This window comes from Periophthalmus magnuspinnatus, chromosome 14 (genome assembly GCF_009829125.3).
Source record: "Periophthalmus magnuspinnatus isolate fPerMag1 chromosome 14, fPerMag1.2.pri, whole genome shotgun sequence".
Classification (NCBI taxonomy): Eukaryota; Metazoa; Chordata; class Actinopteri; order Gobiiformes; family Gobiidae; genus Periophthalmus; species Periophthalmus magnuspinnatus.
In genome coordinates this window covers 22,409,866-22,554,044 of record NC_047139.1, presented here as the reverse complement: position 1 = coordinate 22,554,044, position 144,179 = coordinate 22,409,866, and the positions used below count along the sequence as shown (strand labels likewise).

The 144,179-nt window shown below is 38.9% G+C and overlaps 8 protein-coding genes across 9 annotated transcripts; 2 read left to right on the top strand and 6 right to left on the bottom strand.

Moving 5' to 3' along the window:
* Nucleotides 1-36,016: 36,016 nt before the first annotated feature.
* wnt11 (wingless-type MMTV integration site family, member 11) lies at nucleotides 36,017-48,176 on the bottom strand. Its single transcript, XM_033979030.2, has 6 exons — nucleotides 47,871-48,176; nucleotides 46,431-46,628; nucleotides 42,880-43,124; nucleotides 40,315-40,592; nucleotides 39,522-39,814; nucleotides 36,017-36,866 (listed from the first exon to the last, which is right to left on the bottom strand). The coding sequence occupies exons 2-6, from the start codon at nucleotides 46,511-46,513 to the stop codon at nucleotides 36,692-36,694; spliced, it is 1,074 nt and encodes a 357-aa protein (XP_033834921.1). The 5' UTR covers nucleotides 46,514-46,628; nucleotides 47,871-48,176; the 3' UTR covers nucleotides 36,017-36,691.
* A 13,771-nt stretch (nucleotides 48,177-61,947) lies between these two features.
* si:dkey-250d21.1 (uncharacterized) lies at nucleotides 61,948-72,829 on the bottom strand. Its single transcript, XM_033978044.2, has 11 exons — nucleotides 72,465-72,829; nucleotides 71,712-71,832; nucleotides 71,156-71,260; nucleotides 71,041-71,077; nucleotides 69,211-70,976; nucleotides 69,094-69,124; nucleotides 66,635-68,397; nucleotides 66,513-66,561; nucleotides 64,643-66,435; nucleotides 64,534-64,570; nucleotides 61,948-63,959 (listed from the first exon to the last, which is right to left on the bottom strand). The coding sequence occupies exons 1-11, from the start codon at nucleotides 72,554-72,556 to the stop codon at nucleotides 62,452-62,454; spliced, it is 7,302 nt and encodes a 2,433-aa protein (XP_033833935.1). The 5' UTR covers nucleotides 72,557-72,829; the 3' UTR covers nucleotides 61,948-62,451.
* Nucleotides 72,830-73,233: 404 nt separating this feature from the next.
* Nucleotides 73,234-76,641, bottom strand: thap12a (THAP domain containing 12a). 2 transcript variants are annotated; one of them, XM_033978049.2, is made up of 5 exons: nucleotides 76,469-76,641; nucleotides 75,734-75,851; nucleotides 75,570-75,665; nucleotides 75,116-75,152; nucleotides 73,234-75,029 (listed from the first exon to the last, which is right to left on the bottom strand). In XM_033978049.2, the coding sequence occupies exons 1-5, from the start codon at nucleotides 76,552-76,554 to the stop codon at nucleotides 73,237-73,239; spliced, it is 2,130 nt and encodes a 709-aa protein (XP_033833940.1). In that variant the 5' UTR covers nucleotides 76,555-76,641; the 3' UTR covers nucleotides 73,234-73,236. The 2 variants fall into 2 exon arrangements, with proteins under 2 accessions (XP_033833940.1, XP_055082423.1); XM_055226448.1 differs by lacking the exon at nucleotides 75,570-75,665 and having other exon boundaries at nucleotides 76,469-76,632.
* A 613-nt stretch (nucleotides 76,642-77,254) lies between these two features.
* On the top strand, nucleotides 77,255-82,427 carry si:ch211-266i6.3 (cytoskeleton-associated protein 2). Its single transcript, XM_033978047.2, has 7 exons — nucleotides 77,255-77,340; nucleotides 77,604-77,683; nucleotides 78,015-78,757; nucleotides 79,324-79,654; nucleotides 80,038-80,098; nucleotides 80,627-80,861; nucleotides 81,908-82,427. The coding sequence occupies exons 2-7, from the start codon at nucleotides 77,639-77,641 to the stop codon at nucleotides 82,170-82,172; spliced, it is 1,680 nt and encodes a 559-aa protein (XP_033833938.1). The 5' UTR covers nucleotides 77,255-77,340; nucleotides 77,604-77,638; the 3' UTR covers nucleotides 82,173-82,427.
* On the bottom strand, nucleotides 82,424-92,819 carry stt3a (STT3 oligosaccharyltransferase complex catalytic subunit A). Its single transcript, XM_033978045.2, has 18 exons — nucleotides 92,704-92,819; nucleotides 91,506-91,626; nucleotides 91,362-91,422; nucleotides 91,159-91,280; nucleotides 90,290-90,435; nucleotides 88,071-88,161; nucleotides 87,899-88,005; nucleotides 87,654-87,818; nucleotides 86,937-87,117; nucleotides 86,695-86,850; nucleotides 85,874-85,965; nucleotides 85,579-85,734; nucleotides 84,325-84,513; nucleotides 83,598-83,714; nucleotides 83,402-83,504; nucleotides 83,114-83,302; nucleotides 82,833-82,948; nucleotides 82,424-82,750 (listed from the first exon to the last, which is right to left on the bottom strand). The coding sequence occupies exons 2-18, from the start codon at nucleotides 91,591-91,593 to the stop codon at nucleotides 82,712-82,714; spliced, it is 2,118 nt and encodes a 705-aa protein (XP_033833936.1). The 5' UTR covers nucleotides 91,594-91,626; nucleotides 92,704-92,819; the 3' UTR covers nucleotides 82,424-82,711.
* A 1,137-nt stretch (nucleotides 92,820-93,956) lies between these two features.
* Nucleotides 93,957-100,544, bottom strand: ei24 (EI24 autophagy associated transmembrane protein). Its single transcript, XM_033978048.2, has 11 exons — nucleotides 100,424-100,544; nucleotides 99,768-99,904; nucleotides 98,881-99,026; nucleotides 98,756-98,816; nucleotides 98,614-98,680; nucleotides 97,688-97,812; nucleotides 97,483-97,602; nucleotides 96,550-96,661; nucleotides 96,365-96,476; nucleotides 94,301-94,375; nucleotides 93,957-94,221 (listed from the first exon to the last, which is right to left on the bottom strand). Exons 2-11 carry the CDS (start codon nucleotides 99,807-99,809, stop codon nucleotides 94,059-94,061), a joined length of 1,023 nt encoding a protein of 340 aa, XP_033833939.1. The 5' UTR covers nucleotides 99,810-99,904; nucleotides 100,424-100,544; the 3' UTR covers nucleotides 93,957-94,058.
* A 414-nt stretch (nucleotides 100,545-100,958) lies between these two features.
* Nucleotides 100,959-114,030, top strand: LOC117381158 (beta-galactosidase-1-like protein 2). The gene is made up of 19 exons (XM_055226451.1): nucleotides 100,959-101,049; nucleotides 101,358-101,549; nucleotides 101,800-101,868; nucleotides 102,771-102,866; nucleotides 103,435-103,543; nucleotides 104,282-104,374; nucleotides 104,454-104,535; nucleotides 104,611-104,675; nucleotides 105,511-105,595; nucleotides 106,299-106,436; nucleotides 107,952-108,032; nucleotides 108,627-108,736; nucleotides 108,806-108,952; nucleotides 111,002-111,073; nucleotides 111,161-111,239; nucleotides 111,317-111,404; nucleotides 111,481-111,592; nucleotides 112,717-112,833; nucleotides 113,893-114,030. The coding sequence occupies exons 1-19, from the start codon at nucleotides 101,033-101,035 to the stop codon at nucleotides 113,977-113,979; spliced, it is 1,839 nt and encodes a 612-aa protein (XP_055082426.1). The 5' UTR covers nucleotides 100,959-101,032; the 3' UTR covers nucleotides 113,980-114,030.
* A 2,365-nt stretch (nucleotides 114,031-116,395) lies between these two features.
* Nucleotides 116,396-142,015, bottom strand: b3gat1b (beta-1,3-glucuronyltransferase 1 (glucuronosyltransferase P) b). The gene is made up of 8 exons (XM_033978561.2): nucleotides 141,862-142,015; nucleotides 129,174-129,366; nucleotides 125,169-125,244; nucleotides 121,618-121,760; nucleotides 120,279-120,781; nucleotides 119,446-119,742; nucleotides 118,125-118,228; nucleotides 116,396-116,995 (listed from the first exon to the last, which is right to left on the bottom strand). The coding sequence occupies exons 4-7, from the start codon at nucleotides 121,727-121,729 to the stop codon at nucleotides 118,142-118,144; spliced, it is 999 nt and encodes a 332-aa protein (XP_033834452.1). The 5' UTR covers nucleotides 121,730-121,760; nucleotides 125,169-125,244; nucleotides 129,174-129,366; nucleotides 141,862-142,015; the 3' UTR covers nucleotides 116,396-116,995; nucleotides 118,125-118,141.
* Nucleotides 142,016-144,179: the final 2,164 nt, after the last annotated feature.

Sequence of the window (144,179 nt, the reverse complement as noted above, 5' to 3'; positions counted from 1 at the left end):
CATTTCATTGTTCATTCATTACTAGATCAGAGAATTTATACTTTACAGCTGTGTCATAACCATTCCCTGGGGGTGTGACGCTAACTGTAGGCACTGCTCTGTCTGAAGCTCTGTTAGACTTTAATCTGTGCTTTGTTTTATCTGACCATAAAGAACTGACTGAGCTTGTGAGCACTTGCAAACATGTGAGCTGATTTGTACAGTTAAAGTCTTGCACATGTAAAATTGCAATCACACGCTAGCTAACATTAGCCAACAGTTTTTCAGTTAGTCACACTCACCATTTTTGTTGAAAATCAAACACCTAAACAGGACCATGAACACTTGTATTGATCACAAGCTCTTGAAAATATCTTGTTCAGACAGTCTTAAAACTTTTTGGAAGTTATTGCTAATGTGTGCATTGTGTCTCCATGGTAACTGTTGAACATTCCACCACAGAGATACATGTAGAACCTCCCCAGCGTGACGTCAGTGCAAAGTATCAATAGTCTACATTTGGCCAGGCCTGAGACAAGCATAAAATGTATTGGCTTGTTTTGTTCTCCAAAATGATTCAATCGCATGTCTGGATTTAAAGTTGAATGAAAAACAGTTGGTTGATGGTAAGCCTATAATTTCATGACATGAGCATTAGTGGCATGAGTGCAGTGTTTAGCTTTGACAGAAATGTGACGTTGTAATTATTCCGGCCGGAGTCTGTGGGCTGCTACATCCACACGTACTCTCGGAGCTTTAAATCACCAGGGATTTTCTGGTCAGAGCTGTTCCGCGTCCTCCTCCAACTCAACTGTGTACATTTGGACACTGATGAATCACAGTATTATTAATTATCCCACCACCAGGTCAGCAGTGGCATAAATAACCCGGGACTGACAGACAAATCTGAACCAGAAAAACAAGCAGGGTTCGGCTGGTTTAAGGAGAACGGGAAGCATTCTGGATTACAGGATATTACTCCAGAGAAGCCCTGTCACTCCTAATGGTTTCTACTTCAGACACTGATTATAAGAGAAATAGAAAGGGAAGGAAGAGTGAAGAGGAAATTAACGTCTTCTTAGCTTTTGACTGATTTTTCAACATGTAATTATGTTGTAGGAAAACTGAACAATGTTTTTACTACTGGGACTCTATGCCACAAGACATAGAGGTTTTAAATCAAAACCTGAAGTAGTCGTAATTTCAAGTTGCCTGGGATACAGAGTAGATACTTTTCCAATACTTTACAAACATGAAAGTCTGGTCACCGGTGAATTTCCCAGAGTTCAGGTGGGTGTGATTGACAGGTGGACTAACCAATCAGGGACAAGGACATCATCAAAACAAAAATGGCTGCTTACGAATAAACTAAGCATGCAAAAAAAAGAGATTGAAAAACATTGCATATTTCTGTGGAATCAATGAGCGAAGCACTAAAATTTGTACTAAACTTAATCTGAGGTGAGAGAAGTTTTATTTTGTTCAAAACATTAGGTGAACAATGAGCTCTTTCGTTTCACACCTTTCCCTGAAATAAACAAATCTGATTGCATGTCATGTTTGGAGTTTCACACGGTGGAGACAGTGGCGACCATAGACTCTATATAAATGGACATAGCTAACCCGCTAGCCGCCTCGTTCCAGTTAGGAAGTGAGTATGGGCGCTTTTCCAGCTCCATCAGCTTGGCGAGGGGTGTTACCTTCAACAGTCTCGCTCTGGATTGGCTCTTTGGTTGCTATGATACTTGTGGTTGGAATTCTAACTGTAAAACTCAGCTCCAAATTCACCCCTATAACTGCTTGCCTCGATGAGCTTCATTTAATAAGATAAGATAAGATATGCCTTTATTAGTCCCACAGTGGGGAAATTCCAGTAAGTGTATCCCTCTGTATAAAAACTACAGAGCAATAGCACATTGAACTTACCAGGCTAAGTTCGTAGGTTGCTTTATAAAACACCACTTCCCATGTGGTGTTTTCATAGGAATTAAGGACTGAATATTATCTTATGTGTGTGTAATGGCCCCCTCTGTGTTCTTTTACCAGAGGAGTGGGGACTGTTGCATCCCACCCACTGAGGCAAACAGCCGCTGTGAGTCACTTCAAAGAACCACAGGGCCCTGGGACCACCTGAGGGGCCCAAACATATCAGAAAACAGGCTGCATTTCACCTGGACAAATTGCCGTCTTTTTACCTCCGCCCTGGCTTACCGCTGTCAGCTGTCACTGTGTTTTAGCACTGATCAAAATGGGAACAACATGTATCGGCTTTGGGCGTTCTGTTGCCGTGAGACCAAAATATTCCAGATATCCGCTTGTTGACTCTGTTCAAGCCGTGATTTGTAAGCCTGCTTTTGGTCAACACCAGTCAAATATGAGGTGAGTATATTTGAAATACTAAACCCTCTTTCCAATTAGACCTAAGCTTGTGCACGACACAGTTAGCTAGCTTAGCCAAACAAACAAACATATTTCTACCTTCAGGTGCTGATCACGTACACATTTAGTAACTGGTGATTGCATTTTTAATAAGTGTAAAAACAAAAATTCTGTTGGCTTGTACAAGTCAAAACATTTGTACAGCTCGCAGAAGCGCCTGAGGTTTCTGCGAGTTTTTATTTTAGTCTTTAGCCGCACAGCCTTCCAGAGCAAAACAGTGAGACCATTAACAGAAGGCCATGTCACCTAGTCACGCTTCTGCCTGTGTGAGGAAGTGTGGAGAGATGATTCATACTGCAGACCGGAGGGATGCTACACCTCCAACACAGTCATATCATTGTATTATCTCATTACATTAAGAACATTTCATTTAGCATACATTTCGGACTACTGAGTGCACCTGAATATAGGCTGCACCAGTTAAATTTTAAAAGAAAATACGTTTTGTACATATATAGGGCGCACTCGAATATCAGCCGCACGTTACAAATATGTTGTAACATGAGATATTTACAGAGAAAGACAGTACAGAGAGTTTTTTTTAAGCTTTAATATAAGACATGCTTTTTTTCAAACTGTGACTGAAAATTGGCAGTACGGCACCAACTCGTCATCGACACGGGATGAACATACAGGTATGCTTAAAAAATACAACAGGACCAACACGGGCCATCTGTTTTTATTTCCTCTGAAAGCTTTTGTCGTCTTTTTACATTGACCTAAGTTTTGCCTCCCGCTGCTGCTTCCAACGTCACACCATCGATTCACTGATGCCAAACTTACGTGCAGTGGCTCTATTTCCTTCTTTGATGTTGCCTTTAACTTAAAAGTTGTGTCATTTGCATTTCTTCATGTGCATGATGCGCAAAATGACAGTTCAAAATCTAAACTAGTGTATTCTTCAGTGCATAATCTTTCCCCTCGTCTGTCTCACTTTGGTGTTTTTTAGCCAGTAAAAATCTGTAAATTAGCCGCACCGTTGTATAGGCCGCAGACTTCAAAGTGTAGGAAAAAAGTAGTGGCTTATAGTCAAAAATGCACGGTATTTATTTGAACAGGGCCAGTGCACATTAATGAATTAGTAAATGTGCCAATTTTAGTCCAACTGTAGTCCATGTTGTAAAGATGCCGACAACAGACGTACTGAAAGACAAAAGCATTTTGCTTACATACATGGTACATTGGTACCACTTTCTAATACATACACCTTATTAGCCTTAATAAAGTATGGACAAAGACTTAAATCCTAATGAAAATAGTTTGAGAATAGTTTATCAAGATTGATTCAGACTCAGTAACTACTTAATGAAGGGGTTAGAGTTGTGAGTTAAGGTTAGGGTCATAGACTGTATATAAGGTCATAGACTGCGGAAAGGGGCATTGTCTTCAACAGCCTTGATTTGGATTGGCTCTTTGGCTGCTATGATACTCACAGTTGACATTCGGCTCCAAATTCTCCCCTGTAACTGCTCGTCTCAATGAGCTTCATTTGACTGGAGACAAATGCTATAGGCAACGTCACACTCCCTTAGTCCACTTCTTTATACAGTCTGTGGTTAGGGGATTATTACGTTACTAAACCTGAATCTATCTTAATAAACAATTTTTAAGGCATTTCTACATGCTTTAGTAAGGCTAGTAATTATTATAGAATGGTACGTAAATATTCATTGATACATACGAAAATTTAAAAAAGTGTTAGTGAGTAAACCATCCGCACAATATCTCAACACAAGTAAACTGACAGAAAAAGACACATGTGCATGGGTTAAGGACATTTGACCTCTGCATTTCACTCATCCACACAATATCTCAATACATTAACAGAAAAATACAATATTAGTAACATAGGTCAAACAGAGGCCTCTGCGTTTCCCATCCTTCAAGGCCGCTGGGGCAACATGTCAAGAGCAGTGGATACTGCAGTGCCGCTGGAGCTAGATGTAAAATTCTGAGTGCCATGTTGTGATTGTCGTCATTGTGTACATAGAAGGATACAAGAAATATGTGCACAGCTTTATATTTATATGACCTCTCCTTTGTCCTTTAGTGCCTTAGTCCTGCTTCATTTGAACTCAAGTGTGCTGACAGCATTTAAACCAGACTTCAAATGCCTTTTGTTGCTTCCCGCTTTGGCATGCCAACAACCAAACGCCAGCACTGAGTTTTCAGACCAGTGTGATACTTTGCGGTGGGTATCGGCCTAATTACGGAACATCTTGTTTAAACAGTGATCCATTTTTAGGCTGACAGCTCGTATATGCATTTGGGGGCCATGTGTTAAAAACAGGCATCTTAATTGCAAGTAAATGAGTACAAGATTCTGAAATTATTTTTTTATTCAGTGTGGTTTTTCTATAAATTTCATTCATGGGTCATCATTCCACCAAAGCCAGTAAAAGTTTCTCAGAAGATGCCGTTTTTAATAACTCATTAGGCTCCACATAAAAGACCAGAGCTCCGTGAAAACAAAGCTGGAGATTTTCCATGTAATGAGTGTGGCCCGTCTTTCTTCCTGTCATACTTTCACAGCGTTGCTTTGGAGGCAGCTCAGAGTTTGGTTTCATTTGTTCTGGATATCGCCTTTGGCAACTTGGCTGACCAGATGAAAGCTGTTGGGGAGAGGATGACGAGTGGATGAGGAGCACAGTAGCTTAGCATGTGGCTAATGGCCAGCACCTCAGCCCTCTGTCCTCTGACTGAACTGTTTTCCCCATCATTATGTTTGTCAAGAAATGCATTTAAGTATTTTGAAAAACACAACTGTAAAGGCCCTGTACCCCTTATTTTATTTGAACCAAATTTGCCCCAGTACAGATATATTATATAAGCAGCTCTTGAAGTCAAAATAAGTTCATTGCATGCTGTCTGCATCCAATTAGAAAGCATTTTATTTAATAATCGAGAAGTGCGTGTTAGCATGCTAGTGGTTTTTAGCTTTACCATGATGCCAAAACTCTGCATGGGCCCCTGAAACTTGTGAAAAGTGCTTATAAACTCATTGGAATAATTAGGATGCTCGTAATGCATAAGGTAAGTGAGGAATAACTTTGGACCACTGCAAACCACTTTTAACAACAACATATGGAGATTTAACACAAAGCAGACTGAGGCTTTTCAAACAAACTGGAGATGCGTTGGGTTGTCCTGCATGTGACTTCCTCAGATCTTTGAGTGACAACTAATAAATGTGTAAAATGCTGCATTACCCTGAGTATGAAACATGATGAGCCAGAGAACTGAACTTGAACATATAAAGTCAAATGTGGCTTTGTTGCAGTGAGATGAGTTCAGCAGGCCCGGGTGTAGACCAAACTGACTGAGGATGCATTCTTCCATTAAGTGGCATTATTTTAGGCGACTGAAATGACAGTGCGAACATTTTTAACTGAGGTTACAATGCAGCCTTTTGCACCCCTGTAGACCTGGCCCTGGAGTTCAAAACTGACACCAAAGAAGCTGTGGGTCTAGTTATTTGACAAGTAAGAAGAAAATAAATAAATAAAGCTTCCTCTCAGTCTTTCTGCTGGTTAGAGAGGATTTAGAGTCATTATTTCTTGAACTTTTTTTCAAAATGACTTAGAAACTCATTGGAATAGGTCAAATCATGAAAACAATTGAATACAAAACCAACACAGAGAATGTTCACCACGTTCTGGAAGCCATTTTAGTTTTGTCTATTTTATGCTTTCTTCTCATTCAATCGTTTTAACTCATACATGAGGACAGCAAACATATGCACAGAATGCAAAGATTAAGCCAACGTTTAATCTAAAAGTTGCATGTGGTAAATCGATTTTTCCCTGAATAAGGATCCACTACATGAGTCTTGATCAAACCACACTTCTGGAACACTGCAGTCCAATTGTAGTTTGGAAAGTCCTCAAAGAGATCATCCTGGAGCTGTCTCACCATTGTCCACAGTCAATCGAAATGTTTCCCAGCTGTGAATAGCCACTATACTTCTGTTGTGCATTGTTGTGTCCATCAGCCCCACAACACATGAAATTGGGGACCTGGAATGCACGACACTACCCAATTTTACTTTGGTAAGATGAATAGTCTGGAATCGCATCCTGTCTCCACAATTTCCAATGGACGTGATTGACAGGCAGATTAACCAATAGAAATGCATCGTCCATTCACGTCACTAACATGGCAGCATGTGAATATGAAAGAAAGAGGGAAAAAACAACTGAGAAGACTTAGACAGAGCATGGTTCTCTGGAAAATCAACAAGCGAAGAACTAAAGCAAAGTAAATATGTGGTCAAAGAAGTAGTTTTTTTCCTAAATATTTGAAAGGAGATGTCATCCATATTTGAGACATGCACTACTAATAAGTGACTGCAATACAAAAGTGTTTATTTCTGGTTTTATAGGTTGTATTCACCTGGTAAAGACATGCAAATTTTGGTGGGGGCCCTGCCTCCTGCTTGTTTCTATGGAGATGTTATTGTGTTCATTCAGTTATGGGTGTATTTATTGTTAAAATATCTTCAATAACGTGCACTCTTACTGTGAGCAGGGTTGACTCTGACCTGTAAATTGGCATAGTTTTTTGTCTTCTTGGAGATGGCTAAGATTAATTCCATACTTGTGCACCTTTAAAGTGATTTGCTTGCCCTTCTTCAGACAACCTTAAATCAAAGGCGGAATTAGTTCACAGAAGTAGTTAATCTGCTTCTAACAGTTTCTATGGAGCTGGGGGATGAGTAACACTTAAGTAAGATGCGTCTTTACAAACAGCCTGTGAATGGGACTAGATAATCCCATGCAGCTCTCTCCAGGCAGTACTGGGGTCTTTTGTGAAGGTGCTGTAGCAGTAGGGGACATCTTCAACACTCAATACAGCAGGACTACAACAGCAGTGTAAATCTAATTCACAGATACTGGGAGCTCAGATTCAGATTCTAAGCTGATAAGTCCGACTTTAGGCTAACGACAGGCCACAGCAGGTACCTGACCCATCCATTTCCCTGCAATCAAACCCGACTTACAACTCGCTCCCCTGAGGCTTCAAAGGACAGGCCTAAGCTCCTGTTAGCTAGGACAACTGTGGTGAGCATCGCACATGACAAAAGATGTAGAAGTCAGCCAAACCCTTGCTATACCTTCATGAAAACTCTAGATGTCTCTCTTTAAAATATTTGCTGCTAGTGAGGCTAATTGTCTTGCACTGTGACAGTCACAGTACACGAGGTTGTACAGGGGTCAAGCGGCCATGTCAAAAGGTTGTATTGATGTGACTGACCTTTGACCTGATCTTTCCAGACCAGAGGAGAGGGGGTTCTCCTGGCAGCATATGTCCACAGTCTGACCCGTGAACACATGAAGCCATCACAGACCCTCATCTGCAGTAAGGTTATGTCAGAACATGGACCATCTCATGCTCTTCCTGTCATACTGCACCTCCAGGAATGCACAAATGTCTTAAATGGACACGAAAAAACAGGGAGTTTGTTGAGTAAATGTGGAGGAAATGCAATATTTGATGGCATGAAACCATTCTTCAGAATATTGCCGATTTCCATGACAGTTGGAAAAAGTCCACAATGTTCTTCAATGTTCAGAACGTACTGATGTTTCTGGTCAATATTTAAATGTCTGCCACAAAATGTCCTGCTGACAAATGTTATTTACTGTTAAAACATAAGCAAAATTCATAATCGATTGTATATTTCCGTAAAATTTGTATTTGAATAATTTTAGGTTCATGGAATATGAGTTTGGAGCGAGACACTGAGTCATTCAGCCATTGTCTGTTGTGCTCTGTGTATTCCACCAACAAAACACCATTTCTCCATCAACACTGCGGCAGCAGTGTAGCAACGAGATGAAACTATAATATAGAAAGGCTCTGAAAGACAAACAGAGAAAAAACATATGCCCCACCATCACGCAAATGTTCAGAGCCCAGTGATGTTAGTTATGCTCCAGTCACCTCTCAAAACAAACCAAAGCAATATCTCATATTCTTCCTCTGCTGTAATTTACGACACATCATGTGGAGGTAACAATTAGGATCATAAATATGCTGAGGAAACACTGAGCGCTTGTATCTCTGCAAACTTAGTGACAGCACTTTGAGCCTCGGGCTGTGGACATGGACAGCTCCCCCACAGAGACACTGGATCAGCTCACAACAAAAGCTGATACAACACTGCAATGACCTCCAACCACAACTCTCAGGATTACTCCTACAGGTCTAAGAGTTCAGTGGGACTGTCCTATATATTCTCCCACCTTTAAACCATAGAAGAAGGATGAGTAAGAAAGAAGTCAGAAATTTGAGAACAACAGAGTTGATCTGCAGAAGAGACAAGAGAGAGAACTTGGACTCAGTTTTGATTTTGGGGAGCTTGCACTCTTGGACTACACGGCCTATAGAGGTCTGAGAGTTACACACCTGCTCATAGTTTGGTGAGATGCACTTTGATGAGTGATGGTCTGTATGTGACCCTCACTGTGATCACTGTTAAGTTAAATAAACCTTCCCTGAGTGTCAGCGCTGGCCGTTCTGGCCCTTACAGTCACAGATCCCCAATAATTAGTCATACAACAGATGGGGCATTGCAAATAATGAACCATGATAACAAAAGCTTAGGAACAAGGTTAAAAACATACAGATCTCAGCAGTGAAACGCCAGATGCATCCTGTAACATTTGGAGATAGTCTGCGACTGAAATAAAAGTGTAAAACCCACTGAAGGTGATTCAGTGATATAGACTTTCTGCAGGTGGGGCCTTTTGAGCTGCTTCTACAGTGAAATATGGCCTAACTCCTGCAGCAGCTGCAAAAGTAAAACACATCACTTCCTGTCAAGATTTTCCCAAGGAAAAGTTGGAGTTTGTTCAAAAGCGGGAATGTAAAGGTGTAGCTGTAGTCTTCACCTCACACATAGAAACATGTCACGAGCCTGGCTCTGACCTCTGTGTGGCCTGGTACAGTCTGGCAGATGGACTGTAATGTGTAACGCAGCAGCAGTAACGAACAGGCCTCACAAACTCCCTGCAGGGCAAATGCCAATAAAGAGACTTTGTTCTGTGGGCTCTGCCTCTCACTGTTAGGAGAGACCCTCTGCTTTCACCTTATCTCTGTGAGGGGAGGTGTGTTATGGTCAGCTGATTATATATTAGTCTATATCTGTGGGTTTCAGAATGATTAGGACTGACAAATTAGGACTGTTTGAATTAACTGTTTAAAATAATTTATATTGAAAGGTGAAAAGAGCTCAAAATGCCACCTATAGAATATTTATACTTATCTTTATCTACCAGGTTAAAGAAATGTCTTTTATGTAAGGTTTTATGCCTCCAAAATGCCTCTGTCTCTGTCAATAACAGGTCAGCTGTGTAATTCCCATGCAACACAAAAACAGTGTAAAATGTGTCTTTTGACAAGCCGTCTCCTAGAAATTACAATAAACTGGTCTATCTGCGGTGTCTGTATTTTGTCTCTATAGGAAGTTGTAGAACTTTTAATGTCCCACACAAGTTGTAGGGAAAGCACAGGGTTTTGACACCAGACTGCATGTTACCGATACCAAACTCATAAACAACACTGTTATTTTAGCACAGCTGCTAAAAATCACATGCCTCTTAGGTACAGAAATGTTAAAGACTTCAAAGTTTGGAGCCATACCATGTGATTAGATAAAAATGTTCGTCGTTGTCAGTATTTTGTTTGTTTATGTTGCCATGGAGATAAAAGATTGATGTTGGTGAGTAAATTCCAGAGGTACGGCCTTATCAGCAGATACTGCTCAGTAGACAAGATGTCACAGCTTCTAATTAGCACTTCCTCCTCTCGAGGTAATTGTGAACACACTGAAATGAAATGTGATCTGACACCATGAATTATGATAATATTTGTTTCTGGGTAGTAGTACACGCTCCTCTGTAATGAACAAGTCATAAAAACTCAAATCAGCTGAGAAAGCAACTCCCCAACATGTCATGAGCAGAGGTGAGTAGAGTAGTCAGAAATGTACTGAGGTAAGAGTAATCCTATTTCAAAATAATATTACTCAAGTAGAAGTAGTTGTCGAAGAAATTACTCAAGTAAAAATAAAAAACAGTAGCTCAGTTGGTAGAGTGTTTGTCCACTTATCTGAAGGTTGGCGGTTTGAATCCCACTCTTAACATAAACATCATCGGCTGAGTGATCAGGTCCACTGACCCACAGGTTGGTGGTGTGATTCTAGGGTGAGTGGTTCCTAAAGTACTTTGAAAAGGTGGAAAAGTGCTATATAAATATGTGACCATTTACCAAAAGTATTGGGGAAACTACTGTTTAAGAGTAACTGCCGGAGCGTGCCATCTGCTTTATTATTTAGCTTTAATATAATTGGAAGGACAAAGCAATAAAGCGCAAAATCTGGCATTTTAATAGGATAGACAGAAAAATTAGAAAAGAGTACATCATATCTAAAGCTGCTGTGCAAGAGACACAAATGTTCAAATCATTTCATTCTATCAACATAAAGCTTTTGTCACTTGTATAGACTTACTCACAGATTCATAACTAAAACTTTTACTCAAGTAGGAGTAAAAGTATGCTGCTAGAAAAGTACTGAAAAGTTAAAAAGTTAGTAAATGTAACTACAGTACTACCCACCTCTGGCCATGAGCAGTACTTCTACCTCAAAACATGTAACTCAACATTCGGATCACTGCTTTTACAAACTGGGAATAACCTTACAAGTTGCCAAAGTTATTTGTTAATGATTTGTCAGATGGAGCTGTTTACATCAATTGGATACCTCAGTTTGAGAGGGCGGAGAGGCCACACTGAGAACAATGGGCAGTGTAAATATTTGATCTATGCTGTGTCTAGCTGTCATTACAAATACTGGTGAGATGCAGACGATTGCATGGCTGGAGTGTATAATGGCATAAACAGCTTGTGTGAAAAATGAAATATGGTTTTAATTGAAGTCTAAATGTTTATATGTGTAGAAACAGCATCAAAGCTTTGCTCAAATTTTGTCTACAACTGTAGCTGCTATCAGTGCTTGTTAATAATGTTTATCCCACTGGGTGACCGAATATTGAGCCCTGTATTTTCCAGGCAAACACACACACTCTCTGTGAACAGGCGTCTGTCACTAACAAGTGTCTCAACATCCACTTCTCATTATTCAAGCCAGTTTCCACTCAGCGGCAAAGCAAACAAAACAATCCAAGATGGCAGCCGACCCCACACAGACTGCAGTGCTGCCAGAGTTAATGGCTACCTGATTCACTGGAAGTTTACATTAGATCTGAGTGAAGTGGAGGTGCAAATAACTGCCACCAGTTGTTTTGCAAAACCAACCTGCTGAGTTTAATATCATTAGTCTAATCAAAGAGCTGTAATGTTCTTTTGAGCGAAGTAATATTTGATATCTGATTAGAAAAGTCCTTTTGAAATGTAATCAATGGATTTATCAGTTTCTTTGCACAGGCTATAATAGCACGTTTATACAGCCGTTGAAAGCAGATTGGGAGCAATGAAAGAACAATGCAATGCTAAGTGTATTAGCATCACAACAATATGCTATTCATTAAAAACGTACAGAATTTGAATTAAAGATTTCAGAGTTCACCTCAAGTGCTCTAGTTTTGGGATTATAAGCTTTTGGTCTTGCTTAAGTTTGTCTGAATAACAATGCCATGGGAGTTCAGCCAACATTTTTCACTTTTTCTCAGGCCAGTTTAGTGAATGCATAAATTAGAGTTATGTAGACTAAGAATGTTGTCTGGGGATGACCTATAATTGTTAAATGAAAGTATAAACATCCCTTCCCACAGCTCTGCGTTTATTTGTGTTGCCTGAACATAGTGTGCTGCATGATTCACTTAGTGTTCCTGTAACACTGTGGACTTTCATGTACTACTATCCATATATTTTGTTTCATGTTCTACTTTTCATATGTTTTGTGTGATGACAGTTGCTTTACATAATGTTACATAAAACATATTTGAACAAAGACACGGATATGCCACTGGTTTTCTTCTCCCTCTGCTTCAGCCCATAGCCATACTGACGTGTGATTCAAGAATCCTCCATACATATGCATTGTTGGAGCTTCTGGCTTGTACGCAGGTTTTAAATTCCCAGAAGCACAGAGTTATTTCCATAAGCATGTGGGGAACCCAGTGACCACAAACGTGCTCAGATTACTGTCAGTAATAACAGCTCAATTTGTGTCTTGATGTAATATCATAGAAGGGCAGAAAGACAACAGTTAAACTGTGTATTATAAATGACCTTGGTTTGCCTGGATATGAGCTTACGGCTCACAGGCAGTTGCGCTGGTTTATATATTAGATTCCAGATCATGACCAAGTTTCCTTTAATAATACAGGAAAGTCACATTTTATAAACCCAAAAGCCTGTATTGATGGAGATTACATGATTACAACCACAGAAAAGGCAAAGAGGTAGTACTTTGGCTGAAGACACAGCCACAGTGGCTGTTTACAGTTGAACTGTAAAAATACATGTAAATTCAGATCCAGAGATGTTAATATGGTTCATGGTTTGACACAGGCTCATTTATTTAACCTACAGGATCATGTGCCGGAACACAGCACCATATCCCAGATATGTACTTACAATTACAAGTATATGTTATTGCTTTGCCTGGAATCCCCCACCGTTTGGCATGTGGCCTATCTACATGGAAACATGGTCAGCCCAGGTTACAGGTCAGATCTGTGCAGAGATGCTGCACTTTTTCATGGTATTTTTGAGCAATAAAAACACCTATGACCACCACAGAGATAAGTTTAACTACACTGTGGAACATTCCAGGAAATACAATACATTTCCATGGAAAGAACCCCTCCACCAGAAAAGTTACATAGTGCACCTTTACTTTAAAAGTGCTTAATGTAAGCATGTTTGCAAAGGATGAAAACAGTGAATAAGTCTTATGAGTCAGTAATTTCTTTTTCCAAATATTGTTTCTAACTGACAGGCTCCAGGACAGCAGAGCACAGCCGGGGGATTAGAGCCACTGTCAGGAGAGAAAGGGCACAAGGGGCACAGGAAATGATGGTGGCCCCATGGAAGCAAGAGGCCACCGCCGGTCCAGCTGCTGCAATCCTCCACCAGTTGAACAAGGAAAGTGCAAGGTCAGTGCTGCGCTCACAGAGAGAGAGCGGCTAGCAGCACAAAGAGACACGAGACACATTCAGAAGAGCGAGCACGTGGGCAGAGGAAAGACAACTCAGAAAAAATCACACCAATGTCAAAATATATCAGTTACATTTAATTGAGTACCTTTTTAAAGAAATTGTACTTTTCAGAGTACTTTTCTAGGAGCATACTTTTACTTTATATTCATGTTTTGTCCTTCCAATTACATTAACTTTATATTAAAAATAAGACACTTTTTTATTAATCTTATTTGAGTAGTACTTCCAACTCTCTTACTCTTACTTGAGTAATTTGTTGGACCACCATTATTTTGAAGACTCTTGTGAGCTTTAGCCAATTTATAATATTATCACCTCCTAAAAAATATACATGGAGTTGTGTTTTTTTCATTCATACATGTTTGAGTAACCCTTATTAGTGTGTCTACATCTCCAAAGCTCAAAATGCTCTGTTCCACCTTGTGATGTCATGAAGCCATAGTTTTCATGTTGACAGTTCCTTTTACCATTTGTTCAGTAGAGATTGGCAATTCCAGGGCTTAAATTATCCAAATGATTCTAGTGAAGGTGTATGGAGTTGAAAAACACAGTGGAGCACTTCCTTCACAAGATGGAACAGCGGGGCGGCTCGGACCAAGTTCTGTTGTTGTGTCCTTAGGCAAGACACTTCACCCACATTGCCTAGTATGAAAGTGGTGTGTGCATGAATGATAGGTGGAGGGGCTGATGGCGCAGATTGGCCTTGCTTCTGTCAGTCTCCCCAGGGCAGCTGTGGCTACAATAGTAGCTTACCATCACCAAGTGTGGAAATGAATGAATAATGACTATAGTGTAGAGCTTTGAGAGGCTTTGACAAGCCTGTAAAGCGCATTACAAGTGTAAGGCATTATTAACAGAGTGCCTAAATATGCAGGGTTTGTGTGTAAAAATATGTGTGATTGAAGAAACAACATTATATCATAGATCAGAAAATAGTGTAATGTGGGCCCTTTAAGTAAACTAAGTAAAAATGGTGAGGCCAAAACTGTGAACTGAACTGCACAATTTATTAATAATAAATGATGTCAAAATCTTGTCTCGTTGTCGTGGACCCGATCTTGTGTCTCGTCTTGTAGAAAACGTGTCTCACCTGGTTCTCTAATGGCCCACAGACTACACTGTAATATGCTGTAGACTGCTTTGGGATTTTCAGTCGCTGTGTGAGCTTGTCCTCTGAACTGAAGAGAGGCCGAGTGCGGAGCTGCTCATAAATCATACGTGGCCGTGCAGACACATTGCTCAAGCATGTGCAGATGGAGGAAGTGTGCTAGTTCGATTCCTCGGAATGTCATTGGGTGTAGGTGGTTTGTGAGTAACTGACATTTGGTTGCAGAAGTTCAAAAAGTTAATTTTTTCTACATGAATGAAGAGGTATTCCAAGCATTGTGTAACACATTAAAACATAGATTTTTTTTTTTTGAAAATTGTTTGCAGTGGTCCAAATGTTCTTCTCACTTTGTTTATGCATTGCTAACATCCCTAATTATTCAGCACAGTTTATAAGCACATTTCACAACTTTTAGAGGTCACGCCACTGCTAACAATAACTAGCATGCTAACAGAGCACCAGCATTACTTCCTGGTTTGTTGAAGATAAAAAACGCTTTATAATCACATGCTTACAGTGGTCTCATTTTGACCTAAAGAATTGCTTTTATAATATATGAGAGTCCAAAAATATTGACTTTAATACCAAACATGAGTACTCCATGCACCTTCACTGGAATCATTAATTTCAGCCTTGGAATGTCTAATCTCAACTGAACAAAAGGTAAAAGGAGCTGCTAACCTGAAAGTTACCACTACATGACATCACAAGGTGGAACAGAGCATTTTGAGCTTTGGAGATGTAGACAGACTCAAACATGTGTGAATGTAACAAAACTTAACTCCAAGTATGTTTCTGAGGCGGTAACATTATAACATGACTTAAAGCTGACAAGAATCAATTTTACTTAACAAAGAACCTTTTATTAATTTAGAAGAAGCAAATCTGACACAACCCTGTACTTTCATCTTGTGTTGGGTCATGCACATAGTTTTATGCCATGGTCCATGACTGTATTAATACAGTTTATTTGAACTTAAGACAAAAAATAATTAGATAAAAGCAAAATCATCAGCCCAGATCTGGGACCATGGGGACCATCTCACGCGCCCCAGTGAGCTTTAGGCCAAAACCACGCTTTTCACTCAGTCTGGCAACCATGACGACAGATAATTCTTCCTCTTTACCCTCCAAGCAACCAAGCAGCCCACAGCTCACAGTGTCACGTAATTAGCCTTTCTTGTCCCTGCATTGCCACAAGTCAAATTCTTTCGTAACACGTTCCTGTTTGGTGGAAAAGGGAAGATCTGCGAGCAATTGAGGCCTTTGCACTTTACAGAATTACAGAGAAGAGATTTCTTCCCGGTTTGGAATCTATTTACTTTCATCAGAGAGCGTGGACTGGAGGCAAAGATTCTTTTTTGTGCCGACTTTTGGTGCACAGATGTTTGAATCAAATTTGAAACCAGAGGTAACAAATACACGCTGACAGTCGCACAGGTGGAGAAGTAAAATTCTGTTTGGAACATAGTGAATGTTCATGTTACAGGATGTATAGAGCTGCGTCCAGAATGATGAAAAATTAGGACCGTTGCCACATGTGTCTTTAGCTACTTTACAACACCATAAATGGTCAGGTGGCCTTTCCAAGCACAGTTTCAAATACTACGATAGGTCTTTTGTTTTACGTCCACTTTCTTCATGGTTCTGCCCATTTTTGTTTTTCCCCTATTTTTATCTTTTTATTTAACAATTTTTAAAACTTACTAAACTGGTCCTTTTCTCACAAAAAAAAATAAATTACTGACAGGTTTAACAGCAGTGAAAAACCTGCTGGCCCTTCATGGCAAACATCCAACAACTTGACTCACTGGATCAATACCTGTCGTTTCATCATTAACACTGAAGTATCAGTAGCTAAAATGCATGGAGCCAAAAGATAAACTATGGAGTAAAACCTTATTAGAACTGAAAAGTTCCACAACTTACAATAAGTGGAAGATATTTTTAACAAAATTTTCAGTTAGGCATAAATGTGTGCATATATGTGTATATATGTGTATGCATGTGTATATGTATGTGTATATACAGTATACACACTCACTTAGTCCTCATGTTATAAAATCATCACGGGTAATAATTAGGATAAGAATTCATAAGGTAAGTGAGGAATAACTTTGGACAAGTTCTGTTTTTCACATTTTGAAGACCATAAATCAATTAAAAACAAAATATTACAACTTTTCAGTGGGAAAAGTCCTCATTTGTCCTCAAAATGTTCCATATAACAGGAATGTGAAGCCCATAGTCTGTTCTTTAAAGCTGATTTCATGGCATCTGTGTTCTGACCTTCACCTCGCTGCAAACCAGACTACTGATGACTAAACTGTGAGCACATGTGCAGAAGATACAGGAATCCTTGCATTATAAAACGAAAACAATTGCCAACTTTTCAAACACCTTTCACGCCTCTGCTCCTCCAGATGACGGCAAGGTTAAGAACATAAATACAGCGATTAAAAGTCTGGATAAGTCACTTCTGATGAACCCGAGGGATATTTTAAAGTGGGCAAATGAGGTGAAGATCCATTCTACAGTCTTCATCAAAGACTTTAAGACAGACCAGATGACAAAGCCCAGGACACACAGCTGCACAGTATTCAGATACTGGGTTGATTTTATCTAATGATTTGATCTAATTTAAAGCTAATATGAGCCTTGTGCGGTCAGAATGCAAAAAATCAAAAACAATACATAAGAACACCTGGCCAGCCATAAAATCTTAACCATCTAAAATTGCACATGTAGTGAGTATGTTTCTTCATCTCCGTGAAGGCCAAACTAACCCCAGTCCTTTATCAGCAGCACGTTATTTAAATGTTAATATAAGCGTGTGTCATTCAAGGATCTTTATAGCCTCTCTAAGCTCTGATAAGAAGAACTAGTGCCTTCTTTTTCTTACTTTGCCTTTCAATCTTCCCTAACAATTCAAGCAACAGGGTACCAACCTCTTTGAAGAAGAAACACCAATAACACTGTGTAACTTTCCAGATGTGGCAATTCAGCTGCATGATTCCGTAGAAATTATACACTTTTTCCTACATTGTTCACTGCAATAAAAACATCAGGGAAAGAAGGAACGTGATTTGTCTGTTATTAATGTTCATATCTTTATTAACGGACCCAATAGCGAAATAAAAACACCAGGATCATGTAAAGCGGGTTAATACAAACAAAAATGACGAGCCTGACAGCAGCAGTTACAGAGAGAGGGGTGACAGTTTTTCAATAGAAAGTGAACAGGGGCCAGAGTCGATGGAGCTGGAAATGCGCCCATGCTCACTTCCTATTTGGAACGCAGCAGCTAGCAACTTAGCTCTGTCCAATTAAATATACACTCCCTCATTTGCCCAGGAGTAGGGAAGATTTAACAGGTCTTTTTACATCAAAATATTTCAACTTCCATCCAAAAGTCATGGTTAGAAAATAAACCAAAAACGATGTCCAGATGACTACCTTTGACACCTTCTCTACCATGCTCTTATTTAAGTTTTTGTTTCGGCTAAAAAGTTACGCAGTGTTTCCTCTCCATAGGCTCTGTCAGGATGTGTAGTGCACAGCGTAAACCAGTTTATACGACCTCTGAGTGTGCGTTTCTGGTGGTCACTTCTCGGCCAGATTTAGACAAATGCCGCTCCTCTGTCCACCTGTCACAGTCAGAGATGGGTGAGCAGCAGTAATTGTTCCACGCTGGCATGAAAGCCCACAGGAAATCCCCCCCAACAATACGCCCGCCACACTGGAATGTTGGCACCTCTCTGCTCCTACTGGCCCGGCCCACTGACCAGGTTGTGCCATGTGTAGGAAGACCACCTGTCCCTCTTCTGGTCGTCCCGTGCAGACATATGTCACTCGTCCCATTTATTTAGAGAACAATGATGCCAGATGAAGTCAATAAAAAGTGAGATTTACATAGAAAACATGATCATTTTTTCATCTTTTTTCATGCTCATTAAAGTCGACCTACTATCTGCTGCTTGTAAAGTTGCTATAAAGTTATAATCTATGACAACCATGGCTCAGTATGTTATAATTTGCACATTTTAAATCATAATATTCATCTAAAAGTCCTGACGTTCATGTTAGAAAACTGCGGTGTCCAATGGGAACTGACGTCGCCGTAAACATCATCACAACAAAGAGCTGTGTGTCGGCCCCTCCTATGGATATCTGCACATCACACTAGTGAGCAGGAGATTTATTTCATCTGTACCAAAATGACAAATCGTACACGCATCACCAATTAAGAAAATAAAATTGAAGAGCGAAGTAAGCACAGAGCAGTGGGTGTGTGCCAGTGGTGGTGAAATCCGGGGTTGATCAGCAATATGTCATGAATATAAGCGATTAAAGATTGCTCAAACACGCACAAATCACTCCAAATATGAGAGACTAAATGAGAAGGAGAAACAACTATAACATGGTTAAAAGATCTGAAAAGTCCATTTTGCATAATGGGTCTGCTCCGGGACAGTTTCATCAGATTTGTTTATTTCAGTGACGCATGTGAAATAAAGAAGCTCATTGGTCACCTAACATTTTGAACAAAATCAAACTTCTCTCACCTCAGAGTTTACTGCTTTACTCATTGATCCTGCAGAAATCTGTCCCCTGTGATATTTCTTCCCTTCCTTTATTTTTTCCTTGTAAGCATCTATATTTGTTTCTGAACTCGTGGCGATGCCGCTGATCAGACTCAACTCTTCGTAAAGTATTGGAGAAGTGTGTTTTCTGTTTCCATGGCAACTGTGTGCGTTACGACTGATAAAAACTCAAATTCATACGGTGTTATTGCAGATACTTTCTATGTGCTGAGTCTGTCCCTGCATGTGTGTCTTTTTCTACAAGGTGGTCATCCTATCCATGTGACGCAGCCAGGAATGCTCGAGATTGATGCTGGGATGGAAGACAGTGGAGGAAGGGCCCTGAGGTTAGAGGGTTTTTTTGGAGGGGGCAGGGCTGTAGCACTAATCCTCAGTTGGCAGGAGCAAAGACGCGTGAGGCCTCAGTGCCGCCGAGGCCGTCCATCACCCACAAGTGCTCTGTGTCCTCTCTGTCAAACGTGCTTAAGGAATGAGGGCAGTTGGGCTTTGGCAGTTAATACAAGGCTAAGAGCTAACAGAGGGTGAGGGAGACGCTTTAACTTCAGATGAGACCCAGAAAGTCACAAAATGTATTTTGAAAGTGGCTGCATCCATTTTGTTTTTCATGTAAATTGAGCGAAATGTGTTTGGGCCTTTTACAAATACATAGTAAAAGCAGCTCTTGGGGTCTAAATGAGACTACTGTGAGCTATAAACCGAGGATCAGAAAGTGCGCTGCTAGCATGCTAGTTGTTTTTGGCTTATGGTGTTAGCAAAACTCTTCTAACTCATTGCAGTGAATAATTAGGATGCTCTGAATGAAATGGGAAAGTGAGGAATAACTTTGGATCGTTGCAAACTGTTTAAAATGATCTAATTCAGTTTTTCACATTTTTATGACAGGACAGGAAAAGAAGAATACTTTGAAAATGTATTTAGTTACAGAATACTGAATCCCCAGGTTACTTGGGCCAGTTAGTGTACTATATTCAGAATACTTTGCATACTTTCACACCAAGTTGCATCATATCATAGTATAAACACCATGATATAATTATAAACATCTTTATTTTGCTACACTGTTTGCATTAATTTATGTCCAATAAAATGAAAAACCACACACACCTTCGCTGCAAGAACTGTTTTTTTTCTTTATTCTCCCTAATACCCTGCAGTTCAAATCCAAAACTGTATAAAGTATCCCCATGTACTCCTTTTAATTTAGAAAGTAACTGTATTCTGAATACCACCAAATGAAGGATTCACTGTACCAAAATACAGGTCAGAATAAGTAGATGTATTCAGTTATTTCCCAACATAGTATAGTGTTCTGTTTGTGTGAAATGTGGTATATTTGGACCTGCTTTTGGAGGCAGGTCACAGGGTCCCTCAAATGAAAGTACTTAGCAGAAACACTGTCAAGATAATCGCCGTTTTTTTCTAAGTAGAGCCCATTGTGTAGCTCGTGACACACAGGGCTGTCGTCAAAGTGAATTAGTGACAAGCCAAGTGTCTGATGCTGGAACCCGCTGTCAGCCGTCGCAGCTGTGAATCTGCGGTGAGATCTGGAAGACGGATTCTGATGGGAATTCAGCTGGGATCAGATTTGTGTAGGAATGCACAGACATGGAAGCTCCCAGGCAACATTCTGGTACACCGCAGACCAAAGGGCCAACGAAGTGAGAACAAGAGGAAACAAACGAAACGTACATCTTCATCCCAGCTTAACCAGTCCAAGAACACACAGGAGAATAGATGCACTCAGCAGCCACACGTCACAAACAGACTAAAGTGCACTTGACAGGCACACCATTCATTTCAATAAAACATTATATTTTCGATCTGACTCAGAATCTTGCCTGTTTATTCTATTTCTTATTTGTATTTATTTATTTTTTGCGGGTGATGTTCATAATTTAAGTTCTTGTTTGGATGCGGGCCTCAGATGTGATGCAGAGATAATTCCATCACTGTTACCTAGCAACCGTAATGTTACGCCGAAACTTGTCTAAGTGGCTATGATTACACAAATAAAAAAAGATGGCAACACCTTTATTTTGTTAAATGTTTAGTCTGTTCACAAATGCCTTCCTTGCTCATAAATTGGCAGTGTTGAGGACAGTAGTGTAATAGTGAAGTACTCGTATTCTGTTTTATTCTTTTTTTACTTTTATTCACAAACTGCCGCGTAACTGATGTAAAAGTATGATAAATATTTACCGGTGATGGAAGAAGGACTACATTTTGTTACTTAAGTAAAAGTAAAAGGGTGGAAAAAACTACTTAAGTAAAAGTAAAACTATCCATGAAAAAATCTACTTATGCAAAAATCTTAAAGTACTTGTTTAAAAATCTATTTAAAGAGTAAAAAGTAAAAGTATTTTGCGCAGAGTTTAATATCTAATGAAGCTTCAAATGTAGTTAATTTGATAAAGATTTGAGCTGGATTTTGAAACAATTGAATCAATAGTATTTTGTGGGTGTTTTTAGCTGTGTATTTTTCTTTGCTCAAGTTATGAACGTGTTAAAAATAAACCCCTACTTTTACTTTTCAGTCTTGTAGTGTAGTAGAAAGTACAGATACATGCTCTCAGATGTAATGAAGTCAAAGTAAAAAGCATCCACTTTAAAAATATACTTAAGTAACATACAAATACCTAAAATGTGTAGTAAAATACAGTACTTTTACTTTGTTACCTTGCACCACTGACATTCACCACAGGTACTATTCCACCAAGTCAGAATGAGAAAAACATAAAACCCTGTCAAATGCACTTGCCTCCTTTGAGTTTAGCAGATGGCTGGTTGTGTTGCCTTTGTTTATGAGAGACTTTGTTGCTATAGAACAGAAATTGTAATGATTTACTCGACCTTAGATAATCATTATGTGTCTCCCTTGCTGCGCCTCACTTCGGTACATGCTCCAACTAGAAACGCAGTGACAAATGACTTCATGAAACTTCGAAAACTATTTTTTTTTATATATATTTTTTTTTATGATGAATGAAACAAAACACAGACAGAAATTATAATCCCAAATGTTTCCTATGGCACAATCTGTATTTGAAACAGTTTATTGCATGCAATTTATGGAAAATAAAGGTCACTTATTGCCTCTGCTGATATATAAATGACTGACTGCAGATTAAATATGAATATGAGGTCGTTTGAAGTGAGTCATCAGAGGCTCACAGTTTACTCTTTGTGTGGTATTACTGTATTTTCAAAAGCTAAATGCATTTTGCCGAAATCAAAATCTATCTCTCCTTTATTAAATCCAGGAGAAACTGTATTCATTGATAATGCTTATAGAAGAAGTGAAATTTTGGACTGGTGTTATGAATTAGCCTAGGCTTAAATAAGAATATACTTTTGGGTCATTTTTCAAAACAGCGATATCTGTTTTTGCGTTTGAACTCTTCATATAGTTACTTCAATATGTTTATAACAATACTACAAACATGTATATCTGTAATTAGTTCTACCATTTTTTTTGTTCAGTTTGTTTTTGCACTCATCCTCATTGTCTTCTCTATTTCCATGTATTTGAGCAACGTTTGTCTTTACCCAGTACAGATATATTGTATAAGCAGCTCTTGAGGTCAAAATCAGTCTGCACCTAATTATAAAGTGTTTTATTGTCCAAGAATTAGGAAGTGCACGGTTAGCATGCTAGTTGGCCTCTTAAAGATGTGAAACATGCTTATAAACTCATCATGGTGAATAATTAGAATGCTCAAAATGCATAAGGTCAGTGAGAAATAACTTTGGACCATGGCACAACACCGTTTAAAATGAACCAGTCTTGTTTTTCAGGTTTTTAATGGGAAACACTGATAATACGGCTGTCCTTTTCGCTAACATACAAACAGGGGGAAAAAACAGCCATCAATTCCTCATTTATTCCAGGGCATGAAGTCCTTTGTTGGTTAGCAGTTAGCAAACCAGTTCTCTCACACAGCTCTATAATACAAACATGAAATGGACAGACAGGGCCGCTCTTGTCATGCTACAGCTGCGCCCCTCCACAAAATCACACAAGTCCCTGAAAGGACAAATGTTTGTTTCCCTGCGCAGAATTAATGAGGGCATCGGATCCTGCCACCTCCCCTCTCCGGTTTGAAAGAAAGAAGTAAATATTAGGATTCTGCTATTTAGAAAGAGCTGGAAACGTGCAGGGCCAATAGAGGGGCAGCAGGAGAAATGAGAGCGATGCACTGGCAGCACATGTGAACTCACCGGCTCCCCTACAGGACGAGACGGGACGCTTTTATAGATGGACTATTTTAAAAGCAGCTCAGAGTGAGACTGCTGTGCTCTCTGCTTCTTGCCTGGGATCCAGAATACATACTTCTCCAATACTTTAAAAAGATGTGAGTCTGGACATGGTGCATCTCCCGTGATCGACAGGTGGATTAGCCAATCAGGGAAACACGTGGTCTGCCATATCCAAAAAAGCATTACCGTTTACAAGGAAAAAAGAAAGGTAAAAAAGGATTTCTGCAAAATAAATGAGCAAAAATGTTGGGTGACCAGTGAACTCTTTTGTTTCACATGGGTCAGTGAAATAAACAGTTTGCATGGTCGTGTTTGGAGTTGGGAGGGAGTGGTGACCAACACAATATCTCTCAAAAAGTACAGAGATATCATGTGGGGCTTGTGGGCCTGTGTCTAATCATAGAGCGTTTTATCATCCAAGAATCATGAGGTGCACTGTTAGCATGCTACTTGTTGTTTGCATTACTATGGCAGCAAAACTTCACTCTGGTCTGCCATGAATACTTAGGATGCATTAAGAAAGTTAATAACAACTCTGGACCACTGCAACCGGCTTAAAATGGACTATTTCTGTTTTTCACATTTTTAAGACAAAAGGCGACAAAAGGGTGAAAAATGGGAGCTATGCACTGGCGGCACATGTGAACTCACCAGCTCCCCTACAGGATGTGTGCTAATTGCTTTAACCTCTCACACCGACTTGAACCATAATAGATGTGTGACTTTCCCCACATAAATTTTCACCTTGCTTTTTTAAACTCTGCACTTCATTTTTTTTCTGTCTGTTTAAGTTTGAACTGGGCAATACAAGGCTTCACTAATCACTATTTATAGCTGGCAATAAGGACATCTATTTGAGTAATTGTCTCGCTGTTTGCAGAAGAGGACAAGCCCTTGTAAAAAAATAATAATAATAAAATAAAGCCGCAAGCAACAATGAACGAACTTCGCCATTTGTTTCTGAGTTATTGCATGAAACAGACAAAGTCAACACACATCGGAAGCTCTGCCTCGCTTCATTGCCATAGCAAAATGCGCAAAACATTGCCCCCCCCCCCTCCCCCCAGGTTTTCTTGTCCAGACTGACCTGAAGAGTCACTGTGCCAAATTTCACATTCTTCACTGATAGAAGTGAGTTGTTTTATTACTTGGAAATTTAAGAAAATTATGAAATTTTGCCATTAGGAAAACATGGGCGCTTTCACACATCACCATAGCAACATGGTTAAAAATAAATGACTGTCGCTGACTTTTTGATTGGGATGACTAAAGGTAATTTTGGGTAATATTTTGTAAAATTTTTATTTAAAAAAATGTGGGGTCTCCATGTAAAATGCAGTTTCACTCTGTAGAGCACTTACACGCAAAATTTGATCCTTTTACAATTTGTACTTTTACTCAACAAAGTTTTAAACTGATTACAATTTTAGCAAAAACAGACTTTGTATGTGAGCATGGGAGTAAACTTTGAAATTATAATATTGCAAAAATTCTCAGTGAAACTTGCCGCTCATAAACCATAATAGTTGAAATGAATTGCATAACTTTTGATGTTCCACTTCTGTAGATGATGTACAGGGATTTTCAGGCCTGTTAGAGAAACATCCTCAGAGGAGAGAAAGTTCAAATATGACATCAGTGAAAATGCTGACTCGACATTTTGGAATTTTCAAACAAAGATGACCGACTTCCAGTTTGTCAGGGGACATGGCCAAAGGTGTATAAGGGGCCAAAGGTGTATTTCTTCACAAAAATACACCTTTGGCCCCTTTGACTTTTTTGACGGGCTTGAGCTGAAGTGTCATTGTGTCAAACTACACAGTCTGATCTAATCAGTTGTTGTATTATTTTAACATTTTTGAGCATTGCCAATGGCAACACAATGCAAATTACAACATGAGTCCTTTTGACTTTTTTGATCAGGATGACATGTCAATTAATGGAAAATTTTGGGATTACTCTCATTAGAATAACATTGCATCACCATGGCAACATGGTTAAAAATACAACATGGTTTACAATGACTTTTTTGATTGTGATGACAATGTAAAATTTTGCAAGATTTTGAAAAACTAAAATTTTTGCTCTCCATGTAAAATTTAGTTTCATTCTGTAGGTATCACTCCAGATTAGATTATTTAAAAATTGTAACTTTTAGGCAAGAAAGTTTTAGAACTGATTCAAATTTGAGCAAAATCGAGGATGGGAGCAAAATGTAAAATTTCAAAAATTCTCAGTAACTTTTGCGTCTTAGCCACATAATCCTAGACTCTAGTGCCCTGCTGTAGCTAGTACTCTGCTGCAGTTATTAGTAGTTATTTTATAGAGAGCCTTTTGCGAGTATTTAGCCAGGGCAGATTGTGACCACACACTGATTGGCCATAAGTGTTCTGGGAAAGGGGAGCTGTGTAAGCTCTGTGTTTTGGGGGAAGGACGTGAGGCTGAATAGTGCAGTACATTTAACTACCCAGTGGCCCCTGAGCCTTTCAGTCCTATAGGCCACTAAATCAGAGCTCACTCTATGGGTCAGACACGGCACAAGACGACGCTCACACAAACTTTATTTATCACACTGCTCATTCAGTGACTCTGGTTTCCAAACAAGTACGTGTCCTGAAATAGTAGCATTATACTGCACTTAAAAGTTACTGTCAGTGTTAAAGTATTGTCTGGAAAGGGGGGCAGGTAACAGAAGAGTTCTCTTATTTCTCCTTTTCATGACTTTTAACTGAACTTTATGACACTGTTGATGTCTTTACTTTTATGAATAAAATCAACAAATTAAACTGAAACATTACAAGAACTGAACTGAACCATTTGTGGAGATTCTGAAAAAAACAACAACAACAAAAACACATACTGTTAATATACTGTCCACCATGAATGCTTCAGCTGTATTCAGCTTCTATGTAAATGTAATCTAAGTACAATGAATTGTTGTATATGTGTATAGTTACCAAAAAATACACAAAAATACAATTAAATATATACAAGAATAAAACTAAAACTACTTTACTGAACAGCAGTAGTGAAATGTAACGAGCAGTACAACTAGTAAAGTTCTCTACTTCAATTTTACACTGGATACTTTTTACTTTTACTTCACCACATTTGAGAGCAGGTATCTGTACTTTCTACTCCACTATATTTTTGAACTGGACTGAAAAGTAAAAGTACTTTTTGTATGATTTGAGGGTTTGTCCAAGTTATTGATAACATCCTGACTGAAGTTTTTGAGTTCAAGCTTCGGATTTGAAGAAACAAAAATAGACACACAAAATTCATAAGAAAAATGTTTAAACTGATTCATATTGTTACTTTTGACCAAAATACGTATCTTTTTTAAATCAGTATAACTACATTTAACATTCAACTCTGGCTTTTACTACATTTAACACTTTAACAAATAAACACTTGTATGAAATACTTTTACCTTTTACTCTTTTTTACATTTTAAAACTAGTACTTTAATACTTTAACTTAAGTAGATTTTTTCATGTGATACTTTTACTTTTACTTGAGTAACTTTCTTTTTGCCTTTGTCTCTGTACTTTTACTTAAGTACCAAAACTTAGCACTTCATCCGGGCTTGTGTTGGTCACCACGCAATTAATTTAATTTCACTGCATTTACATTTTCTTTATGTTTGCAGATTTCTTTCAAACACAATGACAAATAGATTCGATGGGAGGAACTGGAGGAAGTGGAGGAGCTGTCGTCTTCCTTCCATAGCTCCTTTGGTGTTTTGACAGAAGAACATTACAGCACTATTAAGACGTCTGAATCGTCTTTACTCAGCTCTGTCTTCCAGCACCTAAGATTCTCTGACATTTATGACAAAAAAATTAGCTCTTCTTAACACTAGCCAAGTTTCATCCCTTTTCCCGTCTTCCCGCTCGTCTCGGCACCTGTTCTCCGTTCAGTAGCACGTTTGCAGCTCGTAGTTTCCAATGGGGCACACTGCAGTCAAAACGTTGTCTTTTTCCCACTGCGAATCACCAATCAAAAACAGTACAAATCAGCGCTAACGTTGCTAATCACATATAATGGCTTTGTTGGCTGCCCTTCCTACACAGGCTTTGGCCAAATAAATTCTATTACCTCATTCAGCCTGGAAATATGGAAGCAGTTAAAGAAAAGAGGGGCGGGGTATAAGCTGGCTACTACTCAAAATGACCCCCAATAATTCAAATGGAACAACGACTTCTACAAATGTGTGTAAAGTCACATCTCTCCTCACTAGTCTGGCTTTTTGTCCATAAAATATAGTCCTTTAAAGACCCTGTATCTGATTTTTACTGTCTTAAAAACGTGAAAAACAGAACTAGATCATTTTAAACTCTTTGCAGTCGTCCAAAGATGTTCCTCACTTCCCTTATACATCCAGAGGATCCTAATTATTCACCATGATGAGTTTCTAAGTGTTTTTTCACACTGTCCAGTTTTGCTGTGTCAGTAAAGCTAATGCAAACTAGCATGCTAATGTGCACTTCCTGATTATCTGACAGTAAAATGCTTTATAATTAGATACAGACAGTACACAACGGGCTTATTTTGGCGTCAAGAGCTGCTTATACAATATTTCAGTACTAGGGCTAGACAAATGTTACTCAAATACATGGAAAATATCAAGTATAGGGCCTATTCTCACTTTTTGTCCATAAAAAATAGTCTTTTAAGGCGCTGTACTTAACCTTTACTGAAACAGAATTAATGCATTTTAACGGTTTGCAGTTGTCCAAAGATATTCCTCACTTACCTTATGCGTTCTGATCATCCAAATTATTCACCGTGATGAGTTTAGAAGCGTTTTTCCCAACTTTCAGAGACCAAAAATTTAGCTGTGACGGTAAAGCTAACACCAACTAGCTTGCTAATATGCACTTCCTGATTAACGGACAATAAAATGCTTTCTAATTGGTTGCAGACAACTTGCAGCGGGCTTGTTTCAACGTCAAGAGCTGCTTATACAATATTTCTGCACTGGGGCAAGATAGAGTTTGCTCAAATACATGGAACAAACTGGGTACCGGACCTTTAAAGAAAAGAGGGGGTGGGGTTTAAAATGACCCCCAATGATTCAAGTGGAGGAATGACTTCTACAAATGTGTGCAAAGTCAGATCTCTCCTCACTAGTCTGGCCTTTTGTCCATAAAATATAGTCCTTTTACTGTCTTAAAAAAGAGAAAAAACAATTCATTTTACCGTTTGCAAGCTAACAACAACTAGCAAGTTAACACACACTTCCTGATTCTCTGCAATAAAATGCTTTCTAATTAGAGGCAGACAGCTCACAGCGGGCTTATTTTGACCTCAGACACTGTATCTGCACTGGGGCAAGATAGATTTTGCTCAAATACATGGAAAAAATGGGGTTCAGGACCATTAAGGAAGAACGACTTCAAATGTGTGTAAAGTCAGATCTCTCCTCACTCTTCGGTCTTTTTGTCCATTAAACACGGCCCTTTAAACGTACGTGTTAGTTGAAAGATTCGCTCCGCTTGTAGATGGATTTATTGTGATGCACTTGAGTTGGCGTAAAAAGCATAAATGTAATTCCTCAGTCACTCATTTGGAAAACTTGACAGAACTGTGGCCACTCAGCAGATCAAGAGGGATCCGGCTGAGTTCATATAGTCTTTTCTCTAGTGCCAACTGCTATTCTCGGCGACGGGGCTTACATCTCTGGCTCTGATCAACTGCAAGATGATTTTTAGGGCTCGGCTTGTCCTCATGTTCTGGTGTTACGCTAATCAGGGCTCCCATGGAATGAACGGATTGATTTAAAGTGCTTTTGTCACGTTGAAAGCCGAATATTTGCCCGAAATAAACACAACCCGCATCTGTTTTAAATATATCACCATATATGACAAACACGCTCGTTTTTCAATAGCAAGGCTTCTTTCCGAAACAAAGGGTTACATAGACAGCGGGGGAACAAAACATACAAATCAGCGGATACACAATAAATTCTTGTCGCACTTTAAAGAAACTTAAATATCTTCCGCAGTCCTGAGAGTTAAAATCGTTTATGGAGATGCTAAAATGAACTTGGATATCTGTAAATTACTAAAGTGTATTTCAGGATACGCCAAATAGGTTGTGTTCACACTCTATGGGACGTTCACTGTTCTTCAAAATGTTCATCCTTATCATTATTTTTTTAGGCAGCTCCCTGTCCACTGCCCGATCTTTAAATATTTATTCGTTTTACCCTGACTTGGCAAAAACTTCACAGAGATACAACTGGGCAGGAAGTAGTGACACGAACAGTGAGGCTGCCAGACGCTAATTACTTTTTTGTTTAGACTTTGAACATTACGCTAGTTTTGGTTTCATGAGGATAGTCCCAGTAATTACAGAGAGATTAACCATGCACCAGGTCAACAAATCTGCAATGTTTAGTTTTAAATTGTCAATCGCTATGACAATGGTCTTCATTTTATATCTAAAATCCATAGATAGGGTTACTAGAATGGTGTAACGTCCCGTAAACACAACTATTCATACAGTACGCTTCTTTATCTTGCATCAATACTTAGATAACCGCATTTCTCTGTTCTCAAAATGTTCCGTATTGTTTTCACGCTGGCCGTAAAGCAGTGGGACTGGCTGCAGGCCGGGGTGCTCTGTGGGATTGGCCTTTATCAGGTCATCACTTAGATCTGAGCACTGGAGGAATGTTTTTCATCAATCGGGCTCCCACACACTTTAGAGGAAAGACAGAGGTCATAACCAGGGGAGATGGGACGCTTCTTTACGGAGGTATAGTATAGGTATAGTTTTATTTTAAAGCAGTCGTTGGTTCATGGTAAGTTTTGTGTTGCCAGTGAACAAAACTCACAAGGAATTTGATTTGGCGATATGGTGTAAAAAGAAACGCTGAATACGAACTGTGAATATAAACTATAGTAAAATAAACATGTGCAAATAGATGTTGGTTACATTTCTAGTGTTCTGTTGGTTTAATCAGCTGTTTTTGAAGCCTCTGTTGTGATTTTGAGCTACAGAATTAAATTGAACTGAGAAATTCACTTATATTTTTGTATCATTATATTTCTAGTTTAAAGTTTGTTCTTTAGTGACCCACGGCTGTTTCATTATTTACTTTTTAACTTTTTTGAACCCCTTCGATGTGACTGTTGTGATTTGGAGCTATCCGAAATGAACTGAATTGAACTTTTGTAATTTTAGAGAAATTCACTTTTATTTTAAATTGTGCATATCAGTATTTAACACTATTTATTTGAACAATTTATTTTGTATTTTTTTGGAAAGTATGTAGGCTTCATTTACAGGATTGGACAGAAGCTTGAAGAAGTAGTACTAGGCTCTTTGTAGTAGGGTTAGGGTTAGTTTGAGTTATGAGCAGTGAGTCGCAGTATTGAGAGAAGTTTCCATGTAAGTTGCTTTTTCCCCTGTAATTCTGCCATTATTTTTGTTATTTGAAATTAATCTTACAGTTAAATCAGATTTTTACTTTCTTAACTTTCTTAACTTTCTTTCTTTTTTTCTTTCTTTATTACAACACATAGTAGTAGCATACTGTACTTAAGTGTACATTTTAGGTATCTGTACTTTACTCACATTTTACAGTGCATACTTTTCACTTTTTCTTCACTACTTCTGAGAGGAACTATCTATGTTTTCTACCCCACTACATTTTTGAACCGGACTGAAAAGTAAAAGTATTTTTTATTATTGTCAAAAGGCTGAGGGTTTATTTGTAACATGTTTATAGTTTGATCTAAGAAAATATAACGATAAATAAGGAAAACAGCAAGGAATTGTTTCTGTTAAGCAAAATTCAGCACAAATCTTTATCAAAATCACTACATTTGAAGCTTCATTAGATCTTAAACTCTGCGCAAAATACTTTTACTTTTTACTCTTTAAGTACATTTTAGTTTAGTTTAGTCTTTATTTGAAGGGACAATGCACAGAGACATTGGCTCATAAAAAACACAAATGTTAGCCACCAGATTAGAGTTAAAGAGCTAGTTTACATCTGCAGTAACTGATTTACACAAATAAATTATACAATGCAATTCACACTGTCCACTCTCTCACCCAATATCACATTATTATCACACTATTATTACTTTTACTTGAGTATTTCTTTGCTCCAGTATCTCTACTTTTACAAAACTGACTACTTCTTCCCCCACTGCCACCTATACACATTTTATGCTATATTTTTAGATCTGCATCGTACCATAATCAGCTCAATATTTAAAAGTCATGACCTATTTTGCGTAATACTTTCACCTCTCCCGTCTTACAAAATCCAATCTGTTTTGAGTTTTCCTTGAAAGACTGGACTCATTTGCATCATTACACAAGAGCAGACACTGGGTAAACACGGCGTAGCATTTTATTGAAGTTGGTGTGAATGAAGCCTTACTATAGCCTCTTTAATCTCTGTTAGTTATGGTAGTTAGTGAGACACGCTGTTGACTCCTCGGCTGCACTGTTTACTTTTCCCATAGTGCTTAGCGTCGCTTTGATTCGCTCTGATTTGTCCCCGCTCTGATCGTTTATATACTCCCAATGGCGGTCTGGAGGTAGCCTGATTCACTCTGTGTTGAGACTAGCCCCGTAATATATCTGCTGTAGCGTCGTCTGAAAGTGAACCAAATCAGTTTCTCCCAAAATATTTGTATTTACTTTGAATTTATGTGTTCCTAAGTGTTTCTACTTGTTTAGACGCAAATCACAGCGACATATCTCTCTATGATTTACACATGGCAACTGCAGACAACAAAATGATCATATTTTCGAGACTTTTTGCATGGTTTAGCTTAGGAAATTGAATGAATTATTAGAATATGTTAGCTATGTATCCAGCTGGACGTTTCTAAATTCATTGTTTCATATGTAGCCCAAGTTTGTATCTGTATTAAATTATTGAGTATTGCATTATCATTCAAAGACACGCAATGTTTGAGTCCCGTTTGATGTGCGAGACCATGAGATCGAATGAAACGCATCAAATATATTGGAAGTGTTCTGTAGTGTTTCCATACAGCTACTTTTTTCAGATAGAAATGTACTTAAGAAGATTCATTATGACATTACAAACTCCTGCTTATACACTTATATATACGCTCTATGTTTTATTTCTTCTATTTGTGGAGCACGTAGGCCTCGCACTCTGAGGACTTCAGGGACCGGCCTCCTGCTGGTGCCCAGAGTCAGGACTAAACATGAGGATTCAGTGTTTCAATTTTATGCAGCTAAAACCTGGAACAGTCTGAAGATGTGAGACAGGCCTCTACTTTGACAATGTTTAAATCCAGGCTCAAAATGGTTCTGTTTCGCTGTGCATACGACTGAAAGGGTTTTATTCTGTCTTTTCTCTTTTACTATTAATTTCATCATGATTATTTGCGATTATTTATGATTTGATTTGTTGCATTGTGATTTTAATATCTTTCTTATTCTGTAAAGCACTTTGTACTACTTTGTGGACCAATTGTTCTATACAAATAAACTTGGCTTGCCTAAAACTGCAGTATGTAACTTTTTAATCAACATGTTGTGTAATGTTAGCTGTATATTAGTTGTTTTTTTGTTTGTTCTTTTTTTTTTTTTTTTTTACTTTTATGTGAAGCTGAAGTTGTTTTAAATATTTTGTATAAATAAATTTGTATTGAATTAAAACATACCCTTATATAGTGTACTTTAAGGCAAGTCAAATGTATTTGTTTAACACAATTCATACTCAAAGTAATGCAAATGCCAAAGTGCCTTTAATATATATTTGAACAATGCCAGCCTCAATAATTCGCCCTTTTGACCTTTACTCAAAATGCCACTGTAATCTGACCACAACATTCTGAGCTATTTTGTTAATGGACAAACCAAGGTAGTGAACAGTGACAAAAACAGGTCTATGAGGTGCGTGAGAGGTCACCTGTTTGTTTGTGTATCGTGTCCAAAAATATCTTTAAGTTTTACATAAAAGGTGCAGCATATCTGGTCTCCGTATCTCTTAGCAGCATGCAGGACACACCCATAAGAATACACACACATGCGAAAAAACAAAAATGTCCTTCACAGCACATACTCCTGGGCGGCCCGTTTCAAGCTAGAGCTGAGGGCGGGGGAGGGGCCCACAAAAGTCCATTTACAGTACGGGTCAGTACTTTTGAAAGGGTTTACCACTGCAGCCAAATTCTTTGTCTCCCTCATTCACTGCCAGTTATCCAGAGCAGCAGCCACACAAAGGCAATTGGCATTATATTATACGGGCCGACATTAACCTCCCATATTTAGACTGCTGTCCATTAAACTCCTCTGTCCCATCTCTATTATAAGGCCATTCCCACAGAGCAAAGGGTAAAACCAACCACAGAGCTGTACTAAAGTCTTCAATAGTGATTAGTTCCGTTTTTGTCGTCTTTCCCTTTGTTTGGTCTCTACCAGGACACAATAAACTTGAACAGCCGGGATAAGAGCCTCTCAAAACAGCTCTCCCCTGATCCCAGCCTTTTGTTTTTCCTTTTTACCCACAAATCCACGCTTCCGCCACTACCCCGTCGCATTCATAAGTGTAATGCGAGAATATATGAAGCAAATGAGAGTTAGCGTAGGCTCAGACCAGTTCATCTTGTGTGTTTGATTCTATGGCCACGGTCCAAGTAGGGCATTTCCAAAGGGTTACTCCCAGGTCATTCAAAATACTTGCACGGTAAAATGATAACACTGGTTGCTTATAAGCTCAGTTGACGAGGTTTAGGGTTTCGACAACCAAAGCTAGGTAGATTTAACCCTAATCTAATCTTCTGAGGTGTGACGAAATTAGACTAATATCAAGCTCACTATATAAGCCGTGATAGTCCAAAAGGGTATTGATGTCCGAACCCAGATCTTATTCTGAGTGTTTCCCAATGCAACATAAATATTTGCTTAACAACCTACTGAATTCCTAGGAAAACTGACAGAGATAAGCACTTTGCGGACAAGTCACGAACCAAGGCGCTATCTTTATCTCAAACGGTCTTCCTCTCCCGAGCGTTTAGCCCGCTCTATTCTAGTTTGGGAAGCACATGTGCGTCCTCTGTCAACGCCACTGTCTTCACGTTGGAGCTGAGACATGAGACCGTGCTGAAGGATTGTTGCTATTCTCTCCAACTGCCCGGGCAAGAATGGACCCCCTGCTCACCTGCACCATGTAGCCCCTGCCCCCCCACAGAGCATAGTGTTAGCCTGTTGTCAGCTGCCCCGTCACGTCCGCTGACTGTGACTTCTAAAGTTGGATAATAGGACAAGAGACATGGTTTTCTCAGCTGTTTGTTAAAGAGTTTTTCACATGTATTTGAGCAAAACTTGTCTTGTCGCAGTACATATATATCATATAAGCAGCTCTCAAGGTCAAAGTACATCCGCCGCGTGCTTATATATAAACCCTAATGAGGAAGTGCGCGTTAGCATGATATTTTTTCTTAGCTTTACCATCACAGCAAAACTCCACCAATGAACTCACTGGTCTCTTAGAGTTGTGAAAAGGACTCATAAACAACAGCCATCGGGGTGAATAATCACGATGCAATTTATGTATTTTCAATGGGACAAGTTGGTGCTGCCATCAAGTTACAAGTCAGATCTGTGGACAGGCGATCCAGCTCAGAGTAGCAGTAAAAACACCTGTAACCGAATAAATGCAAGAGAGTTTAACAACGCCAACTTGTGGAACATTCCAAGTTAAGTAAAAGCAGCTTCTTGGAGACAAGCAAATGGCAGATTTCCAACAAAAAAATTGCATAATGTGCCTTTAACAAACAGCTGAAGCTAAGCTGTCTGATTCTTATTACTTAACTACAGGACTGATGCTCAGTGGACACAGTGGGGCCTTTTATTAGTGTGTGGTTTTAGATCTAATATCAGTGTTCAGCATTAGTTAATATGGAAAATCTTCACAAATCAAATTATATGAAATTAATAGCCAAGAATGAGGAGAAAATCATGTAAGTAGTTCTGGTGTCTTGTGATTGTGGGTATGTTGAACCTTTGTTTTGGCACTCGGAGTGTGCACACAGGGGCAGGTCAAGTGGAGCAGGCTGGTGCTGCTGAGTGTCATGTGAGCTGCAGAGAGAGCCCACATCCTCCTCTGCTATTTCTGTCAGCGTGAAATCAGGAGAAGCAGCCAGTCAGAAGGTAGAGTGACGCCTGTTGTCTTTGGGCTCGTCTAAAGTCTCTTTGCCTTTATTCAATTTAATGTGAATTCACTCCCTCCTGCACTGGGACACGTCTCTTCAGATCGTGTAGGATTTGACAAAAGGTAACTATGGTAACTAAGCAAACGCCTATAATCTGTGTTGTTTTTTATTTATAACCACAAACTGCTATATAATTTTGAGGTTGTATTGTTGTGAAAGACAAAGAAAACCAAAAATGTATAAAGATGATATTTAAGATTTATTTTATAAATACTTCTTTCTTTATTTCAGTATACAAAATAATAGTATGTACATCCACACAAAAGTGGTTTACAAAATCCATGAGTTCATATACTCTAAAAATATAATATATTTTGAACTGCTTGGATTGAGACATCATAGAGATAAAATGCAGCACAAAGTCTTTGATTCTCTTCACCGAGTCCACAGGAGCGTGGCTATGGCCCAGAAAATATCACAAGTGTCCAGAATATCAACCACAAAAAACTTTGTGATTAAAAAAAAATAAAATTCCCTTTGTGTACTCCTTGTCCTCTCTTGTCCATTGTCTTTGAGGAAACGTGTTTAGCACTTTGGAAAAAGTACCAGGAGGTTCCATCTAAAACCTTTTCCATGGAATGACGCTTACACTGTCCTCTTCTCCAGCATAAAATCCATTAACATTTATTTTGATTAAAGATAGAATAAAAAGACTTTGTATGTCCCTTTGTTTGGGACATACTGTTTCTAGAAAGGAGAAAAATAACCCAAGAGGACGGTGATCTTCACGACTCTGGCACTGCCGCACACTCCAGAGTCCCAGCGTGTGAAGCACTGGCTTAAACTCACTCAGAGTTTGATACAAAAAAGACGCAGGAGGAGTCCAGGATGGTGATACATGCTAAAGCTGGAGTAAGCCTTGTGTTTAGTGCTTTGGTTTTGTGCAGTGCCGTCCTCTCATTTGCACACATATCTCTCCACGATGCGCTCGCACTTCTTACAGGTGACGTAGCAGCACCAGTGGTATTTACAGTGGCAGCGCTCCACCAGCTTCTCTGTGTAAGGGTTATAGCCACGCCCACAGCACATCAGGTCACAACTGTCACTCCCCACCGACGTCTTATTGCACTGTCTAAAAAAACACAAAGGGAATTTTAGTTATGTTTTACTCAGAATTAGAGTTGGCAAAATGATTGAAAATCAAACTAATCGAACAACAAAACCAGATGCTCATTTGAGCAAGTATCGATACTAAAAAAGTAAAGTAGTAACTAAAGTACTAAAAAAGTCACATTCACAGGACACAAATTAATGATCTTTAGCTGTATCAAAAAGTACAAGTATAAGACACATAGACTAGTATACGCCCATGGATCACTATGGAACCTACCTGGACAACTGAGGGATTACACAGATATAAGGCCATGTGAGAATATAAAAACATTCTTTTGTCTAAAGAAAGAGTTTTTATTATCATCGTGATATCGAAATCGGTATTGAGTATCAGGTCTATTCCTTTGTATCAAAATTTAGTTGAAAATTTTAGTATCATGACAACACTAATAAAAATTGTCAAAACTAGAATAAAACCTGCACATATTCTCCTCTGTGTTTCTCAGTAGTGGCAGCTGTGAGAAGGATTCTATATTCAGTCCCCCCAGAGCAATTAGTTTTATAGCCTCATTCTAAAACATTTAGTCTAGCTGTGTGTACAATCTCACCGCCCCTGAAGTGGCCACAATGGTCTTAATAGTGGCTGACCTGTTGGCCTCAGTCTTTTGTGTTGTCCTTTTTCCAAACATTTTCTGTGTCTGTCGTGAGCAGTGGATGTGGGAGCCTTAAGCCGTGCTGAATGAAAGGGGAATGGCCCTGCTGTAAATCAGGCTGAATACGTGGGGCTGGCCTCTTTGGTTTGCCCTCGGCACATAATTGCATTGTTTTATGATGGCAAAGTGTTAAAGAGCGCTATGGTGAGAAAGACATAGAGCTGATGGCTGTAGTGGGAGGGGGACAGGGGGAGGGACAGGACTCATTTAGAGTGTAAGACAGGTTTATTACATCGCTGGGAGCTGGGACTTACACAGAAAGCCCACATAGTTGTGTTATGTCAGGAACAAGATTCCCTTATATTACGGCTGTAAAAGGAGCAAGGGGAAAAGCAACGCTCTGCTTTCCACATCTGCAGGATAATGTCATTTAATAGGAACACACACTCCTCAATAATGTCCCTCTTTACTGCATAAAGCAGCAGTCACACTTTACACATTAACCACAGCTGCAAAAGTCACTGTCCCAGATTCTCTCATGTAAATTAATTAGATTTGATCGTAAGAATGAAACCGGGTTCAAATGGGCATGTGGGCTAATAAAGCAGTCACTTTAACTACAGGGGCATCGGGATGAAAGACGGCTGCAAGTTACAACTGTTAATTAGTCCTGATATTAAAAAAAAAAAAACGAGAAAAGGAAATTAGCAGATTGTAAAGAGCAAAAATACTTTTTTTCAAAATTAATTGAATATGACTACATTTTAGCGCTTACGTGGACATCACTTTGGAGCATCTATTTATTACAAATGTAAGTAATAGCACATCCAACTGAGACTGATGACTTGACTAATGCAGTAACACTGTTATCAGCTGTGTACTTGAGCCACATGGGACAGAGTGAGTGTCCGGGACACAATGCATGTTTCTATAATGCAGTGGCATTTTGACAAAAAGCACTTAACCATCTATTTCATTTTTATAAGGAAGAAAAGAGCTCAGATTTACTGGAAGTTCTAAGATAACATTTTCTATTGGTGAATATTTGTGAGATTAGTTTGTGCGATGATGAGTCAAACCATAAGACAAACACTCCCTGCACATTTCCTCACTAACACGTGGCACTGCCTGAACCAGGACAGAGCCTGAACTCTAAGTACAACTTTATCTTTGGGAACCATTTCCCCATTTGTGTGCCCCGCTCCAATCAATATCTGCCCAAGTGCACTTCACCCTAAGTATAGCTCCATTAGTCAGTGTTTTCAGATAGTGGGACAAGGACTGGAGTATGTGGCCTTTTCAGTGACACATGCTCAGACAGCCCATAGACACAGCTCACTCACGGGCCACTCGCTGTTATCAGGACGAGTGCTAAACCAGCGGTGCCACCAGGAAGGCTCCACATTAAAGTCAACATCCTGAACCAACGGACACTCAGGGTGGGCAATATCTGACAAACATTCATATCTCGATTTTTTTTCCCTTTATCTCAGTAACAGTATTTGATATGTTAGCTATGCATCAAGATACTGCTAAAATGTGCGTTGGTTGAGTTGAATTTAACACAAACCACAAATGGACCATAAAAGTAACCACAAAAGGCCAGAAATACCACTTCATAATCTTGTTTGGGAGATTACACTAAACGTTCTTATCTCTTTTGTGATCATTTTTAATAAACAATACACTTGATTTTAATTTGTATCTCCAAAACAGCAATTGCAATATTATCTGGTTTTCAGTATGTCTCCCTCTTTTAACTGGCCTATTTTTCCCTGTGGTCAACATTCTATGGGCCAATAATATTTAACACATGCTAGGATTTTTATTGTAATACAGTGAGTTCTTGGGTCTAGTCACTAATAAAAATGATCAGGTTTAACAATGAATGAATGAATGAATTTACCTTTTGGATATTTCAATACAACGTAATTTATAGTGAAAACCATCTCCCACCGTCCATCTGGGAGTCATCACGTTCTCGAAGCTAAAAACCACCGATGTTTTTAAGAGTCTCGTACCTGTCCTGGGTGCCCACAGATCCTTGCTTGTCGTTCTTGGTGCAGAAGTCGGGGGAGCTCTGCAGATAGACCAGCTCGTTCTCTCTCACGGGCCGTATGTCGATGTCTTTTGGCACGAGCTGTTTGCGAGTGCCGACCGGTCTGGGCACTACTTTGGTGGCCGACAGGTATTTGGTCTTCAGGTCCATGGCGATTTCCCTCAGGTCTTGTAGGCCTCTCCAGCACGTTCTAATGGAGCACGAGCCAGATACACCGTGGCACTTGCATTTCATGACCAGAGCATCTTTCAAGGCCTGTAAAATGAATACAGAATAAGCTTTTTGTTGAAATTGCGTTATTCACTTATTATATTTTTGTTCCAGAATACATTTTCTACACTTTTTTATCGAGGTTGCATGGGGCTTGACAATTTTTTTTAAGTTTATATGAGAAAAAACCCTTTTACCCATTCTATTGTGCTCTGTGAGTCCAAACTTTAAACCTCAATATCTCAAAACTGAACGCAGATAGAAGCTTATAATTTTAAGAGGACAAACTGTTTTTGCACCGTTGCCATACGTTAACAATTCAAAACAAAATAGTAGCAACAAGAGTAGCTCACCACCACCGAATGTGGAGTGAATGAATAATGCAATGTAAATGTAAAGGCACTTTATAAATCCAATGCATTACTATTATTATTCAAATATTATATCTTCTGAATGGTCAAAAGAGCTCAAGATGGTGCCTATAAACAGGAACAGATTTCTGAAAGCATTAATAATCGTTTATATAGTGAAAAAAAACTCCTTACCTTTCTTCCCACTTCGCTGTTGTGCAGATGCATGAGTTTGTTGGCATGGGAACCCGGCCTCTTCATCTTCATGGGAGCGTCGGAAAACTTGGACCCCATAACGAGACCGTAGTGCAGGTTGTCCGCACAGCCGCCCCACCTGTAGCCCGGCTCGGGGATCTCCGCAGGGATGGGTCCGCATGAACACAGCCGCAGGTCTCCAGAAGTACAGGCCCGCGCTATAGTGTGGCTTATGGTGGCTGCAGACAAGGCATACACAAACGCAGCCTCTCTCGTTCCTGGACACAAGGGGGGAAAAGAATTATTAAAGTGCATATGACATTTATGAGAGATTTATATCAGTTAAGTGGTAGTTTATGGGGAATCTATCTATGTCATCAACACAAAAAATTTCATCCAAAATCCAGGGACAGTTTACGCAAAAGGAAGGCATTTTTCTGGCAGTTCAAACATTCATTTAACAAAATAAAGGTGCTGTAATTAATTTTTATTGGTGTAATTAAATAATAAACATTTTTATATAGGGGGAATCGCACTGCCAACCTGTGGGCCAGTGGATCTGATCGCCCAACCAATGATGTTTATGTCGGGAGCAGGATTTGAACCGCCACCCTTTGGATCAGTGGACAAACACTCTACCAACCTATGTCATATCTGCTGCCCATGTCCAACCAGGAAGTAAAAATTATAAACTTCACCAAAGCCTAGACAAAACTAGGCAACAAATTCCCTTTATCTCGACTCTAAGCTTACGTAATGTAAAAATGAGCAGCTGATTTTGACTCAAAATGTCTGCATTAAAGAGGCGCAGTGCTGGTCATGCCATACTGTGGACTGACTTGTGACGTAATTATGGGTGATTTTCATCTACAGGAAGCACATATGTTAAAGACTAGACCAAATCACGTCTGACCATGGCCTGTGAGATCAAAGCCGTTCCTACACAGAGATGAGCCATTTCCTGTGCTCTTGGTAAATGGCTCTACCCGCAACGCCGCTCGTTTCAAGGTCTTTTGAACAAAGAAACGTAAGTCAGACTGAAGCACCCTGTAACAGATGTGCGGCCAGGTTGTGCTGTGGTCTAAAGCTGTCACATAAAATACTATATCGACTTATCGTTCAATATATGAAAGATGGAAGAATAGACTTTGGGGCTCAATGTGTATCACGTGTACATTTCCTTTGCAACAGACGTTTGTTATTTTTGTTGTAATACGATCAAATTTGAGCTGTAGATGTTTTTTTATAGCGCTTTACCACCTTCAAGCCACTGAAAGCACTTTATATCAAGGAAACGCTCACCCATTCACACACACATTCATACACCAATGTACGTAGACACTGGGTGAAATTTCTTGCCCAAAGTTGGTTCATTTTGCTCTATATTTGCTGCAGCTCATGCCTTTTAATGATATATATCGTCTATTTAAAAATTATTTACCGTGATTAACTTGCTTTATTTTTATAACGTAGTTTCAATAGATTCAATCACTTCTCGTAATTTTTCTCTGTAGCAGTGTATCATGCTTCAAAATGTGTTATCGTGACAGGCCCACAGTGCTCACATAGTTTAAAGATAATAGGTATAATGTGTGGGATGCCCTGGGAGCTCGCACTTCTGGGTGGCTGTCCTATAAGGTCTGTAGGCCGGGCAGAATAAACAGCTGGGCTATTTTCACTGGCCAAGGTAAAGATGACGCAGTATATCATAACTTACACACTATGAAAATGAGTCCGTTTTGTCCGCAGACGGCTGTCATGTGAATATAAACATGAGTAGTGTTGTTGAACCAAGACTTTACTGTCACTGCCAACTATCACTTCACATTTTTAAACTCAAACATGCCAGTAACGCGCCTAATGACCTTGGTTTGGAGTATTTATCGAATGTCAAACACTAGCTTGAAAATAGACTCTTGTGGGCAGCAGACCACAGGCGCGACATTATTTAGCTCTTCCTGACCGTACCTCTGTCTCGGGGAGGGCGATGTGCCAAAAGATTCTGCCAGATCATAATTTCTGTTTTATCACAATTCATGTAAACTTTGTATCGTTGTAACGCTTCGAAGAGGTAACTACAGTTCACTCTTCGTTGCAATTGGTTACATCCAGTTGTTACTAACTCAAGGCAGGTGAAGAAGGTGTGGGTGGGACTTGATCGACTGAAGATGTCCTTCCATCGATTACTCAAAACTTTCAAAACGATTTAATATCTCTATAATCTTATCATGTATCTGGCCAAAACTGCACTGATGAACTACACGAGAGTTCATGCAAAACCAAGTATTTATAAAGAAAAATACAAAACCTTGTCATATGTGTTTATATGACAAAATGCAGTTTAAACTCACGATTCACTTCCAAATCCTTGCTGCTGAATCTGTTGTAAATCCTTAATATCAAAATAAAATGTTTCGATAATGAAAAAAAAAAGTTGGTTGATGAAGACACGATTGACCGATTAATGGGCTACAGGACTACAGCCCTAACTTCTTTGTGCAAACAGCATTACGTCACAGGAGTAAGATCACTACATTTTTATCACTATATTAACCAGAGCCCTACCTCTGTCCAGGTCTGGCCGGTACTTGGGTGCGTCTGCGGGGATATCAATAGACGAACAGTTCCACCTCATATCTGCAAAGGTTTTCTGACAGGTTTTCTTGACCTCGCGGGCCGCTTGGATGATGGTCTGCATCAGCTCCAGGTTACTGCGGCACAGCTGGGCCTGAGACGACACCAAACCCGGCAGCAGTTTACAGTGCTGAGTCTGGTTAACGTGTAGAGACGCTGGAGCGTGCGATATCGTCCTGAAAGAAAACCATCACAAACGGTTAGGTCTTAAGTATAAATATAAAAACACTACTATATTGGAGGGATGTAGTCGATGAAAGAAATTGTTGGTCAGTTAAAGCTATGTGCTGCTGATCGCTAAATTGACTAAAAAAAGGACGTGGCAAAAGCTTTCAAAACTATTATGCATCTCTATGTATCTGATCCAAACTGCACTCATAACATTACACCTTCACGGGAGTTCATGCTTAAACATTTATGCTGAAAAAGTACTAACAATGTGTTGATATAAAGATAGATTAAACCCGTGAGTCGTGAGTTTAATCTGCATTTCTACCAGTAAATAAAAGAGTTAAAAACCCAAATCTTCAGCTAACTCACTCACTAACTTCAATATAAAACAATTAATCGACTAATACAGGTCTTGGTCAGCTAAGACACCATCAACCGATTAATCGAATAAACAACTAAAGCCCTACTCGACTGCATAGAGTTTTGCATAGAAGAGTGAAAAGCGTATTCTCTGTTTAGTCTTGTGCACAAAGGTCTGGCCGCGGTAATGCAAATTGAAACAGATGGTGTTTTAGTACATACATTTTCCCATTAACCACAGAGCAGAAACATCTTATCAGAGACAAACCCCAAAGGAAAATCAGCTGTAGATTCATAAAGTAAATCGGACACCTTTTTGGCAAAACACTTCTCTTGAGTTAAATTTCTCGTCTATGCCAAAACAAAGAACACTCATAGATGTAATGTAAGCTTACAGTGTCTTAAAGGCCCTGTACTTGACTTTTTCCCATATATTTGAGCAAAAATGCAAAACAGATATATTGTTCAAGCAGCCCTTGAGGTCAAAATATGTCTGCTGAGTGCTGTCTGAATATAAATATAAACCGTTGTATTGTCCGATAATCAGAAACTGTGTGTTAGCATGCTAGTTGTTGGCAAAACTCTGCTCTGTCCTCTGAAAGTCGCTTATAAACTCATCGTTGTGAATAATTAGGATGCTCGGACCACATAAGGTAAGTGAGGAGTAACTTTGGACCACTGCAAACCGTTTAAAATGAACTGTTTTTTCACGTTTTTAAGAAATCAGGAACAGCGCCTTTAGCAAGCAAAGATATATATAGATTTTTGCTACTCTGGTGTTTTGTCTCATAATTTTGGATGGTGGATTTACACAGGAGACAACAACTGACTGCGTGTGTCTGGTGTCCGTTCGGGAGCAGCCGCGGCCTCCCGCTCCTCGGCCTGGTTTGCATTAGGGCCGCGGGGCCACCTCTCTGTGCCCAATGATAAGCTGTGACTCCACTGGGTGCTCTGTCCTGTAGCACTCACAGGTGTTTACAGCCGCATCTGGATCACATTGTACTGCTGTGTATTATCAACACTGTGGGAGCTCACATTGGATTTAGGACATGCCATCTCGGCTCCCATAGTGTGACCATAGGGTGTGTTCATATGTACGCAATGATTATTTTAGTAGTCGACTAGTCTGCGATTCAATTTTTATATTTTCTGTGGTAAATTTAGGCTTTCAAAACACACTTTTAAATAAATAAATCTTGAAATATAGCGACTGAAGACTTTCAAATAGAGAATAGTTACAAATCATGTAACGCATATTATTGGTAAAACTCAGAAATGTTTTTTTGGCGCTGTTTTTATAATAAAATGGTCTTTTGGTATGTGTTTTAGAGTCTGCATCATCCAAATAACGCATATCAAAATATGACTATGATTACGACTAGTCACGTTTAGTCGATTAATCGTTGCAGCCCTGACACAGAACGCAACAAAACTGGGACTAAACTGGAACTAATTTCAGAACTCATCCTAGGCTAGACCAGGACTAAACTAGGACTAGAACGGAACCAAACCAGGTCTAACATCTGGACTTATCTGGGCTCAAACCAGGACTAGAGTGACCAGACGTCCATATTTACTCCCCTGTCCCAGCAGATTTATCCCAAGCCACTCATTTATCCCAGTTTTCCACAAGAAATATTCCAGGTGCTCCTATTTTTTGACCAATTTTTACCCGCCAAAAGTAAAGGAGGGAATATATTGGCATTTGTTTAGCTAAAATACAGAAAAATGAGCGTTTGAAAATGAGTTTAAGACAAAAACATGCACTCTGTTGAACCTCAGATTCTGACTGACACGAGTAAATCGAGAATGGCCAATGTTACGCACTCTTTTGTCTGTTTTATTTACACTAACCCACCATCCCAACCATCCCAACCCGGGTGTGTCCCTGTTTTTAATTTCGAAAATCTGGTCACACTAACCAGGACCCAACAGAGACAAGCATGAAGCACCCGTATACTTGTGTGTAGGCCTTTGTGTTGTCGCAGCGCAAACTACAACACTAGAATTTAAAAAGACTCAAAAACAACTTATGCAGCAAACCACAAGCGCTTTTGAAATATGAATAACTTTTCCGAAACGATAAACAACAAGCTCGGAATACAGAAATAACCTGAGAATATTTTGCACTGCCCCGAGTGTTTGTGCGATGGTTTATGTCAACAGTAAAACGTGTATGACTAACATGTGTTTCGGTGATTATGTGTGTGTGTCCCTGTCGTCCATTTTGACTTACAGTCTTCGACACCCCTGCGACCACTTCACCAGGTGTGCATCTTATTTATACCCTACTGTTATTTTGATAAGGCCTCACGGAGGACACGGTAATATATGCAAGCGTGCCGTTTTCAGCTGTAGCAGATGTTACTACCTCTGAGATATCCATTCATTACCGCACAATACGCTCTTCCACTCGCAGACAACACAATCTTTCCTTGATCAACCAGAGGAATGCTGGGGGCCCTTTACAAAGCTGCCATGGACAAACGGCAACACAAAACACAGAATTACTCCCTCGCACAATATCGCTTATCTGAGTGACGTGAGCGCTGAAAAACATCACGTGAATGGAAAATGGAGTGACGTTTTAAGCGGGCAGTAAGATAAGGCGGCACTGTATATCGCAATTGAATTAAAAGCGCAATTTGAGTTGGCGCAATGGTCAAATCACTTTATTTAGATAACAAAATGCCCTCTGCAATGTACAAAGCATCCTGTCTTTTTATAGAAAACTCTTGTATCTGTAGTTTAGACCTCTACAAACATGCTCTGAAGTGTATGAGATTCTTGCCTCAATTCATCAGTTCATATTTCAGTCTTCTCTCAAATGTAAATTCTCTTGGCGTTGTTTACAGTATGCACTCTAAACCGAATCGCTCTTCTAAACATATCACAAATCTAATCGAAACAGAAAAATCACAATTAATATATATTTTTTTCCCAATACTTACAGCCATTTGATGCCAGAGCAGAGCTGAGACAGGAGCAGGGCAGTGAAGACACCAAAACGCAGGACATGGGAGCAGCTCCGCATGGTGAGAGGGGCTCACGACACACACCAAAGTTCACACTGGAGTTCACACAAGAAGCAAGACAAAAGATCGCTCTGGGCTGAGTTTTAGAAGTCAGCCTTCATTGTATAGACGGCTCTGAAACACAAAAAACATGTAAGACGCTTAGATAACGCAGAGACATAGGCTGTTCGAGCGGCATTGAAGGATGGGTCAAATGCAGAGGGCAGATTTCGGTAAAGTGAACCATAACCTAACCCAGATATTTTTGAATTAAAACTAGCCTATTAATTAATATGTAAAGAGTTTGGTGTTGAAAATGATGAGACAAAGGCTACAACTAGGGCAAAAATGAAAAACATCCTGTATTTATTTTAGGATGATACTCTATTTTAATATTTTAATTGTTAAAAATGTTGAATAACAAGTTACTCAAAACTTACATCCCAACTCCTAAAATCAAACACTCTAGTCCAAAAGTAAAAAAAAAAAAAAAAATCACTCCTTAAACAGTGACATGTAGCTCGAGTTAGTTAGGCTACTATTAGAATATGAAGAGAAACAACAGATCATCACGTGTTATTATCTGATACCGGGATTTTGGAGATAACCAGCCTCTTTGAACAGTGCGTAAAGGCGCGCAAGTAACTGATAAAGGAGCGACTTCTCTACTCTTAGCTGATTGGCTGAAGCGCGCGCAAACTTTGTCAAATCATCCATATATATTATTTTAATGAGATGACTGAACCCAAGCGAGCAGGTGTGCAGGAATACAACTTTACGCATTTACAAACAAAACCACAAGCGCGTAATTTGTTCACTTAGGCCTTTTGCGGTTTGCTCTTCACGTTATATAATCCCTTACTCTAAGCCTACCTCTTGATCCCTGTTGTTTGATGAAGACTCAAGTAGTTCACAAGGGCTTAATTGTTCAAATTTACACCAGCCCGAAGTGCCCTAAAAAGCAGCTCCCGTTTCGCGTAAAGATAAGCCCTGATAGCGTCGCACTCCAGCAGTGGTATAACCGATGTCAAGGCAGGAATGCACACAATGTTTTTTGCTCTAAAAGTGTCATGTAGACCGATACAAACACGTCCTCCCATGATACTAAATTAAATCACAAGGGATCACCAGATAAGCAAGTTTTCGCAGTTTATTTTTTACGTAAATATGAAAGGCTATTTTACGCACGGTTAATTACATTTAGAATATGACTTGTAAAGCATTTTAATTTAATCAGCAATGCAGGAAAGATTTCGGTGTTGTTGTAAAATGACTTGTCACGTATTGGCTTTGTACGAGCAGCTTTGTATTCGACTCTTTCCCTTCACATTGCCCGTCTCCATTGTGCGTAAAGAAACACAAAAAGTTCGCTCTCACCTTTCCGGCGTCTCTCGCAGTGGGATAAATGCGCACAGGAACAAAGCTGAGGTGAGTGAGTATCCTTTCAGGGGTGTAGTCTGTTTCGGTATCAGCCAAACACGCGAGTAAAATCCAGCCTCGGGAGGTAGTGGGGTATCTCTGCACAGGTAACACGCATGGTGCGCTTTGGAGAGCCAGAGTCAGAGAGAGACTGTCAGGGCAGGAGGAGCGCGGAGAGAGTGAGTCGAGGTGGGGGTGAGAGCGAGTTAAAGTAGTCCTGCGCCGCTTTGATCTCACTGCTGATGTCAGAGCGGGATTTGCATAAGAAAGACGCGGCTCCTAAAGCTCAGGAAAAGCCCTTCATATTTCAGCAGGCAACCTCCCGTGAGTGAGAGCGCGTCTGCTGCCTAATGATGGCCATGACCTAATGCACACGGTATTTTTATGAGTTTTTATGCGATTTTGATTAGATGTGATTATGAGACAAGCAGAGGTGCAAGGTAACGAAGTACAAGTAGTAAAGTACTGTACTTAAGTAGGATTTTTTAGATATCTTTAGGTATTTCACTTTGTACATTTTACAGTGGATACTTTTTACTTTTACTTCACTACATGTGAGAGCATGAGTTGAATTTTTTAACTGGATTGAAAAGTTAAACGTAGTTTTTTAGGGGTTATTTTTTATCATGTTCGTGGTAACATCCTGACTAAAGTTTTTGAGTTCAGCCTTCAACTTTGAGCAAACAAAAGTAAATACATAAAATTCAATTTAAAAAAAACAAAAAAAAACAACAACAACAACACACACACACACACACACACACACACAAAAGAAATTGATTTGTATTGCTACTGTTGATCAAAATATGTCTAATTTTTAAATCAATATCATTACATTTAACACTTTAACAAATTAACAGCACTTTTTACTATTGAAGTACACTTTTAAACTGGTGCTTAAACGTGTTTACTTTAGTAGATGTGATACTTTTAGTTGTTCTTGAGTATCTTCTGAGGCAAGGCAAGTTTATTTGTACAGCACAATTCATACACAAGGTAATTCAAAGTGTTTTACAGAATAAAAAAATTATTAAAATCACAACACAACAAATGAAAGCATAAATAATCACAAATAATCATCATAAGATTAACATTAAAGGAGAAAAGTGCAGGATAAAAACCTTTCAGTCATACGCACAGCTAAAGAGAACTGTTTTGAGCCTGGATTTAAACATTTTACCTCTGTATCTGCACTTTTACTTAAGTAACAATACCGAGTACTTCATCCACCATTAGAAACAAGATGAATACATTTATAGTAAGTGCATTATATCAGTATAGCCTAATTTTAGGAAGGCAACCTCACATTTTTAACTGTTTATTTTAATTTTTTTTCAGTTGTTAAACGTGTTATTTTCCCATAGAATCGTATTAATAATAGTGACAAATATATGCATTTATTTTTTGACAACATGAGAAAAATATTTTATACAGTTTCTAAATTTACAATCTAGAAGGTGTTTGTCCACATTTGCATTAATGTTGTAGTGCACAAACACACGTACTTATGACATATGGGCTTATGTTGATTATTTTTTTATTTGAGTGATTTTACTGTCTTTCTTATTCTGTAAAGCACTTTGAATTACCTTGTGTATGAATTGTGCTGTACAAATAAACTTGCCTTGCCTCGCCTACCCAATAGAAGTGAAAGTGGGACAAACTGGACACAGTGGGACGTGGTGGAACAGGCGTGATAACTGTAGGGTAGATAGACTATAGAAGACACTTAAATAAAACAGATTCTCAATGTTTATCCCTTAAAACACAGTTAGAGAGTTTGAAATATAACAGATCACGCCATGTTGTGATGTTTTCTCTGTAAATCTAACTGTTTTATCCCATTTGTGTGGATAAAAGTGGGATGTTCTCTAAAGTGAGACAACGGACAGCGGCCGAAATGGCAGTGCAGGGCAACCGATACAAAAACATGTGGCCACTCTATATTTCAAAAGGACAGAACATTGTGAAGTTTATTTTCTTGCAGTAGACAGTGTTACAATGATCCTAAAAATGAACCAGTCTGGTACGTAGCAGCAGTGGTGGAAGTAAAAGTACAGATACTAGAGCAAAATAACACTCAGCTAAATGTAAAAGTATCACATGAAAAAATGTACCTAAAAGTACCCGTTTAAAAATGTACTTAAGAATAAAAATTAAGTAAAAAAAAGTAAAAGTTTCACATATTTTTTGAGGTTTTATAAGGCCTCAGATGTAGTGATTTTGATACAGATTGTGCTGAATTTTGTTCAACAGAAACAACCAAATACATTTTTTTTCTAGCTGTTTTTACTATATATTTTTGATTGCTCAAACTATATGAACATGTTAAAAATAAACCCTCAGCCTCTTCAGCAGGTCTAAGAACAAATGCCTTTACTTTTCAGTCCTGTTTGAATGTTGAAATAGAAAGTACAGATACCTGCTCTCAATGTTCCACCAGTGAGTAGCAGAGCAGCTGTTTCTGTGTGCGCATATGTGTGTGTCTGTGTGTGTGTACGTGTATTATTGTGTTTGGGGGTCTTGAAAAGCATTATACAAATCAAAGGTGTTATTATTATTATTATTGTGCCCAGCCTTGACCTTGCTGCTGTTAGAGCCGACATGTCTCCTCTGGGATCTGTGGCTCAGGTGTTGTCAAACGTCTTGGGAGCAGACACTTTTACAGACCACAACAAACCGCTGGCTCCGAAACAGGATACAGTGTCATGCTGTTTAAAGCTGCATTACGCAACCTTTTTTTCAGTGCAGTGTATTGTAAAACCAGGACTTTGTGACAAATCTCAGACTGCTACACGCTGTTTATATCTAAAACCATCTGCTATCTAACTATAGCAAACGTGTAAGAAAGAGCCATGTGAGCCCCTATATGAGCCTCTTCTGAGAGCTGAGGCTGTGGAAGAGTGAGCCACCGTGATGCACTTTACTGTCTGAAAAAGTCATTCTAAAGATGTTCAGAGTAAAGTGCCACTGGGTTTGTGAGAGCTCAGCAAAGGTGGAAGAAGTACACAATTTGTTACTCAAGTAAAAGTGCAGATACAAAGGTAAAAAAATTGTCGAGTAAAAGTACAGATACAGAGGTAAAAGATTACTCAAGGATGAGTACAGATGCAGAGGTAAAGGATTACTCGAGTAAAAGTACAGATGCAGCCATTTCAACAGGTCTCAAACCATAAAGAAAAGTACTTTTACTCTTCAGTGCAGATCTAAAATGTCGTGGAGTAGAAAGTACAGATACCTTCTCTCAGATCTAGCCACGTAAAAGTAAAAAGAATCTACTGTAAAATCTACAGACACCTAAAAATTCTACCTAAGTATAGTACTTTTCCTTTAGTACTTTGTGTTGTTGTTACATTCCACCACTGAAGTCAGGAACAATATATAGAGCTGGCAATGCATTTAAATTTAGCAATGCCCCAAATAAATAAATAAATAAATACATGCATGCATAAAATACATGCATACATACTTACTTACATACATACATAAATACATATATACATACATGCATAAATACATACATACATACATGCGTATATACATAAACACATACATACATACATACATATATATACATACATACATAAACACATACATACATGCATATACATACATACATATATACATACATACATACATACATGCATATATACATACATACATATATACATACATACATGCATATATACATACATACATACATACATGCATATATACATACATACATACATACATGCATATATACATACATACATACATACATATATACATACATACATATATACATACATACATACATACATACATACATACATGCATACATGCATACATACATACATACATACATACTTACATACATACATACATACATACATACATACATACATACATACATACATACATACATGCATATATACATACATACATACATACATACATATATACATACATACATACATACATATATACATACATACATACATACATACATACATACATACATACATACATACATACATACATACATACATACATACATACATACATACATACATACATACATACATACATACATAAACACATACATAGATACATACACTTCCTCCTTTAATAGTGTGAAAATCATGTACCGCGCTTTAATCCAGACTGCGTCCGCTCTGCTCTCCACATCCACGCTCTCAGCCTCTCATGTGTGTTTCTTATTTGCACAGAGCTGTGATCCTGGTTCTGGAGAGGCCGTGCGTTTTACATGGCAGTCAACTGTGAGTGGGCCCGAGCCAGTGCAGTGTGGGAGTTCAGATGCCAGTGACTCTCTGTTCTAGCATCGCGACCATCCCTTTGGTCTCTGCCCTCTGAACCGCAGCCAAGAGCGACGAGTGAATCCGCCAGCTTCATCACAAACAAATCCATCATATTGTAGAAAAGCCACGTTATGATTAATGAGGATTATTGAAGTACGAGAGGCTTTCTCAAGATACAGTTACATTACATTGTCTTCTCACAATGGAACACAATCCCATTTTTATAAAGGATTATCTTGAAACAGACACAAATGCAGCTCTAAAATGATTTATGTTTTATTAAAATACACTAGTGTCTTTGTCCGGATCGTGCATATATCTTTGCTGTATTACCACGGCGACGGAGGCTACGTTGGTGGTTTTAGCCAGAGCCAAAAGTTTTCTCTCTGTGTATAGTATTTTCAAAAGAATAGTAGTACTCACTTTTGGTACTTAAGTAAAAGTACAGAAGCCAATGCAAAAAAAGTAAAAGTATCACATGAAAAAAATCTATGTAGGAAAAGTTTTTAAAAAATGTACTTAAAGAATAAAAAGTAAAAGTATTGAATTTAATAAAGCTTCAAATGTGGTTTTGATAAACATTTGGGCTGGATTTTGTTCAACAGAAACAAAATGAATCGAGCTGTTTTTATTTCTATATTTTTCTTTGCTCAAATTATGAACATGTTAAAAATAACCCCCCTTTTCTGCAAATCTCAAATAATAATAAAAAATACTTTCACTTTTCAGCCCTGTTCAAAAATGTAGTGAAGTAAAAAGTACAGATACCTGCTCTCAAATGTAGGTAAGTAAAAGTAAAAAGTACCCACTTCAAAATAGACTTAAGTAAAGTCCAGATACTTAAAAATTGTACCGTATTTGACTACTTTTACATCATTTCGTTCCACCTTTGTGCTTTAAGGATGTCAAGATTACTCAGCTCATGATGTAATGGTGTGAAATATTCTGTTTTTTCTGTTGTGCTGTGGTGAATCAACTTCATTAGTGAGATTTTTTGTGTTGATCAGAATCAGAATCATAAAAAGATATATAAGTTTTGGTGAACACGAGCTATAATTACTCATTCAGATGTATTTGATTTCATAAACTGGTTGCATACTAGAGGAACGAACACTAAGCCTATAGAAGAACAGTTTTTCCTGTGTATAACTGAGAATACTGCAGTGTTAAAGTGTGATGTCTGTCCTCGCATTAACACTCAAACCCAGTAGCATTTGATATACTAAGCCCTATTATGTTTACATCTAAATACATCCAACCCATCAGATTTAAATGTACTTGTGTATCTAACCCACTGTGTTCTGAGGTAGTGTCGAAGAGGAAAGATTACTAGAGTTTAAGTGCTGAGCTGCTGTTCTTTGAATCTCACAGGACGAGGCCGATCGTGAATGTGAAGGCTCCGAGGGGAAGCAGGGACACTCGGGAGGATCACACTTCAACGGTGCACAGTTACTATTATCCTGCAGAAAATCACTCCCATGCCTCCGTCCAGACGCAAAACCAAAGTCAAGTCCTTATTCACTAACACTTAAAATGAAGCTTTAATCCGCCTTAATAAAGCATGAACAAAAACAAAGATTTTTCATTATTTATGTATTTAGTTTTATTTCATTCATAAAATATAAAAAGAAATCCACAGTGTCATAAAGTTAAACATAAAACAAATGAATAAACAAGAGCAGAAAGAGGAGTAATCTTATGACATCTGCCCCTTTTCCAGACAATACTTTAACACTGATCGTCGCTTTCAAACGTTTCATTTGATTTATTTTGCAAACATGAATCACAGATATCTGCGCTTCTGAATGACTTAATGAGCTGTTTTTGATGTATCGCTTCTGTTTTTTTAAACTGTTTCTTTCATATTGTAGTGGCTTGTTCTTATCTTAAATAATCTCTGAATGTTCACAGGTAACACAGTGCACTTTGGGTTTACATTACCTTGATGATATCGTGAATTTTCAATACAGTTTATCAATTTTTTCTTAAGAATGATTCAAGCTTAGCAACTACTTCATTATTGCCTTAAATAAATCCCCAGAGTGTAACATTTTAGCTAGAAAATAGACTCAAATAAAAGTATGTGGGCTTGCATCTCCATAGGCTTTATTGTGCTTGTTTCCATGGAAAATGTCGTTCTTTTGGCTGTAGCACGGCATAAAAATTTTCTATGTGTAGAACAGTGGTGGACAAATTACCGGTACTCAATTTTGTTACTTAAGTAAAAGTACAGAAACGGAGCAAAAAAAATGCTTCAGTAAAAGTTAAAGTATCACATAAGAAAATCTACTTAAATAAAAGTATTAAAGTGCCCATTTAAAAATGTACTTAAAGAGTAAAAAGTAAAAGTATTTTGTGGAGATTTTGAGATTTAATAAAGCTTCTAATAAAGTGATTCTGATAAATATTTGTGTGCAGTTTTGTTTAACAGAATTGACTTTTTACTGGCCTTAATAATAATAATAATAATAATAATAATAATAATAATAATAATAATAATAATAATAATAATAATAATAATAAACTTTCACTTTTCAACCCTGTTCAAGAGTGGAGTAGAAAGTACAAATACCTGCTCTCAGAGGTAGTGAAGTAAAAAGTATCCACTTAAAAATGTACTCAAGTAAAGTAGAGGTACCTAAAATATTTACTTAAGTGCAGTACTTCACTACTTTTACTTCGTTACGTTAGAAGTATGGTTTTAACTTTTTACTTTGACGGACTCATGCAGGTAATGTGCTGCCTCCAAAAAGTGACATAGTGGTGCTTCAAGTACAATGCCTGAATGTTTCCTAATAAAGTGTTTGTTAATTAACTCTGTGTTCATTAAAGCTAATTAAGGTGTGGTTATTATAAAGCCATACTCTGTTTTCTTATATTTAGCCCTGTCTTACTGTGGCTCAAATGTAACTGTTAAATGAGCCCTGTCAGATTTACTTCAACATAAAACCTCAAAATACAACATGGTTCAAATCTCTACAAAGGTCCAAATCTTTACAAAGGTCAAAATTGCACCAAAGGTTTAAATCTCTCCAAAGATTCAATTCTCTCTAAAATTTCTAAAGGTTCAAATCTCGCCAAAGGTGTTCAAATCTCTAAAGGTTCAAATGACGTAAAAGGTTCAAATCTCTAAAGGTTCAAATCTTTACAAAGGTTCAAATCTCTATGAAAGTTCAGATCTGTCCAAAGGTTCAAATTCCTGGTCTTTGCTATTGTCTTGATTCATTCCATCATAAAATGATCAAATCAAAAATAATACCAGAGCTTTGACAAACAGCCGTCATAAAGGCAGAAGTTAAAAGGAGATTTCAGATGGAAACAATCTGGCACCCCTCATTTAACAGCAAGGAGTCCTTTTATGAAACTGATGCAGAGAATCAGTGGTGAAGATGAGCTAAGCAACATTACAGTAGGGACACAACACAACAGTTTTCACTAAATACGCATTTTCAATACATGGAACGATTTGAAGTAAATTATTAATAAACACAGCATTGTATTAAACCACATGGTGCCCTCTCTGTTCAGTTGCTGTGGAGTTAGACCTTTATGGAGCTGTTGTCATCCTGTATCTGTTTTACAAGGATTGCGATTGTGATTAGATTTGCCGTTTGTATAAAAAGTAGAACTAACATTTGAGAGAAGACAGAAATATGACCTTCACAGAAAAAGTAGATACTCTGTAGAGTCTGGAGATCGTGTCTCATGGAGTGTCCAAAGCAGAAACCAGCAATTTGCCAGTTCAAATCCTAATATATGGTGCAGCTCTGAACTGTAATCACACCATGAATGTATCAAAGGACCTATGTTACGCAAAATTAACTCAGTGCGTGTTAAAATGTTGTTGCCTCATCAAAAACAGACCTGGAGTTGTGTTTTGTTTCATTCACACATGTTTGACTAATCCTGTGTTATTAGTCTGTTACATCTCCAAAGCTCAAAATGCTTTGTTCCACCCTGTGATGTCATGAAGTGGTAGATTTCAAGTTAACAGCTGCATTTTACCTTTTGTTCAGTAGACATGGGCGATTCCAGGGCTGAAATCGTGTAAATGTGAAGTTGTATGTAGTGTAGTGAAGATGTATGGAGTTTAAAAACACAATGGAGTACTTCCTGTATCACCACATGACATCACAAGGTGGAACGGAGTGTTTTCTGTTTGAGAGAAGAACTCAACTCCAAACAAAACACAACTCCACATTATTATTGCCTCCCCAGTGCACAGTGTCTTATTGTATGCAACATTTTCAGGACTTTTTCCCTTTCAAAATTGCATTCTTTAGCTATTAATCACCATGACAACGTTCCTAATTCGTCTCTGAATCGTTCTGAAACCCACGCACAGAGAGAGAGAGCAGGACAGTTTGACCCCGGCCATGTGAAAATCCCATCACCCTCTGAAGTCCCTCTCAGTGGGGATGGCGCTCGCTTCCATCCAGCCCCGCTCTAAACGAGTCGTGTCCACATCTTTGTCTGTCGTTTGTTTATGAGCTGGTCTCCATTGTGCTTTGAGGACGCAGTCGTTTCAAGTGACAGATGGGGCACTTTTGAACACAGGAGGGCTCCAACTCTGCGTCTTCAGCGGCAAATCTGGCACCCGAGCTGAGACGCACTCTAACGTCTGCACTGTCCAGCTGTTTTAGACAATTGCAATTTCATTTTTATGGGTTATTTTGAATACACAATCGCACTATGATGTTTAATATAACTAGTAAATCTATCAATATATTTGTGTAACAGTTTTTCTATTGATCACTTTGTTGCCATGACTGAGGTAAATTCACAAATGCTGATCCTGATTATTTCTGTTTGTGACTAGATCCAAGAACTCACTGTATTATGACAAAAATCTGAATTTGAGCAATAATAGTGAGTAAGTAATAATAACTTCCCCCATCTTAAACAATACTGACTTATATAACATTTGGACATCATCTGAAACCCAGTAAAAACAGCTAAACCAAGTGCTGCACAATATTATTTAACTTACATTATCACTGTTTTTACTTTTCAAAATAAAATTGTAATTGAAAATCTAATAAATACATAGTTTAAATGAAAAAGTGTAAGGAAATAATGATGAATGGATGGATTACAATTTACACCTGAAGGTGGTGGAAGGTGACGAAGTAAAAGTAGCAAAGTGCTCTACTTAAGTAAAAGTGTTGCATATCTGAAAATTTTACTGTAGATACTTTTTACTTTTACTTCACTGATTTGAGAGCTGTATCTGTACTTTCTAATGCACTACATATTTGAACAGGACTGAAAAGTGAAAGTGTTTTTTATTGTAGTTTGAGACCTGCTGAAAAATCTTAGGGTTTATTTTTAGCAAACTACTTTCACGTGAGTACTTTTTTGTACTTTTACTTAAGTGACAACATTGAGTACTTCTTCCACTACTTCCCCAAATTAAATAAAAATAAAAATAAAACAAATATAAGATCTTGGCCTAATTTTAAAGGCAATAAAATACAACCTGTATAAAGATGCTGTTATTCTTTTATTCTAAAGCAAAACTACAGCAAATAAAATGTATAAAAACATCTGTAAAATACTTCAAAAAGGTAATGCATGTGAGTGTTGTTATTTCAAAATGAATCTTAAGTTGATGTGAACGTAACTTACTCCCCAAAAGCCTGACATTAAACTAAACACGGGGATCACTGAGGAAATTCTGTGTTATGGGATTACATCTGCAAATGAGTTAAGGCTCAGACAATCCAGCTAAGTCTGTGTGGCTGCTGCAGTGCGTCCTGGGAGTTGTAGTATTTAGCGTCTTAAGCTGTGTGAGAATTAAGCCTGTAATGTTGTCTGTTTCTCATCCATCACACTGAGCTTCACTTTAAAGGAGACGTGTTGTGTTTTTTCCTTGTACTTCATGAACTGTAAAATTTATGGATCATTTTCAGGATTTCTTTTTATTGTATCTATTCATTTTATTTATTTAATATGGACATAGCAGTTACATTAGGTATCTGTAATTTATTTAAGTACATTTTAAAGTGGATATTTTTTTTACTTTTACTTTACTACATTTGCGAGCAGGTATCTGTACTTTATGCTCTGCCACAATTTTTGTCTGTGACTGAAAGATTTAAATAATTTTTATTATTGTCGGAGACCTGCTGAAAAGGCAGAGGGTTTATTTTTAACATGTTTATGATCTGAGCAAACAAAAACATACATATAAAAACAGCCAGAACACACACACACAAAAAAACAAAAAAAAACCAAAACCCTATTGATTCAATTGTTTCTGTAGAACAAAATTCAGCACAAATTTTTATGAACTTCGTACTTTAATACTTTTATTTACATTGATTTTTTTCATGTTATACTTTTACTTGAGTATTTTTTTTGCTCTGGTATCTGAACTTTTACTTAAATAACAAAATTGAGTGCTCCTTCCACCACTACTACAGGGGAGTGGGCAGGTATAGGGGGTAGGTGAAAACAGAAATTTTCTCAGCACTTAAACCCCAGATGCAGGATAATACAGGATCGTTTAGGAATATTCATCTTGTTTTCCAAAAATCCGAGAGATGATGTATATGTTGACATGTTTCCATGGCAACTTTCACTTTGGATTACACAAACATTGTTCAACTCGGAGTAAATTTGTGCTTGTGTATTATGCTTTTCAAAATGGCATTTCTCATCATGGAGGGCGGTGGCACTGTCTGCACACAGCTCCTTTATCACCAGGAGAATGAAAGTGAATCACAAACATCTGAGGAGGTGTTACTGAGAGGTGCTGTTTGAGGCCAAAGCAGTGGGAGGAGCAGACGGAGGCTACGGGGCGCGAGGTGGTGCATGTGGGTGACAACTATAAAGCTAAAGTCCAGACCAATGCGCTCACACACAAGTCTCTGCTCTCCGCTCTCAGTAAACACAGATCAGAAGAACATAAATAGAATGAAAGGCAGTGGGACTGTCCGAGCCGTGACCTCTGGAGCGTTACAATAGATAAATTGTGCACATACATGTGTTTTCTATGAGTTTTTCTCTTTCTCTGTGGTTGGATGAGGCTTGAAAGAACCAGAGCGTCTTGAATATGATTAAAGCTTAGATTAAATAGAATGAAATTGGCAGAGACGTGACCTGCAAAAATGCCATTATGCCAGTATAAAAAATGCAAAGTTTTATTTATGGAATTTTTGGGTTTCAAGATGTCAAGACAGAAGACAATAGTTTAACTCACACAAAAAATATTACTTTTTTAGATTCTTAAAACCACAGTGTGTATCTTTTTAGCCATTTTTTATTGCGCTGAAAAAAACTCCACAAACGTGACTCTTTGTTTTCGATGGCCTCCTCCTGCTTGTTTCCATAGTAATGCTGTTCCTTTGACTGTAATATTCCACAGCATGGCATAAAATATATCGATCTTCTGCAAGAATGTTCCAAAGTATGGTTTTAACTTTCTATTTCCATGGAATAATGCAGGTGACATGCCATTTCCAGAAGGTAACTTTGCGGGGCCCAGTGCAGGGAGGGGCCCTCACAAAGTCTGTAATGTGCATTTTTTATTAGACAACATGTAATGAGGGTCCAACAAGTTGATTTGTACTCAGGGCCCAGAACTTGGTGCTACAACCCTGGATGGAGGTGTAATTTGTGGCTTAATTTAAACAGGATCAGTAACAGGTGTGGCCATTTTACATTTATCTATCTTCATCATGGCAAGATATTTAAAAATAGGTAGAGTCATGATACTCCTTTAGCCTTTCAGGACTTTCAGATAACTTCCCCATCCCTCACATCACGGAGTAGACAGGTGGAACATGGATCTGTTGTCTCAGGTCCCAGAATTGGACCTTCATCCTATTAAGTTATATTAGAGGGGGGCCCATGTGAGGCTTCATGTCCCGGGCCCCCAAACTTCTGTCGACGGGCCTGCTCACATCAATCCCTCCACTTCACATTGGCAAGTACGAAGTAAGTGTTTTTAAAGTGCTCAATCCCAAGCTAAAATTGCAATAAATAATTCAAGCCAAACGTTTTACATGTAGCACAAGGAGCTGTCTGAATTCTGGTTTGTGTTGCCAATTTTCCCTGAACGAAAACCTTGAAATAAAACCCACTTAAGCCCTGTGTCTTCCCCTCCAGAGTATCGTTAAACCCTTGCTGTGTATGGACATGATTACTGAGTGCTATGGGCCTTACATCAGTGCACAACCTTGACTTCCAGCAGGAAACCGAGCGCACGGGTCAATTATGGCAATGCCTTGTTTTGCTTTCGAGACCGGGGACGTGATCTTGGAGACACACAAGATACACCTAGGATTTCAGCTGTAAAATAGCCAACTCCCAGATCAAAAGTGTAAATAAATAAAAGACAGATTGTAGAAGTATTATTACATTTGGCGCAGGGTATGGATAAGGGCACATGGGACGCTGCTGGTATGTTTCTGTGCTACACATGGCTGCTTTGAGGCCTCGGAACAGTGGTGCAGCAAAAGTCGTGGAAAAGTTGTACAAATGTAAAAGTACTACTTCACTTTATTTTGTACTTTACTTAAATTCATTTTACAGTGGATACTTTAACTTTTACTTTACTTTACTTTTACTGCATTTGAGAGCAGGTGTACTATCTGTTACACTCAGGCCTGTATTTTTGTACTGGGGTGAAGTACTTTTCTTTAGGGTTTAAGATTCCCTAAAATGCCCCATATATGTAGGCCTGTCTAGATACAAATTATCAGCTAAAAATAATGTTAGTGGTTCAGTAACTTTTGTAAAGAAAAACATATCTTATCAACCTCACACCATAAAATGCATCAATAGTTCTCAAAATGTGTCATTTTACTGAAAAGTGCCTTTTTCAACTAGTACTACTTCAATATCTTACCCAGATTATTTGTGATACTTTTACTTGAGTAATTCTTTTGCTTCTGTATTTGTATCTTTACTTAACAAAACGGAGTAGTCCTCCTCCCACCCCTGTGCAGTAGTCTACAGTGGAGACAGAGCAGATGAATGTGGACATGGGGATGTGTCTCTGACTCAGGGTTCAACAATCAGGGCTTTGTCAGTCCGGCATCTGCCACTGTGGCCCACAGAAACAAGCATCGCCACGTTAGTCCTCTCAAAGAGGTTACCAGCGAGGACAGGACAGGGATGCAAAAAGTAGTACTACAAAGATTAGCACAGACAGCAGTGAGAGCTGTGGTTTGGACAGTTGGACTTGAGCTGTTCTCAGTTACTGATTTAACACAGAACAAATTATAATTACATGGCTAGAACTATACTTGGTTACATCAAGTACATGTTTGAAAATCTACTTAAAAACATCCAAATACTCAAAGAACCTACTCAACTACAGTAACAGGAATATTTGAAATATTAGTAACTTTCCAGTTTTTTCAATAAAGACATGGAAATAGTATTTTCAGACCTGAAAATACTTCATTTGAATTATATGTGAATAATAGCCAAGTCCGCCTTGTGCCAAAAGCTCCTTAAGATTTTAAGTAACAATTTCATTAAATTACAGTATTTGGAAAATATTGTTTGTCCACTATCTGATTCTGTCAATACTGGTGCATTTTAAACTGTAAATATTTTTACAACACATCTGTGCCATTCTGAACACACATTCATATTGCTTTCAGACTTCATTCATTCCAGACTCTTTTCCAAGTACATAGCGGTAATGCAGAATTCTTCCCAAAACTTAGCCAAAGTGCCCCATCTAGTGGTGGTGTAAAGCATTGAAAATAAACCAGTCATCTTTTTGTGCATTTTATTCATTTTTTGACAAATATATATGAAGTTTTCCCTATATAGGAAACATAATTTTTAAAGATACGTTAACAGCAAATTTATTCCTGTAAATATACAGGGAAACATAAGAAATTAGACGCAAGGGTAGAATAATTCAGAATAGTGAATTACCTCAAGTTGGTCTGTTTTTGGTAATGATAAAAATGCCAATGGGACATTTTAATGTTGTGTAAGGAAACAATGAGTGTCTGCATCAAGGCACAGAAGCATCGACAACCGTCAGTGGAGCAGTTTTTGCCAAGACATTGGTCCCATTGGACAGTACCAACTATACAAACTACATCATATGAAACTAAACATAGGATAAGAATTTGCTCTTATTATGATCACAAAATGAAAGAATAAAGATAATGTACAGAGCTCAGAACATCACAGCTCCAGGAGAAAACTGGTGTTAATTATGGGGTGATGACATCTTAGATTTATTGAACGCAACGGAAGACCTGCAGCTATTCCAGAGGATGGAGCTCCCTAAGCGATCGTCTGTCCTGTTGAACAAACTCCTGTAGGCTTCGCTTTCCCTGCCTGAAATTGCTCTCCCTCCTCGAGAAGGGCAAAATGACCTGTAGTCTGAGGAGAGTCTCTATGTTGACAAAGCTCTTGGTCTGTGATGTCTGCAGGGCATCCAGCACAGTAGTGGGGAGATAACCCGCCAAAGGATCCAACCATTTGTCCTTCCACTGCTTCAGCTCAATGTGGAGGGAGGCCTCATCGGGCAAGTCCTCCTTGTACAGATCAATAACAAGACCACTCAGAATGCTGGTTTCTACTTTGGACATTGCGTAAGGCACGATCTCCAGACACCGCAGGGTATCTGTTACTTTTTCTGTGAAGACATCCTCAATTTCTTTTATTGAATGCTCGATAACCTTGGTGCTAACTGATCTTTTGTAAAACTCACTCAGTGGCTCTAAAAGGGCAGAATGCAACAGTGTGACATTTAGTTTGGAGGCCAATGCCACAGCTTCTTCAAACCAGGCCTTGTGATGGGAGTCGACTTCAGCCAGCAGCTGTTTAAGCTGAGCTTTAAGGTCAGCTAAACTGTTTACAGCAAGTAGCACATCTAAAGGTTTTCCCAGCAGCCCCTCGCTTAATGTGTTGGTTACCTTGAGGACATTGTTCTGCACCACTGTCCCTAAGATAAAGTCAAAGTTTCTGATTGCGCTGAAGAACTCTACAGCTTGCTTCTGTTCAGCTGTATGCCCCTGACTTTTCATTTCATTCAAACACAACACAACTGCTTCCAACACCTCCAACATCACCTGGTGCATATTGTGACTCTTATCCCACTTTTTAATGAGTTTGTCCCTAAGCTCATTGCCCTTTCCTTCATCGCGACTAAACACATGTAAGATCATCTCCTCTAGTCTGTTCTGCCTCTCTGCATCCTCTGTGAACCACTGTAAAATCTTCTGGATCAAAACAGTGCCATTGGCTATTTCTGTCATGGGAGAAGATTTGGCCAGCCACACATTCAAGGACAGGGCAGAGCTGATTGTTCTAACAGCCTTTGGGTACTTTGCTGCGAGGGCCAGACTAACCGCGCTCATCTGTGCACCTACTTCCCCCACACTCAGTATGGCCTGTCCTCTGCAATTCTCCATTTTGAGCCCCCACTTCTCAGACAACACTCTCTCCACTGTCTCCGTAAGGCTAACCACATCTTCACAGAAAGGAACAAAAGCCAATGTCTCTTCACACTGGATATCCTCCTTGTTTAGATATCGGATGCACAGAGGGATGTACTGGTGACCCTCGACGTCGACCGCTTGTTCAGTTATAATTGTGAAAAAGCGCGAGTCCGAAAGTTCCTTGATTATTTCTTCACGTTGTTGAGGGTCATAGAAAGATACTGGCTTCCTTTGTCCTTCTGTAACTTCTGAGGTCTCTGGGAGCTGCTCTGCCGTCGCTGTGGTGCCGTTTATTTCTTCCATCGCAACATCCACTTCGACAACTTCTATAGAAAAAAAACAAAAACATTTTATTTACCAAATGGCAAACTATACAGTATGCAAAATAGGGCTGGGTGCTATCGTGATAAAAATTTATTGTGACCTCATCCCTTGGTCATTTTGTGATTCATCATTTGTGATAGTATGTAAACTTCTGGAGCTGGAAAGTCAACTGTTTGATTCCATGAAAGTTAACATATTTCAGAGTATCATAGGCAAATGAACAACATTTCCATGGAAACAAGCAGGTGGACGACCTCTTCCAGGCCAAATAACAGTCAGGTTAGTGGAGATGCAAGCCTGCTGCTCACAGTCAGGAGGCAGGTTTTTATTTGTTTTTCAGTGTGATAAAAAAATAAAAAATAAAAAACTTCTCCTCATCCACTTCTATTGATTAGCCTCTGTAAAGCTCTGAGGGACAGGTGTGAAACTTAAGAAGCACATTACTTAATTATTTATGTCTTAAAAGCAATAAGAATTGTGATCAAATTGAATCATGAGCTGACTCAAGAAAATAGTGATATTAAAGTTTTGCCTCCTTGCCCACCCCAAATACATCAATGTTGCAGAAATACTTGCCGCTTTCCAAATGTAGCTTCTGTAACGTTGCCATGACCTGAAATAAAACACAATTTAGAACTAGACATTCACTTGAAGTTACTCAGAAAATAAGACAACAAAACAGTACCTTTGAAAGACACGGTCGACTCTCTGGGTTGAGCTCGATACACGCTTCAATCACCTCTGGCAGCCTCTGCAGTGTCGTGGCATGAGAGAGGAGCATCATGTGATCCAGTTTACTGCCTCTGCACACTGTGTTTTTGAAAACCTCTCTTATGGAGTTCAGGGTGGTCTTCATCAAGTCAAACTCCATACTGACACTGGGCAGGACCGCCGCTTGTCTGAGCAGGAGGGTCACAGTGGGGTGGGTTTTGGATTCTACATGGGCCAGTGTTTCGGCTATGGATGTTGGAGGAGCTACATCCTGGTACTTCTCTCTCCACACAGCAGACCAGGAGTTGACTTCCTGTTCTGCTGTCTCTGGATCAGAAAGTTCTTTGAGGTACAAACTGAGGGGCTGGTCTGTGGACTCAGCTAGCATAGGTTGCGGGTTGCAGGAAGGTAGCAAAGATAAGACTGACAAAGCTTTCAAATGTCCAGTGGAAAAATTGTAATTCATTTCATCAATCAGATTTTTAAGAAGAGGAATGCTCAGATTCTCTCTATAATAAACTTCTGGAGATTCATAGCTGTTGACCTCCTCGGAAAAACACACTTGTTCAGGAGCTATTTTAGTTGCGAGTTGAAATGCCTGCTCAAACCAAGAGTGGTGCACAGAGGTAATATTTGCCAATGTTTTACCAAGTGCGTCTATGATGGAGGGAATTTTTTCAACCTCGCAGAGAATATCAGCAGGATTCCCGCAACGGAATACTGTGCTGCAGTTGCCAAGAGGAGCACAAGCATTTTTTATAATTATAAGTGAAATGATAAAATCAACATTTCTCAGTGCAGTAGAGAGTACCTGGGCATGCATGGATTTAGCACCAGTGACACTAGAAGCAGTCGCATCTAGACAACTGATTACACCCTCCAAAGTTTCTGCTAGTACATCAAAGAAGTCCTCTCTTTTTCTCCACCTTGAGTAGCATGTTTCTGGGCTTTCCTCTAATGCCTCCCTGGGCATGTTGAGCAGCCCATCCACTGCCTTTGCTAACTGAGTCTCCAAACCGGGATAGGCATCAAAAAACAGCAAAAGGTCTTCGGCAACATTTAGAGTTTTCACTACCGAGGGACAGGGCACGCCCTGCACCAGCCAGTGACTAAGGCCGCAAGACTCGCTAGGTGTCACGACAGCGAGTGGGTAGCTTTGGAGGAAATCCAAAGACATTTTCTTTAGACTTTGGAAGCCTGTGCCATGATTCATGAAAGCCTGTCCGCGACACTGGGTCATGTTCAGTCCCCAGTCGTCACAGAGGACATTGGTCAGTTTGCGGGCTTGTGCTTCAACGCCAGAGTACTCATTAAACAGTAAGAATCCGATTAACTCCACTTTTGGCACTGATTCGCCCACATACCTAACAAACACAGGTAAGTAAGCTTTGTCATTGATATGGACGGGCTTGTCTATAATAAGTGAGAAGAACGGAGAGTCCTGGATTTCTTTAAGTATAAAATCTCTGATGCCTTGGATAACAAGTGCACTCATTTGGGCCTCACCGATGTTACATTTGTTCTCACTTTCAAACCAGTGGCACATGGACAACTCCTGGAACATGAGCTCACGCTGTTCCTCAGTAATTTCCGATAAACTACAGTGCTTTTTTCCTAATCCTGCTGCTAATTTGAAAACTATTGTAAGACTCGGACAATTGTCTCCACTGTGGCCATTCTCATCTGCAGCCTTCATCTCCTGGTCTTCAATCTTGTGAGAAGGCTGGTCAATCTGAGGTACTTCATGCTCGATTTTCACTGTTTCAACTAAAGCACAACATACGCACATATGATATTAACACAAACCGTGGCAAATATGAAATTTTAACATGATATTGTCTTACCTTCCATTTGAACTTCAGTGTTTTTGTTGAAGAATTTGGATTCTCTCTCCTGTAAAATAAAAGGTCAGGTAACAGTGCATGCACTGCAGATGATAGACTTTTATATAAACATACACACTTACCAGACAAATGCCCTCCAGAGCCTGAGGCGTGGACTTCAGACACTGGGTGACCATGCGGTCCAGGTCTCTGCTGAAGTCGGCACTGACCTGGAGCAGAGCGAGGCAGGGGGTCCGGTCCTGGGGATCTGTGCTCCGTAGATAGTCCAGAAACCTCTTGTGGCGCATCACTACGCCACAGTCCTCCAGCGCGGTGCTGGGCAAGACAGACATGATCTTCAGCAGCACGTTGATGTTGCCAAAGTACTGCATCAGGGGCAAACGCAGAGTCTGGAAGAGAGAGCCCGGAGTGGTGACCGAAGCCTTGGTCTTCCACGTCACTCTCCAACAGCAAAGCTCAGTGAAGAAATTATCAGCATCAGGAAGATCACTGCTGTACAGAGGAAGTTTGGACTTTAGGCTCTCAAACATGTAGCTCTTTGTCACTGAACTTGGGACAAGGGACAGAAAATTTAGAGCTTCTTTGTGGTCATCTGAGAAATAGTCTTTTACAGCATTGATGAGGTTATCTACGAGTGGCATGCTCAAATTATCTTTGTAGAAAGTCACTGGCTTCATCATCCCATCTCTATGCAACGAGCTTTCAGGCACTTCACTTTGACCACGGAGAGACTGTGCGATGGCACAGGACTCATCAAACCAGTTCTGATGAAACACTTTGATATTGGTTTTTACTCTGTTGAGTGTAGCCACAATGCCCCCTATGTGGCACAGTTGGGATGCGGCACTGAAGTGGTCCTTCTGAAGGCCAGCACTCAGGTCTTTAGTGAAGGAGGAGGTGTTCTTCAATACAACCAATGCCATGATGAAGTCAAAATCCATCATCTTCTGCAGAAGAGCCAGAGCCTGTTCAGACAAGGTCTTCCACCTCTGGGTGTTGTTTTTGATTTTAACCAAACACTCCACCAGGGGCTCCAGCATCTGCACAAACACCTCGTAGGAGTCATGCTTCTCCTGCCAAACTGAACAGAATTTTCCCTGTAGCTCCTGGACTTTCTCATAGCTCTCTCTGAGGCCTTTAGCGATCACATGGTCCAGTTGTTTCTCTAGAGCGTCACTGGTGGCGAAAAACATCATGACCTCCTCAAAGATCTCCAGAGCTCTGGTGATGGCGGGCACAGGGATGGACTTGGACCACCACATGTTGAATGAGTATGAAGAACAATGTGTGCTTATTGCAAGTGGATACTTCTCTTGTATTTTACAAGCAAATGCCTTTAACTTGTAGGAAACATCACCTGAGCCCAAATAGGCCTGACCTCTGCAGTTTTTTAAATCGAGGTGCCACTTATTTGTAACAATGTCAAATAAATGTTTAACCATAGCCTCGCAAGAAAGATCTGCCTCAAGAAATCCCAACAACTCCAACCGCATGACATCAAAACTATCGACAAATCTAAGAAAGAGGGGAAGGTAATTATTTTCACCCATTTTAACCACTCTGTCAATAAACAGGGAAAAGAATGAGCCTCCAACTTCCATGAGGATTCCCTCTCGGACCGCATTCTCACACACCACCAGAACCTCTTGCATTTCGGACTTAGTGACATATTCGGTCTCTCCTTCCTGAGCAGGAGGCGCCTCTGGGTGGTCCCTGTTTTGGCTGCTGTAAGCGGCCACCACCGCAGACTGCAGAGCTGACTTCAGTGCTTCTCTGTCAGTCTCTGCACACTTCATCTCTACCAGTCTGTCTGCGTCCATCTCCAGGTTTATGAGCTGCAACTCCTCCTCAGTGTCCTTCTCAGCATGGTTCCCCTGGTTTTCAACTACAAATAAAACAATAGCACAGAGCACAGGTTAGGCTTTTAAAGGTGCACTGTGTAACCTTGCTGGTAAGGTGCCCGCCAACTGCTCATCTCCATGTTAATGCTTAGCCCAGTATGGAATTTAACACTTCAGGTTAAATTACAGGTCAGATGTGTGGAGAAACTTAAACACCTATTATTGAATAGGCATGCAAGCTAGATAGAGCTTAGTGTCATACTGTGGAACATTCTAGACAAATCAATAACATCTCCACAAACACAAGAAGGTAGTGGACCCCCAACCACAAAGGTTACACAATCTACCTTAAATAGACTTCTGTCTTATACATGCATATAAAATGTAGAAAGTACTAAAAATAAAGAAAAACATTGAATGAAAGGGTGTGTCCAAAACTTTTGACTGGCAGTGTGTCTTTTGAGTTTAATTTGTTATATTCTAATTCTGCATACCTTCAACACCAAATATTTCACATCAGTCAAACTGACAATCAGGTTGGATTTGGAGATTTTCTAACTGTGATGCTGTTACTTTAACTGCAGCCAGAATCAATGTGCTCCTGGTTTTAAGCACTGACTGATACGAGGCAACCCCAAAGTCAGATCAGACAAGAGATTTTTCAACTAAAATGCAAACAGTAGTTTTTTGATGGAGGTTATGTATTGCATGCTTTATCTGATAAAGTACTGTGATTTTACCTGGTGGAAGCTTCTCTTTAGTGTTGTCATCCTACATTAGAGAGAGAGAAAAAAACCCAAAATAAATTAAAATGTTTAGGTTTATCACACTTGTTTACCAACTGTAAAATGTGTCACCATTTGCAGCAGCTGTAGGATGTCTGGATGCTTTTGAGCATATGAATCCACCATTTTCTCAGCGTTGAAGTGCACGTCTTGGTTTACATAGATGAATGCCTTGCTGCACTGTCTTTGGTCCTCCGGTGTGGTGTTCAGGTAAACTTGGCACCTCTCCTGTACCATATGGTACTGCCCATACACATCTGCCTCAGTATTTACACAGGGGACAGTCCCCAGCACCCTCAGCAGATTCTGCACATTTGGGTAGAAGCCGATGTCAGGGATCTTTAGTGTGGCAAACACAGTCGTGGGGAGGATTCTGCGCTTGCTGGCATGTCTCCACTTCACTTCCCAACAGCCCAGTTCTTCGTAGAAAGTATCTGGCCTCGCAAGGTTGTTCAGATTAGCATCTGCTACTTTATCTCTGCGGATGCTGAAATTGTGGTCAGCCATGTAAGAGGGCACTAAAGACAGCCAGCGGAGAATGCGAACCATCTCTATGCCCAAAACTCTCTTTACCTCCAGAACCAGATACTGTAGGATGGGCCGGCTCAGAGTCTCTCTGTACAAGTCTTCTAGTGGGGTCTCTGTGTTTGCTTGGTCTGTCTCAGGTTTAGTGATTTCAACACCAAGCTTCTTTGCCCTCCCCACAGCATCAGCAAACCATTTTCTATGTAATATTGCAAGCTCTTGTTGGTATTTGCTTAGCAGCTTTAAGGCATTAGAAATGCTGTACTGTAAAGTACTGCTGACGCTGATGATTCCCCTGAGACTGGAGTTTAATATGCTAACACAACAGAGTGTGTTTTTCAGAACAACAAGAGTGATGATAAAATTAAAATTCTTCAAAATGGGCTTGAGTCTGGCCATTTGTTCAGCAGTGTCTTCATCTACTTTTGAAATGATTTCATTGATGCAGTTAAGGAATGGCTCCAGGATGTCCAACATGGTTAGAAAAGCATCAGTGCCATATTCCCAATTACTACTTAAACATGTCTTGATCCTGTCCACCTCCCCTTTTATCAGCCCATAAGCCATTTGAATCTTTCCCTCCAGTCTCTTGGAAAGCTCGGGCGTTCTCCTGAGTAATGAGGCCACCTCCTCCACAGTGTCGGCCACATTCTGAATTGAGGCCACAGGCATGCAGCGCATAATCCAAATGTTAAAAGCGTACGGCTCACTTGGAGAGAGTACTACCTGTGGGAACTCCTGGAGGATTCTGCAGGTGAGGTCTCGAATTTTTTGACACATTTTGCCTTTGACGAGATAACTTATACCTCTGCAGTGCTCCATCCGCAGGCCCCATTTGTTTCTCAGCTCTGAGATAAGAAGGTAAAAAAGATTCTCGGCATCTACATCACATGGAAAAAAGCCAATTAAATGCTTTTGTGGAAGCCCTGCCACTGTGACAGAGCGAATATAAACTGGAATCTGCTCCTTTCCCTCTATAATGGTCACTTCCTGAAGGAGAATGGAAAAGAACCGTGCTAAGCGGAGGCTGTTTTGGATTTCTTCACGCATCAGGTCTTCACTAAACTGCAAGATTTCTTTTTTGTCAATCTTCTCCACACAGATGCGATTAAGAGACTGCTGACCCCTGGCACCTCCAATGGGATCATCAGTGGTGTTAGTGCCATTTATGCTGAATCCAGTGAGTGCCAAGATTTCTTTAAAATATGCTTTAAGTGTATCTTTTGCTTTACAGATGGCTGCATCTTCCTGTGTTTGGGGTTCATCTTGCAGATCAAGTGCTGAACTGTTTTGATCACACACATCAGTTGTCTCTGCAGCAAAAAAAAGGTTGGTTTACTATGAATTACATTACCTTTACAATATAAACATGGATACCTTTAGTTTTCTTTATAGAGGTGTGATCCTCTTCAGACTGGGAGCAAAAAACAAAATTACTTACTTAATTACTTTTAAAATTGCAAAAACTCCAAGCGCTTAATTAGGAACTTACCTGATCTCCGGCTCGCTTTCTGTTGACTGGTTGATTGTTTACTGGTGCTGTAATGTCAAATATTGTTGGAACAGCATCTTCTTTTAGAACAGTGCTAGAGTCATCCTAAGAACAAAAATAATCATGAACATTCAGATGGTGTGTTATATTAATGTGCTCCACTCAGTTATAATTGGGAGATATATTAAAGAAGTCCATAGTATCATATTTGTTGTGTTGGAAAGGGGCAAAATGAAAAAAATAGATATAGATAAAAAAGAAAATACAGCTGGTTAAAAATAAAATTATTATAAACTTGTGGTTAAATTCCAAATGAGGGCATAGTGATATTTTTGGACTTTAGTAGCTAATTTCACAGCCCACATGCATACTTGCGAGAAATGTATAGGCATGTTTTAGCAAATATCTGATGGATTGCCAAAATGTTCTGAATATCAATGTTGAGAAAACAAATCCATAGAGCTTTTGTTGACATCGCTCACATCAACATATAATAATGTTTATTTGAAACAGGGAGTCAGTGGTTGTAATTAAACCTTATGAATGAGTCTCTTACCTGATGAGAGATCATCGTAGGCTCAAAGTGCTTTGCACAAAGTTTGTAAGTCTTGTGCATGTGGTCTGGGATTTCTGATGCCAAGTCTTCGCGATGACATTTTGTCAGCCATACTTTACAACTAGAAGTACAAAAGCACAACACCAACAAAATAAAATACAAATGACTGGTGCTACAGGCCTATTTCCATTTTTACCACGAATATGGACATTTATATGTTGAGAATTTGTCAAATTTTTTGCAGAAACTTTGCAACAGGCTATACGTGTCCTCAAACTGGGTTATTCAGTGATAAGCTTTTGCTCTGATTCACTGAAGAAACATTATGAGGAAGCATTACCATTTGACAGGAAAAACTTGACTGACTGACATTTGGACAATGACCTGATGGTTCATCTGACTAATGAGTACACACATTCAGTCGATAGGTGTCGCACAGCAATGGAAACAACGCTAAAGTTAGCACTTTGTGAAAAAAACATAATGTACAAACGTCGGAGAAGACTAGAATAAAAGCAAGATTGTTCAGTGGTCTCAGGCCTTGAACCACAAACAGTGAGTTTACGATCCCCGTGGACTTTTCCAAAGAGTAGCACAAAATGCGCCATTTTCCACTGATTTCGGATGGATACTAGCCTGACATCCAACATGCTGTTATGCTAGTGTCGGTGCTAATGGGAAGCTAACACATTTCGTTTAAATCTGGGTTAAATGTACTCATGATTGTTTATGTGTACAAAGCATATCACGTACCGTTCAGGGTCCAGTGGAAAACTGAAGAGTGGGGTGTTCTCGCCCTCTCCTTGTTGATAACCACAATTGGCTGCAGCGCAGCAGTCAGTCATTTTGGTTTGCAATGTAGCCAGCTAACAAGTTAGCTAGCTTCGCTGGTGGTTGCAAACTGGAAATGCTACAGTACAAAAACTACATGGGACTCTAAAGAGTCATGCTTTCACCTCAGCCTGCAAAATGCAAGAACAGTCGCAACGTGGGCTTCGGTTGAGAAATCTGGACAAAACTAAAAGTGGTCTAAATCCATGCTCCCAAAGTTGCCATTCGGCGCTTAGACAAGAGCGACCCAAACGCGTGAGATGTGTACAACCAGGAACTGAGTGTGCAGTGCAATGGAGGGTGTTGACCACCCGAGGGCGCCATCACCTTTACTGTAGTTATGTAGGAGCTCATGCACTATCATAGTAACGATATGAAATAAAGAAATCACATAGTATCATCCAGTGTATGGGGCAAAATATATTGACGTTAAAGAGGCTGCTAGGTTTAAGCAGTTTTGCACTTTCATTTAATATTGACAAAAATCACTTTTTAAACATTATTTTTGTTTTATTGAGGAAGACAGAGAGCTTCCATTTCCCACTACATTTTAGTAATGCGACAGAAGAAACCATTACAAATTCACCCAATACAACAGTGAACATAGTAAAAAGCATTGTACATTTTCTAATCTTATCCACAATTTATCTTTAATAAAAGTTTTAACCAGTCACCCTTTCAGAGGGGCACCTTTTTATTTAGGATCATTTGCGATATATAGATCAACCACTGAATCCAGATCAGACTGGACATGAGAGTTTATGTTCATAAATGCAATACTTTTTGATTTCATTTTATCTGGGACTTCTTCCATGTACCTGGTGAAGCGCTGGTACACCACATTGCTAGTACTGTCTAGAGACAAACAAGGAATGATGGCAAGTAGTCTGAAAACTGCCAACATATTTGGGAAGAACTTCATGTCAGCCAGCTGCAGTGTGTCTTGGATATTTGAGGGAAAACATTCCTGTTTGGTCTTTTTGCTCCATTTTACCCACCAACAATTGAGCTCTGCAGAGAAGCTGTCTGCATTTGGGACATCATTCTTGAAAACCTCCACACACTCCTCATCAGATTTAGTTTTGTTTTGCTCAACAGCTGCAGGAACCAGGGCCAGACCTTTGAGCATTTTCAGGACCTGCTCACTGAAGACCTCACTCAGCTCATTGTATACACCGCTCACCACAGCAAAAGACACGTATTCTTTGTAGTAATTCTCTGGCTGAATTGCAACAGATTCTGAATGTTTTCTCAAAAAAGACCGAGGAACCTTGACCACAACATCTACTGCAGCTGCAATATTGGTTGCTTCTTCATACCAGAATTCATGGTAAACATCAATGTTGTCTGCCACCTCCTTTATCGACTGCAGCACCGCTGGAAGAGAGCTTGCTGCTCTACTGACATCTCCAGAATTCCCAAGCAGGTTTTTACCTACAGCTTGTGTAAGAGCGGTGATATTTTTCAACACAATTAATGTCATTATGAACTCAAAATCAGTCAGAGATTTTGAAATCATCATTGCCTCATGCGCAACCTGATCACTCCATCTCACATCTTCGTTGTCGTTCACACTATCCAACCAAAGCAGCAACGACTCGTAAATGTCAACCGCGATCTCGAAAACATTGTGGCTCCTTGTCCACTTGGTTTGACAGTAGCCCTTTAAAACGTTGGCTTTCTCTGTTCTGTCTTCATAGAACAGAGTAATTGCTTGTTCAAATTCTGCAACCAACAAGGGAGTACGACTGAAGAACGTGTCAATATTCTTAAGAGTAGCCATGACAAGTTGGACCCCAGACAAAGGCATGCTATTGGCTAATGAGATATTTAACGTTTGAGTTGATCTTATTGCTAATACTGCTGCTGGAAATTTTTCTGTTACCTTGGCAGCAAACTTTTTTATTTTGCTAGAGTGTGTTCCAGAGCAGGAGTGGGCCTGGCCTTTGCACTGCTCCATTTTCAATCCCCATTTTTCAGTTATTTCGTTCAGTACTTTCTCAGCTACGACATCCTCTTCTCCAGTGAAAGACACCAACCCGAGAAAGTTTTCCTGTTGGCTGTTTGACTTATCTACAAAGCGAACAAAAATAGGGAGGAACAATTCTCCGGAAATGACCACCAACTCATCTGTAATTAATGAGAAAGGACCATTTTGCATGACCTCTTCCAACAGTTTTACACGGATATATTGTTCACAAACGTCTATCATGTTGTCAAGCTCATCTGGAAACTTCTCCTTATTCTCATCCCACTTTTTCCTTAGAGGTTCGTCTCCATTTTGTATGCGATAATCTAACAGGGCTTGAAAGTTAGTTTGTGCTGGACTGTTCTCAGAGTCCTCTCCTTTGTATGTAGGGGATACATTATGTCCTCCTAACAGTAGTATGATTTCAAATACAGATTTGAGATACTCTCTGTTCTCATCTTCTTCTGACAGTGGCTGTGTACTAGTGGTGGCAGGTTCAGGCTCAGATTTTTTCATCTCTGTTGGAGAAACAGACAAAATTATTATTCAAAACTGGCATAGCACAATAGATTTTCAAAGCAATACACAAAAGTTGAAAACATACTTTTTCTTCCTTTTGTCTCCTTTTCATTGGGTTTTGCCTTTAACATAAAAAGCATGATTGTAACACACAAGAACATATCAGAGGGGTCAAATGTTATATTCACTTATAGGGCTGCAACTAATTATTATAGTAGTAGTCAACTTTCGACTAGTAATGTCAAAATGTGTTGGCTGGTCCATGATCAATGTCATTTTTCTATTGTACATTTAGAATTTTGAAACACATTCTTAACCAATATTTTAACAGTTAGAATACGTGCATTTTCTGTATGTTTTTATACTTTTTCAACATTTTGACTTAATAATGCTACCGTCTTTGTGAAAACATCCTTGGCAAGCATTGTGTTTTGTATAGTCCAGTTAATGATTATGTTTATGAAAATATAACTACAAATATCTTATAAATTGACTAGTAACAATTATTCTGATTATTAATTGTAGCCCTATTCACTTACAACTTCCTTCCTCTTCCCCTGGCCGGTCTGAGACATTTCTGGTGAATCAAAGATGGTGGGTATAGCATCATCCTTCAGCACTATGCCCTGTCCCTCCTACAACATGTGGGATCAATATTTGTGAAATTTTATGTCGTTTAAATTTCATTTACTATGCAACTTACACTATCGATGGCAGATGGTTGAAAATGTTTTCCACAAAGTCTTTCATATTTGTACAGTTGCTCTGCAGGTTTGTCAATGAGATCTTCCCGCTGACATTTCTCCAACCACTGTTTACACCTGAAAAGTACAATTTATGTTTTATTATGAAGGAAAAGATTACATTAAAGGTCCTATATTACAGAACAATGGATTCTTGTGAGTTTTAAGCCATGTTATAATGTCTGTCTACATCTCCAAAGCTCAAAATGCTGTTCCACCTTGTGATGTCATGAAGCAGTAGTAGTATTGAAGTTAACAGCTGGCTTTTACTTTTATTTCAGTAGAGACTGGCAATAGCAGAGCTGAAAGAATTCAAATGATTCTAGTGCAGGTGTATGGAACACTTCCTGTATTACCACATGACATCACAAGGTGGAGCGTTTTCTGAGAGAAGTCAGCCAAAATATGCAGGGTTTGTGTGTTTGTGTGAATGAAACAAAACACAACTTCAGGTATGTTTGTGATGAGGAAACATTATAACAGAGATCAGAAAAGAGTGTAAAATAGGCCCTTTAAGACGTTACACCCAAGTCAGGTTAGAAGTACTTGTGGTCCTGTTGTACTTTGCATTTTAACAATTCAAATTCAGACCATAATGTAGTAAAAATGGCTACTTGTTTTCAAATAGCCTCTCGCATGTGCTGTCTGAAGTGTATTTCTAGCTAGCATCCTCTTTTTGTTATCTGTAACATTACCTTTCCGAGTCCAGAGGGAATCTAAATAATGGTTGCGAGTCGGCCTCTCCTCCAGTGCAGTTTGGGACAGCGCAGTGACCCAACATTTTAATTTTATTCCAAAACTTTATTAAGAGGTTTTGTTCTCAGACGATTCTTAACGGCTACGCGCCATTGCTACTACGACTTCCGGTATAAAATTTCAAAATAAAATAAATGCGCTAGTGATAGAGATTCAGAGGTTTTATCTAAAATCATTTGTCTGTTCTGGCTTACAACCGTGACACTATAAGAAACCAGTATGTAGTTATTAATTAATGTAGAATTAATGTAGAATTCATATGGGATAAAACCTTCCCAGGTAAATTGCACATTAAATGCATGGCGTTTTGCAGTTTTAACGTTTTTGCTTCCAGTCTGAAGAGGATAAAAAACAAAAGGTTTGGGGTTTTCAAATGAAGTGAAATACAACATAAACCTCCATATCTTGGCTAGTCCTGTGTGTGTTTTGGATTTTGAACGCTGATTTAAATTGGCTCACATGCTGAACTTGACTCTACTAGACCTCTACAGACAAACAGACGCCAGTACAAAAGGAATTTTATTTAGGTTCAAACATTCAAAAACCAAACCAGTCCAAGGAGGGGCCTCTCTTCCGGTCCTGTCCAAATCCCGTCCAAATCCCGCCTAAGTCCCGCTCCCTCGTGCTCATGCGGCTTTGCCATTGGTCTGTTTTATGCTCGCGCGAGATTCACGTGGCCAACGGCACCAATGCATTCACAGCGCCAAAGTCAAACAACCGATCGTTTTTCCCTGAACGCACAGTGCTCGGGGTTTGTCAAGACTTGTCCATCGTGAGAGAGGTTTTCTCCTCATTTACGACGCCCATCAGAGTAAGTTTTTGTTTAATTTGAACAATCTCGAAGTTTAGATAAAGGTGCATAAGTGTTTCAGAGTTAAAATCAGTCTATTGTTGTGATATCTTCTATGTGAGATACAGTGAGTTCACCGCGTTTCTGAAAGTGATCTGTTATTGTAGTGTAGTGCATTATCAGTGTCATGCTGTATTTTTGTGTTAAACTGCCACGCATCAGTTTATAAAATATAATAGCTTCTATACCGATTCTTTACTATCTAATTTTTCTTCCATACTCAGGTTTTCTGTTGGTAAAGTCACCGATTACAATAAAGATGGACGGCACGACAGTTTCGAGGCAAAACAGCACCATCAAGAGCGTAAGAATCTTAAATGTGCACTATGTAACTTTGCTGATCACCATGGAGATGTTAGTGCATCGCCTGTAATGCTGCACTGTATTGTATACGTTCATCTATCTGTTATTTATTTGTGGGTATTTTTATTGCTCAAAAACATACATTCTTACTCGCCTTTCGACATCTGACCTGTAACTTGGCCCACTTGTCTTCAAACCAGTTTTGAAGACAAGCTTTAATGTTATACAGTGGAACATTACAGGCAAAGGAATAACATTTCCATGGAAACAAGCAAGTGATAGACCATACACCAGAAATGTTACATCAGTTTGATTCTTTTAATTTTTTTTAGAGAAACAAGGAGAATGTTCAGCCTGTCCCAGTGGTGAAGTCTTTCATTAAACAAAATATCTTAAAAGCTGCTCCTCCTCTCCGACCAAATGGAAATAAAAAAGAGCATTTGGGGAAAACAGCTAAAGTGGCTCCAGGCAAACAAGTTGAGAGACGGCAGATCATTGGTGAGCGCTCCACGGGAAAGACAGCTACTCTGAAAAATCCTACAACTGCAAGAAAGCCAACGCACAGCCAGGAATTTAAAAATGAACAAGCTGCAAAAATCAAAAAGCTACTGGGAGAAGTGCCAAAAACAGCAACCTCTCAGCCTCAGAGACCTGCTCCTGGCATGTACAAAGGCAAAATCATTGAGTCAAAGATCGGATCCATTTGGAAGTCAAGTGTTACTGCTAAAAGTGAAGACCAGAGATCAACTGCCCCCAAATCAACATACCAAAAATCTGGAAATCCAACCACATCTGCAACAGGGCGTGGCTCAAATACATCAAGTTTGAACAGATCTGTCAAACCCACCATCAACAGTCGTCCCCCAAATGCATTCTCCTCAGCTCGCCCTCCAACCAGAAGTGTCCCAACCGCAGCACGCCCCAAAAATGCTACAGTGGCTCAGAGCAGACGATGTGGAACTTTGATTGCGAAGCCAAAAGTTCCAGTTACAGACAAGAAAGAAAGCAAGCCTCCTGTCACAAGTACCATTAGCCAATACAGAAGAACTAATGGTGAAACTGCAGAGGAGAAGAAGTGGGTGTTTTCACTTAATATTAAAGGGCCCATATTACACTATTTTCAGATCTGTCATAATGTTTCCCCATCAAAAAAAATTCTCAGAGTTGTGTTTTGTTTGTTTCACACATGTTTAACGCACAAACCCTGCATATTTAGGCAGGAGTTGTTCTCAAATAGAAAACACTCTGTTCCACCTTGTGCCATATGGCAAAACAGGAAGTGCTCCACTGTGTTTTTAAACTCCATACGCCTTCACTAGAATCTTTTGGATGATTGAAAATTCCAGGGCTGCAATCTCAACTCAACAAAAGGGAACAGGTAGCTGTGAACTTGAAAATGACTACTTCATGACATCACAAAGTGGAACAGCGGAGATGAACTTTGGAGATGTAGACAGACGAATAATAAAACAATATTCAAACGGTTGAATGAAACAAAACACAACTCCGGATATGTTTTTGAGGAGGTAATAACATTCTAACATGGCTAAAAGCTCACAGGAGTCAGTTTTGTGTAAAATGGGACCTTTTATGAACTATAAATTATTTTGTCCAAATTAATAATACATGTGTTCTTTACAGGGCAAAACTTGCAGAATGGCTTACATTAAAGGGGAAGACTCTGAAAAGGCCAGCTATGATGTCTACAGCCCCCTCTACAAAAAACAAAATATCCAACAAATCAGCTCCTCCCAAATCCCAACTTACTACAAAATCTAATTCGGAACCTGAAGTTAAAGAGGAGCCCAAACCAGCCTCTGTTACACCTGCCGCCACCGTGGACAACCAGGAAGTGGTCAACACAAACAAAAGAACATCCCTCATCATGAATACCACCCTCGACCTGCTCGATAACTCTGATTTAGATCTGCCAATTGACCCACAGGATGGCAGCAGTGATGCAGTTGATAATGTGAGAGAAAAATAGATTTATTTTTAATATAACTCAATTGAGTCGACATCAGATTTTGATAAGGTGTTATCAAATCACAAAAAATGCAATTATTTGGGTAATGTACTGTCCACGGTAAACTTTGAAAAGAAAAAAAAAAACACTACAAAAATGTTTTTTATTTATCAGTTCATAGTTTAGTCTTTCAAATGTTAATCCTCCTGGAGTTGTTTACAATGTGCACTCTGAACAAAAAGTAGGATTCATACATAAACATAAAACATAAATCTAACTTCAATTATATTAAATACATTTTAAAAATCGAATTGCATTTGGACAGCCCTGGGTTAATATCACTGCTATGGTCTTGTCATTCTAATCTTGAATCTTTTATTTTTTACCAGATTGTTGTAAACCTGTGTGATGCCCTGGAAGCCTTAGCACCCCCCTCTCACTGTGACGAAGGTAAGTGTGTCTTCTCTTCTCAATGGGGAAAAATAGATTTGTTTTTGTGCCACTGTATATAGCTCAGTGGTTGGTGCTTTGAAAATTAATTGAAAAATACAACACTTCTTTCTAACATTTCATTTTTTTTCAAGCAGTTTCCTATTAATAGTGGAGGTTGTGGTGCGCTCCTACATTTTAGTTTGTGTTCCTAACTGCCAAGTAACAAAATTAATTTTGAGCCCAGTATTAATCAAAATTACTGAAACTGTGAAAGGAACGGTTTTCATTAAAGAGCCCATATTAGTCCCATGTTAGTTTTCTGATCTATGTTATAATGTTGTTTCGTCATCAAAAATGTACCTGGAGTTGTGTTCTGTTGAGTCCTTTTTGAGTTAGTGGAGGCTAATGTGTAATATAACTACTCCCAAAATTGTATTCAATAAATTATTCAAATAAGGGTTGTCTGTGCCACCATAGTCCCTGGATAAACCTGTGAAAGTGTAGTAAAATCTAACTAAAGTACACAATTACTATCTTTCATTACAGAGCTCCCAGTGGCGAATGAGTGCAACGACATGGACAATGAAGCAAAAACAGAATGTAGGCAAGAGGAAGTGAAGATTGAAACGCCAGACAAAAAGATGGTAAAGAGTGAAGACGGTGACAGCGATGAAGAGTCTGAGGAAAGTGATGATGATTGTTATGTGAAGGAGAATACACCACCGATGGAGGAGGCTTCTGTTGTGAAATACAATGTAAAAACCACACCGTTTTTGCAAAGGTAACATTTATTTCAAGCTTCACTCTACTCTAGGCCTGTTACAATGACCCATTTTGAAATGTGATATATTGAAAAAAACGTCAACAATAAAAAGATAATAATGAAACAAATTTTTGCTATGGACACAATGACCCTAAAGCAGGAATATCCCAAAGAACATTGTTAAATGTAGAGATCGACTGATATGGGTTTTTTCATGGCTGAGGGCAATGATTGTTTTGGATCCAGAGAAACCGCCAATAAGCTCGGCCAATATTTTTGGGCTGATTTTGATTATTTTCCCTAAATTATCTGATATTCATTTATTACAAATTCACCCACAGCCCTGTATTATTACAAACTGAATACAAAGTCTTATTTTGTGTTCAAATGAAGCTTTATACATATTTTTAGGCAGTTGATGAGCACAAACCAAATACCGGCCTCTGAAGATTTAAGGCCAATAGCTGATGCTTTTAAAAAGTGCAAATATTGGCCTGATATGTCTGCCGAACAGTAAATTGTCTATCTCTAGCTAAATGTGCAGAATAAAACCCTTGAGTAATTATAGTAAAAGAAAAATTTAAATAAAAAAAAACTCAAATCTGTCAAATCTGGACAAAAAGTTGTGAGAGTGAAGACATTTCGCTGCTCCTCCAAGCTGCTTCTTCAGTTTATTCAGTTCAGAACGGATCATACTATGGATCATACTATGGATCATACTATGGATCATACTATGGATCATACTATGGATCATACTATGGATCATACTATGGATCATACGTGGACGACTGAGGCATGACACAGACTTAATTAGTTTGTATCTGATACCATAGAAAGGATTCACTCAACCATCTCCAGCTCAAATGTAATTGTAGTACAGAAAAATTGTAGTATATAATAGTAATTTCCCACTAGTACAAAAAAAAGGTTGCCTCGATAAATATTGACCTCTAAAAAAAGATTCTTCCATCTTTAATTCACGTGTCCATTATATATAGTAATTATGGCGGCCCTTCTACCTTGTCTGCATGTTTGAAAAGAAATAAATGTATTGTCTGTTTTAGCGTTAAGAAGACAATCGAAGATGAAGTTTGTACCAGCACATCCAAGAGAAAAAGTAACATCAAAGACCTGAAGTTCCTGACCCCAGTGCGGCGCTCCAGTCGTATTAACCGTCAGGCCTCTCGTCTGCCCACCATGCTGGTCGACCACGATCCCTGTGTCTCTTCACTGGCTGAGCTGGTGAACCTGGACGATGATGCCAATGCGTACATCTACAGAAAGAACCCTGCTCTTCTGGAGGACCTGCCTGACCAGCCCAAACTGTAGCTCAGGCTGATGTGGGACTCAAATACAGGACTTAATGCTTACAGTGGAAATGTGTACGTTTGACCTTGAAGAGGTTCTATTGTTTTCTGAATGTATTTGCACACAAGGTTATACTAATTATTTTTTTTTGGAGATGTTATAAGCTTTGTTACTAATATATTAATGATTGCAATTCAAAATACACTAAAGTGCTTGACTAATGTGTTGTTTGTTCTGCAGGTAAAGACTTAATAAAATTTGAAAATTAAGCGTTTTTAGTCACATTTTTTTCCATTTTATTTCACCACAATGTAAAAATCCAGAGCACTTTAAGTGAACATTGCTGCTTTCTTCCATCATATAGTTTTACAGGACGTTTCACACCTGTTCCCTCTGATCCCAGATGACATTTATTACAAAATAACAAAATCCACAAAACACTAATCTCATTAATGCAATTCCTCCCCAAACAAAAAAGTATAAAAAGTATTCCATTCATCTGCTGATCAAAGGGGAAGGCTTTCAGTGCTGTGCGCTAAAAAGGGTTCTGTCACATGGTTTTATGTCCTAGACAGGCCCCGGTTGTCCAGGTCTTTCACCTGTAAAAAGTCATGAATTTAAACATTTAACAGTTGACAAATAATTAGTTTATATCATTTGTAATAGACTGAAATGCTTTACCTTGTATATCCTAACCAGCCAATGCTCTGTAGTGTAAGCTTCCTCCAAAACATCCAGCTCAAAATCTTTATTTCCAATCTCAGCATTTCTCACTCTGTCATAACCAGGTGGGCGTTCTGTAAAAATGACAACAAATAAGGACTTTTTAGATTGCCTTTTAACCAGACATACCATTTCAAATCTATCCTGTTTAATGTTCTGCTCACTCAATTCATAGTGTGAAAGCTAAAACAATTATTGCACATTACCACCTTCTCTTAAAGTCACCTGGGAGTACTTACTAGCTTCTGTGTAGACCTGTCCGAAGCGGTAGTAGCACATCTTGTACATGAGGCAGTTGAGCAGGACAGGAGAGCCCTCACGATCCACTCTGAACTCCCCAGTGGGCGTGTAGTAGTCATGCTCTTTAATGTGCTTTCCTGTGTCAGTGCTTCCTCCGATACGCACCATCCAAAGGAACTTGTTAATGTCTAAATCAGAGAAATAATGGCAATTAAACTGAATGTAGTTTACACACATGAAGTAAAATCAGCCACGTTTTACAAATGCATTATATTATTTGCACTGACCATCAGACGAATAGCCTGTCAGCCCTCCAAAGATGACCAGGACGTAGCTAACATCCAGTTCCCTCATAATCTCATACGCTCTTTCCTCTGTAGACGCCATAGCCTAATGAAAAACACAACAGTAAGAGGATTCTTTTATCTCAAGTTTAAAATGTATAAAACAAAAAAACAATAAAATGTGCTTAAATAATCTTACCTGCCCAACTCTGGATATATGAGTATTGTTCCACGTGTTGTTGTCCACTAGAATAGTTCGATTAGCCATGGCAGTGATCTGGTATCCATAATCCCACCATGACATTACTTTGGCATCCTGTAAAGTTGTTCACAACGTTTAATTCACTATAAATGCACATCTAGACTTTTTGTAACTTTTTTGGTGGGAGGTCAGCCAGATGCATGTTTCTGTGGAGATGGAATTGCTTTGTCTGGAATGTTCCACAGTAAAGTATTAAATTTAGCAATCTCGTTTTCAATTACAGGTGTTTTTATTGCTGATAAAAATACTAGCTAAATGATATATATTGTGGAACATTCCAGGCATCCATTTTCAATTCAATTTATTTTTGTAAAGCCTAAAATCACAAGAGCATTTGTGGGTTAATCAGATCACTGATTTAACCAACAGAAAGTTAGAAAATCAACAGTGAAACAGACACTGATCAATAACAGACAATAACAGACAGGCAGATTAACAAACAGAAAACAAGCAAATGAAGAAGTGTCCCAGGACATCCCCTGTTCTGGGACAAAAAAGCAAAAAAAAACAAAACAGTGGGTAAAAGAGAAACCTTGAGGAAACCCACAGTAAAGGAGAGATCTACTCCCATGGACGGGTAGATGTCCATGGAGACAAGCAGGTGGTGGACTCTCCACCAGAAAAGTTTCATGCAGTACTAATAAAGATGTACTGTGTAACTGACCTCTGGGGTGTTGTGTCGGAGCCAGTAGTAAGCCTCTCTGAAATCATCAAAAATAATGCGGCTGCCATCTCCTCCACGGGCAGACAGGACAATGGAGGGAGAGGAGTAGGCCTCGCTGGTCACCCAGGTCGAGTGGAAAGTGTAGGTGATGAGGAAGAAGGCCATGACCAGAATCATCCCACTGGCAACCTGCACAAGAACAGACAAAAACAGTAAATAGATGCGTTCATGTGACTTCACAATCTAAAATCTCTATAGTTTAAAACTGAGCAGAAGGACAAGTTAGAATACAATGGTGGGTTTGCTCTTTTAACTGTCAGACTGCAGACGTTTTGTCCAAGTTTATGGCTAATATCACTGTTTACTAAGGCTGACCACATGAAACAAAAACTGGCACAAGTTGAACATCTTCTCTGCCAGCACAAATGAACTAAGGTGAAAAAACAAAACAAAACTACAGTAGCTTCAGAAAATGGTGTTATTATAATCAATCCTAATACAATCCTAAGCATGTGCGAGTTGTCATCTAAAAAAACTTAAAAGACATTAACTTTACACATTTGCCATATTAATCCTATGGCTTTGAGAATATTATAAGGTTTTGGGGCTGCTGTGTTGAATACTGCGTGTCTTAAGCATTGAGGTGAACTTGTTTCTCAGTAAGAATGCGACACATGCTTATTTTAAGATGTCTACCCTGGAACCTGCTACTTCGATTACATGATACGGTTCTTCATCTTCAGGTTGACACGAGGCCTTGTAATATATCTTTTCAGTGACATGTTCTGCCTTCCTGTAAACAGCTAACGGTATATCCATTTATGACCTTGTACAGACAGTATGTAAAATGAGTTAAGTCCTTGTAGGACCAGCCTTTTATAGATAGTACCATTCTCGGGCTATAAGTTCTGGAAAAACTCCCTTGAAACACAACACGTGTGCCTGCTGTCTGTGACTTCATTCATCTGATCAGATAAACTTCTTTCAACTCTCTACCTGGTCTGCAATCTTTTCCTTTACAATTACAGATGTCACCCCATTATCAAACTGCAAAGGTTGAAATGGCTAGATAATAGAATGTACTGATGTTTTTTTCACAAAACAGTGAATCTTCCATAGAGTTATAAAGGCCCTACCCTCCATCGGACATTAATCTGGAATTATGATAATATTCAATTCTAGGACATCACCCCCACTTATTCAGAAGCTAAGCAAGTACCGCTACTGTAAAAGTGACCGTGTGAACAGTCACACCTCATTTTTGATCGGGTAGGTGGAATCCTGCTGCTTCTTGGACTTCTTGTCTGGGCGGCTGACATCCAGGTTCTTCATGTAAGTGGTCAGAACCTGGGACACTCCGATACCAGAGAGGATACACATGACTGGAGCCAGGACCAGCATTAAACGCACCTGAGGAGGGAGCAAAGCAACATTGGGTACATTTACAAGGCCAGCAAAAAACAATCAGATTTTTGGTGTGCATGTAAACAGTCACTATCAAGGTAACAAAAACAGTACAGTATATTTATAAACCAGAAGTGTACAGTACCATGACGGCTGAGAAGTACATGCTGGTCACTCCATACATGATGATGAAAATCCTTGCGTCCGACAGGTTGTTGAAACAGTAGTACAGCCCAACTAAAGAAAAACAAAAAGATGTGTTAACAAGAACCGAGTTGTGTTACATGGACCCTGGTGTCACAAAACGGTTGTTTAAAGTTGCAACTTTTCTAGTGGAGGCTATGCCACCTTCTAGTCTACATGAAGATTTTATTGTTTTGCTTAAAATGTTACACAGTATAGCATTAAACAAATCTGTCTTAGAGATAATAAATTACAGAGGTCTTTACTGCTCCAAAAAAAACATGCATCCTTACTGTGGTCTCTTCTCCACAGACTGACTGACTGACTTGTCACTATGTTCTGTGATGTCAGATGTACAAGTTCATTGCCATACTGAGGAACATTCTGTACCATAATAACATGTCTGAGGACTGGCACATTGCAAAGTCCTTGACAGTGACATAAATGCACAAGTACACATAACAGGTGATGAATTTAAAACCCATCACTGTACACTCTATGAAAAAGTAAGTTTGCCTTTGCTATCTGTCAGAAGAGAACAACACTGTATTAAAATGCATTTATAAGGGACGACTTGACAGACTGCCAAAATATCTCACCTGCTTGTTGAACATTGACTTATACAATCATGTGATCTTGTATAAAATGTGATAAACATTAATAATCACACCTGCATCTGTTTGTTTTTCTGTATTTTGGACAGGATGCTCATGAAAGGTTAGTAGGGAATAAATAAATAAAAAATAAATACATTTAATTAAATTAACTTGAGCTTTCACTTGCCTGGAAACATAAACACCAACAGCTGCAAATCAAAGTAGTAGGAGGACCAGGTTGTGGGCTGATGTTCAGAGACTGAGGCAATGATGGGAATGTTGTTCTTGGCATACGAGGGGTCAAGCAAAGAGTAGAAACGGCCAGTCCATGGAGAGATTTTTCCTGAAGATTAGAAAAAAAAAAAAAACAGAATTGGTTCAACTATGCTAATAAGATTTGAGTCACTTTTTACAAAACAAAACTCTCACCAGTCAGCATCAAGACAGCTCCCACTGAAAGCAGGATGAAGCCCACCAGGGAGATGACGCTCTTGAACAGAACCTCAAACTGCTGTGCGTTGAGTTTACTCCGCAGGTAATCCACAAAGGCATGAATTTGGCATAAACCGAACACCCCAAAAGCAGCCATGTGTTCTGATGACTGCACTGGCTGGATACAGAGGAGAGGTAGTTTGGTACAATGTAAAAAAAAATTCCTTGTATATTCCCAACAGTGGTTCCCAAACTTTTTATTTTTATTTTTTGGCATGTACAATAGATTCGCCAGGCGCCCCAGTCCACAACTGCGTCCCCTTTAATGTATTATGTTACTGGTTCTTACACTTTTCACACCAAGTACTACCTAAAAAATATCTGGCCTTTCAAGTATCACCAGTTCCAAACCAGGTCTAACAGGATTATTCAAAGTTAGGGTTAAACCAGGTTTAAAATGGGGACAAAAAGAGGAGAAAAATGTGAATTAAACTGATATTCAGAAAATACTTGAACTGCAGTGGAATCTGCATATCACCCCCCCTTTACCCGATGTACAATCATATGCGTGGGATTTTTAACATTTATTTTGCAGAAGAAACATTTTTGTTGAACTGGCTCTTTGGCTGGACAAAACACTAGACCCCTGACAAGGCCTACAGTCTCTTAGCGCCTCCTATAGGTTGAAAACTACTGATTTAGAACAATTCATACCTGGAAGCCTACGAAAGAAATCTGCATGGAAAGAATTGTGCCGAGACAGTACACGGTGCAGTAAGCCACATAGATGCGGTGGGAGAATCGTCCAGTCAGCATCAAAACCAGGACATGAAGGGGGATCAAATTTATCAGAAAAACATAGCCACCCCATGACGAAACCTACGGAAAATCATAAATACAAGATGAATATTTGAAAAATGCTAAAAACACAAAACTCCAATAGGTTTCCACTTGCTCACCATGTAGAAGTATGCAAGAGCACACATGGAGGACCAGTACACAGAGCCAGTTTTGACAGCCTTGATCCACATGTAATAGGTCAACAGCATACAAAAGATGGCAATACCTGAAATGTAAGAGAAGTATTAATTAACTTATTTCTAATTCATATCCACCATTAGTTGTCTTTACCTTCATTATCATAGGAACCAGCAACAGAACGTGAGATGTAACCAGGCACCACAGCAATCATGGCTGCTGCAAGAAGACCAGCTCCTGCATCCTGAAGAGATGGAAGGGGTAAATAACTTAAGTTGGATTTATTTTACCTATACATACACTACCGGTCAAAAGTTTGGACACACCCTCTCATTCAATCCTTTTTTTTTTTACTACTTTCCACAAATTATATACATAGGAAAGATAGTGTTAGAAGTCTCCAAACTTTTGACTGGTAGTGTATGTTTAAACATACACACCCTCTCATTCAATGTTTTTTTCTTTATTCTTTACTACATTTTATATACATACCGAAGACAGCAAATACAGTGCATCCGGAAAGTATTTACAGCGCTTCATTTTTTCCACATTTTGTCATGTTACAGCCGCATTCCAAATTGTATTAAATTCATCTCTTACCTCAAAATTCTACACACAATACCCCATTATAACAAGGTGGAAAAAGTTTTTTTTGACATTTTTTTGAATTTATTAAAAATTAAAAAAACTAAGAAATTATATTTACATAAGTATTCACAGCCTTTGCCATGAAGCTCAAAATTGAGCTCAGGTGCATCCTTTTTCCACTGATCATCCTTGAGATGTTTCTACAGCTTAATTGGAGTCCACTTGCGGTAAATTCAGTTGATTGGACATGATTTGGAAAAGCACACACCTGTCTATATAAGGTCCCACAGTTGACCGTGCATGTCAGAACACAAACAGCAAGCATGAAGTCAAAGGAATTGCCTATAGACCTGCGAGACAGGATTGTCTTGAGGCACAAATCTGGGGAAGCATACAGAAAAATTTCTGCTGCTTTGAAGGTCGCAATGAGCACAGTGGCCTCCATTATTTGTAAGTGGAAGACAATTGGAACCACCAGGACTCTTCCTAGAGCTGGCCGGCCATCTAAACTGAGCGATCGGGGAGAAGGGAGGTGACCAAGAACCCGATGGTCTCTCTGTCAGAGATCCAGTGTTCCTCTGTGAAGAGAGGGGAGCCTTCCAGAAGGACAACCATCTCTGCAGCAATCCACCAATCAGGCCTGTATGGTAGAGTGGCCAGACGAAAGCCACTCCTTATTAAAAGGAACATGGCAGCCTGTCTGGAATTTGCCAAAAGGCACCTGAATGACTCTCAGACCATGAGAAACAAAATTCTCTGGTCTGATGAGACAAAGATTGAACTCTTTGGTGTGAATGCCAGGCGTCATGTTTGGAGGAAACCAGGCACCGCTCATTACCAGGCCAATACCATCCCTACAGTGAAGCATGGTGGTGGCAGCATCATGCTATGGGCATGTTTTTCAGCAGCAGGAACTGGCAGACTAGTCAGGATAGAAGGAAAAATGAATGCAGCAATATACAGAGATATCCTGGAAGAAAACCTGCTCCAGAGCGCTCTTGACCTCAGACTGGGGTGAAGGTTCATTTTTCAGCAGGACAACGACCCGAAGCACACAGCCAAGATCTCAAAGGATTGGCTTCAGAACCACTCTGAATGTCCTGGAGTGGCCCAGCCAGAGTCCAGACTTGAAACCGATTGAACATCTCTGGAGAGACCTGAAAATGGCTGTGCTCAGACATCTCCCATCCAACCTGATGCAGCTTGAGAATTACTGCAAAGAAGAATGGGCAAAACTGCCTAAAGATAGGCGTGCTAAGCTTGTGGCATCATATTCAAGAAGACTTGAGGCTGTAATTGCTGCCAAAGGTGACTCAACAAAGTATTAAGCAAAGGCTGTGAATACTTATGTAAATGTGATTTCTTAGTTTTCAATTTTTAATAAATAAAAAAAATGTCAAAACAAACTTTTTCCACATTGTCATAATGGGGTATTGTGTGCAGAATTTTGAGGTAAGAGATTAATTTAATACAATTTGGAATGAGGCTGTAACATGACAAAATGTGGAAAAAATGAAGCGCTGTGAATAATTTCCGGATGCACTGTATATGAAGCAAAATATATATAAAAAAGAAGCAAAATATATAGCATTATGTAGAAAAAAAAAAAAAGTTAAATAACTGTATAAAATATTTTTCAACAAAGTGGAGAATTTGAGGATTTTAATGTAAAATATTTAACAAAATATAGTTATTTAACGTTTAAGAAAAAAAGGGAAAAAAAAACATTGAATGAGGTGGTGTGTTCAAACCTTTGAAAATAAAATAAAACTATTTTCCCATACCTTCAGCTCCTTGGTCAGGTGGTATGTGACAATTGCAGTGAAGGAGGAAAACAAAGGAGCGAGGAAGACACAGACATTGCGGATGTCGATGGTGATGTGAAAAAAGTGTAGAACGTGGTACAGGACGGCCGAGGTGATCATCAGTCCTGTCAACAAAAGGAATGTAGTAATATTGATTTAAACATGATACATATTTTGGTACAGTAACAATACAAATCAATTTCTTAATTTTTCTTATGAATTTTGTTTATTTATTTTTCTTTGCTCAAAGCCAAAGCTTGAACTTGAAAACTATAGTCAGGATGTTACCACGAACATGGTAAAAATAACCCCTCAAATCGTATGAAAACTACTTTGTACTTTACACTCCACCACATTTTTGAACTGGTCTCAAATGTAAAGATACCTGCTCTAAAATATAGTGAAGTAAAAGTACAGATAGCTAAAAATTCTACTGAACAGAACAGTACTTTGTATTTTTCCACCATTGCTGAATTCTAAATATAGCAAATAGTAATCAAAAGCTGTCTTTACCACTAAAAGTTCAGCAGTTTATTGTTTTTTTCTACTACACTTTCATTTACTTTTTAATGCGGTACTGGCTAATGCATCTCTATGGACGTTTTCCACTACTGTTACAAAAATGGCACATTTAGTCAATAACAGTTTTAGACGATTGATCTTGAGCTCCATTTGCCAGCAGTGACCCAGTGAGTAGCTTAGTGGGTTGTTCAACGGCTCATGAGTTTACTTTTCAATGTTGCTTTTGCTAATGCATCTCTATTGACATTTGGCACAGCTGCTGGTAACATACAGTTTGTTTTAATGGGCTCTATTTTCACTTATATGATCGAGGAGATGATTTCTACCTGGATAGATAGTTCCACCAATGATCCTTCCAAGAGGGTACCATGCCCGGTCATCAAACCAGTTGTGAAACTTATAAAATCCTTCTTCTGCCAGGAAGCGGGTGGTACGGTAGTTGAAATACCTGATATTAAACATGTTAAGTATTAAAAAACATGAGTAGTAAATGGGGACAATTGATAAAAAAAAAATTAAAATAACTTACGGATCAAACTCATGGATAACACTTTCAAATCTCAGCACAGAGAACAGTCTGGTGGAAAATGCTACAGAAAGACGACAAAACATTAGGCATTTATTTTACATTTCAGAGATGGACGCACAGGGTCTGAATGTAAAGGGGACTTACACAGGACTGCAGCCATAGACAGAATGAGCAGCTTTAACAGTGTGTCCTGTTTCTCGTAGGACAAACGTAAGAAGCCAAGTTTGGTCATTTTGGCGAGGTTATAAACAGCTCACCGTACTACCTAGTGAGGACAAAACACTATTAGTCAGGTAGATCACTAGAACACAAAAAGACAGGTTTTGAACTAATCTGATACCACTGACAATGACCCTTGTATTCTCAATAACAAGCAGACACAATAAAGCTAAGATCCTCTGAAAATTTGCCTCAAAATGTCAGAAGTATGCATGAAAAATACTACTCAAAATACAAATTACTTTTTAACACTACCTTAGCAGTATTTTAGATCAGCTTCAAGACAAAACGTGATCATTTTAACGCTGAAATAAAGCTGTATTCTCTGTATTCTCTGATGCAGTGCTGTTACATGTGTTTGTAGGTAATAGTATACAAAGAATCAGAAACAGTAGCATTTAAACAAGTGTAGATGGAGATAAATGGGACTCGTGCTGGACTTGGTTATTGGTTACATTTAAAATCAGAGTTACCATTAAATGTTTAGAAGTCTACTCAAAAAGTAGTTACACAAAAATCTACTCAAATTCAGTAACTGGAGGCTTGTAATTAGTTACTTTCCACCCCTGGCTAAGTTTTTTCCAAGGATCTGAAGTATTACTAGTTTGTCCAACCCAACCAGATAAGGCCACGCAGCGAAGTAGCGTCAGGAAACCAGGAAGCGTCAACTTTGTAAATCCAATGCACTGATTTACGTCTTATATCCTGTGCCAAAACTGATGGTAACTCAAAAGATGAAGAAAATAAAAGATGAAATGCAGCCCGCAGGAAGCTGGACACGTTTTAATATGCCACTCATGGTAGCATTGGTAAAACAAGTCACCATTTCCTTGTGCAATAAACATCTGAGATAGAAATCTTGCAGTTAACACAACTGTGAGTTTTATTGTGCACTTTGCAATGCATTCAAATAAATGTACACGTTTTTATGATAAGAAGGCCGGTTATATCTGATGCTTGTATGAGGAGCTAGCCAGGCTAATTGGGTAGCTTTCGAGTGATGTACATACCTACTCCTTTTTTTAAATTTTAGATAGAAAATGACTAAACTGCATAAGGAATTAAATTTTTTCATAAAGGATTTTAGCTCGTAACTATGATCATTACGCTCAGAAACACTCACCCGCTCCTCTGCTCCTGTTTCTCATACACTTTTCACACACAATCTGCACTGTCCACTAGTCCCGCCCCCACTGCTCCATGCTTTTCGCTTATTGGTCCAAATTCACCCTGCGCAGACAGTCCATACATTTCATTGGTCGCTTATTTGTCCGTCAAACTTATTTCCGTATCTTGCCGTGTCAATGTAGTGACGTGTCCTTACCGGGCAAGTTCATTTATTTATCACCCACTACTGTTTCTGGAGGAGACGCCAACCACATCCTCCACCATGGTCCCATCCAGTCCACAATGGCCATATAGTTCAATACTGTTTTATTGAAATTAATCTTACTAGTACTTTACAAAATCTCACAAGCGCCATCAGCCTCCTCCATGTGCATCTGTACTTGAAATGTAAATGCTCTTCTTACATTTTGAGCCTGACCCAGTAAACATCTCAATAGGGGGTCACTGCAACCATTGCAACTGTATTACAACAAACCAACAGCAAACAATACTAAAATCTAAGCATTTTTTTTTTTTTTTTTTTTTTTTTAGCTCTGATGTAAAAACAGGCATGTTAAGGCTACCCACCCATTATTAGGATGGGCATTTTTCAATGCTGCCCTTTACAGCCAAAATCTATGATGTGCTAAGAACTATAATAGTACATTATGGTTAAAATGGACAAAAAGCAGAGTTTTGGCAGTGTCTTTGCAATTCTGAACAATACACAGACTAAAATATGTCTTTGCTGGTGTTACATTTAATCTCAGTCATGCAAGGCTCCCATGTCTGTGTGATGAGACAAAAGCTTAATCGTTTAAGTACATTTTCAATATTACTTGGTGAATTCTATCCCTTTATAAAACTAATGGTGTAGAGGTCTCACCCGGGGGAAACCGGAAAACAAACTCTTTTTAATGTGCGCGAAAGCAGTCGCAAAAGTCACTCAAATTAATGCACATACTGAATAAATGTTTTCTACGAAAGCCCCTCAACTGTAAATACTCTCTCTTTGAGCATTTTTAACATAATCACCCTCTGTATTTTCTTGTGCTGTAATTTATTAAAGGAGAGTCACTCAAATGGCACATTATACAAAAGATAAAACAAAGTTCACCAAAGAAAGTCAAAAACAGAACATATATAATGTGTTTTTGAATGTGAGGCACAGGGCAGTCGATTGTTGTGTTACACTGCTGTATATGTTGATGCCAGGTGCGGTTACACTCCACAGAGCCTTGGGGGGGGGGGGGGGGGGGGGGGGGGGGGAGTTAAAACATCATAACCCTTCTTTTCCCAGACAATCCTTCAGACAGAACCTCTTGTTCACAGTGTGAGGTGGCGTTTGCTTTGTGTCCTTCATCAAATCCCTCACTGGGCAGGCAGGGGGCGCTGGCGGGATGGGGAGGTGTGGGGCGTAACCAGTCGCTCAGAGGAGGCAGATGATGTCAGGGACGACTGCAGATGGACTGTTTTGTGAAAGAGTTTGTTACTGATCAACACGACGAGGGAGAAGAGACGCAGCTGAAAGTGGCTACAAAACACAAATGTTTTTAGAATTGTGAATTATGAAGTGGGGTTTATTTAGTATAAGCACAATATTTTTTACTCACTACAGCTGTGTTGGTGTCTTAGCTTCATTTGCGCTGATGATGAACAGGGGGAAGAGAATGGAGAACAAGCAGCCACTAGGGGTACAAAAGTTATAAAAAAAATTAAATAAATAAATCAATAACAATGACACTATTAAAAGAAACCACCTACCTAGAAACGAACACCACAGCTGAATAAAAAAAAATATATACACCACCAGACAATAATGTGGACACAAACTGTGTTTTTTTTTTTTTTTTTAGTGCTTTCCACATTAGATACAGAAGACATCAAATGTATGAAGTAAGATATATGGAATTAAGTCTAAAATATATATATTTTTTATTCCAACTCTCCTAAATATTTTGGTTTGTCGCAAAATATTTAGAAGAGTTATTTAACTTTGTTCTTTACTACATGAATTCCATATATCTTAATTCATATATTTGATGTCTTTTGTGTGAATCTAAAATGTAGAAAAAAAAAAAAAAAACACTGAACGAGAGGGTGTGTCCACACTTTTGACTGGTGGTGTATATTTTATCCTTATATGTTGTTGTATGTATCTGAGTAATAGAACCCAGTGCATTAAATATGAAGGTCTATGTTCTGAATTGGCTACTGTCCACAAGGGGGTGCCACAGGATTCTATATTAGGTCCCCTCCTATTCATTATTTATATCAATAATTTGGGACTCAATGTATCTGATGCAAATATACATTTTTATGCTGATGACAGTTATTTACTGCTGTGGATCAACTCTTGATCACGCCATTGAATCCTTTAAGAAAGCCTTAGTTGAAGTAAAGACTGCTGGACAGCAACAAAAATTAGTTCTCAATGCTGATAAAACCAAGCTTATGTTGTTTTCTAATTGCAAGAAGAGGCCTCATACAATCCCCACAGTGTCCACTCTTGAAGGACACAACATAGAGGTGGTTCATGAGTATAAATACCTTGGTGTATTGATTGATGACTCTTTCAAACCACACGTGGAGAATCTTGTCAAGAAACTGAGATTAAAATTGGGTTTTTATTTTCAAAACAAGCTGTGTTTTTCGTTTGAAGTAAAGAAGCGACTTGTCGCTGCGACTTTCCTCTCTGTGTTGGATTATGGAGATCTGTTTTATATGAATGCTTCAGCTCAATGTCTTCAAATGGGTGACACTGTTTATCATGCTTCGTTAAGGTTCATTACTAACTGTAAAGCAATGACACATCACTGTGAGTTGTATTCTCGAGTGGGATGGCCTGCCCTGGCCATTCCAAGGAGGACTCATTGGTGCACTTTTATTTATAAGGCAATGCTTGGACTACTGCCGACCTACATCTGTTCCTTACTGTCACAGAGAAGGGCTGATTCTTATTCTCTTCGTTCTCAAGATCATGTGTTGCTCTCTGTTCCATTTGCTCGCACTGAACTGGGAAAAAAGGCTTTTGTCCACTCTGCACCTTATGCATGGAACATGTTGCAGAAAGACTGGAACTTGACAGAGTTGATTTCCTTGAATGCTCTTAAATCTAAACTGAGAGGTCTCGAGGCTGACTCCACAACATGCACTTGTTTTTCATAATCTGTTTGTCTTTTCCTCTTATCTTGTCTTTTTAATTATGTAACTGTATTTTTTATTTGCTGCTGCCGCTTGGCCAGGACTCCCTTGAAAAAGAGGTTTTTAATCTCAATGGGACCTTCCTGGTTAAATAAAGGTTAAATAAAATAAATAAAAAATAAAATATGTGGTTTTAGTGTACCCTTATTCGGTACATTTTGTGTTGAATACCTCCTAAGCCTTGTTTCACATTCTAAGCACCGCCTAATCTGTGTAGTGTAGTGATTCTCTATTAAGTGTGAATCTGTTTACTAATATTTTATCAATCATTACTATTACACTTTGTTTTGAGAATATGAATGACAAATTTTCCAACAAAATCATTCTCAAAGATGTGAATTTTCATTTAAAGTCCATTTCATATTGAACTGCTGTTATTCAGTTCTACCATCTTGTTAAATTTGAAGTAATTCTAAATACCCCCGGTAACTTAGGTACACTTATGTCTAAATCAGTAGCTAAATCGGACTGACCTTATAATGTACGAAGAGGGCAGCGCGGTCAACAGAGCCATGGGCAAACCAAAACCGAAGTAATAAGGCCAGTTTCTCTCAATATTAGAAAGCCTCTGATGCATTTCGATTCCTTTTAAGAAAAGACACAAATTACATTAGACAATAGGTGCACGGTTTTATAGCCGGAAAGTTATGGATCTTACCATGATTGAACCAGCGGTACTCAAAGCAGTAGAGGGAGTACAGCAGAGACATGTGCAGCAGACTAACTATCTGTCCAATGGCATCAATGGGGAAGAGACTGACAATCATACCCTACAGGATAAAACAATACAAATGATTATAATGCTGTTAATTCACATAAAAAAAGATATGCTTGAACAATGAGGTATAATAAAACTAGAGAGATCATGGATGTTGCTGTGGCAATTGTGACAGACATCTTGTGATTGTGATATCAGAAAATTCTAATAGAGGAATTTAAAAGGGGTTAAATTAACATTATATCAGAATTTCATTTTTAATCATGATCCGTACAAACCTTTTGACTTTAAGAAATAGTTAAAGTCATAATAATCACTATGATGGTTTAATTCAACTGTCACTCACTTAGAGCCTTAGATAGTATGTTTGAGCATAGAGCTGCAATAAACAGAAAAAAAATATCTCACTTGTTACTCATTGATACGGGAACTTTTAATACAAGAAAAAAAAAAGTTGGCCACACTAGAACTGAAAAAGCCCTTTGGTTATTTTGCTTCCCAAAAACTGAATATATTTCAAGGGCATCCAAAACTGGATACATTGGTGTCAGTAATGTAGTTTAATAATCTGGTGTTACACATTAATAATCATGCTCGCTCCTGTTTTAACATTTTTAATGGACCTATGCAGTTATTTGTTTTGTTTGTTTTTTCTTTGTATTTTTCTGTATTTTAACAGGGCGCCCATGAAAATGACAGTCTGAGAGCTCTCATTGGGCTCTCCCTGTATAAATAAAGATAAATGAAAAATAGACAAATAATAAATCAGGATATGACAATCTCACCAAGAACAGCTCAGAACTGAATGTTGGTTATTACAAAGCAAGATGATTCCTCTAGTTTTATCATACCTCATGGTGCCTGGACACACACCTGAATGAGAAACAGCGCCTGGAGGAGGAGGTTGAACAGCATGTCTGCGATGATCTTACTAACACTGGGAAACGGCTGAGCTTTACAACCAGACACCTCAAAGGCCAAATCAGCTATATCCTGCATCACAAGCCAGAAGAAAGGAGTTAGTTATTAATCATAAATGTATGTAGAACAAGACATTATGGGAAGAAAGGGAACCAACCTGGAACCAAATGGCATTGACGATTTTACTGAGGACAAAGAGGGGGAGGACCCAGAGAGCACTGAAGACTGATGTGAGAATGAACTCTAACCAAGACCAAACACTGCCATGGAGGGAGGGGTCACCTGGAAAATAAATGAAAATTATTAATTAGTATGAGGACACTGGACAATAGGGCTATGCAATTAATCAAATCAAGATCAATTGGGATGGATTATATTCATCAGAGGACTATATTCATACTATAGTCCATACAACTGAATAGTAAATCGTCCTCTTGTAACAGATAACCTTATTCATCTTGCACCGTATGTCCTTATCTCACCTCTTGTACATTCAATTCAAGTTTATTTATATAGCACATTTAAATACAACTTCACATAAAAGTCAACAAAAACAAATACACAGATAATAAGATACATAGCAAAAAACTTTAAAACGCCAAGATACCCTGTCTAGCTAGTATTAAATGCCAGGGAGATGAGGTGGGTTTTCAGTCTAGTCTTAAACTAAAGACTGAGAGGATCTGACAGGCAGAAGGAGGCTGTTCCATAGCTGTCACAGAAAAGGCTCTGCCATCTCCTCTGCCAGGTCTTGAGCCTGATTTTGGGCAAAGCAGCAGGAGCTGGTCAGCTGACCTCAGGGCTCTGTGGGGGAGTACAGGGCTGTAGTAACTCCCTCAAATAAAATGGACCCATAGAGTGCAGTGTACAAAGCCTCGATGTATTTTATATTTACTCTAATTGTGCTTATGGTGAAAATATAAATCAGTATTTTTGTGTCTTATTTAACTTTCGATACTTTATTATTTTTGATTTTATAACAATTCATTTTTGCTTTTAGTTGGTATTTGCGGATCAATAAAGTTTGTCTAAGTCTAGCAGATATTTTATCTGTACAAGAGAGAGGAAACTGAACAAACGTACCAATGATTTTTGCAGTCAGTGTCTGCAGCAGTGGGATGAACACCCGGTAAAAGAGAAACAGACTGAGCTGCGGAAAAAAATAAAACAATAATTAATACAAGCAACATTTATTGATCACATTGTTAAGGAACTGTCATCTTACCCAGAACACTCCCCCATTCCAAGCACAACACTGAAAGATTCTGCTAGCCACTTTTGGTTCACTAAAAAAATAATAATTTGTTAAGATTTATTATTTTGTCTTATTTCACTTTTTTTCTGTCTTACTTCTCAGGTTTCCGCTCTTCACTCTGTGCCCGCCTCTGTGCCAAAGCTCCACTGGCCCGTCGCCTCCGCTGCTCCTCTCTTTTCTGCTGAATGCGGGCATCCAGCTTGGAGATTGTGCCAATCCCCAGTATGGAGTCCTTGATCCCCTTTAAACCCCAGAGAAAGAGACAAGCACAAGTAAGATGCTGTTGTAAATACTTTAAATGCCCATCACCACCTGCTTGTCTCCATGTAGATGTTATTGCTTTGCCTGAAATGTTCGACAGTATGGCATTGAACTTATTCCTCTTCATATATACAAGCATGTGAAGCCACCAGACCAATTACAGGTCAGATCTGTGGAGAAGTGACACAGCTCACAATATGAATAAAGAATCCTATATTGTGGAACATTCAAGACAAAGCAATAACATCTCCAGTGTGGCTGATCACCCACCAGAAAAGTTCCACAATACGCCTTTAAGTAATTATTATTGTGGTCATTATGTACATTTACGCAATAACTGGAGAGCACACACAAGCCAGGCACCTCAGCCATGCATTGCTGCCACTGCCCAACTGATCAACAATACTGAACATTATTGGAAATACTGATGTTCACACACTACATGATGAGAGCAGTAAGAGTCATAGAGAGATAAGCTATCTTAAAAGCACATACTGTATATGTGACTAGTTTAAAGAGTAATATCTTATACTTTTGAAACAAGTTCAAGTTTATAATAACATAAGATAAAAAACAATATATATATATATATATATCGTATATTTTGTTTATTTTTTGTTGTACTGACCTATAGGTTCTGCTTCTGTGTCAATTATCTAAAACTATTACACAATTTACTCTTCATTGTCTCTAGATCTGCTGACAAAGTATAAATGTATACCGTCGCAACATATCGGAGGAAAGCCCTGACGCTGTCTGTCATCTCTGGGCCAGCTGCAGATCCATCAACTGCACAAGGAAGGGGGGCTCAGGACCTGGTGGTCAGCGCTCATGGCAGGAAGGGACTCACCCAGCAACCTACAAAAACAGTACAAGATGAAAACCAGAAATTTAGAAACCACTGGAGAGACACTATTGGCATTATTCTTTATGTACAAATAATGTTAGTGGTTCTGCTGACAGAAAAACCTGTAAGCTCTCTGTAAAGTGAGATAAGAATGAAGTTGGTTTATAACTTTACATGGTCTTTTTGTTTGGTAAAGTGAACGAGCTGACTCAGTACTTACAAACATGGAGCTGTTGTTAAATTGCTTTGGCACTAATAATTAGTATAGCTTGTCTTTTTGAGACCCTTACAAAATAAATATACTGCAAGACCTGCATTTATACATAAACGTGAGGTAAAAAGACACTTTGACTGTGTGACACAGTGTACAGCATTGGTTTGTTTAGTCATAGCTCGTCTGTCTGTGTTGCTAGCTAACGCCAAACAAGAAACTTAGCTGCCATGTAGCCTTTAAGTGTAACACAGACAGCGATCAAACTAAATGTTCAAGTCCATAAGACCACAGACAATACAGCACTGGTCCCATTTACCTCATGCGACAGTTTTAAGGGGTTAACGCTGTCGTTTTCCTCTTATTTGCGCTCCTTAACGTGACAACAACAAGCAAACACTCCAAGCAGCCAGGGCCGAGGAAAAACACATTGCGCAAACTCTGAACTGGAGGATCATGGGATATGTAGTTCACCAGACAAGAGTCCTCAGGTTGAAAAAGTGTAGTAATAATACGAGCAGGTGCACAGTAAACCGATTTAAGAGGATGTTATTTTGTATTTATTCAGAGACGTAGGCAATTATTAGATATATGCCTGCCGCCTGTTGTTTACTTTTTCTTTGAAAGCGTTAAATGCCATCGTCTAAATAGCATTATTATTGATGTTTAAAATAAAAAAAATAAAACAGCTTTTATCAAACTATTGCTAAAGAAAGCATACTTTGTGTAAGGTGTGTTCAATTTCCATGGGAACATCCCAGGGGGCGGTGCATAGTCAGCTGAGCATCAAGCCTCAGTGTCAGATGAACTCTACTGTGGACCACTTCACCCAGAGAGAGGCCCCTGCACATCAATGGTTGTGTTTAGGATCAGAAATGTTCATAAAAGGAAATATGCACTTGTTTGTCTCTGCATTGTTGGCTTCGTCATGTACAGATACCTCGGGTAAGTCAGGTATTACATGTGTCTATTTTGAGAAGATTGTTTATGCTGATGTCTCTTTGGATATGTGTTATTAGTCAGTATAATATAGGCTTTAGTAGGCTATCTGTGCACAGCCTTGTTTGTAAGTAATAAAATAAAACAATAATATTAAAAATATTAAAATGAAGTCAAAAAACATTCTGTGCTCAAAGCTAGTGTGCTCTATCTGCACATTGCTATTAACTGTGTCATGTGGTCAGTGGTAGCACAATGGCCTGTGTGAGGATTGTGCGGGCATGACACAAATAAAATAACTCACTCCTTCTCAGTGTCAGCGTATCTACAGGACGACGGAGGATGAGCCGAAGAGTGGGGCTGAATGCAAACACATCCCAGTTCACATTGGAGGGAGAGCCTTTCCGCATCATTGGGGGTGCTGTACATTATTTTCGCATTCCAAGGGCCTATTGGAGAGACCGGCTTCTAAAGATGAAGGCTTGTGGCATCAACACAGTCACTACGTATGAAATCTACAAATCAGTTTTCAACATTTAAATCTTGTAGCAAAAAATAAATAAATAAATCATTCTGTTGACTGGACAAAAGTTTTGTAGTGAGTATGTTTCGCCAAGTGTTTTTTATTTATTTATTTATTTATTTTTAGTTAGTTGAGGGAATTAGACTTTCTTTTATGGGACATGCCTGGACGATTGAGGTACTACACAGACATTCAAATATTGCATGAACCTAAATCTATTTTCACTTTTATAGATATGTGCCATGGAGTCTACACCAGCCACAGAAAGAGGTCTTCAATTTTCAAACACAATTGGATGTGGAGTAAGTTTGTTAAATATTGCAGAAAAGCCATACTGCATCTCTTGAAAGTACTATAGTCTTCCCAGAATCAGAGGCACACTTCTCCAGAGGGAAAGCCTCAAAATCCCATATGACAACAGCATCTTCGCAACACAGCCAACCTCTCGAGCTTCTAACAACATAGCAACAGTGAGAAAACCAGTCAACTCACCTGTAATTTTTTGTCACGATTATCATGGCCAAAATAATTATGATTAGCAAAAATATTATGATTGCTGATAGTTTAAAATGTTATGGGAATGAATGATCAGAATTTTAATACTATAAATAAGTTCCATGTTTAAAGAATTATTATGGAAATGTAAGAAATGTAAGCTCAGTTGGTAGAGTGTTCACCCACTGATGTGAAGATTGGCGGTTTGAATCCCGCTATCACTAATGGCAGAGCCGGTCCAATCCACTGACCCACAGGTTGGGGGTGCAATTCCAGCTCCCACAGATGAATGCTGCCATTGTGTCCTTGGGCAAAACACTTAACCCACCTGTGTGTCTGTGTACACCGGTGTTTGAATGCGTATGAATGAATAGATGAGTGGTTCCTTGATGTAAAGCGCTTTGAGTGCCTTGAAGGTGGAAAAGCGCTGGACTGTATTTACCATTTACTTTGCTTTAAGTGAAAACAAGAACAATCTAATAAAAATCATGCATGAGTAGGTCGTATAAATCTTTGTTGCCGATTTTCACTATTATACAAAATATACCAAGAATAATTACTGTTTTACGGCATTTTCATGATATAAACAATATCATTTAGATATAGGTGTATTTTAGCAGCCGTAAACAAAGAGATGGGGGTCTCTTTAGGAACCAGGATCTGTGTTGAAAATATGTGTTAGCTGATTTATGCTTTGTTTGGATTTCAGAGCATTTCTAAACCTTGCAGCCGAACTGGGAATGTGGGTGATTTTGTGTCCAGGGCCCTACATTTCATCTGAATTGGATCTCGGAGGACTGCCAAGGTAACGATGAGCTAAACCATATATCAAACTGTAAATCACATTGAATATACAAGTCCAGGGATGGGCAATATACCAAAAAATATTATCACAATTTTTTAAACCCTAAACTCTAAACACAATTTCAGTTTTATTTCAATTCATGTAGTTTCTTTATATATGCTTCTGAGAGTTCATACACGTCACTGTGATTTGTTAAATCTACCTGTCACTCATTCAGAGCATAATGGAGGATCATCAGTAGGAAGAATGGGGGAAAAAGCGACTGTGTTGGGGTGTTTTGGGTTTTTTTGGGGGGTTTTTGAGCCGAAGATTGTTTGTTTAAATCCTGCTCTCTACATGAACCTCATTGGTAGAACGGTCAGATCCACTGTTTTATTTTATTTTTTATTTAGCTACATACAACAGATGTAGAGACATTAGACAGGACAATACAACACATACATACAATACAGAGCTGATAAAGTGTGTGTAAGACAGTGTGGAGATACAGTGTCATCAAATATAGATGAATATTTTATAATAAAGATTTGTTTTCTCTAAAAGCATCTTGATTTGTTTTGTTTCACAGCTGGCTCCTCAGAGATGACAAGATGATGCTCAGAACAACATATGCAGGTTTTTCTGAGGCAGTCAATGTTTTTTTCAACAAGCTGATTCCCAAATTAGTTCCACTCCAGGTAGGTGCTAAAACATGCTGAATATGCCCTATGCCCTGTTTTGTCTTTTGTCTTTATCTTTTTGTTGTAATAATGGAGCTATTTATTATTCTTTTGGCACATTTTATTGCAGAGTTTGCAGAGTTTAGATATCAGTTGTCAAAATAGTCAGCAGTTATTTTAGCGGTCTGTTAGTGACAAGTATTCTGATTCACTGTTGCAGCCAGGCCGGTTGACAGAAATTTGGGGCCCCGGGGCAAGAGGTCTCACGCGGGCCCCCCTCTAATATAAATGAATAGGGAGAGGATTCAATTCTGGGCCCTTAAAACCTTGGTGCCTGGGACAACAAACCCCTTTGTCTCCTGGTTGCAGCCCTGATTTACCATGAATTATTTGTCATCATCTGGCCTGTCAACAGAAATTTGGGGACCCGGCTCAAGAAACCTCATATGGGTCCCCCTCTAATATGAATGAATGGGAAGAGGGTGCAATTCTGGGCCCCTAAGACCCTGGTGCCTGCTACAACACACCCCTTTGCCATTCCCAGTCTACTCTCCTGGTTGCAGCCCTGATTTACCACGAATTATTTGTCATCATCAGGTCCGTCGACCCAGGGCAAGAAACCTCACATGGGCCCCTGTCTAATATAAATTAATTAGGAAGATGGTCCAATTTTGAGCACCTAAGACTCAGGGGCCCAGGACAACAGCCCCCTTTATGACTTTGACTTATGACTTTTTTTGTTACATTTTGTTACAGTTCAATAAAGGAGGTCCTATTATCGCCGTACAGGTTGAAAATGCATATGGATCCTTTGCCAAAGATGATAATTATTTGAATTTTATTAAAGAGGTGAGTGCTATTGGTGCAGATACGTAGTTTTATTTTGTCACACTAATGTTTTTTATAATGTCTTTGTTTGCGTGTTAAGGCTTTACAAACTCGAGGGATAACTGAGCTGTTACTTACATCAGACTCTCCCAACACTTTAAAATCAGGAGGTGTGACTGGAGGTACAGTGTAATGTTACTCTTTATAATCATGATAATTCTATTGTTTATTATGATCCTGATTTTGTCTCATCGTAGCGTTAAGGGCGTTAAAGTTACAGAAGCTGAACCAGAGAGACATTCAGGATTTGTCTGCCCTACAGGTTTGCGTCACAGTAATTACTATATCATCAGTGGTGGAAGAAGTACTCAATTTTGGTATTTAAGTAAAAGCACAGATACTGGAGCAAATAATACTTAAAGTAAAACTAAAAGTATCACATGAAAATCTACTTAAGAAGCCATTTAAAAATGTACTTAAAGAATAAAAAGTAAAAGTATTTCACACAGATTTGGAGGAATTTGTAAGACTTCATATGTAGTGGTTTTGATAAAGATATGTGCAGTTCAACCAATATTTTTTTGTTGTTGTTTTTAGTTTATATTTTTGTTTGCTCAAGTTATGAATGTGTTAAAAAAAAAACAAAAAAAAAAACCTCAGTCTTTTCAGGTCAGGTCTCCAACAATAATAAAAAATACTTGTACTATTCAATCCAGGTCAAAAATGTTGTGGAGTAAAAAGTAGATACATTCTCTCAAAAATGGTGAAGTAAAAGTGAAAAGTATCCACTGTAAAATGTACTTAAGTAAAGTACAGATATCTAAAATGTATACTTACCGTTAATTACACCACTTTACTACTTTTACTCTGTTACACTCCACGACTGTAAATCATATATGGAACAATATACTATAGAGCTCAATATTTACACTTTTTCTTGCACTTGTGGGAATACTTGATATTTTTTTGAAGCAAGAGTTTAGTTTTATTTTTGTATCAATTTTAGATATTTAGAAAAAAAGGTTTCATAGGGCTTACCATGCTTTAGAGTTATTGTGTCATTGGCTCATCAGTCCTGTAAAATATATGGCACTTCAAAATGTGTTATTGTGACTGATCTGATTAATGTTAATTATGTTTCCCTGCTGTTTTCTCAGCCCAACAGCCCGGCAATGATAATGGACTATTGGACTGGCTGGTATGATGCGTGGGGTGAGCTCCATCATATTCTACCACCAGAAGGTAAGAAATACACATAAAACATGACAAAGTAAATACATTTTGAAATATACATTTGTATTGCCTGAACAAGGTTTGAAAATGGTCGATGATTTAAAGCCTATTCCAACCCTTTTAACAAACACATTCAAATGAGTCTATTCTAAACAGGCCTCTGCAGCTATAATGGTCTTTTTCCAACCACAATTTTGAATTGGAAATCGTAGGCAAATAATGTATGATGCAAATTCTTAGTTTGTTTTTCATAGTGGAACTTTTGAAGGGTTAATGATTATTCTTTCTGTCTAAAATATGAGCATAGTAAACCTGATTTTCTGCCAGGGCTGCACAGTATTTTGCAGTTGAATTATAATTGCAGTTTGACTTGATGCAATTATCAAATGGCAAAGGCTGATATGATTTAGAATAGAAAGTCCTCTGCAAATAACAAAATATTCTGTCATTTTTTATGGAAAACTCTTGTACCTTTAATTGAGACCTCCACACATTGTGCTGTAATCTTGTTTTAGTTTATCAGTTCATATTTCAGTCTTCTCTCAAATGTTAACTCTCCTTGAGTTGTTTACAACGTGAACAGAGTCCTAGTTTTTAAACCTATATCACAAATCGAATCAGAGCTGTAATACTTGTGAGAGAAAATGCAGTTTGATTTGATCTAAAATGGTGCAGCCCTAATGCTTTATGCCCTATTATTGACTTTGTACAGATATGGTGTCCACTGTGAGGGAGATTTTAAGACGGGGGATGTCTGTGAGCTTGTATATGTTCCATGGAGGATCTAGCTTTGGTTTTATGAGTGGAGCATTGGCTGATCCCACTTACCGAGCTCTGGTCCCCAGCTATGGTGAGTTACATTCCAAAGTATTGTCTCTCATAAAATAAACAACACATAACAGGTTTTTTTGCAGTCACTTTGACATTTGCAGAACAGCTCACGCAGAATCTCAAACAGCATTATGGTTTTCCCCCAAAAATAAATGTTACCATCAAAACTCTCAAACTGTGATCATGTGTTTTCTGTGTTTTTTTCATTCATTTGAACCTTAGTCCTGCTCTCAGGGACCACAGAGATTCACTGGTGTAGTGCACTCTCACACTGGAGTGCACACTTTACTCATGCAGTTGTGGCTGAAAGAGAGCAATAGAAATAAATGTACATATTGCTGATTTGCACACTGGATTTTACAGTATTTTATCCAAATACTGTTGCTGAAGAAAACTAAGGGATGTCAGATTAACAAATACATCAACACTTTGCTATAGCCTATATGTAATGTATATTTTCTGGAAAACCAAACATGACTTTTACACCAACAGTGCACTGGATATATGTTCTATATGGGCCACTGTAGGATGTCTCTGTTCACACAGTCTCTGTGCTCTGACTCTCGTGTCTCGTGATTTGTTGTTAGAGTTTAGGTTCTCATGAATAGTTACTTTTTGCTGTTACGTTTGTTTCTGTAATGAATGTTTTGGGCCAACATCCTTCACCATGTGTGCACAGGGCTGTAGTATTGAAAAAACAAGGTGAATTCAGTGATCAAGTTTATGAATGAGAGCTGTATAAAGTGATCTGAGAAAGAGTCATGAACTGTGTGAACTGATGAGAACTGTTGCAAATGATTTAAGCCCCTGTTCAGATACATGTTTGAATCACATGATCAAACCATTTTTCAGAAACAACTGAAAAAACTGTGAAGACTAAGATGGGCCCACATTGTGTAATTTTGCCCCATAGTCTAAAAACAAAAATGTAGTAATGCAAATGGGTAAATTTATAGTATTATTAGTAAAAGCCAAAGTTAAATCAACTGGACAAAAAGTTGTAGGAGTGAAGACCTTTTGCTGCTCATCCAAACCACCTGTTCAGTTCTGGTCAGATTGTTACTGGACACTACCTTATGTCTGTCCGGAGGGAGGAACTAACTACACTGAAACTGTAAACAGCTATTGTTTACAGTTTCTGTATGTAGGCTGGGTCTATTGAGCTTCACTAAGTGTGAACCGAGCCTGGGACCTTCTTAGCATAATCATTCAATCTAAACAAGCCTACTGGCTAGCTCCTTTGTTATCTTTGTTTTCTTTGTTTGCTATGAGTCTGAGGATGGACTAATTAATGGTATGGTACGGTATTGTTATAAATGTATATAATTAACCAGCCTATATTAAATCTGTTATTCATTTTGATCAGCAATGATAATTATCTTCTGTAGTAAATAAAATCACTCAGCATAGTTTAAATATAAACCTGTGTGAAACATTGATAATACACAATACAGTAATATCAAGAGAGCAACTGTTAAGTGTAATACCCTTTACTCCCTGTAGGGGGCTGTGTCTTACTGTAAATGTGTTTCAGACTATGATGCTCCATTGTCTGAATCTGGGGAGTACACACCAAAGTACCATCTGCTGAGGGATCTGCTTTCTCGCTACAGCAGTAAGTCAATCAGAATTCAAACAAAATAGGCATCAAATAAAGATGTACTGTGAAACTTTTCTATTAGAGTGTCTGCCACCTGCTTGATTACATGGAGATGTTGCTTCTTTTCCTGAAATATTCCACAGTATTGCATTTATTTTGCCTATTTAATTATAGGTGTTTCTAATGCTCAAAAATATCTTGACAAACATGCATTCATATTGTGAGCGGGGTCACCTCTCCACAGATCTTACCTGTAACTTGGCCTACTGGTTTCACCTGCTTGCAGAGAAGCTTCATGCTGTACTCTTGGAACATTCTAGGCAAACTAATACCAAGACATGAAGACACGCAGACGATCCACCAGAAAAGTTACACAGTACACCTTTAATTTCAGTTTGTATTGCTCAAACACAGATCCTAACTTGGCCTGTTCACCTGCTTGTCTCTGTGAACCTAAATTAGATTAATTCCATGCTGTGGAACATTCCAGGTAAAGCATTAATATCTCCATGAAGACAAGAAGCATGTGACAGACCCTCTAATAAAAACCTTTGTCTTAGTTTTATTTGTAGTATTAACCTCTTACTTATCTGATGGCCCTTTGAGCAGATGGTGAGCCCTTCCCGGACATGCCCATGTTACATTACAGAGAGGCGTATGAACCTGCCATCATGTACCAGCACCTGTCGCTATGGGACGCTCTCAGCTTCACTGAAGAGGTATGTTCACCTTATTATGATGTCTTTGTGTAGAATCAACAGTAAAGTCTAATAAAATTTTGTCTAAAGCCGTTCAAGTCGCACAGGCCGGTGAGTATGGAGAATCTCCCAGTGAACAGCAACAGTGGGCAGGCGTTTGGCTACACTCTGTATGAAACCACCATAACCACAGGGGGATTAATGAAGTCTGGAGACAATGTGCGGGACAGGGCACTGGTAAGTTCTCTGTAGTAAACTTGTTTTTATCAATGAAAGCATGGCCCTTAATCCATTTACTAGGCACCATCCTTCAATGGTGGGAGCACTGAAGCAAAATAAAAGTAAACCTATAACGTGAAAAAAGTACTGTTTAAAATATTCAAGGCTTCAGATGTAATGACATGTGCTCAACAGAAACAATTGAATCAGTATGTTTTCCTAGCTGATTTTATTTTTTAGATTTTTGTTTGCTCAAATGATGAATGTGTTAAAAATAAACCCTCAGACTTTTCAGCAAGTCTCAAACAATAATCTCAAACAAATAATAATGTCTCAAAGTCTCAAACAATAATGAAAAATACTTTCATTTTTCAGTCCTGTTAAAAAATGTAGTGAAGTAGAAAGTACAGATACCTGGTTTCAAAAATAAAAGTGAGTATCAACTTTGTAATGTAAATAAAGTACAAATGGCTACAATTTGTACTTTCACTTTGTTACATTTCACCACTGTCATCCTTATACATGCAGTAAAATATAATGTTGTAATAATGTAATGTAAAAGAAAGCCAAAGTCAATTCATGTTTTTAAAATGTTGTAGCTAAGTTAATATAGACGATAAACAATAATATCCCCCCAAAAGTGTTCTAAATGTACAATATTGTTAAAAACCTCAGATCCATCTATAATCAGGCAGTGACGGCACTTGATAAAAAAAAAACAACAAAAAACCTTCATTATCACCACTGTAATATCCCAAGTAAATACAGAATGCTCAGTTTTGACAATTTAATTTTGTTTTCAAATCTAAGAAATGTATTCAAAATGATTAATAATGCAGCTCCACCTACATTGAAAAAAATGATTAAACTTTGTCCCAAACAAACTCTCTGATCCACACGGTCTCTGTGAAACCAAATTGCATTTTTCCAAAAAAGATCCTTGGTGTTTGCTCCGGTGGCCTTCTCTTTTCAAACCATCAGACAGAGAATCAGCTCCAGACTCTGAAACTGTCTGTAGATTTGAATAATTTTAGTAGAAATTTGAAAAAGCACATTTTAGATAATTAAATGTGTTGACACCAGTCTGGTTAATTTGTACTTTTCTGTTTCACTGTAAAAACCTGCACATAGTGATTTTTTATATTGGTATAGACTGTAGGTCACATCATCTTTGGACACGGGGACATTTTATTGTATTTTACTGAAAATGTTAATGTGTTCTGAAATGTGTATTTTTAATGTGTGTTCACTACCCAGGGACGGCACATGGAAAGTAGCAGTAGCTAATTCTATTACTTTTGTAAGATGAATGAATTTGTACACGGTCCCTGACAAATAAAGAAGAAAGAAAGAAAAAATATGACCTGCAATAAATACATAAAAGAATGCAACCTCTTAAGTAGTTAGTTTGCATCTATAATGAGAGATAGAAGTTCATAATTCGACCATCTACAGCTCAAATCTCATCTTAGAACAGAAAATTAACCAAATATTTCCCAGAAAAAGTCCCAACGATAAATATTGACCCACAAAAATGATCGTTCCATGTGTCTTGTATTGATCGATAAGTCAATATAGTAATTATCATGACAGGCCTAGCTGGAACAATCTGCAATAGTTGTACTAAAGTATAAAAACATGAATAAACGAGTCGACAGTTGATCAACAGATAAAAATCCATCAGTGCAAATATGATTCAATGAATCGTTTTTATTGGAAAACATCAGAAATGTGAAAATGTAATAGTATTGTAATAATGTAATGTATGTTCAGGGGAATCGATAGGGGTGGACAAAGGGGTCTGTTGTTGGGCGCTCTAGGACCTTAGAGGTCCAGAATTAGACCCTCTCCCTATTCATTCATATTAGACGGGGGCCCATTTAAGGTATCCCTGCCCCAGGCCCCCAAATTTCTGTCAACGGGCCTGACTACGACATGCACTGTTTTGGTTAAGGTCAGGGTTAGGGTTTTGTATGTGTGACACACTTTGGGCAGCTGTTGTACCTGTAAATGTGCTATAGAAATCAAACTGAACACACTCAACACAATTTGTTTCTTTATTTTGAGGTATTTTTAGACAAAATCTACATTGGCCTTTTCAAGCGTCAAACTCAGGAGTTGGCAGTTCCCGATGGTCAGGTATGAAATCAAGACAGGCTATTCTTTCTGTTCTGTTAATCCCAACCTCAAATGTCCTAATGTTACAAAAGCCGCTGGTCCATGCAGGGAAAAAGAACACTGAGTTTACTGGTTGAAAACTGCGGACGCGTTCATAAGGGAAGGGACCTGGACAAACAACATAAAGGTAATGGACAGACAGTATGCAGCCTGTTATTACTCATATGAAATCACTCAAGTCAACATTGATTTGTGTCTCTTTAGGTCTAGTGGGGGACATTTTATTAAACAATATTCCCCTGAGGGACTTCACCATATACAGCCTGGATATGAAGATGGCTTTTATTGATAGGTTTGTGTGCTTTATTGCGTTCAGAATGAGCTAGATCGCATTTATTTGTTTATGATGGTAAATTGCTTTGTTTCAGTCTCTATCAGGCGCCGTGGAAAACTCTATCCAAAAACCCCAGCTTCCCAGGGTTTTTTATGGGGAAGCTCTTTGCGTATGGATATCCAAGTGACACTTTTGTCAAATTATCGGTAAGTCGCATAAAATATGAACAAAGAACATAGTAATGATAGTTTATTAAGAATGATTCAGACCTTGTCACTACTTCTTTAATACCCCAAGTCCCGGTATGCCTCCTGACTCAAGTCTTGATCCTAGCCCCCTTATTGAGTACTTACTAATCCTTAAATGAATACCCTAACCAGTGTTACTTTAACTGAATACATACATTACTCCTTTTGAGTAACTGTATTCTGGTACAGTTACTCTTTTATTTCACACAATTTGGGCTTCAAACTGCACTGTACTGTTGTGCTATACAAATAAACTTGCCTTGCCTCCTCTGTATTAGTGAGAAAAATAGAAAACACTGATATTATAGTGAGGCATGTGTGTTTTTTCCTTCTCCCATTCATGATACATACATGCAGAAGAAACACTGTATTTAATCCTGTGAGGTATTTTTACACTATAATTTAAATGCGTAATAAGTATTCAGAATATAGTACTTTTGCCCATGTATCGTAAGACATTACAAATACATTTAATTCAGGTATTCAGTATTCTGTAACTAAATACATTTTCAAAGTATTCTTCACATCACTGACCATAACTCCTGACCCTTCCTCCTCATATATGTACTTACCAACCTTGAATAATTATACTACTAATACTGTACATGTTTATATTTTTAAAAGTACAATTTGACCGGGGTGTTTCCAAATAGGTCAGTAGGTCAAGCCAAACCCCCCCCCAAAAAACAACAGAAATAAAAAAAATCACTAAAAACCTTGAACTAAACAGAACAGTAGCGGTTGTGTGGTGAATTATTGGTATTAAATGAAGTCACTTAAAGAATATGGCCTAATGTGGCTTGGAATGAAACAAGCCACATCAGGCCATATTCTATCATGTTTATACTGGCAAACTTCTTTAGCTACTAATGGATTTCAGTTTTCTTTTTTCCCCCATTTAAAAGATATAATATTTAGTTTAAATTGTTAATTGCTATGGAAACTGTTTTAATTTCTCATCATTCTGATACCCATGGACGACAGCACAACCTTAATTACCTTTAGCATTGCATTATCAATAAAAGATAATAGTCTTTTATGATCTACACTCTAAATGTAATCTGTATCATTGTGTATTTCAGGGCTGGGAAAAGGGAGTGGTCTTTATCAACGGGGTGAATCTGGGTCGTTATTGGTCGATTGGTCCTCAGCAGGCGCTCTACCTCCCAGGGCCCTTTCTCAACAGTGGAATCAACCAGGTAACCAGCTCAAATCAACCAAAACTAGTACTCTAAAACTGGGACTAAACCTGTACGCTACTAGACCAGAACGAATGAGGACTAAACGAGGACTAAACGAGAACTAAACCAGGACTAAACCAGGACTAAACCAGGACTAAACCAGGACTAAACCAGGACTAAACCAGGACTAAACCAGGACTAAACCAGGACTAAACCAGGAAATGTGTGAACAAACCCTTAAATTATATTGTGTACAGGGCTGTAAGAGAAATTTAAATTGCAATTTGATTTCAATAACAAAACCTCCGCAAAATCTCCTGTCTTATTCTGTATAAAAACTGCTAACCCTGTAGTTTATATATATTTTTATTGTAATATTATTATTGACAATACAAACAATAATGGACATTTTGACTTGAGGGAAGAGAAAGTGCATACATCCAGGTTGGAAGTTGGTGACAAGACAATAAGAATGACATCTGTTCTTCTTGTCTTCTTATATAGGAGCATAAGTGTGTGTGTGTGTGTGTGTGTGTGTGTGTGTGTGTGTGTGGGTGTGTGTGTGTGTGTGTGTGTGTGTGCAGCTAAGGGCAGCGGGCCTTCTTCCTGGTCACACCTTGGCCCTGAGGGAGGTGCTAATCAGGATGGCTCGATTATGAAGCAACTGTCGGACCCATTAGGGAGTCGGTCTGTCTCAGCTCAGTAGGCCCAGTAGCTGTAGCTGACTAAATGACTCAACGGTCATTGAGGCAACCCGAAAGGGAGTTGGCCTACCTCGTCTATTGAGTTTAGATCTGTACAAACATGTTCTGAAATGTCCCTGTGTCAGATGCCCTCCCTGTGTCTCCATTGGGTCTTATTGTGTGTTTATATCTGTGCAAACATATTCTGAAATGAGATTCTTGTACTAGTTTGTCAGTTCATATTTCTTCTCGAGGCTTTTAAAACTTTTTTTAAAACATAAAACACAAATCAAACTGTGATGCTTGTCAGAAAAATCCCAATGAGATATTTTTCCAATTTGGTCAGACCTAGTTTATGAAGATGTATTTTTTGTTTTTTTATTTTGTTTTGAAGGTGATCGTGTTTGAAGAGCAAGAAAGTGACTATAAGGTTCAGTTTGAAGACGCTCCTGACCTGGGCATGGCAGCGGACACCCAGTGAAAACACACCACTAAAACACAGGCAGCTTTATTCATATCGGAACATTTTATAATTACATATTTACACACATTTACATACAGTACCTGCAGTTACCCCGGATGCCCTTCCCTGCTGTGGATCTATCTCACAATAAAGTCACACTATGTAACATGCAACGTGATGGACTTTTTTTTTAAATTTTTATCTTTACTGGGAATTTACTTGGATACAAAGAAATGTACTCAAATCATAATAATGTTTCCTCATCACAAACAGACCTGAAGTTGTGTTTTGTTTCATTCACACAGGTTTAACACACAAACACTGCATATTTAGTTCACTCAAACAGAAAACACTTCTTCTGATGTCATATGGTAATTTAGGAAGTGCCTCCATACACCTTCAGGAGAATCATTTGGATAATTTCAGCCCAGGATTTGCCCCTCTATTCTGAACTGAAGGTAAAAGGTAGGTTAACTTGAAAAATACCACTACATGACATCACAAGGTGGAGCACACCCATTCACACACATTCATAACTCAGTGTACAGTGACACAAAGTGTTAAGGGTTTTGCTCGAGGATGCAAAGACAGTATTTATCTGTGGAGCTGGAATCACACACCGCCAACCTGTGGGTTAGTGGGTCTGACCGCTCTATCAATAATGTTTATGTCAAGCGTGAGATTCGAACCGACAACCTTCAGATCAGAGGACAAACACTCAACCAACTGAGCAGCGCCAGACTAATAATAGGCTAATAATAAAGGATTATAAAAACGTGTGAATGAAACAAACACAACTCCAGGTATATCTGTAATTCCTAAGTGGTCTAGGTATGATCCATAGTAAAAGAAAAATGAATCCAAGCTTCTTTCGTTCTGAAGAAGGGGCTTGGATGAGCAGCAAAACATCTTCACTGAAAAACTTTTTGTTCAGTTGTCAGAAATGAATAACTCCAGGTATGTTTTTGATGAGGTAAAACATTATAACATGGTTTAAAGCTCACAATAGTCACCTTTGTGTAATATAGGACCTTTAAATATCTTAAATTCTCAAAACTGAGAGATTAATTGAAAAATAAAAGCTTTCTGTAAAAGAAAACACTACAGAAAATTAAGCATTTTACAGGAACAATAAAATAATGTTTCTGTAAAAGTCAATGACTGTGAAGAAATCTGCCACATTAAACCTAACTTTTATATTTCTAACACTCCGGGACAAGCATTTGCTTCTGTAAGTGCAGCTTTTATGAGTCAATGGGCCAAGAAATCATCATTTACTCTGCACCCAGTCGTGGTGAGAATAATCGCCCTTATGCAGCGACTAGACAGAACGTATCCAAAATGGAGACTATTTTAAACCTTTTATGGACTCACACATATTCAGGCAAACTAGAACAGTTATGTAATCAATGTCTGATCTATAAGGTGGGTAGTACTCAGTTACATTTACTCAGTTATTTGAGTAACTCTTTCATACAATTTTATTTCTCTGAGTGAGTAGTTTCTAGACACTGTACATTTACTCCTACTTGAGCATGTATTTGACAGATAAACAATATTTGAGTAAAGGATTTGATAACTCTTCCCTCTGTGAGTAAGTCTACAAGTCACAAAAGCTTGATGTTGACATTAGTGTTTCTTGCAGCATGAAGTCTATCCATGGAGAAAACCAAAGAGCCAATCAGGCTGTTGAAGGTAACGCCCCTTCCCCTGCCCTGCTTGTTTAGCAGGGAGTGGGCGCTTAGCAATGCTGTCAATCAAACCTGTTGGCAACACTAGCGGGAGCAACCTTGGGGAAAGAAGGCGCCTGATTTGGCACTGATGTTCAAATCTTGATTTACGGACACAATAGCAAAATAAAACCACCTGGATCATGTAGAGCAGATCAGTCCAAACATTTTAAGACCAAAAAGACAAGACTGACAGCAGCAGTTACAGAGAGAAGGGTGACAGTTTTTCAATAAAAAGTGAATTGGAGCCAGTGGGGCTGGAAGTGCACAAACATTCACTTCCTATTTAGAAAGTGGCAGCTAGCATGTTAGCTATATCCATTTATATACAGTCTATGTTCAATTCCAAAGTTAAAATAACAAATCAGACGTTACACCTGGACAGTTACTTTTACTTGAATAATAGTTTCCCCAAATACAATTTTTTACTTGAGTACTTTCTTGGACTACTACTTTTTACTTCTACTTCGGTTAAAGAATTTTGAAGTAACGTTACTCTTACTTAAGTACAATTTTGACCTCAGTGGCTCACAAACTTTTCACACCAAGAACCACCAAATAATCTAAATCAAGTCTACAATAGGACTATTCCAGGTCTAATCTAGGGCTAAACAAAAAAATATCCAAAAGAGGACACAAAAGAAGATGAAATAACTTAAGCAAACCCACATCCACAGTTTGAGAACCACTGCTCTACCCACCCTATTGATCCTAATTCACCCTATAGATCCCAACATGGGGCTTGTTGTTGTGTGCTAGTGCATCATTTGTTCTGACAGCTGCTCGTGTGAATATATAGACGTATAAGGCTTCTAACAGTTCGTCTCATTAGCGTGGCCTTTCCATAGCTCTTCGTTGTACAGCAGACTGGTTCAGATCCCTCAGTGTTGGCTCTGATTCACTTTATACAAGGAGTTCTTTCAGTGAGCGTGCCACCCTGCGCTACCCTCTGTACAACAAAAGCCCAGTCTATGATGTGGGCTGGTGGCTTGCCTGGCGTTGTCCATAATCCCAGGGCATGTTATTGCTTTCAGGCCACACCAGTTAGACTCCTTTCCCCCTTGTCCTTTGTCTCAGGAAGCAGAGGAGATGTCCACGTGGTTATAGCGCCCCCTGTCTGAGCAGTGCTGGGACGACACTCGAGGGTCCGCTCTTGAGGTTGGTACACACTCAGCTCTGCTTGCAGTTGGACAGGTGCTCATGCATTTCTAAGCACTTGCAAATACAACTCTGGCTGTATTTGCCCCTGTCTATTGCTCGGTGGAGCTCTGCCTGTTGAGGCTGAAGCGTTTGTGGTGAGGTCACTGTAAAATAAAGAGGAAGGTTGAAATTCTTTTATTCATTGGTAATTGTGAATATGAAGGTCACATTATAATATAACAGTGGTGGAAGAAGTACTCAGTTTTGTTACTTAAATAAAAGCGCACTGCAGTATCACATGAAGAAATCTACTTAAGTAAAAGCATTAAAGTACCTATTTAAAAATGTGCTTTAAAAGTATTTCACGCATATTTTGATGACTTCTAAGGCTTCAAATGTAGTGATTTTGATGAAGATTTGTTCTGAATTTTGTTCAACAGAAACAACTGAATTGATTTGTTTTTTCCTTGCTGTTTTTATTTGTATATTTTAGTTTGCTCAAATTACAAACATGTTAATAAAACCTCTCAGTTTTTTCAGCAGGTCTCATACAAAAAATACTTGTACTTTTTCAGTCCTGTTAAAACAAGTAGTGGAGCAGAAAGTACAGATACCTGCTCTCAAATGGAGTGAAGTAAAAGTAAAAAGCATCTATTTTTAAATGTCCTTGTGTGAAGTACAGATACATGAAATTTGTAAGTGTAGTACTTTACTACTTTTACTTTGTTACGTTCCACCACTATAATATAATCATTAAATACATATTAATACATGACAAATTTAGAACCGAATTAAGCTATTTCCGTTCAGTTTATGCTAAGTGATCCTAAATGTTTTTGTTTTGTTTTTTTCTCAATTTTTATGTCATTTTAACTTAACTTTATCATATCAAGAACCTTTATAAAGATGTGTTAATAAACTAGACAATGTGAATGTCAGTCTTGCTCATGGTGTCGGTAATTTTAAATACAATTATGATATTTCTTAACATAATAATCAAACACAAATTATTCAATATTCTGTGACATCCCTAAACACACACAAACTTTTGACAAGAGGTCTGAATATACGCACAGTGCCTCACAGTGAGCCATAAAACCCTCCTCAGATATTTGAACATTTGTGACTTTCTCCTCCGCTCAGCTCCTAAACCCGCTGTGCTCTTGGCTTGTGAGTTAAATGCATTCTTAAGGTCAGACTCCCGTGTCACTGCGCCCATATCTTTTTGGTCGATCTCCCAAAGTAATGACTCTGAGGCACTGGGGTAATTTGCATGTGTGAATCAGCTCGTACCTGAGTCAGATGGAGGATCAGATCTCCACGTTCACATCACTAAATCCTTTCTTGCCCTCATTTACCAGCACCGGCTTCTCTGTGCGTGTGTGCCATACTAATATCTGCAGGAACATCAAGGGAGACAAATACATGTACCTACAGCATATTTGTGAATAGTATAACAGAAAAGATAGAAAAGATTTACATGAATCTTTAAAGGTTGCACTATGTCTCCATCAGGGGCAGCGCTAGGGGCAGGTTTTAGGGGCCCTAGCCTAACTAACATCCAATCTTGTCTAAAAATGCTCATATGGCAACGACAGAGTATTCAAAGTGAGACTACAATTAAAAAAAGTTTTCATAAGTAACTACATTGGCTAACTAAATTTAAACTTAAAACAGTGAAGCATGGTAGAGGGAGGGGGTCCACTTGCATCTATATAAGACTTTAAATTGACATTAAATGAGCACCTCCAAACAAAAATGTCTGACACCGCCCCTGGTTTCCATGGAGATGTTGTTGCTTTGCTTGGCATGTTCCACAGTATGGCATTAATCTTGCATTTAATCAGTTACAGATGTTTAAGTGGTAATCTATTGAAAATCATGCATTCTTACTGTGAATTGGCTCACCTTTCTACAAATCTGACATGTACTTGGCTTGGTTGTTACTGGTTGTACTTGTCTTAGAGATAAATATATTTAAAGCAGACCGGTTGTGCAAAATCGACAATTCAGAGCTTTTGGCAAAGTTGTAGTTGTTTTTCCTTCACATTTACCCTCTGGAAGTTGTTTTTGGAGTAGTTCGTGCATGGTTGAGCAATCTTTAATCACTTATAAATGACGCCATATTACCAATCAACCCACGTTTTCATTGCCACCGGTATATGCACACTGCTCTGTACTTACTTTGTTCTCCAAATACCTTTTTTTACTCAGTGAAAAAAACTCTACTCGCTCTTGTGACATGCCACTGTTCATGTTATGAGCCGACAGCTACACGGCTCTTTGTTGTGATGATGTTTACGGTGATGTTTCCCACTGTGCACCACACTTTTCTAACGCGTTCTCCAGCGGACTTGTTTCTTTTATTAAGACACTTTAGAGACACTTTTATGAGTATTGTGAATAGTGAAAATGTGCAAATTACAACAATGATCCACAGGTGTCATAGATTATAACTATAGAACAAACACAAGCACAACACACTTCATTTATGTCATACTGTGGAACATTCCAAGTATAACAATGGCAACCAGAAAAACTTTTAAGTTCAAATGAGGCTCAAATATGAAATGGAGAAGAGGAGTTTTAAGTTTTAAGTATTGTCCTCTCTCACCTTGGTGCAGTTTGCAGCTTTGGGCTCCAGGTCGCCGAGGGTAACCAGCTCCTTTAATAAGCTGCTCTCCTGATAGCCTCCCTTCACTCCTCTCAGTTTGAAATAGGCCTGAGGTTTGGACAGAATGAGGCGCAGGTTGATGGCAAATCCCGCCATATCAATAGCAAAGGGCCTGTGAGGGTCGAACACAGTCTTCCAGCCGAATACTTTGCCCAGACTGTTCACTTTAGGAGCCTCATAACGAAGTCCTCCCACAAAGGCTACAGGCCACACTGACACCCTCTTAGTGGAGCGCATCTGAGGACACAGGTAGAAGCATTTAGGGTCACTCTACACTTTATAATAACTACACTTTAATTAGTCTTAATAAAAATGAACAGACTCAATTCATAATAAACAAAACATGTATTAAGAATGTGTTTTGGCAGTTTAGCTTTGGATCATATTGTGTTCAGTAACATGTACTTTGCGTCATGCATTAACAATAATTAAAGCTGTACTATTTGCATTTTCTAGTGGAGAGTGCACTGCCATGTATATGTTACTGGTTTTCTTGAAAAGTTTCTCAGTATGGCATTAAACTGTCCAGTACTTTACTATGGGTGTTTTGGTTGCTCACAAATACCTTGGAAAACATGCATTCTTAGTGTGAATGGTCTTCAGAGATTTGACCTGTAACTTGGCCTGGTGGCATCACCTTTATTTCACTGTGATAGATAGATTTAACGCCATACTGTGGGACATTTTAGACAAAGCAATAACACTTTGTGATTGACATTGCTGATGTCTAGCTCTTGTCACCACTCCTGCCTCTCCTCACATCTTTGCCTAACCTCTTCAAAGAGCTCCAGGCTGTATGTGTTGTCATCATCTGCGAAGTAGACCACCCCAGGTTGGCTGGTGTTGACGTTTAGGGTCTCGCGGAGCCAGCGGAGAGCCAGGTTCCTCTGGATGGTCCCACGAGGTATTCGGGGGTCCCTGGTGTCCCCTCGCACCTTGTAGTTCCGGGGCGTCTCCACACTCAAATGAGTGTAGTTCAGACCAGTGTCCTGTAGGAGGCGGCTGACCAGTTTAGTTCTCTTTGGGGCATCCTCCACCAGGAGCCAGTGCAGGTTGGGCACATGGAGCAGGGTGTTAGCAAGGCGGGTGAGCTCGGCCTTCTGCACGGGCCGGCTGTAGGTGGGAGTGACCACGTGGAGGGTGGGGAGGATGTCAGACCAGGGCGGTGGGCGAGAGTACACATACTCAGTACGCACCACCTCCACAATGCCCCGGCCCGGAGAGGAGCAGTCCTTATAAATGTAAGTGTTCCTGGAGCGACCGCTGAGTCTGTCATCTGTGAGCAGATATGAAAAATGGTTTTATAAACACCAATTTTTAGACAATAGACTGTTACAGCAGCATGAAAAGACCACTATGTAACTTCTCTGGTGGGGGATTCTTCACCTATGTCTTCATGATAGATAACTTTATTGCCACATGGAGCAATCCTTACCTGACCTTACCAGACTGATATGCATAGCACTGTGCACATTTGTGTTTTTCTGTCTTAATTTGTGTAGCATCCTTGAGTGTCATGAAAAGCTTTATATAAGTGTTATGCATCTTTATAGCTCACACTTTTGTAACATCCAATTGAAAGAAAAGCCAGTCTATAAATGCACAAAGCTCTTACAAAATAGTCCATATTTCCACTGAGGCATGTCATTCGGTGTCATCATGTTTGTTTTGGTTAATTTGGATGCCCTGACCCCAATGCTCCTCTGTGAGTGGTCTAAAGTGGTTCACAACAGCACGTTCTGGGGAGGATTTATATGTGCGAGTTTGTGAATTCACCTTGATGGCCAGGTTAGAACAATCCAGGTAAAGCAATAATTTGGAAACAAGCAAGTGACAGGCCCTCCACCAGAAAGGTTTCATAGTGCACCTTTAACACCATACTACACAACTAAAAATGGATAAAACAGGAAAGTAGTGTCAGCTGTTAAAGGAAAAGTGAAGATTTAACCAGTCGCCTCAACTACAAATATGTAATATAAATGCATGAAAAAAAAAACCAAGAATGTAATTTCCCAGCATGTGACGTGTGACCTGAGGCTGCACTTCACATGTCCACAGGCTCTCTTAGGCTGTGACATAAATATTCATGCAGAATAAGTCTTAGCTGATTACTCTTGCGAGCAGAGAGCAGTGGAGTGATGGCGTTCTGGTGCCAAACAGTGATGAGCAGTGTCCACGGCAACACAATCAAAACAATGGCCACAATATCGCGTCTCTTCGGCATCTCCAGAGTCAGCCCTCCGTCAGAGCATCACCTGCAGCACACACACATAAATATCAGAAATCAGTTCTTAAGTTTTGAACAGGAAGTTAATGGAACCATAAGTCCCACCTCTTCATATCGGCAATTCATAACCGAAGTGTCTGTGTGACATTTCAGAACCGTACATGTATCACAATTTAGAAATCGCAAAAACAGGGATGTGAGAGGGGATAACGGGCAGGTGATAATTGCACTAAAGCCACGCATGCAGAAAAGGAACAGTAGACGATTACTCAAACATAGCTCAAACAAAATACAGTTCTAAGTAAGCTAATGACGAGGGTACAGCAAAATAAGGCAATAATTTCATACAAGTTTATTTAGCATAAAAAGCCTCCTTTAAGACTGCACACTTTCTTTTGATTCTGAAGTATCATTATCAAAAGTATGAAACTAAATACTGTAACGAAATACCCTACTCATTTGAGCAAGTATGGATACTGAAAATAAAGCACATAAATGGGAAAAATTAGACCAGATGGTAACAAGTACAATTATTTTGTGCTCTAAAAAAGAGCATTTTTATCCTCATTATGGTATTGAACACTATAGTGAGTATCAAGACTATTCCTTAATATCAACATTTATTTTAAAATTTTAGTTTACGTGACAACACTGTTCTGAAGCAATAATCTGTATAAAATAAGAGGCAAGGATCATTATGTTCAGAGTTTAACAAAAGCCTCATAATTCTGGTGAATATTTTAAAGTGTGGTGACAAAGACTGGGTCCAGCGTGGGTCTTTGTGTGTATAAATACTGTGCACACTTGTATGGAGAGAGGACAGCTGTGACCAATCACTTTATGCAGGCCTACTTTGTTCAAACTACTATAAACGGCTCAGATGTTGTTTCATTAAAGTGCATATGGCAGGTTAGACTCATTTCACTAAAATATGGTGATAAATACGTTTAAGATTGACTAAAATTCTTGCCTAGTTTTCTCTTTTTTTTTTGTATATGAGCATTCATTGCATTTATCTTTATACAGGGAGAGCTCTTATGACAGCTCTATTAAAATACAAACAAAATTAAAACAAAATCAACTGGATAGTCACATTTAAAACATTACAAACAGGAGCAGGTGTATTTATTGTGGGAGATGTGCAGGTGTGATATTAAAGTGCATTAGTGGCACTAGTGTATCCAGTTCTTAAAATGTATTCCATTTTTGAGAAGCAAAATAACCAAAAGCTTTTATTCCCATTTCAGTTGTAGTGCAGCCAGTTTTTTAGACAATCATGAGATCTTGTATTAAAAGTTCCCGTATCAAGCAAGTGAAATATCCAGGCAGTCTGTCAGGTAGTCCTTATAAATACATTTTATACAATGTTCTCTTCTGACAGATGATGATGGCCAACATACTTTTTCAGAGTGTACAGTGACGGGTTTTAAATTCATCACCTGTTATGAAACGAAGGGCTGAGTGAAAGAGTGTGTCTGAAGTTTTCAAAGTAGAGGCTGAAGTATGCATGTAGATTATACAGTATCTCCATAATCTATTACAGAAAGAAAGGTTGCTTGCATAAGTTCTTTTCTGTAATTCAATGGGACACCCGATTTTGGTAATACAATGTTTATTTGGATTTTAAACTGTTACATAATTCCAAGATATATATTTCAAAGGAGTTAAGTTGTATTTATATTTATAGTTGGTGGCTCTTTCAATCGATCTACTATTTAGTGTGTAAGATTTATAACTTCCACATGACTATTATTATTATTATTATTATTATTATTATTATTATTATTATTATTATTATTATTATTATTATTATTATTATTATACTGTTTTATTTTTTTATTTTTTTTATACATTTGTATTATTTTTGTTTTATTTGAATTCAATGTCAATTTAAGACTTTTTTTTAAGGGAATTTGGGATTTCATTAAAATCTTGAAAATGGCCTGACCAGCAGAGGGAGCACCTGCAGACAAAACAGCATCATCGACATAAATGTATGAGGCTTTCTCTTAAATTGCAACCATTTGAATTAATATAGTGAAAAGTAGCAGGCCTAAAACTGACCCCTGCAGCACTCTTTTGTTTAAAGTAAAACTTTTTTCCACAGCTGACACGTAACTGATGTAAAACTATGATACATATTTACCACAGGCACTATCCCACCAAACCAAGCCATAATTAGAAAAAACTAAACATGAAAATCTGTCTTATGCACTTTAATGTTCTGCATCTTTTATAGTGTTCTAATCCAAAGAAATTCTTATTTTGAGTGAAGTGCTGCGTAACTGGGCCATGATTATTTTCTGTGCATTCTTACACAACTGAACCTGACAGGGTGGCATCTTTAACACAGTATTTGAAAGCCTTTTGCTGCTTTTGGAGTTATATTTAGAGCAGTGTTGTAGGTTATGAACGATAAAACAGGTCGGGCTAATGGGTTCTCACTGTATTATTGTCAAAAGCGGATTTAAAGGAAATCTATGCTGAAGATGACCAGAGCTGAAAGGTCTGATGTCAAAGAGGCATTTAGTGAAGAAACACATACGCTGCACAACAAGAAGTAGGTCACAAAGTGCTCCCGGCTTTGTCTAGTGCTCTATAAAGATGGTGTTAAGGCTATTAGGGTTAAGATATTCACATTAAAAAAGATGATAATATGTTGACAGAAACGCATACCTATTCTGACGAGGGCTTGGCATTATGGCAAAAAATAAATTAATGTATTGATCACAATTTTCAATTCAATTTTTTAAAGGTCCTATATTATGCAAAATGTACTCTGGTGAGCTTTAAGCCATGTTATAACGTTAAATCCTCAAAAACATACCTGGAGATGTGTTTTGCTTCATTCACCCCTGTTTGCGTAACCCTTTATTATTAGTCTGTCTACGTCTCCAAAGCTCAAAATGCTCTGTTCCACCTTGTGATGTCATGAAGCGGTAGTTTTCAAGTCAACAACTACATTTTAACTTTAGTTCAGCAGGGATTGACAGTTCCAGGGCTGAAATGATCCAAATGTTTCTAGTGTGTGGAGTTTAAAAACATAATGGAGCACTTCCACATCACCACATGACATCACAAGGTGGAACAGAGAGAAAACAACATTATAACCTAGATCAGAAAATAGTCTAATATGGGCCCTTTAGATAATTGCAATTTAACGTAAAAAGACGTAAAATTTCTGTCCAATCTCTGTTCAAACTACATGATTATACTGACAGAGGTTTGGCTGTAGATGTCTTGCAGGCATGGCTGAATCTCCGTCTTGATTAAAATTCACTGAAAATGTGTTTGCCCTATTGTTAAAAGTGATTTGATCCTAAATCTAAACCCAAAATCAGTACACACATACTGTATACCTGGTTATTCTAGACTAGAGACTACAAAAAATCTAATTGGCTTTACTAAAACCCACAAGCTGCTGTTTAGCTCTTACCTTTGTTTCTTGCACATGGTCTTTAACCCATCTAGTCCCACTGAGAGGTCCATCTGTGTCCAAACCGTCCAAATACCTGCGAGATAACATACATAACATAACATAAAGAACATAAACACAATTTGAATCCAGAAGAGACTCTTGGATGTCTCAGTCTGCACAGTATTACCACACAAAATAAGATTAATTTTCTTACCCATCCTCTCTGTGCTACGGACACCTCCTGAGTGTTTAGACATAATTAGTCCTTGATTAAAAGCATCAGCGGCAGACGAGATCAAAGGTAGAGGAGCCTAATCAACACAAGCAACGCTCTAATAGGGTCGCGTCCTTAGACCACACGGCAGGAACCAACAATGAGATGAGTTATGAAGGTGACTGCGACTTTTAAAGCAATACAACACGCTTTAGAGTTATAGCATTAAATGTAACAGAGGTCCTTGGTTACACTTGTTTGTGCATGGATGTTCAACTTGATTCACACACGATGTAAATTACTACTAAAACACACATAGTACATTGACTCAAAGCTTAGTATCCATGGAGATCGTATTTGGGCCGCAACTTACAATTATTTTATTAGTCGGCAGTGAATTTGTCCTGTTAGTCAACCAGTTAGTTAGGTTTTTCAAATACATTATCAACCAAAGAAATGTTGAAATCTCGTGACTGAAGGCTTCTAGGTCCAGAATACTTACAAATATACTTTTTGACTATTTACAAATTACAGATTCATTGTTGCAGCCCTGATTTTATTGAAAGCGTCCAGACTTTTGCACGCAGCCAACTGCCTATGCTCACTGCGCATTCTCACAAAACACAAAAACAGGTGTAGCTGAGGAAAGGCTAGAGTAATTACTGATGAAAACAGCGCTGTCTGCCTTCCTGACAGGAGTATCCAGGCACAATTATCCCTGTCAATCAAACTGACACCTCTCGGAGTCTGTGGTCACATGGTGCGGAGGAGAATCAGGCTTTTCTGATGAGTTGATATTGACTGCAGATCCTTTTTGAATATAAATACCGCCCACATTAAGGGAGTGTTTTTTATTTATTTATTTTTTATTTGGAACATTGTCTTAAACCACAATTATACTGTTCTGCTTGACACCCTATGACTCCCATGGATCATTATGTTATCATCTAGACATTTTAAACTGCAATATTCACCTAAAATGACTTAATAGAAGAAACAAGTTGCTATAAATGTCATCACAACAAAGAGCCGTGAAGTTGTTGGCCCCTACTATGAATAGCTGTAGATCAAGCACTAGCAAGTAGATTTTTTTTGTTTTTCACACCAAAATGACAATGCAACGGTGCTAAATCTACACATACCGATGAACAAAATAAAATGAAGTAAGCACAAAGCAGTGGGCGTATGCCGGTGGTGGTGAAAACAGGGATTGATCAGCAATATGGTGTCTTAAAATAACAGATTAAAGATTGCTGCAGCCTGCATGAATCACTCCAAATGAGAGAGTAAATGAGAAGGAAAACTAACAAGGTTAAAAGCTCTGAAAAGTATAGGTCTGCTTTAAGCCTGTCATTGCAGATCTCATTTAAACTTTGCAAACTTTGTAATTTTGTAAAAACAAAAAGAAGTCAATTAAGTGCTCAATAATACAATACTACCTATCCCTTTGAGGCTGAATAAACTGAAACTGCATTTCGTTTACAGTTACAATTCAATGCTGTGGGCACTAATGATGCTTACCAGAGCTCCCTGATCATAAACTGTTCCTGCCTCAAAGCACCAAAAGGAAATCAGACTAGAGACAGGCTCATATTTATGCAGGCCCCAAGCACTTGTTTGGTCCAAGAGTATGGATAAGTTATTATTGGGTTTCAAATGCCACCAGAACATTCCATAGGCCAATAATATTTAATACAGACAGATGAAGCTAAAATTAATATTGTTAAAATGCCTTTTTTGTTGTAATTTGCAGTTATTTCAGAGTGTAGTCAGTAACAGAAATGATCAGGTCCAACACTTGTGCATTTACCTTTTAGATATTTCATGGCAAAGTACAACAATCAATATGAAAATCTGGCTCTTGCCCCCAGAATCTGAAAACCACCAATAAGTCACAGTTATGATGAGATCAGAGCTGGAAAGTAACTCACCATAGTGTAGTTGAGTACATTTTTGGGTGATTTCTAGCCATGTAATTGAAATAAGCTACACTTTAAATCTTATTGAGTACTGAACAGCTGTTTTTTATTCATCTCTGACCCTTTCTGAACTGACACACACACCAGTGTATGCAGATGTAAAGAGCAGGATTTGAACTGCCAACCTTCACATGAGTGGACAAACACTTCCAACTGTACTTTAAATACAATTTTGGCAGCAGCACTTCTACTTTTAGTGTAACTACTTTTAATAGAGCACAAATTGTCCCTTTTTTCGGATTTCGGAATAAGATTTTTGAACAGGTCACTTCCAAATATAATTTCTACAGAGAAGTTGCTCCTGTCACGCTTATATGACAAGCTAATTATCGTCTACTGCTGACACAAAAGCTTTATCTGGTGTTTTGTCAGCAAATTCACTTGTCAAAGCAAAGCAATGAATGTCAAAACACCAAATGAAACACCAACTGCTTTGAAACTCTCTGCAATGTGACCTCAGACTGAGACCAAAGCATTATACAGACTCAAAGACAACGCTGACAGCTCGCTACAGCACTGGTACTGCACTGGTACTGCACGAGAATATACGCTTTACGGGCTCTATTGGTGGTTTAGAATGTGATGTCATACTCCCAGACGGGATTACATTGATTACATTGTTCTTTGCCATGAAATATCCAAAAAGTAAAAGCACAAATGTTGAAGCTTATCATTTCTATTAGTGACTAGAGCCAAGAACTCACATATGCATTTTAACAATATTCGTTTTCTGTATTAAATATTATTGTCCCATAGAATGTTGGGATGTGATCTGAAACACACCAATATGTTGTAATAATTTGCAATTTAGAAAGCTTTTGCCAAAAATTTGCAGCAACATCAACATGGGCCATATCCATGGGTTTCAGAAGTGATTTAGGACCGTTGCCATAGCGATTAACAATTTGAAACTCGGTGTTACATCTTTTGAATGGGAAAAAGTCCTCAAGCAGTTCCAAATGAAACACACGAATATTTAGTCGACTACAGCCCTACCACAGCTGTACCATAACATACCTCGTAATTACAATGGCGTATTATGTACACACACGGATGACTAAACCTCTTTGATATCTGCTGTTTACAGTTATGGACGCTGGCCAAGCCCAATAGCTGACTGTATACATGCCGGTCCATTCTAAACATCTTCTTGTATCAGCATCTATCCCACTCAGCTCTGCTCACTGTTCAGTTGGGGGATTATGGTAAATGGTACTCAAAGCATTTTACATCAAGGAACCACTTACCCATTCATATACACATTCACACACACACACACACACACACACATTCACCAGTGTACACAGACACTGGGGGCACGGTGGGTGTCTTGCCCAAGGACATAACAGCATTTATCTGGGGGACTTGCAACTACACTGGCAACCTGTGGGTCATTGGATCTGACCATTTAACCAATGATGTTTATGTACATCACGAGCGGGATTTGAACTGGCAACCTTTGGATCAAAACCCAATCAAATACCAACTGAGCTACTGCACTATTAGAAAGTGATATTCAAGACAGCACTCAACATTTGTATTATTCATATTACAGAAGAAACTCTTAAGTATTTTGGACATGGCGTCTGATGTAGGCTATAAGTTCTGATATCTGTGACCCAAAATCAAGAAATTATATGGGTTTTAGCGTCCATTTGTTTTGAGGATATGTCAGGCATAGTATTTTAAATTGTCAATCACTATGGCAACCGTCCCAACTCTGAAACCAATTGGAACAGTTTTTTTTATCTAAATTGTAACATGAGGGTGAGAAGTATATCACAATAAAGCTACTCTTAGAAATGCAGTTAGTAAATGTAGCACACCCACCTCTGTTAAAGAAGACGTCCCATAGCCACGATGAAGCAGCCATGACAGATATTCAAAACCATTATGAGCTATGCATTGTTTAGGAAGGTTCCATGTAGAATTGGGGTGACAACAGCCTGGTCCCAGTCCCCTCCGTGTCCCATGGACCCTGTCCAATCCCAACGGAGCAGGGTGGCGTCCCCGGTGCCAGCCCCTGCACAGACAGAGGAGGTCACGGCGCTGAAAGAATGCTGCTTCTCATTGCAAAAACAAAGGCCGGGATTGTCAAAGCTTCTCTGGGTGAGGAGCTGAGGCGGAGGGCAGCCACGGCCCGGAGGACATGGGACAATAGAATAAATCGCATAATAAAACAGGTCACACAAGCTGGACAAATGGAGTCCTACTTATGTGTCAGATGCCCTCCCATCCTCTTATATTCCTGTGTGTCTGACGCCCTCACTTCCCTCTGTCTTTCTGTGTGTCAGATGCCCTCCCATCCTCTTATGGGTTTCAGCTTCCGGTTATAATAATTGGCTTTAAATTATTAACTGCTATGGCAACAGCCTTAATCTGTCATCATTCTGGACCCTTGTAAATTCCAGTGTGTCAGTTGCCCTCCCAGATTCATATATCCCCTTGTGTCAGATGCCCTCCCCTCCTCCTGTATCCCATTGTGTCAGATGCCCTCCCCTCCTCCTGTATCCCTGTGTGTCAGATGCCCTCCCCTCCTCCTGTATCCCTGTGTGTCAGATGCCCTCCCCTCCTCCTGTATCCCTGTGTGTCAGATGCCCGTCCTCTGATCCATGATTTTCAAAATTATGATAAATTAGGAGCGTTGCCATAGCGATTAACAACTGAAAGCAAAACTTAGAATATTTTTGAATGGGAAAAACTGTTTCATATAACCAAAAGCTGAAACTCATGTATTTCCTTGAGTTTCAGCTGCCCTCCCATTCTCTTTTATCCCTGTGCATCACATGCCCATACATCCTCCTATATCCCTGTGTGTCAGATGCCCTTCCATCACTTTGCGTTCATTGTCTGTGGGGGAAAAGCACATTGCTCCTGAGGTTCCTTCCTATGCCAGCAGAGTTATGAAAAGAAGCGTGCAGGCTCCTTTTCCTAACTTCTGCCTAACTCAGCAGACTATTCCGACAGTCCTCGTCATGGCAGACGGTGGCGCCCATCCGGTTTTGGCTTAAAAAACTACGAGGTTTCTTGGCAATTAGAGGTTTTCAGAGCCGAGGAGAGAGGAAAGGTTGGAAGAAGGGAAGAGATGACGAGGAAGGAGAGAAGGATGGAACAGAGAAGGAGGTAGGAGATGAGGAGGGAGGAGAGAAGAATTGAGTGAACAGTGAGGGAGAAAAAAAGGGAGAAGAGAATACAGGAGGTGAGGGAGGTGGGGGAGGATGGAGGACAGAAGAAGGAAAGAGAGAAGGAGGGAGAAGAGGAAGTTGGAGTGAACATTGGGGAAGAAAAGATGGGAGAAGAGAATTGAGAAAGTGAGGGAGATGGGGGGAGGATGGAGGACAAAAGGAGGAGACAAGGGAAGAGAGAAGGAGGTAAGAGAGAAAGAGGAGACATGAAGGGAGGAGAGGAGGATGGAGGAGAGAAGGAGGTAAGAGAGAAAGAGGAGACAGGTAGGGAGGAGAGCAGGATGTAGGAGAGAAGGAGGTAAGAGAGAAAGAGGAGACAGAAAGGGAGAAGAGGAGGATGGAGGAGAGAAGGAGGTAAGAGAGAAAAAGGAGACAAGAAGGGAGGAGAGGAGGATGGAGGAGAGAAGGAGGTAAGAGAGAAAAAGGAGACAAGAAGGGCGGAGAAGAGGATGGAGGAGAGAAGAAGGTAAGAGAGAAAGAGGAGACAGGAAGGGAGGAGAGGAGGATGGAGGAGAGAAGGAGGTAAGAGAGAAAGCAGAGACAGGAAGGGAGGAGAGTTGAATGGAGGAGAGGAGGGCAAAAGAGAGAAAGGAGAGGAGGATGGAGGAGAGGAGGACAGAACAGAGAAGCAGATAGGAGACCAGGTGGGAGGAGAGGAGGATGGAGTGAACATTGAGAGAGAAAAGAAGGGGGAAATTAATACAGATGGTGAGGGAGGTAGAGAAGAGAAGGAGGAGACAATGAGAGAGAAGAGGAAGATGGAGGAGAATAGGAGATAGGAGACAAGGAGGGAGGAGACGAGGATAGAGACGGAGGAAGCTGGTGGGAGCCTATAGTCATAAACAGTCACACAGGCCACTATAGGCCACTATATTGAGCACAGAAGTATTTTTGTTCATTCATCCGTCATTTCTAAACATGTGAAAGGAGAGCAGTGTAGTGGGAGCTCCAGGCTGTGACGATGTTCAACAGTGGGCAGATCTGCATGAGTTTGAAGTAGTGAGAGGCAGCTCCGAGTATCTGCTGGGGCCAATCATCTGATAAGGGCCCGTCCAAGAACAAAGACTGAACATAAGGGGAGTTTGGCACAGTTTGAGGCCGTCTTTGTTTTCAATCAAGTTTTCAATCAAACCAGTACGTAATACATGTCTTATGAAATATCTGTACTGTACTGGACAACTGGATGTAGGTGTTTTGTGTTTCATTTTCAATCAATGTGGAATGAAAATTCAGTTTCAGTATATACGTATATATACGTGGTGGAACGTAATAAAGTAAAAGTAGTAAAGGCAAGCATTTTTAGAAAAGTCTGAGGTTTATTACTAAGGTTTATTTTTAACAGGTTCATAATTTGAGCAAACAAAAATATACGGATAAAAACAGATAAAAAAAAGTTGTTTGTTGTTGTCAGTTTTTCCTATTTAACAAAATTCAGCACAAATCTATCAAAATCACTACATCTGAAGCTTTATGATAACGCTTTTAAAGTAAATTTTTTCATGTGATACTTTTACATGTACTGAGAGTATTTTTTGCTCCAGTCTCTGTACTTTTACTTAATATTGAGTACTTCTTCCACCGTTGTACTTTTAAGCATACATTTTTTCATAACATAACAAAACTAGAACCTTTATAATCACAACATAAAAAACCCATTTCAAATCCAAAACTAAAATGAGGTTTTGAATAAATATCGTAGCAAGTAGCAATAAGTAGCACATCAGCGCCAACCGCATCTGAGCAGTATATGACCTACCTAACCCTCTGCCCTAGATCCCTAAATGGGCCAGAAGTCTGATGGACATGTCTACTGACGAGATTAGGATTGCTTCATGCCTCTGAGTAAGTTTATTTTCCTGAGTTTGACTGCTCTAAAAAATGTCTATTTTTACCTACCCCCTGTTTCCGCCAACTTTTCTGTACTTGAACAAGTCAGCCTTTATTAATTCATATAGTAATGTACATTTTAAAAACACACATTTGAGTATTGGTTAAACTTATCTGTTGTGTTAATATAGTTTTGGGTATACTTACATGTTGGATTCCAGAGGCAAACGGAAGTTAAAACTCCTAGTCTGCCATTTGAGCAGGTGGGAGCAACCAAATACTGATTAAAGGGGGGATGTCCTGAGTTACTTTTACAGTACTTTATTTCCATTATTGAGTTACTTATGGAATATATTAGAATTATGTTTACATCTTATTGGTTATATTTGTTTTGTGGCTATGAGAGGCGGTTAAGTTGTAATTATGTGTACTTAGTTGTGGAGTTTCCCCTTCCTTAATGGTTTAGTCCACCCAGGTAGACTATTTAAGGTAGTGGTTGCACCTGTTCTTTGTTGTATGTGTTGGCCAAGAAGATGAAATAAAAAGGAGTTTTATTTTTACAAATTTTTAAGTCTGCCTGCATCAATTTTTGAATCCCTCCACCAGCCGTACTGACAGGATCAAACCATAGACTGTGTAAAGAAGTGGACTAAAGAAGTGTGACGTCCCCCATAGTGTTCAGCTCCAGTCTAATGAAACTCGTCAAGGTTAGCAGTTATGGGAGTGAATTTGGAGCCAAGTTCCGTATTAGGAATTCTGATTGTAAGAATCAAAGTAACCAAAGAGCCCATCTGGAGTGAAGCTGTTGAACATAACGCTGACAATCAAACCTGTTACTTCTGATAGCGGGAGCCACTTAATGGAAAGAATGCAGCTGATTTGCCTGTTAATAATGTTCATATCTTGAGTTACGGACACAATAGTGAAATAAATATACCAGGGTCATGTAGAGTCATGTAGGGTCAAATATGATGAGCCTGACTGCAGCAGTTACAGAGAGAGACATTTTCTAATGTAAAGTGAATAGGAGCCAGAGTCGATCGAGCCAGACACACACCCATGATCACTTCCTATTTGGAACAAGGTGGCTGGCAGGTTAGCCATGTCCATTTATACATACAGTCTATGGGTCAAACGTGTACGGTCCAACTATGTCATATCGACTTTTTTCAACAATAAAATCATGGTGCTATGGTAAAATACCAAAGACGATTCACCTGTTTATTTTATATTAAGCTGTTTCATATCAATATAGCAGTTTATGATGAACAAAAAGTGCCTATGTTATAGTTTAATACAAATACAAAATACTCAAAATATCATTACATATCTTCTTTAGTGATGTAATATTGGATTTGGATCTTGAATCTTTTTCTTTCTAATTTGTATGCATTTTTACACTGATTAACACTGAACCAACACAGGAATCCACACAGAAGCAGAGCAGACCACACAAGTTAGCAATTTGAGCACAGAAAACATTCAGCCTCATAATAACAGTTAGGTTTTTGATTATTATTATTGTAGTGCAACATTTTAGTTAACGTTCTGCATAATTTGAAAGGGTAAACTCACTCCCACTCTCAGTTTGAACCATTTTAAACAGATCTGGGCCTTGGTCATTTCTCTCTGTGATTAGTATTTTTGTTAAAATGAGTTCTCACATTTGCTTCTGTCATATAAATAAATAGTAAAAGAGCTAGTTGTTTGAACAGCGCTTTGAAATGAACGTATCCAAAAGATTCAGATCCCCTAAAAGAGCTGAAAGTCCCATCACTAATCTTCTATAAAAGTTCAATTCTCTTTCAAAACAGTGCCGTCGGGGAGGACAGATGGCTCAAAATGACACCATTGTGCAGTTTGAATACCTCCCATAGAACTAAATGTGTTGTAGTTGTGCTATAACATTCAAATCATTTTCCACACTTCAATTAATACTTTCTGGAGTTGACAATCTGTTTATTGGGTAGGCATAGTGAAGCACAAGTCTTACACTGTGCAAGTTGCTGGTAATTAGCGACTTCTTCTGCAGAGAGTCTTTGGAAATGTCACTTGGCTGTCACCGCTGTTTTATTTTTGTTCACATAACTGTAATGATATAACGTGTGGATTGAAATTAGCAGTGGAAGAAAGAAAACTGCTCACTGCCAAATGCAATCTACTTACAGTCTGACAGTGTAATAAAAAAAGAGTTGATATTTTGATAACAGTCATTAAAAACACTGAAAAAATTACAGCTAAAATTATCTACTGAATACAAAAATCATTACGGAAAATAAGAAACAGAAGCTGAAACTCGCTACATGATTCTTAGAAAAATATAACACAAATCCTGACTGAAATTTATTTAGTTTTAGTCTTAGAGTGTTTGAGTACAGTTATATTGAGTACAATTATTATTATTATTATTATTATTATTATTATTATTATTGTTATTGTTATTATTATTATTATTATTATTATTATTATTATTATTATTATTATTATTATTATTATTATTATTATTATTATTATTATTATTATTTTGTTTTAGTCAAGATTTAGTCAGATAATTAATTTTAGTCTTTGCCTGGCAAGTCCAGAATGAGACCTCTCAGCATTTTTATACAGAGGGATACCAGTCCGGTCACCAATCCCTCCATCACATCTCAAGCCAAATTCAAATACGGCCATCCAATCAGTTTGTTTATTTCACTGATGCATGAAAAACAAAGGAGCTCATTGGTCACTCATCATTTTGAACAAAATCAAATTTCTCTGACCTCACATTAACAGAGTTTTGTGCTTCGCTCATTAATTCTGCAGAAATCGACAATGTTTTTCTGTCTCCTGAGATATTTTTTGTAAACAGCCATATTTGTTTTGAAAGGAATGGACTATGCATGTCCCTGATTGGCTGATCCACCTGTCAATCACACCCATCTTAACTCAGGGAGATTCACTGACCAGACTCACATCTTCATAAAGTATTAGAGAAATGTGTATTCTGGATCCCAGACAATTTTGGTCTAATGTTAGTCAAATGCCACTTAAGTGAGCTGTAACTTTCTTTTCTTTCTTTCTTTTTTTTTTTTTTTTTACTGATAAATTGTATTGCATTGCTTGATTGGACATGTTCAGACGTGTTCCTTGGATATTGAATTTTTTTGGTTTGGTTTGGGGTTCTGGGATTAAAAACTAGAACTGGAGCTACTTCATTGATGTTTAGGTTTTATTGTTTCAAAAACATCAGTAGACTGTTGGTCGAAGAAAAATACTGAGTTTTACTCATAGTAAATTATATATATCTAAATATCTATCATTTAGTCATAGTTTAAGTATTTAATTATTCTTTATTTAGTTTTAGTAAACAAAAATATGGCATTGACGAAAAAATTAACAGTGTTATAGTGTTATTAAGTGTGATGTCACTTCCGGGTACAAGGCAGGCAGCATGGTAGCAAAATTTAAAAAATAAATAAATAATAAAAATTTTAAAAGCTATAAATCATCTGTGTTTTCAGTTAGACTTGGAAGTGACATCATGACTTAACAACTCTATAAATATGTCCTATTAAAACAAATGGCAGATTCTTGACTTGAGTGCATTCAGTGGGTGGTATGAAATTATGCTATTCCCTGTGAATATGTTTACACGTACAAATGGTGTGAAGCGAATATTTAACAAGTCCAGCTCCCTCCGAGTGTGAACAGAGCAGTTCACACTCCTACCTCCTACATCAGTGCCATATTAACCATAAGAATATGTTTTAGGAGAAGCTGTTACAGAGTTGTGTACAATCCTCATAACTGTGAGCATGTGCTTTTTGCTAAATGTTGATCAATAAACTAAAAATGTGGCACTTTCTATAACTAAATGGAGCAAGATTAAAGGGAACATATTAGAAGATCTAGTCATTAGCTCACAGCATTGTCCTGCTTTTGAGACTTTAGTGCTCTGAAAATGTCAGTTTCCACCTACCACCTATACCCGCCCACTTTCCTATAGGCAACTGCATTTGTGTCAAAACATTTTTGACACACAAGTTTCTCTGCTTGCTACAGGGAAATGCAACTATGAATTCTGTGTTTTTGACAGGAAGTTAACTGTCCCATTTTTATTACTAACATGTTTTGCCGTTTATATTTATTGTATCACCTAAAACAATACAGCATGCAGATGTTATAGACCCAGCTGCCTATCCTTTTCAGTTGTATATGAGGATTTTCTTTCTGCTCTTCCTATTACCCCTATCTAGTGGTGTCCCCCAAGGATCTGTTCTTGGTCCCTTTTTATTCCGAATTATGTGCCCTCTGTTTGCCAAATCTTTCACAAACACTGTGTTCATTTAATAATAATAATAATGGCTTACATTTGTAATGCGCTTTACAGGCTTGTCAAAGCCTCTCAAAGCTCTACACTATAGTCATTATTCATTCATTTCCACACTTGGTGATGGTAAGCTACTATTGCCGCCACAGCTGCCCTGGGGCAGACTGACAGAAGTGAGGCTGCCAATCTGCGCCATCAGCCCCTCCGACCACCACCTATCATTCGAGCACACATCACTTTCATACTAGGCAATGTGGGTGAAGTGTCTTGCCTAAGGACACAACGACAGAACTTGGTCCGAGCCGGACTCAATCCTCCAACATTCAGGTTGGGGGACCAACACTCTAACCACTGAGCCACTGTCGCCCGTTCTGTTAATTTTCACTCATATCCTGGTGATCCTCAAATTTGTATTCCTTTCCCTGACAATGATCTAATATTCATAAACCGTCTCATGTTTGCAACTACAAGCTCATGTTTGTATAAGAAATGCAATTAAACAACATCTCTCTTGCTCTTTCAAAGTTGCATTTCATTATTTGCATTTGTTGATGGAGTAAATAATTATAAGATTATTTCCTCTGAGGCAATCAGTAGAATTGATTCAATAATCCTAATCAAAGTAATTATTGCGTTAAGAGCAGGGCATTCGTATGACAGTAATCAAGTTTTGGCCAGAGGGCTGAGCAACTCAAGACAACTAATGAGTTTAATCTAATTAATCCAATGATCAAACCCCAAACACTGCATCCCATTATAAGTGTGACTTTTTCATGCATTCCTTTTAATGTCATTCTTTGTAAACACTACTTTCACAAATGCAGATGGAATTTATTAAACCTTTTACATGTATTTATGAAAAAGGCCAAAAATGTGAATTCTTGTGCAGGTCCAAACATAGACTGTATAAGGAAGTGGACATAGTGAGTGTGACCTCACCCATAGCATTCAGCTCCAAATTCGGAGACGAGTTCCATATTTGGAATTCCGACCGCGAGTATCATATCATCACACTGGATTGCTAAATTGCGCATAGCAACTCTGTCATTCAAACCTTTTGTTAACGCTAGCGGGAGCAACCTCAGGGAGAGAAGGCACCTGATATGTTTGTTATTAATGGTCATATCCTAATTTACGGACACAATAGAAACAACATAGAATTAAAAACTCCAGGATTAATAAAACATTTTAGACCAATATGACAAGACTCATTGCAGCAGTTATGGGATGATAATTTTTCAATGTAAAGTGATTTGGAGCGAGAGTCGATGGTGCTGGAAGTGCGCCTGTAACAGCTCAACATCATGTCTAAATGTATGGCCGCACCTTAATCTGAATAAATTAGCATGTATCTGAACCTCCCGCAGAGCCTCATGCACATATACAAATAAATAAACAATCAGGCTACACTCAAATGTAATCATCAAGCATCTCTCTACTGATTATAATATAGGGCCTTTCAACCTTTTTTGCCTGGAGAGCTATTTTTTACAAAACAAAAGTAACAGAAAGCTACTCTTGTTAGCTGTTACAAGAAAGTGAGATGCTATAACGGTGACAGCCATTCTCAGATAAAGCACCGTTAGATACCTATAAAACACAAACCATTATTCATGGTATATGGTAGGCAAGTATCGTAAAGGACCCGTATTTCCCTTGGGAGCAAATTTTGTCTTGCCCCAGATCAGATATATGGTATAAAAGGTCAAAATAAGTCAGCTGTGTACTGTCTGCATCTAATTAAGTGTTTTATTGTTTTATTTTATATAAGAAAAGTGCTTTGGGACAACTTTCTTTTGCTTATCTAGCAGGTCAGACGTAGAACACACTGCTGCTGATATACCAGAGCAGCAACACCGGCTCGTTTTCGAAAGCTTTTAACTTCTAACTTCAAATGAACTGCTCTATAATTGTAGGTATATTAAGTGTCTTGTATGTATAGTGAGTGTGTTGTATGTATAATGACCTTGCTGGTGTTTTATATTTGCTTTTGCTGTTCTGTCGAGGGACTGAAGATGGAAATTATAGTCATTTTAAAATGTTCATTAATATGCATTGCTCCTTTACAAATGCATAAAATAAGAAATAATGTCATATGAATTCCTAAATCCTTTGGGAAACTACTTGGAAATGGGAGGACTGCTACTGGTTGGATTTTGCATTATATTCATTAGTAAATAAACAAAGCATTGGTTGCATTTGCTTCTATGAATACAGAAGAGATGTTGATTTTATGTTGGCTAAAAATGTAATACAATGATTTCAGGTGTTTTGGATTGTGATTGTGTTAATGTCAGCCTGGTAATGAATGTAGAGCACAGGATAAAGATATGCAGATATGATCACAGAGGAGACAGAAATGCAATTACGCAGTTTGGAAATTTGTCTGTGATCTGAATGCCAGTGAGTGTGCATAACAATTATAACATGTCGCACGGTGGTTGGATGGGGGTTAAAGTGTGGTTTACGTATATGTGTTACTCAGGTAGGGCGTCAGTGTCAAGACTTTCATATAAAAGCACTCTCTCTCCTCTCTGTCAGTGGTGTTTCACTTATATCATAACCCATATTATCTACCCAACAGAGGGGACAAAGGAGTCTGTTGTCCCAGACCTCCCGCCTTTAGGATCCCAGAATTGGATCCTCTTCATATTAATTTATATTAGAGGGGGGCCTATGTGAGGTTTCTTGCCTCTGGCCCTCAAATTTCTGTCAACAAGCCTGCTACCCAGAGCCATCAGCCTCTGCAGCTCCTCGTCTTCACCACCGTGTTGTTTTTTCATCCTTGCCTTTACCTCGTCTTAGAGCACACTCTCAGGGTGCGTTCACAAATTTAGGACAAAAACAGGATTAAACCCAAAACTAAACATGGAATTAAACACGGACTAGAATGACACTGAAAGCAAGTCCACCTTAAGACTATAATACGCATTATTATCAATTGTAAACACACCCCTGATCCCCACTGCCTCTTGGAGTTGAAATTCTACACAACTATCAGGTATTTACAGACGCAGGAAGCATTCAAATTTTGGAATTTCATGATGCCATAATTTCAGATGGAAGGCAGGGATCTACAGTATATAACTCTATGGGAGGTTCACTGTTTTTGCTAAAAATCTCCAAACTTTCAAACTTATCGTCATATGTTTGGTTTTGGGTCCACAAATTTGCCTTATTAATCTTAATGTTTAAAGTCCTTTATACTTACAACAGTCATATCTTTGGGGTTCAAAGATGGCATCACTTTTTGAAGCGCTTGTGGAAAAAATAATTTCACTTTTCTTTCATGTTTCATTTAAAGTGACAGAGAAGACGTCGGACGTTTTGCCAGTTTTTGTTTCATGTGGATAGGCCCAGTAATTAGAAAAATATTAACAATAAACCAGGTCAACAAATCTGCAATCTGACAGTTAAACAGCGATTAAACAGGAGATTCTGGAGAAGTCATATGAATGCGACCTCTTTTTGTCATTTTTGTCATTTTTGTCAGATTTCGGATATATGACATCATCCCGGGGTCGTGACCTAAGCGAGTTTTTGTTAGCAGACAGAACCCCCTCTGTTCTGGGAGATATGAGAGAGAGAGAGGACTTCACAGCCTCGGCTCTGCCTCCTCTTCATCGTCACTGATACTGCTTCTACACTCACTCTGTGTATTGATCTGCACATACAGCGTTCCCTCGGCTTCAACTGGGAATGTGTCTGATGTGAGCAGGTTTTCAAGGCTGTCAAACAAGCACAAACGCTCACTTAAATGCACTTTTCTATATGTTCATCTATGCATGAAGCAAGATGAAGATCGTAGAGAAAGACTGTAGATTAAGATGGTTTGGTTGGATAAAACTAATTAAAGAAGACATATTGTACTTGTATCTGCTCTATAGTTATAATCTATGACACCCATGGATCATTATGTTATAACATGGACTTTTTACATCGCAATATTGGTCTAAAATTACTTAATAAAAGAAACAAATCCACTGACTTCCCTGGTGTCCAATGGGAGCTGATGTCGCCATAAACGTCATTGCAACAAAGAGCTGTGTGTCAGCCGCTCCTATGGATAGCTGCACATCACAGTCGTGAGCAGGAGAATTTTTTTTTCTTGGTACCAAAATGTCTACGTGATGCTGCTGAACCCTTCGTGTATCACCAATTAAGAAAATAAAATTGGAGAATGAAGAAGTACGTCACAGTGGGCGTGTTCCAGTAACGGTGAAAACGGGGATTGATCAGCAATATGGCGTCTTAAAAATTACTCAAACATGCACGAATCACTCCAAACACAACTTCGGGTAAGTAAATGCTGAAAAGCTCTAAAAAAAGGTCTGCTTTAAATCAAACTACTGTTTATAAAATTGCACTCCAAAGTATAAGTGGAAGTATATCATGCTTTTATGATGTCATGCCATATAATACAAAAACAGTTGTTGGTCTGTTAAAGTACCTCTTCAAGAGCTTTTTTGGCTTTCAAAATGATCAGCACGACAGGAGCATAGCCTTAAGAAAGCATTAGAACAGGGACTAAAGCAGGACTAAAGCGGCGCTAAAAAAGAACTGCACCACAATTTGTCTGAAACCAAACAGGATTTCTCTAAGCTAAACCCAAATCAGAGTAAATCAACCAACCAATTTATTACTTATTAATAAATACATACACCAGCGTTAGACCAACACTAAACTTATTTGACCAACCGCTACAGCAATACAACTGCAAAAATGAAATATACTTGAGACTTTAAACCGGGATGAGGGGGCCTTTTTACTCTCACACACGGGATAGCGCTGTCGTCAAGCCTCCAACATCACGTGACCACTGTGAGGAAGACGCTAGTGAGCAGTCGAAACTGTCAGGTATGAAAAGAAACTAAGCCTTGGTCTGAAACAGAATCTATAATATTAAAAAAAATAAATACTTGTACCACAATTTGAAAATATTGGTTTGGAAATGTATAATTTTCCCTAAACATTTGAAAGCAGCATTTATGGATTTATCTAAAATCTTAACCCATTGGGCATTTTCACACTCCTTGCTATTCTAAACTATATTATGTCTTATTTAATGCATGCAATGTTACAAGCCATTTCCATTCACCATCAGCACTTGCGTTTTCCTAACTTTTCTCTGCTCCTTCTCCTCTCATTTCATTTGGCACATCACCAGCCGTAACCGAACTACAAATCTCTTTACCTTAATTCCAGACAGATGCGAGCGATCCACTCTGTTGCCTCCTCTTCTTGATTGGAATGTTCACAACATTCCCGTTTCTGTGTTGGAGATGCTATGTAGACGGCGTGCTCCTGAATGAATGGATAAATGCTTAGTTACAGGGATGTTAGCGCGATGTGCTGCGTTGCTGGTGGACTGCGCGAGCTGTGAGGGAAGAGAGGGGAGATTATTCACCACTCTGCCCTCCTCCTCCTCCTCCTCCTTCTCCTTTCTCTCTCGCTCTCCTTTTTCTCACCTCACTCTCTTCTCGCTCCTCTCTCATCTACCACCTTGCCTCCCTCTCTTTTTTCTTCTCTCCTTTCTCCTCTCTCCTCTCTCATCTACCACCTCACCTACCTCTTTCCTCTCTCTTCTCTCCTCTCTCATCCACCACCTCGCCTCCCTCTCTTCTCTCTCCTCTCCTCTCTCTCATTCTTTTCTCATCTATCACCTCCCCTCTCTCTCTCCTCTCTCTTCTACCACCTCACCTCCCTCTCTCCTCTCTCTCTTCTCTCACTTTCTCATCTACCACCTCACCTCCCTCTCTCCTCTCTCTCTTCTCTCACTTTCTCATCTACCACCTCACCTCCCTCTCTTCTCTCTGGTCTCCTCTTTCACTCCTCTCTCCTCTTTGATCTACCACCTCGCCTCGATCTTTCGCTCTTTTCTCCTCTCTCATCTACCACCTCACCTCCCTCTCTTCTCTATCTGCCCTCCTCTCTCATCTACCACCTTGTCTCTTGTCTCTCCTCTCTCATCTACCACCTCTTTTTCTCCTCTCTCATCTACCACGTCTCCTCGCTCTTCTCTCTCTCTCCTCTCTCATCTACCACTTCACCTCCCTCTTGTCTCTTTTCACTTTTCTTTCCTCTCTCATCTACCATCTTGCTTCTGATCTCTCCTTTCTCATCTACCACCTTGCCTCCCTCTCTTCTCTCTCCTCTTTCCTCTCTCATCTCCCACCTTTCCTCCTTTGCTTCTCTCTGCTCTCTTCGCTCCTCTATCTCCTCTCTCTCTCCTCTCTCATCTACAACCTTGCCGCCCTCTCTTCAGTCTTCTCTCTTCCCTCCTCTATCTCCTCTCCTCTCTCCTCTCTCATCTACCACATTATCTCCCTCTTTTCACTCTTCTCTCCTCTATCTCCTCTCCTCTCTCTCTCTCCTCTCTCATCTACCACCTTGCCTTCCTCTTTTCTCTCTCCTCTCTCAACTATCACCTCTCCTCTTTTATCTCCCACCTTGTCCCCCTCTCTTCACTCTTCTCTCCTCTCTCATCTACCGCCTCGCCTCCCTCTCTTCTCTCTCCTCTTTCCTCTCTCATCTCCCACCTTGCCTCCTTTGCTTCTCTCTGCTCTCCTCTCTCCTCTCTCTCTCCTCTCTCATCTACAACCTTGCCTTCCTCTCTTCACTCTTCTCTCCTCTCTCTCCTCTCCTCTCTCTCTCTCTCCTCTCTCATCTACCACCTTACCTCCCTCTTTTCACTCTTCTCTCCTCTATCTCCTCTCCTCTCTCTCTCTCTCATCTACCACCTTGCCTTCCTCTCTTCTCTCTCCTCTTTCCTCTCTCATCTATCACCTCTCCTCTTTTATCTCCCACCTTGTCTCCCTCTCTTCACTCTTCTTTCCTCTCTCTCTCCTCTCTCATCTACCACCTTGCCTCTCTCTCTTCTCTCTCCTTTCCTCTCTCCTTTTTCTCTCCTCTCTCATCTACCACCTCGCCTCCCTCTTGTCTCTTTCCTCTCCTCTCTCATCTACCACCTTGCCTTCCTCTCTTCTCTCTCCTCTTTCCTCTCTCAACTATCACCTCTCCTCTTTTATCTCCCACCTTGCCCCCCCTCTTCATTCTTCTCTCCTCTCTCTCTCCTCTCTCTCTCCTCTCTCATCTACCGCCTTGTCTCTCTCTTCTCTCTCCTTTCCTCTCTCCTTTTTCTCTCCTCTCTCATCTACCACCTTGCCCCCTCTCTTCACTCTTCTTTCCTCTCTCCTCTATCTCCTCTCCTCTCTCCTCTATCTCCTCTCCTCTCTCTCTCTCTCCTCTCTCATCTACCACCTTACCTCCCTCTTTTCACTCCTCTCTCTCCTCTCCTCTCTCTCTCTCCTCTCTCATCTACCACCTTGCCTTCCTCTCTTCTCTCTCCTCTTTCCCCTCTCATCTATCACGTCTCCTCTTTTATCTCCCACCTTGCCTCCCTCTCTTCATTCTTCTCTCCTCTCTCTCCCCTCTCTCATCTACTGCCTTGCCTCTCTCTCTTCCCTCTCCTTTCCTCTCTCCTCTCATCTCTCACCTTGCCTCCCTCTCTTT

Coding starts and splice junctions, on each gene's coding strand:
- wnt11 (XM_033979030.2), bottom strand. CDS start 46,513: ATGCGGAGCTGCTCCCATGTCCTGCGTTTTGGTGTCTTCACTGCCCTG. Junction 40,593..42,879: donor CCGGCCAGACCTGGACAGAG/GTAGGGCTCTGG, acceptor CCTTGTGTCCAG/GAACGAGAGAGGCTGCGTTT. Junction 39,815..40,314: donor ACAGCGAAGTGGGAAGAAAG/GTAAGGAGTTTT, acceptor TTCATTTTACAG/GCCTTGAAAGATGCTCTGGT.
- si:dkey-250d21.1 (XM_033978044.2), bottom strand. CDS start 72,556: ATGACTGACTGCTGCGCTGCAGCCAATTGTGGTTATCAACAAGGAGAG. Junction 70,977..71,040: donor CTCTATAAAGAAAACTAAAG/GTATCCATGTTT, acceptor TTTTTGCTGCAG/AGACAACTGATGTGTGTGAT. Junction 68,398..69,093: donor TAAAGAGAAGCTTCCACCAG/GTAAAATCACAG, acceptor TTTTATTTGTAG/TTGAAAACCAGGGGAACCAT.
- thap12a (XM_033978049.2), bottom strand. CDS start 76,554: ATGTTGGGTCACTGCGCTGTCCCAAACTGCACTGGAGGAGAGGCCGAC. Junction 75,666..75,733: donor AACCATCTGCCATCGATAGT/GTAAGTTGCATA, acceptor CACATGTTGTAG/GAGGGACAGGGCATAGTGCT. Junction 75,153..75,569: donor AGGGGAAGAGGAAGGAAGTT/GTAAGTGAATAG, acceptor TTTATGTTAAAG/GCAAAACCCAATGAAAAGGA.
- si:ch211-266i6.3 (XM_033978047.2), top strand. CDS start 77,639: ATGGACGGCACGACAGTTTCGAGGCAAAACAGCACCATCAAGAGC. Junction 78,758..79,323: donor GAAACTGCAGAGGAGAAGAA/GTGGGTGTTTTC, acceptor TGTTCTTTACAG/GGCAAAACTTGCAGAATGGC. Junction 80,099..80,626: donor CCCCTCTCACTGTGACGAAG/GTAAGTGTGTCT, acceptor CTTTCATTACAG/AGCTCCCAGTGGCGAATGAG.
- stt3a (XM_033978045.2), bottom strand. CDS start 91,593: ATGACCAAACTTGGCTTCTTACGTTTGTCCTACGAGAAACAGGACACA. Junction 88,162..90,289: donor ACCTGACCAAGGAGCTGAAG/GTATGGGAAAAT, acceptor CCATCTCTTCAG/GATGCAGGAGCTGGTCTTCT. Junction 87,819..87,898: donor CTCTTGCATACTTCTACATG/GTGAGCAAGTGG, acceptor GATTTTCCGTAG/GTTTCGTCATGGGGTGGCTA.
- ei24 (XM_033978048.2), bottom strand. CDS start 99,809: ATGACAGACAGCGTCAGGGCTTTCCTCCGATATGTTGCGACG. Junction 97,813..98,613: donor ACTGACTGCAAAAATCATTG/GTACGTTTGTTC, acceptor TTTATTTTCCAG/GTGACCCCTCCCTCCATGGC. Junction 94,222..94,300: donor AAGACACCAACACAGCTGTA/GTGAGTAAAAAA, acceptor TGTGTTTTGTAG/CCACTTTCAGCTGCGTCTCT.
- LOC117381158 (XM_055226451.1), top strand. Junction 101,550..101,799: donor GGCATCAACACAGTCACTAC/GTATGAAATCTA, acceptor TCACTTTTATAG/ATATGTGCCATGGAGTCTAC. Junction 111,240..111,316: donor CCTGGACAAACAACATAAAG/GTAATGGACAGA, acceptor GTGTCTCTTTAG/GTCTAGTGGGGGACATTTTA.
- b3gat1b (XM_033978561.2), bottom strand. CDS start 121,729: ATGCCGAAGAGACGCGATATTGTGGCCATTGTTTTGATTGTGTTGCCG. Junction 120,782..121,617: donor ACTGCTCTCTGCTCGCAAGA/GTAATCAGCTAA, acceptor ATCTGCTCACAG/ATGACAGACTCAGCGGTCGC. Junction 119,743..120,278: donor GCCTGGAGCTCTTTGAAGAG/GTTAGGCAAAGA, acceptor CTGTGTCCTCAG/ATGCGCTCCACTAAGAGGGT.